The sequence below is a fragment of the Rhinoderma darwinii genome, chromosome 5 (genome assembly GCF_050947455.1).
Source record: "Rhinoderma darwinii isolate aRhiDar2 chromosome 5, aRhiDar2.hap1, whole genome shotgun sequence".
NCBI lineage: Eukaryota > Metazoa > Chordata > Amphibia > Anura > Rhinodermatidae > Rhinoderma > Rhinoderma darwinii.
The window spans coordinates 86,002,429-86,146,607 of record NC_134691.1 but is presented as its reverse complement, the minus strand read 5'-3'; the positions used below and the strand labels follow the sequence as shown (position 1 = coordinate 86,146,607).

Genomic DNA, 144,179 nt, shown 5'->3' with positions numbered 1-144,179 from the left:
CGTGTTGCATCCGTTTTTCACTGTCCGTTTTAAAAACTGACGAATTTCATATGTAGATAATGCCACAGTGCCCTCTGTAGATAATGCCACAGTGCCCTCTGTATATAGTGCCACATACTCCCAGTAGATAATGCGCAGTGTCCTCTATAGATAATGCCACAGTGCCCTCTGTAGATAATGCCACTGTGCCCTCAGTAAATAATGCCAGTGTGCCATCTGTAGATAGTGCCACACTGCTCTCTGTATATAGTGCCACACACCCCCTGTAGATAATGCCGCAGTGCCCTCTGTAGATAATGCCACACAGCCCCCTGTAGATAGCACCACCCACACCTCCTGTAGATAGCCCAACCCACCCCCTATATATAGCCACGCCCACTTCCCACTGTAGATAGGGCCACCCAACTCACCTCCTGGAGGAGCCGCTGATGTCAATTACCATATATGGACAGAGACATCAGGGGCTCTCTCTGGGAACGGAATCCCCGGCCAGAAAGTCGGCAACGCTCTGGCCGGAGATTCCCTTTGGGAGGAACCCCTAACGTCACAATCCATATATGGACAGGGGCGTCAGGGGCTCCCTCTAGTAGCAAAATCTCCGGCCAATGCTCCGGCCGGGAATTCCCTCTCGGGGGGAGCCCCTGATGTTCAAGTGATACCGCTCGAGGAGTAGACCCTGACTTTACTATCCATATATGGACAGTGACATCATTGGTTACCTCTAGGAGCGGAATCTCCAGCCAGAGCATTGCCGATGCTCTGGCAGGGTATTCCGCTCCAGGAGTAGCCCCTGACGACACTGTCCATATATGAACAGTGACGACAGGGACGACTCGTTGCGAAATCCCAAGCCACATCGTCGCAAACGTTCTGACCAGGTATTCCGCTACAGGGGGGCATTGGTGGCACTAAATTCCTTTCCTGCTCCCCGGCCAGAGCGTTGGCAATGCTCTGGCTGGGGATTCCCATGCCGGGGGCTGCCGAAAAGTGAATGCGGCATCCGACTACAGTGAATTAAGATAGGATACGGCGCCGGACCCAAAAATGCTGCAGGTAATGTTTGTGGATCCAGCTCTTGCACATCTCCAGTGCCGTACGGCACCACAGCTTATGTCCCATGTGCCAGAACAGATCCCATAGAAAGCTATGGGATCCGTTCTAGCATCAGTTACAATGCAGCTTTTCTGCAACACGCCTGAGGGAAACTGAAAGGGACAACGTATATATGTGAACGGCCCCTTATACAGTAACATTTTCTACAAATGTATTCCCACTAAGTCGGACCTTCTAATTCTTCTACACAAATTAAGATTAAAGCATAAAGATTTTTAGTAGCAATACCCTGGAAGTTTAGGGAAACCTTAATAAAGTGCCACTATAGGTTCTTCAAACTTCTGACATGTCATGGTGACGTCAGAAATTTTGATCGGCGGGGGTCCTGGTGCTGAGACCCTTATCGATTGCTGGAACAATGGGGCAGAAGCACTCAGCTGAGCGCTGTGCCTCTTCGGCTTTTTTCGACTGATCCTGTTAGAGGCGGGGTTAGCGATGTACAGGTAATAGAATTTCTGTCATGCGATTCACTGCTCTGCACCCGCACCCCCATAGATCAAAACTGACCTGTCACTATGACATGTCAGAAGTTTTGCTAAAGGACAGGTATCCTTTAATAAAATTTATAGGATAAAATGTGGATGTGTTACAACAAATACAAATTAAAAATAAAGCTGGCTACATGTTAAAGATTATAATCGGAACATTATATATAGGAAATTGTTATGCAATTTATCTTTACAATACCTCCACATGTTCCTTTAACAAGTAGATGGCTATCGCTTCAAATTTTGTGGATGTTTGCTTTATTACCCTAGTTAGGTTCACCCTTCCCCCTACTACTTCAGAAAACGTTAAAGGAACACTTCGGTAAATTATTTAATTGTGACCGCCATTTGGAAAGTATTCCTGTGGACCGGAAGTCACTTTCACTATGCACTCCTATTAGAGGCTCAAGGTGAGTCTTATAGGAATGCATAGTGAAAGTGACTTCCGGTCCACACAGCAGATGCTGTCGGAATCAGGCAGTCACATTGCAGTCACATGACATAACAGTGGCCAGGAACAGAGGAGATAGTTCGGATACAAAGCGCCCAGTAAGAGGATGAACTGTGTTACCTTTTACCAAGTGTACTTTCCAAATGGGGGCCACGATATAAGAATTCACAATAGTCTTCCTTTAAAAAGTAATAGAATCATAGAGTTAGTTATGGTTTCGTAGTATTGATCCATAGGCACACGATGTCCTGCCTTATGGTGGTTTTGTACGGCAGCATATTTTGGAGATATTCTCCCCTACAAGCAATGCTTCTAGGGAGAAATATCATCGTAATATGGCATTACAATGGAACATGGCTAGATTTTTTTTCTATTGGATTCTGTATGAATCCGACAGAGATCAATTCTGTATTACTTTACATGGAGGCATGTGGAGGTACAGTACAGGCCCATAGCTTTTTATAGGAGCCTTGTTACACCTCAGTACAACTCAAAACTTTTACAGAGAAGTAATAAAGCCATGTGTATTAGCTCTGAGAAAGCGACACATATATCATATCTAATACTCACCCAATCTTCATCTTGGTTAATAAAATAATGTAATAAAAAAAATATTCAATTCTAGAACATTAAAAAAAGTGGAATGTATTCTCTTGCTAGTGATTGAAGTTTGTATATATTGTTGTATGGTAAAATGATAATATCATATTTCTCAAGTAGATAAAAGTCAAATGTAACATTCACTTTGGAGTCGCGTGTCTTGTCTCAGGACGGTGCAGACTGTAAATGGCCATTGTGGTCTTTTAAGTTTACAAGAAAGGACGGCACAAGCATTGTTTCCAAGCAAGTGTAAATAAAACATATCTCTTTGATGGGAGATCAGAGGCTTCATTTATACATTGAGTCTTCTGTTTATCTCACTGGACTTTTCATTTTCACTTAATCATTACTGCGGAAGTTTGCCCCACACCTCTATGGACTGCATTTGCTTCATTTGAAAAAAAAAACAAAAACTTTCCCTTTCCTGGCATCTTCTAAAAAATTGTATTTCCTACAATAACAACCTGCAGCTACATATTTCTTGAGTCACCTACAAGTCCCATGTGGCAACGAATGATGGAACAGATTGCCTAGTTTCACGGCTGCAGTAGATGCTATACTTGATTTTAGTCCAACTTAACATGTGCAATTGTTGATCAAAAGCCTGTGGAAGATGGCAGGAAGTCTAACGTGTTTATAGAAATATTAAGGTATTGTAGTGGTGGGTCAAGGTATTTTGGCATCATAGACAAAGATTCCAACCTTCAAACTGCACACACAAAGAGAATTGCTTGGGCTTATGGCTTATGTGTTCTGTTGACCTTATGATGAATTGAATATGACATTGGGTAGAAATTTCTCCTGGTAGTAGGACACTAGAAAAAAATATTGGAGGAATTTATCAATCGTTCTATGTCAATTTTCTGCCGTAGAAAAGGAGCTAAATGCAAAATTTTTGCAGAAAATCAGACTTTTGTGATGCTCACAGCACTTCACCAAAAAAAGTAGATTGAGTTTAGAGAAAGAGGCAGGGGCTTCCACAGCCCGACAAATTTACTATAATTATGGCAGATATTGGTGTAAATTATAGCCTGGCTGAGATTTCACTTTCTGGCGTACAGACGGCCAGAGATGTGCCTAATTTATTCAGATATTCATCTATTATTAGATATATTAAATTTGTATCTTTGCTCAACTATCCTTTCCTTTGTTAATGAATGTCAACTTGAACCAAAAGTAATGATAGACCTTACAACACTCACGACCAATTCAAATCTATCCAGGGATGCCAACAGATGCTACATCTGATTGTCTTTCCGGGGGCCCTTAGTACCTAATAAATATTTATGATATCTTCTCTTTACAATGGGTGATGCCACAGCTGTCTCTTGGATTTGACTCTCAGTTGTAGGTACTAGAGGGGTTGACCCAAGTGGAAGACCCCACTGTATTATGTCCAAGTTGGGCATTTGGAAAGGGGTTGTTCAAAATTGCACAACCCCATTAAGTAATAGTATAATGAAACCACAAGATAGCACTGTAATGCCCACAGTCGCGGACCGCCGGCTTCTCTCACCTGCCATCAGCCGCGAATGCAGACCTCTGCTCTCCTGCTAGCGTGTCCTTCCCCGGAGACGCCAGCAAATGCGGCTGTCCTGCTCTGCAGGCTTTCCTAATGTGTACGCACTCGTCCCCAGCCTTAAAGGGCCAGCATGCGCAGCTGTAAAATGTTCCCTGACCAATCCCCAGATAACCCTGGACTATAAAAAGTGCTCTGCCCTTCCACTCCTTGCCTGAGCGTTGTTGTTGTCTCCCCATGTTTGTTAAAGCAAATGGTCCATTAGTTGTATCCTGTTCCCAGTGTTCCCATATCCTTCTTCCCATATCCTGCATCCAGTAACTGTGTTTTGTTCCTGAGCTGAAGTCTAGTGTTGGAGTCATCTGATGTCGTCTGCCACGTCTGGTATCATCTGCCTTGTCCTGTGTCATCTGCCACGTCCTGTATCATCTGCCACGTCTAGTATCATCTGCCACATCCTGTGTCATCTGCCACTCAAAGCATCTGCTACATCTTGTGTCTGTCTAGAATCTCATACAGGTACTCTTGTGCTTAGACTTTCAATTGACTGTTGTTTGGTCAGCTGCCACTCCGCTATGGCAGAGCGGTCTAGTGGGTCCACATAGCCCGGAACCGTGACAAGCACTTCTGAAAGTGATACTGCATAATTGAATTACTAATTGTGAAGTTGTAAATTGCTAAGCGGACGGTGATGTGATTAACTTCTGCATAGATTTCAAGAGCACATGAGGTCATTGCTAAATAAAATACCTACTAGTAACCAGATCACTTAATTGACGAAGTTATGTTACAAATGTTATTTTAATTGTACCAAAATAACAACCCATGAATTGCTGGCATCTTCATTTTAGCAAGTCGTGCCAAATGAAAGCTTTGTTATCCAGTGCCCACTCATTGTTCAGGCTAATCTGACTGGCAAACAGGTAGCCTGCTTAAAGACGTGAACACTAGTATTCATGTGGCATAGCAGCAGCTGAGACAGTAAACCACATGGGTAGATCAAGCCTTACATTACAGCTTATCCTTGCAGGGGGTATTTGGCTTGTCCAATTTAAGTTTATCAACTTGTGCTCTTATCAGGCAATTCATCTTAGTAGCATCAGGTGAGGAATGTCACTGCACCTCTCGACATTTTATTCTACACCTGCTACAATGGTTGGTATCGCAACCTACAGTGAAGGAAATAAGTATTTGATCCTGTAATGACCGGGGGGTAGGGAAACGGACAAGTGAGCCCTAATCTACCCGCCACTCTGTCCCTGCCTACTTGCAACGACCCACCCTAGGCGACGGGGTACAACTGGGCGGCGGTCCCTGCACTCAGTAAGTGCACGACAAACACGACAAACATACAAGGGAATACAAGCAAGGGAAAGGGGCAGTTGCCCACGGCGACACCGTGAGCAACCAGAGTGGTGAACGAGCCGAGTCAAGCCAGGAGTGTGCGAGGTATCAAACGAAGAGCAGAAGAGTAGTCAGTAAGCCAGGGTCTGTATGGAGCAGGAACAAAATAGAAGGAGCTGTAGCTGGGCCAGGAAACCACACGAAAAAGAATAACAAGCAAGGAGGAACAGGAAATGCAGGTATAAATAGACAGAGGGCGGGAGCTAGCTGAGTCTGGCCAGGCTGCAATAGGCTCTCCCACTCCTAAGCCTGCCAGCCTGAGTGGTGGAAGCTGGAGTCAGTCTCAGGGATGTGGATTCAGGTGCTGACTGATTAATTAAGGGAGTTAACCCCGAAGCTGTGCCTGGCAGATCCTTTACAGTACCCCCCCTTTTATGAGGGGCCACCGGACCCTTTCTAAGTGGACCTGGCTTACTGGGGAAACGCAGGTGGAACCTCCTGACCAATACCCCAGCGTGAACATCCCGGGCGGGTACCCAAGTCCTCTCCTCGGGCCCGTAACCTCTCCAATGGACCAGGTACTGGAGGGAGCCTTGGACCATCTTGCTGTCCACAATCCTGGCCACCTCTAATTCCACCCCCTCAGGGGTGAGGATGGGAACAGGAGGCCTCCTCGAGGGAGCCAAGGACGGGGAGCAGCGTTTAAGGAGGGAGGCATGAAACACGTCGTGTATACGAAAAGACGGGGGTAACTTCAGCCGGAAGGAGACAGGATTGAGGACCTCAATGACCTTATACGGCCCAATAAACCGGGGAGCAAATTTCTTGGACGGAACCTTGAGACGCAAGTTCCTAGACGACAACCACACCAGATCCCCGACCATAAACAGGGGGTTAGCAGAACGTTTTCTATCAGCCTGAGTTTTTTGTACGCTCTGGGACGCCTCTAGGTTCTTCTGAACCTGGGCCCAGACTGTGCACAGTTCCCGATGAACGACCTCTACCTCGGGATTGTTGGAACTACCAGGTGAAACGGAGGAGAACCGTGGATTAAACCCAAAATTACAGAAAAAGGGAGAGACCCCTGACGAGTTACTGACCCGGTTATTAAGGGAAAATTCGGCGAGGGGAATGAATGAGACCCAATCATATTGACAGTCAGAGACAAAACACCTTAAGTATTGTTCTAGAGATTGATTAGTCCTCTCCGTTTGACCATTGGTTTCAGGATGGAAGGCAGAGGAGAAGGACAGATCAATCCCCAACTTCATACAGAAGGCTCTCCAAAACAATGAAACAAATTGTACCCCTCTGTCCGAAACAATATTGACAGGGACCCCATGGAGACGCAGGATGTGTTTGACAAACAAGGTAGCCAACGTCTTGGCGTTGGGTAGTTTCTTGAGGGGCACAAAGTGGCACATCTTACTGAAGCGGTCTACCACCACCCACACCACTGACTTGCCTTGGGATGGAGGCAAATCGGTGATAAAATCCATGGAGATATGTGTCCAAGGTCTCTGGGGAATGGGCAACGAACGCAGTAAGCCCGCTGGTCGGGACCTGGGAGTCTTGGACCTAGCACAAACCTCACAAGCGGCGACGTAGGCCTTAACGTCTTTAGGCAACCCAGGCCACCAATAATTTCTGGTAATGAGGTGTTTGGTACCCAGGATGCCTGGATGACCAGATAGTGCGGAGTCATGATTTTCCCTAAGTACCCTTAGCCGGAATTGCAGGGGGACAAACAGCTTGTTCTCAGGAAGGTTCCCGGGAGCTGAACCTTGATCAGCAGCAATTTCAGAGACTAAATCAGAATCGATCGAGGAAATGATTATACCTGGAGGCAAAATACAAGCAGGATCTTCCTCCGAAGGAGGGCTGGCCATGAAGCTACGCGACAGTGCATCAGCCTTAATATTTTTAGACCCAGCCCTATAGGTAACCAAAAAATTGAATCTGGTAAAAAATAACGCCCATCGAGCTTGTCTCGGGTTTAGCCTCCGGGCAGATTCTAGGAAAACCAGATTCTTGTGGTCGGTAAGGACCGTTACCTGGTGTCTAGCCCCCTCCAGGAAGTGGCGCCACTCTTCAAATGCCCATTTAACGGCTAAGAGTTCGCGGTTGCCAATATCATAGTTACTCTCAGTTGGCGAAAACTTCCTGGAGAAGTAGGCACAGGGGCGGAGATGGGTGAGGGACCTGGTACCCTGGGACAAGACAGCCCCCACTCCCACCTCAGATGCGTCAACTTCCACGATAAATGGCTCCATTTGGTTGGGCTGAACCAGCACCGGGGCCGAGATAAAGCACTTCTTAAGGACCTCAAAAGCCTGGACAGCCTCAGGAGGCCAGTGGAGGAGATCAGCGCCTTTTGCGAGTGAGGTCCATAAGAGGCTTAGCGATGACCGAGAAGTTAGCAATAAATCTCCTGTAATAATTAGCGAACCCCAAAAAACACTGTAACGCCTTCAGGGAGGCAGGTTAGACCCATTCCGCCACAGCCTGAACATTGGCGGGGTCCATGCGGAATTCATGAGGAGTGAGGATTTGACCCAAAAATGGTATCTCCTGTACCCCAAACACACATTTTTCGGTTTTGGCAAACAGTTTGTTTTCCCGAAGGACCGGGAGCACCTTCCTGACATGCTCAATGTGGGAGGACCAGTCCTTGGAAAACACCAGTATGTCATCAAGGTACACTACAAGAAATATCCCCAGGTAATTTCTCAAAATCTCATTTATGAAATTCTGGAAGACCGCAGGGGCATTACACAACCCAAAGGGCATGACGAGGTATTCGAAATGGCCTTCGGGCGTGTTAAACGCAGTCTTCCACTCATCCCCCTCTTTGATGCGAATAAGGTTATACGCCCCCCGTAGATCCAATTTAGAGAACCATTGGGCCCCCTGAACCTGATTAAAGAGATCAGGAATCAAAGGAAGGGGATACTGGTTCCTTACCGTGACCTTATTCAGGCTACGGTAGTCAATGCATGGCCTAAGACCACCATCCTTCTTCCCCACGAAGAAGAAGCCAGCACCTACCGGAGAAGAAGAGGGACGAATGTAACCCTTGGCCAGGGTTTCCTGGATATACTCTCTCATGGCTTCACGTTCGGGACAAGAAAGATTAAATATCCTACCCTTAGGAAGCTTTGCTCCTGGTACCAATTCGATAGCGCAATCGTATTCTCTATGAGGAGGTAACACTTCGGAGGCCTCCCTAGAGAAAACATCAGCGAAGTCCTGAACAAACTCGGGTAGCGTATTCGCCTCCTCAGGGGGAGAAATAGAATTAACAGAAAAACATGACGTACAACATTCATTACCCCATTTGGTTAGCTCCCCAGTATTCCAGTCAAACGTGGGATTATGCAACTGCAACCAGGGAAGGCCTAGAACCAAATCGTACGATAATCCCTGCATCAACAGTACAGAGCATTGCTCCAAATGCATGGAGCCAACAAGGAGTTCAAAAACAGGGGTATGCTGTGTAAAATAACCATTAGCAAGAGGAGTGGAGTCGATACCCACTACCGGGACAAGTTTAGGCAAATCAATCAGAGGCATAGCAAGAGACATAGCAAATTCCACAGACATAATATTAGTAGAGGACCCTGAATCCACGAAGGCACTGCCGGTAGCAGACCTACCACCAAAAGAGACCTGAAAGGGAAGCAAGATCTTAGTACGTTTTCTATTTACTGGAAATACCTGTGCGCCCAAGTGACCTCCCCGATGATCACTTAGGCGCGGAAGTTCTCTGGCTGCATTCTTACGCTTAGGACAGTTGTTCACTTGATGCTTGTCATCCCCACAGTAGAAGCAGAGACCATTCTTCCTGCGGAATTCTCTACGTTGTTGGGGGGACACGGAGGCCCCGAGTTGCATAGGTATCTCTGAGTCTTTCCTGGAGGAACGAAGCAACGGAACTTCGGGAGGCATCATGGGGGAGTCGGAGGAGAAAACACATAAACGTTCATGTTGTCGTTCCCTGAGACGTCGGTCAAGTCGTACCGCTAAAGCCATAGCCTGGTCTAGGGAGTCAGAAGAGGGATAGCTAACTAGCAGGTCTTTCAGGGCATTCGACAGACCCAACCTAAACTGGCACCTTAAGGCAGGGTCATTCCACCGAGAAGCTACGCACCACTTCCTAAAGTCAGAGCAATACTCCTCAACAGGTCTCTTACCCTGACGTAAGGTCACCAGCTGACTCTCGGCAAAGGCAGTCCTGTCAGTCTCGTCATAAATAAGTCCGAGAGCAGAAAAGAAAAAATCAACGGAGGAAAGTTCAGGGGCGTCAGGAGCCAAGGAGAAGGCCCACTCTTGGGGCCCTTCCTGGAGCCGGGACATAATTATACCCACCCGCTGGCTCTCAGAACCTGAGGAATGAGGCTTTAAACGAAAGTAAAGCCTACAACTCTCCCGAAAGGAGAGAAAAGCCCTCCGGTCCCCTGAGAACCGGTCGGGCAACTTGAGGTGGGGTTCAAGAGGTGCGGTGAGGGGAACTACCAAGGTAGCATCAGGCTGGTTGACCCTCTGAGCCAGGGCCTGTAGGGAGAGACCCTGCATTTGCTGAGCCAGGGTCTCACGGGGGTCCATAGTGGTGTCAGGGACCAGGGTAGACTAGGTATGGGCTTGTTATTATGTAATGACCGGGGGGTAGGGAAACGGACAAGTGAGCCCTAATCTACCCGCCACTCTGTCCCTGCCTACTTGCAACGACCCGCCCTAGGCGACGGGGTACAACTGGGCGGCGGTCCCTGCACTCAGTAAGTGCACGACAAACACGACAAACATACAAGGGAATATAAGCAAGGGAAAGGGGCAGTTGCCCACGGCAACACCGTGAGCAACCAGAGTGGTGAACGAGCCGAGTCAAGCCAGGAGTGTGCGAGGTACCAAACGAAGAGCAGAAGAGTAGTCAGTAAGCCAGGGTCTGTATGGAGCAGGAACAAAATAGAAGGTGCTGTAGCTGGGCCAGGAAACCACACGAAAAAGAATAACAAGCAAGGAGGAACAGGAAATGCAGGTATAAATAGACAGAGGGCGGGAGCTAGCTGAGTCTGGCCAGGCTGTGATAGGCTCTCCCACTCCTAAGCCTGCCAGCCTGAGTGGTGGAAGCTGGAGTCAGTCTCAGGGATGTAGATTCAGGTGCTGACTGATTAATTAAGGGAGTTAACCCCGAAGCTGTGCCTGGCAGATCCTTTACAGATCCCTTGCTGATTTTGTAAGTTTGCCCACTGTCAAAGTCATGAACAGTCTAGAATTTTTAGGCTAGGTTAATTTTACCAGTGAGAGATAGATTATATAAAAAAACAAAACAGAAAATCACATAGTCAAAATTATACAGGGTGGGCCTTTTATATGGATACACCTAAATAAAATGGGAATGGTTGGTGATATTAACTTCCTGTTTGTGGCACATTAGTATATGGGGTGGGGGGACTTTTCAAGCTGGGTGTTGACCATGGCGGCCATTTTGAAGTTGGCCATTTTGTATCCAACTTTCGTTTTTTCAATGGGAAGAGGGTCATGTGAAACATCAAACTTATCGAGAATTTCACAAGAAAAACAATGGTGTGCTTGGTTTTAACGTTACTTTATTTTTTCATGAGTTATTTACAAGTTTCCGACCACTTATAAAATGTGTTCAAAGTGCTGCCCATTGTGTTGGATTGTCAATGCAACCATCTTCTCCCACTCTTCACACACTGATAGCAACACCGCAGAAGAAATGCTAGCACAGGCTTCCAGTATCCGTAGTTTCAGTTGCTGCACATCTCGTATCTTCACAGCATAGACAATTCCCTTCAGATGACCCCAAAGATAAAAGTCTAAGGGGGTCAGATCGGGAGACCTAGGGGGCCATTCAACTGGCCCACGACGACCAATCCACTTTCCAGGAAACTGTTCATCTAGGAATGCTCGGACCTGACACCCATAATGTGGTGGTGCACCATCTTGCTGGAAAAACTCAGGGAGCGTGCCAGCTTCAGTGCATAAAGAGGGAAACACATCATCATGTAACAATTTCAGATATCCCGTGGCCTTGAGGTTTCCATTGATGAAGAATGGCCCCACTATCTTTGTACCCCATATACCACACCATACCATCAATTTTTGTATTCCAACAGTCTTGGAGGGATCTATCCAATGTGGGTTAGTGTCAGACCAATAGCGGTAGTTTTGTTTGTTAACGTCACCATTCACATAAAAGTTTGCCTCATCACTGAACAAAATGTTCTGTGTAAACTGAGGGTCCTGTTCCAATTTTTGTTTTGCCCATTCTGCAAATTCAGTGCGCCGATCTGGGTCATCCTCGTTGAGATGCTGCAGCAGCTGGAGTTTGTAAGGGTGCCATTTGTGAGTAGCTAATATCTGCCGAAGGGATGTTCGACTGATGCTACTCTCCAGTGACATGCGGCGAGTGCTACGCTGTGGGCTCTTGCTGAATGAAGCTAGGACAGCCACTGATGTTTCTTCATTAGTGACAGTTTTCATGCGTCCACATTTGGGCAAATCCAACACTGAACCAGTTTCACGAAACTTGGCAAGCAGTTTGCAAACTGTAGCATGGGAGATGGGTGGTCTCGTAGGGTGTCTTGCATTGAAATCTGCTGCAATGACCCGGGTACTGCGTTCACCAGACATCAACACAATTTCTATCCGCGCCTCACGTGTTAACCTCTGCGACATGTCAATGGCTGTAAACAAAGAGAAGCTTGTAAATAACTCATGAAAGAATAAAGTAACGTTAAAACCAAGCACACCATTGTTTTTCTTGTGAAATTCTCGATAAGTTTGATGTGTCACATGACCCTCTTCCCATTGAAAAAACTAAAGTTGGATACAAAATGGTCGACTTCAAAATGGCCGCCATGGTCAACACCCAGCTTGAAAAGTTTCCCCCCTCCCATATACTAATGTGCCACAAACAGGAAGTTAATATCACCAACCATTCCCATTTTATTTAGGTGCATCCATATAAATGGCCCACCCTGTATATATTTATTTGCATTGTGCACAGAGAAATAAGTATTTGATCCCTTACCAACCATTAAGAGTTCAGCCTCCTCCAGACCAGTTACACGCTCCAAATCAACTTGGTGCCTGCATTAAAGACAGCTGTCTTAAATGGTCACCTGTATAAAAGACTCCTGTCCACAGACTCAATTAATCAGTCTGACTCTAACCTCTACAACATGGGCAAGACCAAAGAGCTTTCTAAGGATGTCAGTGACAAGATCATAGACCTGCACAAGGCTGGAATGGGCTACAAAACTATAAGTAAGATGCTGGGTGAGAAGGAGACAACTGTTGGTGCAATAGTAAGAAAATGGAAGACATACAAAATGTCTGTCAATCGACATCGATCTGGGGCTCCATGCAAAATCTCACCTCGTGGGGTATCCTTGATCCTGAGGAAGGTGAGAGCTCAGCCGAAAACTACACGGGGGGAACTTGTTAATGATCTCAAGGCAGCTGGGTCCACAGTCACAAAGAAAACCATTGGTAACACATTACGCCGTAATGGATTAAAATCCTGCAGTGCCCGCAAGGTCCCCCTGCTCAAGAAGGCACATGTACAGGCCCGTCTGAAGTTTGCAAATGAACATCTGGATGATTCTGAGAGTGATTGGGAGAAGGTGCTGTGGTCAGATGAGACTAAAATTGAGCTCTTTGGCATTAACTCAACTCGCCGTGTTTGGAGGAAGAGAAATGCTGCCTATGACCCAAAGAACACCGTCCCCACTGTCAAGCATGGAGGTGGAAACATTATGTTTTGGGGGTGTTTCTCTGCTAAGGGCACAGGACTACTTCACCGCATCAATGGTAGAATGGATGGAGCCATGTACCGTCAAATCCTGAGTGACAACCTCCTTCCCTCCACCAGGACATTAAAAATGGCTCGTGGCTGGGTCTTCCAGCACGACAATGACCCGAAACATACAGCCAAGGCAACAAAGGAGTGGCTCAAAAAGAAGCACATTAAGGTCATGGAGTGGCCTAGCCAGTCTCCAGACCTTAATCCCATCGAAAACTTATGGGGGGAGCTGAAGATCCGAGTTGCCAAGCGACAGCCTCGAAATCGTAATGATTTACAGATGATCTGCAAAGAGGAGTGGGCCCAAAATTCCATCTAACATGTGTGCAAACCTCATCATCAACTACAAAAAACGTCTGACTGCTGTGCTTGCCAACAAGGGTTTTGCCATCAACTATTAAGCCTTGTTGGCCAAAGGGATCAAATACTTATTTCTCTGTGCACAATGCAAATAAATATATATAATTTTGACTATGTGATTTTCTGTTTTTTTTTAAATATAATCTATCTCTCACTGGTAAAATTAACCTAGCCTAAAAATTCTAGACTGTTCATGTCTTTGACAGTGGACAAACTTACAAAATCAGCAAGGGATCAAATACTTATTTCCTTCACTGTATGTACTCCCAGGAAATGAGGGTGCTCAGTATTTATAATAAGGGACAGTAAGGAAAGCAATTTTCTTTAAAGAAATTTTTTATTTAATGATACATCAATAATCCTAATCTCCTAATCTTAGATTAGTTGTAGCTAGTTTCCAATTTTCTCTTTACGGGTTTAGTACATATTGCAGGTCGCCCTAAAACAAGGGATCACTTCATACCTTCAAGTCCCCTAGCGGGACAAAACAAAATTTAGAAGAAAGTTTTACGTTTAAAAAACAATAACTGCCTTTTTTCCCATAATAAGTGTTTTATTATAGGCAAAAACAGCAGTTTATTACCACATATGGGGTATTTCCGTAATCAGAAGAAATTGCTGTGCAAATGTTGGGGTGCTTTTTCTCCATTATTCCTTGTAAAAACTAGAACACTATGTTTTTTCAGATTTTTTTTTTTTTTTTTCATTTTTACAGACTAATTCAAATAGATTTAGCAAAAAAAAAACCCTGTAGGGTCAAAATACTAACTATACCCCTAGATACATTCGTTGAGGGGTATCCAAAATGGGGTCACTTTTGGGGTGTTTTGGCACCACAAGACCTCTTCAAACCAGACATGGTGCCTAAAGTATATTCTAAAAAAAAGGAGGCCCCAAAAACCACTAGGTGCTCCTTTGCTTCTGAGGCCTGGGCTTTAGTCCATTAGCAAACTAGGGCCACATGTGGGATATTTCTAAAAACGGCAGAATCTGGGCAATAAATATTGAGTTGCGTTTCTCTGGTAAAACTTTCTGTTACAGAAAAAAATTACAAATCAATTTCGGCAAAAAAATTGGTAAATTTCACCTCTACATTGCTTTAATTCCTGTGAAGCGCCTGAAGGGTTAAAACACTTTCTGAATGCTGTTTTAGATACTTTGAGGGGTGCAGTTTTTAAAATCAGGTGTTTTATAAGGGTTTCAAATATATGGGCCCCTCAAAGCCACTTCTAAACTGAACTGGTCCCTGAAAAAATAGCCTTTTGAAATTTTCTTGAAAATGTGAGAAATTGCTGCTAAAGTTCTAAGCCTTGTAACATCCTAGAATAATAAAAGGATGTTCGATGCAAGCATAAAGTAGAGGTATGGGAAATGTTAATTAGTAACTATTTTGTGTTACTAATCTGTTTTACAACTGTTTTGCATTACTATCTGTTTTACAAGTAGATACATTTACATTTTAGAAAAGTCACAATTTTTCAAATTTTCTTTACATTTTTGTGTTTTTCACAAATAAGCAATGAATTTATCGACCAAATTTTACCACTAACATGAAGTCCAATATGTCATGAGAAAACAGTCTCAGAATTTCTTGGATAGGTAAAAGCATTCCAAAGTTATTACCACATAAATTGACACGTTAGATTTGAAAAAAATGGGGCTGGTAGTGAAGGCCAAAATGAGCTTGGTACTGAAGGGGTTAAAGGCTATGTACACCTTTGAAAACTTGTTGTTTTTTTATAAAAATGTATCAGTGTGTTTGGTTCAACTTTCTAATTACTTTTTATTAAATATTTTTACTTTTTGAGGTACAGCTGCTTTGTATCCTGTATACAGAGCAGCTGTATCTAGCGCTGAAACCTGTATCCGTCAGGTCAGCGGGTCTTACGTGTCTCTGACACACAGGATCGGGCTGTTACCAATCACATCTAAGGTCATAACTTAGTTGTGATCGATAACAGGTGGATCCTGCGTGGACCCGCTGTCACTGAACCCGTCAGTCCCGCTGACCGTACAGATTCAGGTCTCAGCGCACGATATAGCCGATCTTATAAATTATTATTAGATTTTTTGGATTTAGTTAGAATTTAGTCCCAGAGTAAAAAGAACCATTTACAGACATCTATGTAGACATCGGCGTAGATGTAGGGAATGAAGAGGTAGCAGTCGCTCAGAGGCTCTGGTACCTGAGGGGGCCCAAAAGCCACCTCTGCCACATATGAAGACACTAGTATTAGCAAACAATGTGCTCTCTATGGCCATTTATATATGTTACCTCTTATATATTCAGACACTTTTCATGACAAGTTACAGTATCCATTTAAATATAAACTTGCTCTCCAAACTGATCAAGTTATTTTAAAACATACAATCAATTCAAACTATTTCACTTTATATTCAATAAACATATTAAATACAGGATTAGGAGAGCATGGTCACTTGCTATACTACAGAAGTACTTCAGGTACATATTGTTAGTGTACCAGCACATAATAATTTGTTTTCGTGTCGCCATATTCTAAGTTCCTTAACATTTTTATTTTTTGAACGACGACTTTTAGTTTGCATTGGTACTATTTTGGGTTACTTACAATTTTTTTTGTAGCTTTATATTACTTTTATTTTTTTAATTTCTATACATTTTATTGATCTTTTTTTACAATTACTTTTAGTCCCACTATAGGACTTCTGTATTGCAGTGCATTATGCCTCCAAGTGTAAAAGTAACAGACATTATTTTAGGCCCAGCCTCTAATAGGTACATACTGATGTCAGACCTTAGGTCCTTTGTTAGTCCCTTGGCTGCCATGGAAACCCTTTGGCACTCCGCAATCGTGTCAGGGGGGCGATGGAGTAACGCCGATCCAGATCACTAGGGCACCACCCTAGCTGTCTTTAGAAAGCTGGGCACCAGCTCAACCCAGCACAGGACACCCATGCCGTGCTTATACTATAGCGTTGTTAAAATGCGAAACTATGGAATAAGGCCCCTTGATGATCGTAAAAAGGTGAATTGGCAAAAATTAAGGGTTTAACATATTAGGATGTACAGACTATGCTTTGTTGTTTTAGTATGGTGAGTGGATTTCCACTTACAAAATTCACCTGCTTGGTGCACACAATCTTTGGGCCATTTGAGAAATGGCCACATGAATGTTCCCTTTTCTTTTTGCACACATCCTAATTCTTTAATTTCATTTAAAATGAATTCTTACAACACAAAATCTCATTATTAAAAGCATGTGCTTATTCCTGTGTCTTCACCTCACTTATCAAGGAATGCTACAGTTTACATAACAAGCATTTTGTACCAAAATTTTGGTACACAAAGACATAAGGGTTCATGTATTAAAAGGAAATGTGACACAAAAATAGACACGATAGGGGAGATTTATAAAAACTAGTGCAAAGGAAAAGTCAAGCAGTTACCCATAGCAACTAATCAGATTCCTGCTCTCAGTTTACAAAATTGCATAAAAGACGTCTGGAAGTAAGGCTACATTCACACGAGTGTGACAAATCTGTCCGTGTGCGTTGCGTTTTGTATCAGTGTGCTTTGCGAGTGGCATGTGTTTTTCACACACTTGCAATCACTTCTTTTTTTTTTTTTTCAGTGTAATTGATGCGTAAAACACGGACAGTACACGGATGTGCATCAGTGTGCTGTCTGCGGTTTTCACGCGACCATTGACTTCAATGGGCGGTTAGGTGCGTGAAAACACACCAATATACCAATATAGTACATGCAGTTTCATGCAACGGACTTGTGATTGCAGATTCTGAAGGTATGCTAAAAATTTGAATTTTAAGATCCACAAATAGTTGTGTGCAAATGCAATCCCTCAATGGTCTGGGATCTAACCACCCATCGAGACTATGGTACCCCGCCTATGTACCAGGTAACTATGATTACAATTTAATCACAATGTGAACACGTCATTCCATTTTTTTCAAAACCATTTAGCAAATAATTACGCTAGCGAGGTATTGCTGAATGGTAAGCATTACTCTTAATCACATACCAAATATTGTTAGCTGGTCATATAAAATAGCATAATGTAAAGTCAAGAGATAAGGATCATCAATTCTGAAATGGAGAATTACAAATGGTTCAATCATAGGTTTAAGATATTTGTATTTCATTTAGTCAAGCCTTACCTGTTGATCAGCAAAATAAGAAAGTGACTTTGTGACAATTTGTAAAGGAGCTTTTACACGGGCCAATGATCAGGTGAACGAGTGTTCATTTGAAACCTTGTTCCCAATCATTGTCTCAGCGCACGATATAGCCGATCTTATAAATTATTATTAGATTTTTTGGATTTAGTTAGAATTTAGTCCCAGAGTAAAAATAACCATTTACAGACATCTATGTAGACATCGGCGTAGATGTAGGGAATGAAGAGGTAGCAGTCGCTCAGAGGCTCTGGTACCTGAGGGGGCCCAAAAGCCACCTCTGCCACATATGAAGACACTAGTATTAGCAAACAATGTGCTCTCTATGGCCATTTATATATGTTACCTCTTATATATTCAGACACTTTTCATGACAAGTTACAGTATCCATTTAAATATAAACTTGCTCTCCAAACTGATCAAGTTATTTTAAAACATACAATCAATTCAAACTATTTCACTTTATATTCAATAAACATATTAAATACAGGATTAGGAGAGCATGGTCACTTGCTATACTACAGAAGTACTTCAGGTACATATTGTTAGTGTACCAGCACATAATAATTTGTTTTCGTGTCGCCATATTCTAAGTTCCTTAACATTTTTATTTTTTGAACGACGACTTTTAGTTTGCATTGGTACTATTTTGGGTTACTTACAATTTTTTTTGTAGCTTTATATTACTTTTATTTTTTTAATTTCTATACATTTTATTGATCTTTTTTTACAATTACTTTTAGTCCCACTATAGGACTTCTGTATTGCAGTGCATTATGCCTCCAAGTGTAAAAGTAACAGGCATTATTTTAGGCCCAGCCTCTAATAGGTACATACTGATGTCAGACCTTAGGTCCTTTGTTAGTCCCTTGGCTGCCATGGAAACCCTTTGGCACTCCGCAATCGTGTCAGGGGGGCGATGGAGTAACGCCGATCCAGATCACTAGGGCACCACCCTAGCTGTCTTTAGAAAGCTGGGCACCAGCTCAACCCAGCACAGGACACCCATGCCGTGCTTATACTATAGCGTTGTTAAAATGCGAAACTATGGAATAAGGCCCCTTGATGATCGTAAAAAGGTGAATTGGCAAAAATTAAGGGTTTAACATATTAGGATGTACAGACTATGCTTTGTTGTTTTAGTATGGTGAGTGGATTTCCACTTACAAAATTCACCTGCTTGGTGCACACAATCTTTGGGCCATTTGAGAAATGGCCACATGAATGTTCCCTTTTCTTTTTGCACACATCCTAATTCTTTAATTTCATTTAAAATGAATTCTTACAACACAAAATCTCATTATTAAAAGCATGTGCTTATTCCTGTGTCTTCACCTCACTTATCAAGGAATGCTACAGTTTACATAACAAGCATTTTGTACTAAAATTTTGGTACACAAAGACATAAGGGTTCATGTATTAAAAGGAAATGTGACACAAAAATAGACACGATAGGGGAGATTTATAAAAACTAGTGCAAAGGAAAAGTCAAGCAGTTACCCATAGCAACTAATCAGATTCCTGCTCTCAGTTTACAAAATTGCATAAAAGACGTCTGGAAGTAAGGCTACATTCACACGAGTGTGACAAATCTGTCCGTGTGCGTTGCGTTTTGTATCAGTGTGCTTTGCGAGTGGCATGTGTTTTTCACACACTTGCAATCACTTCTTTTTTTTTTTTTTCAGTGTAATTGATGCGTAAAACACGGACAGTACACGGATGTGCATCAGTGTGCTGTCTGCGGTTTTCACGCGACCATTGACTTCAATGGGCGGTTAGGTGCGTGAAAACACACCAATATACCAATATAGTACATGCAGTTTCATGCAACGGACTTGTGATTGCAGATTCTGAAGGTATGCTAAAAATTTGAATTTTAAGATCCACAAATAGTTGTGTGCAAATGCAATCCCTCAATGGTCTGGGATCTAACCACCCATCGAGACTATGGTACCCCGCCTATGTACCAGGTAACTATGATTACAATTTAATCACAATGTGAACACGTCATTCCATTTTTTTCAAAACCATTTAGCAAATAATTACGCTAGCGAGGTATTGCTGAATGGTAAGCATTACTCTTAATCACATACCAAATATTGTTAGCTGGTCATATAAAATAGCATAATGTAAAGTCAAGAGATAAGGATCATCAATTCTGAAATGGAGAATTACAAATGGTTCAATCATAGGTTTAAGATATTTGTATTTCATTTAGTCAAGCCTTACCTGTTGATCAGCAAAATAAGAAAGTGACTTTGTGACAATTTGTAAAGGAGCTTTTACACGGGCCAATTATCAGGTGAACGAGTGTTCATGCGAAACCTTGTTCCCAATCATTGTCCTCAACAGGGCAAAGATCAGGCAAGGAAAAAGTAAACACTCATTCATCGGCTGATCCCATCTTTTATGTAGTAACGATCGTTTGTCCCCATACTAAACAATAATTTCTCAGTTTGAAGCGAGAAACCGCGTACCGATCGACAAGCTGTATTGTCAACTGCCACTCGTTATATGTGGTGAACACGGGCGAATATCTGCTTGTGTAAAACCACCTTGACTTTTTTCAAGGGAGAGAACAAAATTGTAAATGGTGTTATAAGCTTAGAACTGGGCCCAATAACTCTAGCAAATATTTGCTGTATATGACATCATTGATCATGGATACCGTCCATCACTCTATTAAATAGTCTTCTGGACCGAGGTTTTCCAGTGTGTAGCTTTTTATCACCCATGTATTTTTCCATTGCTCAAAGGTATCTCCAGACATGTTAGGCGTCTGGAACAGTGACACTTCTTAGTAGTGTTTATGGTTCTACTCGTATGCGTTAAGCCTCACTTTTCTGCATAGTTACACAGCCTAGTTTCGGCAGTCCTCAGGTCTGCTCTATGTGATCCAGACGCTATTACATTATTAAGTTACAGGACTTCTGTAGCCACATCACCGGGGATTGTAGAACAGTATCACTTGTTTTTCATCCTGCGCATTATACAGTGCAAATAGGAAATAGAATATTATTATTGGCACTGAAGAACGTCAGGCCCTGTTTTCTGCATGTACACAAATTGTTTCCATGTTTAATTAGCCTTCGAGAGTATTCTGTTTCTTTCCTCTCCATAGGGACAATAGAATAACCTCAGTGTTGCACTTTGTAACCATAAATACACCAAGGTAATCCAATCTGTTCTCACTGGGATGCTGAGATGTTTTATGCTTTGTTATTTTTCATATTGTGAGAAAGATATAATATAATAGAGAGAAACAGTATTTGTCCTCTTCTAGATGTCCCGTCAGATGACAAATCCGACACTGCCGTTAATTTCGTTTTTCTGTTCCTATGACGAAACAGAAAAATGAAAATACAAACGCAGATGTGAACTCCTATGTCTACTTTTGAGGTGTTTGGCTTGATAGTTTTGGTAAAAAAACAGAGAACTGTCTTTGATGAAATGGGTGGCACAATCACCAGATCTCATTCTTATTAAGCTCTTGTGGGATGAGCGCCACGGTAGGTTCAGGCACAAATTCCCTACAAGCCAGTAACATCTAGAAGAAAATCTATAGAAGTTGGGTTAAAATTTCCCAGAATATCTTAAAAAAAAAAAAAATTGTATCTAGAATACCAGATATGTGCAAATCTGTCATTGTTGCAAATAAAGATCCTGTGATGAATATAAAGTTTGATGAATAGAACTCGTATATGAAATAAACATAATATTTCTATCAAGGGAAATATACAATGGAACGCATGGTGACCCGCATAACGCGAGGAATCGCGTAGCGTTGCACTGATAGTACACAGGAACGGAAAATCAACAGAGCTCAGCATATGAAATCCTGCAATATTTGTCACATTACTTCTGGTTTAACTATGTTTTGCATTAATTGTGTAAGAAGGAAACAACACACTTCTGCATTGTTCTAATGGATGCTAGAACATGGGCTTCTGCAGTAGGTTACAACCAGAACATTATGATATATGTAGCATAGATTGTGTTTATTTTATTTACTTATCTGTTTGTGGTCCAATGTCGTCACTACACTGCCTCTGCAGCCATGTATCGATTTACATATTTACTCTCTAGTAAGAGAGGCAGTAAATTAGATCCAGAATTATTTGGACAGTGACACAATCTTCATGATTTGGGCTCTGCTTGCCACCACAATTGATTTGAAATGAAACAACTGAGATGCAATTGAAGTGTAGACTTTCAGGTTTAATTCAAGTGGTTGAACAAAAATATCCTGTGAGACGTTTAGGAATTGCAACCATTTTTCTACACAACCTCCTCATTTCAGAGGCTCAAAAGTAATTGGACAAATTAACATTACCATAAATAAAATGATTTTTTTTTAATACTATGTAGAGAATCCTTTGCAGGCAATGACTGCCTGAAGTCTGGAACCCATGGACATCACCAAACGCTGGGTTTCCTCCTTTGTGATGCTTTGCCCGGCCTTTACTGCAGCTGTCTTCAGTTGTTGCTTGTCTGTGGGACTTTCTGCCTTAAAGAGGCTCTGTCCCCAGATTTTGCAACCCCTATCTGCTATTGCAGCAGATAGGCGCTGCAATGTAGATTACAGTAACGTTTTTATTTTTAAAAAACAAGCATTTTTGGCCAAGTTATGACCATTTTCGTATTTATGCAAATGAGGCTTGCAAAAGTACAACTGGGCGTGTTGAAAAGTAAAAGTCCAAGTGGGCGTGTATTATGTGCGTACATCTGGGCGTGTTTACTACTTTTACTAGCTGGGCTTTCTGATGAGAAGTATCATCCTCTTCTCTTCAGAACGCCCAGCTTCTGGCAGTGCAGATCTGTGACGTCACTCACAGGTCCTGCATCGTGTCGGCACCAGAGGCTACAGTTGATTCTGCAGCAGCATCAGCATTTGCAGGTAAGTAGCTACATCGACTTACCTGCAAACGCTGATGCTGCTGCAGAATCATCTGTAGCCTCTGGTGTCGATGTGTCCTCGCTCGTCTGACACGATGCAGGACCTGTGAGTGACGACACAGCGTGATCTCTGGAGAACACGGCTGTGTCTGCACTGCCAGAAGCTGGGCGTTGTGAAGAGAAGTGGATGATACTTCTATACACAACGCCCAGCTAGTAAAAGTAGTAAACACGCCCCGATGTACGCACATAATACACGCCCAGTTGTACTTTTACTTTTCAACACGCCCAGTTGTACTTTTGCAAGCCTCATTTGCATAAATACGAAAATGGTCATAACTTGGCCAAAAATGCTCGTTTTTTAAAAATAAAAACGTTACTGTAATCTACATTGCAGCGCCTATCTGCTGCAATAGCAGATAGGGGTTGCAAAATCTGGTGACAGAGCCTCTTTAAGTTTTGTGTTAAGCAAGTGAAATGCAGCTCGATCGGATTGAGATCTCGTGATTGACTTGGCCATTGCAGAATATTCCACTTCTTTGCCTTAAAAAAACTCCTGGGTTTCTTTCGCAGTATCTTTTTGGTCATTGTCCATCTGTACTGTGAAGCGACGTCCAATCAACCTTGCTGCATTTGGTTGAATCTGAGCAGAAAGTAAATCCCTGAACACTTCAGAATTCATCCGGCTGCTTCTGTCTTCAGTCACATCAATAAACACTAGTGACCCAGTGCCTTTGGCAGCCATGCATGCCCATGCCATCACACTGCCTCCACCATGTTTTACAGAGGATGTGGAGTGCTTTGGCTCATGAGCCGTTCCAAGCCTTCTCCATACTTTCTTCCTCCCATCATTCTGGTACAGGTTGATCTTAGTTTCATCTGTCCAAAGAATGCTGTTCCAGAACTGGGCTAGCTTCTTTAGATATTGTTTGGCAAAGTCTAATCTGGCCTTTCTATTTCTGAGGCTGATTAATGGTTTGCACCTTGTGTTGAGCCCTCTGTATTTGCTCTCATGAAGTCTTCTCTTTATGGTAGACTTAGATACTGATACACTTACTTCCAGGAGAGTGTTCTTCACTTGGGTAGTAGTTGTGGTTAAGGTTTTTTTTTTTCACCATTGAAAGGATTCTGCGATCATCCACCACTGTTGTCTTATGTGGACGTCCAGGCCTTTTGGAGTTTACGAGATCACCAGTGTGCTCTTTCCTTTCAAGATTGTACTAAACTGTTGATTTGGCGACACCTAACATTTGTGCTATCTCTCTGATGGATTTCTTCATTTATTTCAGCCTAACGATGGTCTGTTTTACTTGCATTGAGAGCTCCTTTGACCTCATGTTGTGGGTTCACAGCAACAGCATCCAAATGCAAATGCCACACCTGGAATCAACTCCAGACCTTTTACCTGATTAATTGATGATGGATTAATGAGGGAATAGCCCATGCAGCCCATTAAATAGCATTTGAGATTATCTATCTATCTATCTATCTATCTATCTATCTATCTATCTATCTATCTATCTATCTATCTATCTATCTATCTATCTATCTATCTATCTATCTATCTATCCTAAGAAAGGCTCTTTCCTTTAAAGAAGAACATGTTAGGGCTTTTAACTATTGACATTGTGACTTGTTTTTTTACAATCTATTGTTGGACCAGAGTGTAATGAATTCTGTATTATTAATTTGGAACTTGTAAACATAAAGATGATAGAATCACTGCAAATGTGTGACATTATTTGGGTAATGTAAATTACTGGAACATTTACAAAAGGTACATTATTAGACGAAATATGTAACAGCTGACATAAAGAGTTCTCCTGTTGAATACAAGCAGGTGTATGTGTAGATATCTTGCCTCCTATAGGCTTGAAATTTTAATGATTTTGCACCAAAGACGTAATATCTGTGTGTAATAAAGATTCGATGACTTGAGCCGTTGTGCCATATGACATGTGTAATCATTAATTCCTTCCCAGTCTTGTATTGATTGAGTTGTTCCAAGCTGTGACCAAGACTTTATCTTTGACATTACATGAATACAGACAGCTTTGGTTTTCTCTATCTGCTTGAATCAATATGTGGTGCACATAAACAAATGTCATGACAGTGAACCCCAATTATGAAGGAACATAGAAACATTACTCTAATGCTTGGCCATCCATAGCTTCTCAACCACAACTCTTCGGTTCTAAACACAATGTAGCTTCTTTTTGATTGTGTTTTATCAAACCTGTTATTATGGGTCTTACATGAGTTGGAATCGTTCTATACAAGGGTTTTCCAGCCGCAAATCCTTAATTATTTGATATGGCTAATCCATACTTACAGTATTTGATTATTTCAATGATAACATGATATGTTTTTGTAGTAAATATACAATTATTCCCATAATGAACGCTCACTTTTTGTCTTGACTGATTATAATCTATTCTCAGCATTTCATAAATGAGTAATGATGAACAGTACATATTGTATTCATAGAAATGTCTATAAAATTGTGACTTAGATGTAAGTAGACTGATTCTAGAAATAAAGAAATACCACTTTCCTTATAGGATCAAGCATGCAATGGTAATTGGCTGATCTGCTTAATCTACTATTATTTTGAAACATCCAAATTCCTAATGTTTTGCTTGGTAATTCTGTGCATGCTCATGTTAGCCAATCTGCAGCCAGTCCGATGCCACCAGTCATTTCAGGAATCTGTGCAGCCAATCTTTAAACTACATTTAATACATATAACCCAATTAGCCATATCATATCATTTTACTCTTGGGGGAAAGGACCGATTCCTTGCACAAAAGTAAAATTATATGTGCCCCATTGCGACGGTTCAGCAGGTGGTGGTCCCCTTATTTTCATACTTCTAACTCGTACATACAATCATTTTTAGTCCAGGTCCACACTGCTATATTCTACTTAAAGGGGTCATTATAACATTTTAATAGTATGTAAATTGCAAATTTATTGGCATATGATAGATGGTGATATGGACGTAATGTCATCACACAGCAACATCACATCTTACCATAGCCAAAGTTTGTGCCACATATGTCTACAACCAAAGATATGGACTGCGGCTGCAACTTAATGGAACACTGTAGTCCTGCGTCAATATTTCATAGTATCATAGGTGGGTCAACAAGAAGGAGGAAACAACAAGCAAGTTGGCAGGAGTGCTTGAACTAGTATGGCAGACATTACCATGTAGCGCTCGTGCTACTGGTTCTGTTATATCAAGCCACATTCTCTGCAGCTCTGTTCAATCCTGCCACAAGTCTCTCTATATTAGTCAGGTAGATTACGCCTGCTGCAAAGTTAGAGCAACTAAACTTTATTTGTCTTCACTTGAAGCTCCATCGTTTTGGCACTTGCCAGCTAGTGGAAAAGAAACAATGGACAACATGGCCACTTTTTCTCTGAGACAGTTTTCAAACGTGAAGCGCACAATTTGACATCCGTAATTAAGATGTGCACTGTTACTCACCTTACCCTGATCCAGAGCCGTTCCTTTACGCAAGTTTATTATCCTATGATTGTAGAGCATTGGAGGAAACCAAAGTTTTCAGAAGAAACCCGCACAAGCATAGGGAGAACATATAAATGCGACGCAGATGCTGAATTTAGGAATAACCATGTATTATTCTGTATGTCTAGATCAGAAACCGATAAGTTCCAAAGTCCACCATTTCAGCGTTTCAACCTTAAGATACAATGCATTGGCAGAAACTTGTCAATTGTCGAATGACCATTTCTCTAGCCACAGGCTGTACAGAATGACACTGTGGGCTTCATGTGGACCTCGTCCCACATATTGAATATGTCTAATTTAAACCAATAACTTCCAATGACTACGCAGCAAAGTTGTTTTTTTTTATACATTTTACAAATGGATGATTAAATGACTTTAATGTTAGTAAGAAAATGTACTTACTGTTGGAGACAAAGATATTGTGAACTTTGCAGCCATGACACATGGTCAGAAAGAACATTGTGTGCTTAGGTTTTAAAAGTGCACATATGATTTTGTTATCAGCAGCGCTAAATTAAGGACCAAACATATGTAACTTTTGTGTTTTCTTTGCGTATTGTTTTGTCTTGAGTCTTTTCACAGCAATATCGTAGCTGTAACATATTGTGGCTAACATTATGATGCTGACCTTTGAAATAAGTCTATGCCCAATCTGTCTTTAATCTCTCCTTTCACAGCTGTCTGGGGGGTTTTCTGCAATGCGAGGCAGGGAACCAGCGTTGTTCCAATATCAGTCCCGCACAAGTGTTGTTATTTTTCCTGTCATGTTTGTTGCGGCGCTGATCTAGTTTATTTTTCTTACAAAAAGGCAGGAAGGCAAATTTGGAAAAAAAATTCTGCTTGCATGTCATCAGCACTTACTTGGCCGTGGTGCCCAGTATTGGCTTGCTGACAGTTCATAGGTAGGGAGTGGGTGAGGCGTTGCTAAAGCCGTCAGCTAAAGAGCAGGGAAAATGGAAAAAAAAATATGGGAGATCTTAATCTATTACAGTCTTCAGCTCGCTTCCCACCTCCCCTTGTTCTCTTGTATTCCTCCCCAGGGAATAGTGGATAATGCTTGCACAATTAGTTGTATATCACCCTCTATTCTCTGAGTGCCATTCTATTCTATGGGCCCTGCTGCATTCTGTCCACCTTCTTCCTCCCACAGTGTATGTTGAGGAAACCACCCACCCTTAACAGCCTCAATCTCCCAGTTGAATACAATTCCCTTCCCGTCTTGTAGAATAGGTACAGCGTGCCCACACCATGTTCTGCACACGGCAAAGATTGTTTTGCAGATTATTGTACACATTTTGAAGTCTAATGGTGTTATTTATTAGCCCAGTACTTCTGATTTCTCTTAGCAACATTCCCATAAACATGTTACAATTGTAGGGTCATTAAGTTTCTTAGCCTTATTGAGTGTGGGTTCATTTGTACAAAAACAAATAAAAGCATACTACGTTGAATGAAAGTGGTTCAGCGGTCTGGCAGCGGTTCATTCTGGAGGAGCCGTGACCTATAGAACCGGAGCAACTATATCATGTACAGTTGCAGCAGAGCTGAGATTGTCATTTTGCACAACTCCTCCTGATGTCACAATGTGTTATGATTGGTTTTTGAGTGCAGAAAAGAAACGGTTCAATGACAAATTCCCATGATTTTCTTATAGAAAATGAAAAACCGTGAATGAACAAATGAGCAGAGAAGAGACCTGACCATTACATACAAAGATGTGGATAATGGCTTGATAGGCTTAAAATATATTGTTAAAAGCTTATTCCCATCTTATAAAGTGATAACATATTGCTAGGATATGCCATAACATTATGATCGTGGGGGTCTGACCTCTGGGGCCCCTACTGATTCTAAAAATGAAAGGGCCACATTGCTGATTTAGCACTGCTACCTGGCTATGCAGGGAAATGCAGCCGGTCCTATTTACTTGAAACAGTAAAGGTGACGGTGTGCTAAATTAGAGCTGTGGCCCCTTCATTCTGAGGATCGGTGGGGGTCCCTGAGATTGGACCGCCACTGATCATAAAGTGATGGCATAGTCTAGTGTTATACCATAACTTTATGATATGGGAATAACCCTTTAACAATCGATTATAAGCCTATAAAGACCTTATACACATCCTTCTATACATATAATGCTCAAGTCTCTTCTCTGCTCATTTTGGTTGTTCATTCTATATGGGAAAACCAAGCACAGGAGAGACTGACTCTTTTAAAAAAATGATGGCAGCTTTATCTTGTAAAAAGGTTCTAATATAACATACTTGCTGTTACACTCCGTGTCAAAATTGAGTCCATGCCCACTGACGTAGACATTGCGGCTAATGGGGTGGGGGATTGTTTGGTGTCAATAACCATTTACCATATGGATAAAATTATGTTACTAAACCTCAAAGACAAGAGGAGCTTTTCTTTTGCCATGCCAGGGTTCTACCATAAATATAATACATTTAATCTACCCTTCCGTATGATACAATGAGGAATGGAGTAAAATTAGATCTACAGCAACGAAGGACAAAGAAATAGCCATTTTGCATTACATAATTCCTAATACATTACACTAAATTGCTCTTTTAAGTGTGAGAAAAGGATCTGTGCGCTGTCCGGGCTTGGACATAGGATCGGTGAGCTGGGAGATTCCTCCCCCATTTACTAGTAATTTCACAGCTTGACTCCAACTCAAAACGGCACTTGACCAGGATAGCATGGCATAGCACAGGATACAGGTTACAGGAACGGGAAACACTGGGAACTGGAAGACACGTAGGAGAACATTTGCAGAGACAAACTAGGGTAACGACAACAACGCTCAGGCAATGCAGGAAGGGGCTGTGCCCTTCTTATAGTCCAGGGTGCTCATGGGCTAATTTGGCACTTTAACTCAGGTACGCACACTAGCCCTTTAAGAGCGGGCACTAGCGTGTGCACCCTACGGGACCCACCCGAGTGAAGCGGAAGTGAGCGCTGGCGTCTCCTAAGGAGGAGATGCGGGCCAGTGTTCACTGATCCATGGCTCCGGTCGTCAGAAGGTGAATAAACCTGACGGCCCACGGCCATGGGCATTACAGTGTATAGACATCTTTGATGTTTTACAAAGCCCTGATAATACAAGAAATGTATCGCCTACATGCTCATAAAGCCAATTCTCACTTTAGTTGGCCAGATTCGGCAATCAAGTGCCTATGTATTCAAATCACAATTCAAAGTACCCTGATCTTTCATATTCACAAAATTATTTTCCCCTTTTACTAAACGTGAGAAAGTAATTGGAGAACCTCTGCCTGCTGTTTACTTCTTGGATGGGAATAAAACAATACCTAAAATCTTGTATTCTATGAAAGACTGGCCCCCATAGCAAACTTTTGACTGCCCCCCCCAGGTGCCACACGCAGCCCCCTTATAGATAGTGCCCCCTGTAGATTGTGCCATACAGCCCCCCTGTAGACAGTGTCACACCCCACTTGTAGATAGTGCCCCTCACCTCCCCCTTGTAGATAGTCCCATACAGCCCCTGTACATATCACCATAAAGCCCCCCTGTAGATAGCACCATTCAGCGCCCCCTGTATATAGTGCCACAAAGCCCACCTCCCTTGTATATAGTGCCACACCGTCCATCATTAGTAGATAGTGCCACACAGCCCCCCTTAGTAGATAGTGCCACACACAGACCCATGTAGATTGCCACAGCCCCCCCTTGTAAATAGTGCCATACAGCGCCCCTAGTAGATAGTGCTACACAGCCACCCTTAGTAGTGCCACACAGTCCCTTGTATATAGTGCCACACAGCTCCCCCTTGTGTATAGTGGCGCACAATTATAAATATATCCTATATAATTACAGCATCAGAACCAAGCTCATACATATATACTGCACGAGAGCCAAGCTCAATACATATATACAGCACCGGAACAAACCTCAGTACATAAATACAGCACTAGAACCAAGCTCAGTACATATATATACAGTATCAAAACCAAGCTTACTACATATATACAATACCATAACCAGGCAACGTACATATATACAGCACCAGAACAAAGCTCAGTACATAAATATAACACCAGAACCAAGCTCAGTACATTTAATACAGAACCAGAACCAAGTTCAGTACATAAATACAGCACCAGACCCAAGCTCAGTATATAAATACAGCACCAGAACCAAGCTCAGTACATATATACAACACCAGAACAAAACTAAGTATATTAATACAGCACCAGAACCAAGCTCAGTACATATATAAATGACCAGAACCAAGATCAGTACATAAATAGAGCACCAGAACAAAGCTTAGTACAAAAATAGAGCACCAGAACAAAGCACAGTACATGTATACAGCCCTAGAACCAAGTTCATTACATATATTCTGCTCCAGAACCAAGCTCATACATATATACAGCACCAGAAAAAAAGCTCAATACATAAATAGAGCACCAGAACCAAGTTCAGTACATATATACAGCGCCAGAACAAAGAACAGTACATATATGCAACACCAGAACAAAGCTCAGTACGTATATACAGCTCCAGAACCAAGCTCAGTACATAAATAGAGCACCAGAACCGGCTCAGATTCTAGTTTTCTCTTTTCTTCTCCATCCGGTCCAGACCTCTATGATGATTTCTTCCGGCCGCAGCCCATTTCTGCAGTTTTCCGTTCAAATGTCTTCAGCTTCTCACTTTAGTTACAATGGCGCCATACACTGTGTCCCTGATTATAATAGTACCATACACTGTGTCCCACACACGCACACACGCACACACACACGCACACACACACACACCGTGCAGCCTGTAGATAGTGCCCCCATAGCCCCTGTGAAGATAGTGACCCCCATAGAGCCTCTGTAGATAGTGCCCTACACAGAAGCCCCTGTAGATAGTGCCCCACATACATCCCCCTGTAGATAGTGCCCACATATGGACTCCAGAGCTGCAAGGTAATAGTGCTAACCACTGAGCCACCATGCTGCCCTTCATATAGCCCCCCCTGTAGATAGTGCCCCACAGGTAACCCACCACTGTATATAGTGTACCACATATAGCCCATCCCTGTAGATAGTGCCCTACATATAGCTCCCTTTATATATATAGTGCTCCACATCTCCACATATAGACCCCCTGTAGATAGAGCCCCCCCCCCTGTAAATAATGGCACTCACAGTTTTATTAGAAAAAAAATAAAAATTTACATACTCATATGATCCCGTTCCCACACCGTCCGGTGGCAATGCAGATCTGCTTTTTTCAGAGCAGGTCTGCTGGGGCTGAACGATGCAAGCAACGCGATGATGTCATCGCACCACTAGCATCGGTGAAAGGCGCTGATTGGCGGGGCAAGTCATTTTGCCCTGCCAATCAGCATCATTGTAATGCCATTCAGTGCTAATGCATGTATTTGTACCTGCGTGCTACAGATGCAGGTACGATTAGTGCAAGAGGGGGTGGCGGTGGCTGGTTTCAGTGGCGCCGCCACCCCCTCAGAGAGGCAGCAGCAGCCTAAAATATTCATTTGTATCTTCGGCCAGAGGACGCAGATACAAGTGAATGTGGCTGTCGTTAGCACCGGGGCCCCCTTTGGTGCTAGCAACTCCACCGGGCATGAGGGGGCCCGTGCCGCCCGGCCCATAAATGTAAGAGGCTGGGTGGCGTGGGCCTCGTAGTCGCAGCGCTACCACTGTAGCAGCCATAACAGCTGCTATTGGCCCCACTGGGTATGCGGGACCCCGTGTCGGCAGGTGGTACGGACCCCCTCATGCTGCGGGCCCTGTAGCAGCCGCTCCAGCTGCTACAGCGGTAGTTACGCCACTGGATTGACCCACTGGTCCAAGACTCCAGTGTTTTTACGAAAGGCCAATATCTCACCAACTGATAAATGTTGGAGATGCCTTTCTGCACCAGACACAATGTCTCATATTTGGTTTCCCTGCTCCAAACTAGAGGGGTTATGTCGCCAGGTTAAGCAGAAAATTAAAGATATCTGCGGCATTGACATTAAGATAACCCATTTTAGAATTCGCTAAGCATGACTTGCCATCGTGGCTTTTGACAGCTGTTAAACTGTTAATACCCCGACACTGGTGTTCCACTGACCCTCCTCCTATTAGGTAGCGATTCGAGAAATTTGAGCTACTAAAACCTAAGTTCTCTTAAACTTAGAGCAATTGGACCAAATTGTGTCCTTATCATCTTAATCTGGGTGGACAGTTTTTCTGTTTGCTGTAGGCAATACAGTTGACAGAGGGTTCTTTAGGGGTGCCTTGAGAGCATTTATATTTTGGAATAGAAAGAAATGTTTCAAAATTTGCAAAATATGGCCTCCAATGGATTACACTTTGCTAAAAAAAAATACTTGAACATTAAAAACTGCTTGTGCCAGCAGTTATTGTTGCATTTATCACAAACCTATGATTTAGCATGTGCACAGGTTCAGGCACATGCTTGAAGATATAACTTCGCTTTTATAACCAGATCACAAGAACGCATTATGTTTCCTCATAATGGTCTTATACAAACCTAATATCATGAAAAAAATGGTCAACTAGGGAATGTAATGCTGGGGAATGGACTCTATCTGAATGGTCTTTAACAGCAGTCCGACAAAAAAGAAAACAAAGATAACTTCTGAAATGAATCAGCTCTGTGACAAGACTTCCAGAAAATGTGAAGCTGCTTTATCACACTTGGGCACGGTTAGAATAATATGCATATCCTGCATGATAATGAACATGTATTCCGTGTATTTACAAGTGTCCTAAAACAATCAGTTTTTAATGTGTTAAGTGATTATCTAGGCAAGTGAATGTCTATTCATCCTTATAAAATATTTGACAACTTGTGCTTCCTTCTATTTTTATTGCTCAGAAATTACTGACTGCACTTTATGAAATTAGGATCCAGATATTCACTTCAAGAGGAAATATAATAGAACAGAGATGTACTGGAAATATTTTCAAGATTTTGCAATTTATTTAGCTTTAAGAAATGTATCTTAATGAGGTGGGGGGTATAATCAGCTTATACAAATATATAAATGGTCCATTCAGAAAATACAGTAAAAGTTGTTCACTTTAAAATTAATGATCACCTTTTAAAATCCGGTTGTGATTAGGTTTCATTTTCTGTACTGATCAACGTCTTTATTTATAGTGGTTGGAGCTCAATTTTTACTGATACGAAGATACAAAATTAAATGATAAAATTAATTATGCCTGTAGCCACCACTAGGGGGAGCTTACTGCATACTGTTTTATTATTGATTTCAATCTATAAATGCAGGGGCGGACATACCATTGGTGCAACCTGTGCAGCTGCACAGGGACCTAGTAGTTAGGGGGGCCCACTGCAACCTTAAAAGCAGCTTTTTACTGTCTATTGGATTGCATGTGTGGACTGAGCTATAGACAATGGCTCAGAATTATTGATGAATTGTTAGAAAGTCATGACGGTGGGGTGTTCTTTGATGAGCTAATGGAGAGTAAGGGGCCACATACTGTTCTTGCACGGGGGCCTCTGCTATCTATGTCCGCCACTGTATAAATTATGTAATAAGCTCCTTTGAGAGGTGGCTGCAGGTGGACATCAATTTATCTTTTAACTCTGCAGGTGATTCGAAGCTCTGTATTAGGAAAAGGAGCTTTTCAGGAGAGGCGTCCAACATTGTACATCTGCCTCAGATACAGAATCCTCTGGTCTCCCTGCTGTTTTCCTGGCTGGAGATTGAAGGTTTGCTAAATGTAAAAATACTTAATTGAACACACATCCATTTTTATTGCCGCTTGGTGTTAAGAAGCAATTTTGACCCTTGAAAACAAAAATACAGAGTGATGTCGAGTGGACTGGTTATAAATATATATGTAGATATTTCTGGTCATCTTCCAGTCCTTGGACCCACTATGTGTGTACAGCAACCTTCACTTTATAATTCGGAAGGGGAAATATAGGTTTCTTTGGACTGATACTTTCTTAAATGTTGTTACGTTTCTATTTGCTAATGCCCTTCTGAAGATCAAACTGCTTCTTATGTCCTATCTTACCCAATCATTAAATTGGTATACCTAATTGGGCCACATATAACTAACCAAAGTGGCAGGGGCAAAAAAAGGGGCAGAGGCATCATGTCACTGAAGATACTCCAGGCCGGCAGGGCATTCATAAATCAGAATCACTCCATTTATCAGTGGCTGTGCTGTCTACTTATCAGCAGACTACTGTTGATTCTTATGACAGGTTGCAGTCTAAAGGTACTTTTACACGGCCCGACGTGGACCGTGTAAACGAGCGCTGATGAACGAGACAGCTCATAGATCGGTGCTCCTTTCACTAGCCGCTAGTGTGGGAACAAGCGCTCGTTACTCCGATCACTTGTCCCCATACATTTTTATCGTGTCGGGAGCACGTCTACCTGTTTACACAAAGAGATGTGTAGCCAACAACGACAATAGTTTTGACATTTAAAACAATGCAATCAGCCATTAAGCGAGCGTTTGCTCTTTTATCGGCTGAGTGTTGCCCTGTTTACACAGGGCAATTATTGGGAACGAGCGTTCTGTGAATGCTTGTTTGCCCGATAATTGGCCGGTGTCAAAGGGCCTTAAGTAGACTCTTTAGGATCAGTCTTATGGTGTATCGTTCGTACTATGAGAACGATCCGGTCATTCAGTCGGAATTGGCAGATCAGGGACATAGTTTGAATAAAAAATGTTGTAACAAAACAGAATGCACTTGCGCAAAGTGATGAATAATCGGCCCTAACTAGCTGATCATGCCAAAAACGCATAGTTTCTGGCGAATATTGCAAACATCGCATAAATTACTATTTCGGACGACTTTCATCTTATGAGTATGGTCAGCTTTAGAAAACAAGCCGTAAACTGCTATTGGTGACTTTCTATTAAGTTTGCAGTAATGTATCATTTGTATTGGTGCTAGGTGGAAGGGTTAGGGACCCCAATTCATGTATAAAAGAATCCACCGCACTCAAATAGAAATTTTTTTTATGCTTAAATGCGTATTGTTTTATTCTGACAAAATGATTATAGACGGATAATGTTACTTTCTTTCAACATTTCGATCCCAGTACGGATCTTTTTCAAAAGCATCTGTCAGGTAATGTCAGAGCAGAAATCCACGGCGTGTTGTATCACCGCTCTACGTTGCTACTTGGTCATCTGCTGTTAGTGAGACTTGCTATTGATACGATACCCTAATATTGCCATGTAGCCTTATCAAAGTTTTTTTTTAGATATTCTTTTTGGGGCTATGCATTGTGACATTTTGGGAGTTTTGCTAATGCTTCGTTCACATCTGCGCTAGGGCTCAGTTCCAACGTTCCATCTGAGATTTTCGTCGGGATGGAGCCCTGACAGACACGAACGTAAACCATAGGTTTCCGTCACCATTGATTTCAATGGTGACGGATCCGGTGACAATGGTTTCCGTTTTTTCTCCTTTGTGCAAAGGGTTCCGTCGTTTTGACAGAATCAATAGCGTAGTCGACTACGCTATTGATTCTGTCAAAACGATGGAACCCGTGCACAAACCTAGGGTTTCTGTTTGTGTCTGTCAGGGCTCCGTTCCGACGGAAAGCTCAGTCGGAACGGAGCCCTAGTGCAGATGTGAACGAAGCCTTAGATCAGAACAATTTTTAAATGGAAATTGTTTTACCTGCAGTAAATATCTACATATAATGTCCAATTCTTAGCTTTAGTCAGGTGTTTTGCATTTGCCCTCTTGGCTTTGTACTTTTCCACAGCAATTAAAAAGTAAAAATATACAAATGTTTATTCTACATAGAGAACTACGCAGGATGTTTCATTAAACTTTACCATCTATTGAATGCAAAATTTCCAAAGAGAATAACTGTGAATTAGCAAATTAGGAACTTGCAGTATTGTGTCATATCACAACCATAGCAGCAGGGTTGCACCAATGATTCTCAGCTCTTCCCAAACATACAATGAAACTTTGTTTGTATTGTGCTAAATTGTTGACAGAGCTGGTCTCTATACACCTCATAGGCTGGTTAAGATTGCAGCGTAATGAGAATGTCACCTAAGACAATACAAATCTGCATGATTTCCAATGGAGGGTCGTGCTGGGGACTTTCTACTAATCAAGGATAATACACAAGAATTGAACAGAGCTTATATTAAACGGCATCTCCTTTCATCTGCTCTAGATGTTTAATTAAAGGGAACTTAATGAGGAAATACAAGGAAATATAGAAGCATCAAAGATTTAATTGTCATTGTTGTTTCCCGGGAATGAAGTTTCACTCTTGTTTTCAGAGCAGCTTTTCATCTGACAAAACACTCTCATCGTAGGAAGACCATCATGAAGAGCCATGTTTCTGATATAAATTTCTATTGTAGTTGCTCTTATACAGGAAGAAATCTTTTTTCTGAATTCCCATCCTCTTAGGCTACATTCAGACGAGCCTAGCTAACCTCGGACATGAAAAACTGCTTTTCACGTCCAATGTTCACCCGTGCGGGACGCGTTGTCACGTATCCCCCATAGCGTAGAGTCTATTGAGGGATGCGTGACCTACCGGAAAATAGGACACGTCCTATTTTTGCACTGACCTTTCGCACGCTCCGGTGAAACAACAGTCGTGTGAACAACCCCATTGAAATACATGAGTCCGTTTGACGGCCGGTGTTTTAACGGCTGTCACACGGATGAGATACACGCTGGTCTGAATGAGCCATTAAGGTCTTTTAATACGGGCATATACGCATTTAAAACATGCCCATAAACTTCTATGGAACCGACTAATGTCAAAAGAGTCTTTCTGGCATATCTCTGGGTAGTAGGAGTCGCAATACCTTTTTTTAAACTATATTGAAAAGCATAGTCGACCAAGCTTTTTTTTAATACAAAAGCATCCCAAAATATGTACATTGCACAGTATGCATTTTTTTTTTACAATGGAAATCAATGGGTGACATATGCAACTTTATGACATAGTGTCTGTTTCTTACATCTGGGCATTATGTTTGTTGTAATGAATGCTGGGAAGACCCTAGTAGTTGGCAGGTATATGGTTAATACAGAACAAGACAAATGTGCCTGAGGCACACTGAAAACCCAATTTCCCAACTACTAACTAAATAATAATAAAATATAACTTTTATTGTTTTGCTATTAAGATGTCCATGGAGGGACACACGATGAACACAATGAGTTAACATTTATAGCCAATGACAGCTAGCACACTTCTCTATATTAACTCTGCCTACACTGAGGCAGGACAGAGTGTAAGGAGTAAGAAAGTATGTGTCACACAGGAATCACCTGTGTGGGGACCAATAGGATCCCCGTTTCCAGACAAGGATCCTATTGGTCCCCACACAGGTGATTCCTGTGTGACACATACCCGAGACTTTAAAGGAGGAGAAATTAGAACGCGCGCTCACTAGCCCCATTTTGATCCCCTGAGGACGCTGTGTTTACAGCGAAACATGTCCGGGGGGGGGGGCTAAGTTACTTTTAAACAGCCATGTCCCACTAGCATCCACAGCACGTATATCTGTTATAATTGCCATATCACGTAGGTTCAGCAGTCTGCAGCTGCTGTTCTAATACATTCATACTTTCTTACTCCTTACACTCTGTCCTGCCACAGTGTAGGAGATAGGGAAGTTATAAACTGGGGACAGAGCTTCTTTAAAATGGTACCTCTCTGAATGTTTACTGTGGAACAAGACACAATGGGGACAGTTCAATAAAATTCTAATGCCATAAGATATAAGATTGATCAGACTTGGACAATGTGGCGCTGTTCATTCCTCTGTTGGTGACCTAAAACATTTAGATTAATTGCAATGGCAACAATTATCATCAATTATGACTAAAAACGAATTAAGGCAACTCACCATGAGAGAATCACATTCTCTTTGCCATGAGTAAGAGCACAGCTCGTGCTTGAAACGCGTAGGCTAGGGCAAACCGCCTACTATCCGCACACGTCTTGGGACTGCGTCTCCCTTCAATTTTATTTCAATACCCCAATAAAGGTGGGAATACTGCTTCCTTTTTAAATCCAAAGTACGACTCAGCGCTGGATCATTTCTTCTTTTCTTCAGAATCACAAGCACTGAGGGGCCCAGTGCACTGGTCTGGTCTACGTACCCAAAAACTTCTCTGTAAATAAAAATCGTTGCATACCGGCTCTCAGACATCACAGTCGGTGGAATGAAATTACAACATATATTTAAATAGCATATATGCATTACAATATTTAATAAACACTAAAATCATACACCCTTAGATATGTCAAAAAGTGTTCCGTTTATGTGGCCCAATTAGATGTGCCAATCTAGTGATTGGGTAAGATGGGACATAAGAAGCACTTTTGACCTTCAGAAGGGTACTAGCAAATAGGGGGAGAACTATATTTTTTAGCATCTATATATGTGATTCAAATATATGTTATAATTATCATCAATTGAAAATAATCATTAAAGAAATGATCACTAGAGACAATTGCACACAAAATTGTATCTTGTAAACCCACCCTTATCACATATCTGTAAGTGACCATATTTTCCCCAAGTATTTCTAGGGGAGAATACCTACGTAATATGGCATCTGTTGGAGCATGGCACAATTTTTTTTCTCAGATTTTATACATATAAATTCAGAGGCATACAAAGGTACAGTTTGGCCCCTATAGCAGGTCATGGACTTCATATTACAGATATTATAGATTTTGTCCACCAAAAAAACAATCTTACTAATATCTGTACAATCCTTTTTCTATAAGAAAACATAAAGGTAGTTTATATCACAAGATTTCCCAACATACTGACAAGCTGACAATCTTTGCATGATGATATATATATATATATATATATATATATATATATATATATATATATATATATATATGATAGTATACTGATAGCACTGATTGTATCAACTCCACATGTGGTTTTTACATGGCACCATGTCTTCATTATAGTCAGTGGGGGAAAATGCCACAAACCACGACATCTAAAGAATGCTACAGCTTAAAAAATAAAAAATAAATAGAATGCTCTAAAAGAAGGCAACAACATGAACAGGAACTTTATAAATTTTTATTCCCTACTGATGTATATCTGGCTCCTACAGGTAAAGTGCACTGTAAATGCCCAGTGTGCACCCAGCTTTATGGGTAGAAATATCCAAAAATTCAACATGGCATAGCAAGACTTTACAGACCCTTGAAGCTCTGGATAGAAGATTGTTTTCTCAAAGGAAGTAGGAGCTCAGAAGTCATGGAGGTACACAAAGATTACTGCATCTTGTACTATAAGGGTATGTTCACACGGAGTAGCAAAATACGTCTGAAATTACGGCGCTGTTTTCGCCTGAAAACAGCTCCTGATTTTCAGACGTTTTTTAACAACTCGCGTTTTTCGCGCCGTATTGTACGGACGTTATTGGAGCTGTTTTTCAATGGAGTCAATGAAAAACGGCTCCAAAAACGTCCCAAGAAGTGACATGCACTTCTTTGACACGGGCGTCTTTTTACGCGCCATCTTTTGACAGCAACGCGTAAAATTACACCTCGTGGGAACAGAACATCGTAAAACCCATTGAAAGCAATGGTCAGATGTTTGTAGGCGTAATGGAGCCGTTTTTTCAGGCGTAATTCGAGGCGTAAAACGCCCGAATTATGTCTGAAAACAGTGCATGTGAACATACCCTAATGATAGATTCCCTTTAGGCCTCATGCAGAAAAAGTCTTAATGGCGCCATGCAGAGTACCTATTTATTACTGTAGATACTCTGCGCAGTATGGTGCTTCTGTATGGCACCTTAATCTTACCTATAAGCAATGTTTTTGGAGGAGAATATGTTAGCAATCAGTGCAACTGTTAGGGGAGGCAAACTGGCCAATTACCCAGGGCCCCTATCTCCAAACATCCCCCCAGCGATCCGGGGCACCGTTATTTTGGCCTAATGCTCCAGAGGGAGCGCCACTTTAAATTTTATCAGTATCAATGCCAGAGTGGGAAGCAATAGGCTCCCTGCCCAGCTATTCTCTAGGCCACGGGCTGCTTGAGGCTTACAAGACAGCAAGACGTTAGCCTCCCGAGACAGGCGGCGCGAAGACGTCACTGCATCAAATCACCAGTGCTGGGATGTTGACTTCATAGGCCAGAAGAGGCATCAGTTGCTCTGCTCGGCGTGGTAGTGGGGTTAGGTGAGTATAAGTCTTATTATAGTATTACCTGCCACTGTTAGCTACAAAGGGGGGGACTCTTAGCTACAAAGAGAACACTGCGCTACAAAGGGGCAATATTACCTACATTATAAGGGGGCATTATTAACTATTAGGGGGCACAAAGGTGGGCATCTTTATTGTGTGGGGACTCAAAGGGGTTTGTTATGACTGTTTTCAGGCAGAATGTGAGTATTATTAATATTAATTTCCACTTTCTTCCCCAAAACAGTAATAACAAACCCCTTTGTGCCCCCAAACAATAAAGATACCCACCTGTATTATTTTCTAGGGAGTGCAAAGGGGGTCATTATTACTGTGTTTGGGCACAATAGTGAGCAATATTAGTATGTGGGAGCACAACAAGGTTATTTATACTATGTAGGGGGCACAAAGGTAGGCATTATCACTGCATAGCTTGTTTTGTTCAATAAGAATATGAAGGTGACATTCATCTACTGTATGGCAGTAATATTTGTTACTCGTCTAGAGGTAACTTTTGATAACAAAATATGTAAATAAAGAAAAAAAAATGGTGTCAGGAGGAACAAATGCCTTGGGGCTTGTGCCCCTAAAGGGGGTTTTACACTGGGAGATTATCGGGTAGGCAAGAGTTCATAGAACGCTCGTTGCCGATAATTGCCATGTGTAAACAGGACAGCGATCAGCAGATGAACAAGCAAACGCTCGATCATCTGCTGGTCGTATCGTTTCAAAAAAGTAAAATACTATAGTTGTCGGCTGCACATCTCCCTGCGCTGCCGACATGATAATAATGTATGGGGGTGAGCGATCGGAGTACCAATCTCTCATCCCCATCCATAGCTCCGTGTGACAGGAGCAAACGAGCGCCGATCAACGATGTCTCATTGATCGGTGCTCACTGAAGCGGCCGATTATCGGCCGGTGTAAAAGGGCCTTAAGACCCTAGCAACACCCTAGAATGTCTTGACTGAATGTGACGGTGTTGTTGGTACAGCTATCTATATGGCAAGCATGGATTTATCATTGCATAACAAGGCAGTTTTTTCCAAGCTGCGAGAGCTGAGTGATAAAGCAGGTTGTCGTAATGATAGCCATAATGGTTGTCATATTAACTGAATATAATTTGTAACAACAGAAAAGAACAACTGAATGGATTATATTTACTGGTGAACCTTTTTTTAATTTTACAAAACATTTTTTTTTAATTTATTTAAAATTAGTCTTTATTACATTTTCCACATATTCTTCACAAACATTTAAAAACTTAATTTGCAACAATTTTTATGTTTTAAACCCAACCCACTGAACCCACCCGAACAGAGGAAAGAATAGTATTCAGCAGAAGAGAGAGGGCAGGAAAAAATACAATTTTGAATGATACTATTTATAAAACAATACATAAGTAAATCATAATTATATACTTGTACCTTTTTCAAGATGCATAACAATATACTGAAGATCCAGTTTGATAATTCAGGAGGACACCTAATAACACGTAGTTGTTTTTGTGTGTTCTACTTGGATGGGTTTGCGGGTTAACCTGGTTAATCTTCTTCTATGTGTTAAGCTACTCATGTAACAAAATCAGTTTTATTGTATTATTCCAGACCACATTTTTTTTATTACAAGGAAGAAACAGTATATTGTTTCAGCTCTCTCTCTTTAATGAGCTTAATAGCTACTTGTTCCTCACACACACACACAAATCCCCCATCAGACTTACACTTGGCAACTTGGCAAAGGCATTGATTTGCTTACTATATCAAATAACTGCAAAGATTCACTGTGTTTCCATTATTTCTTTGTTTCAGAGATGTAACCCATTAAATGCCCTGCAGGTATACAAATAAAATAGCTACTACACAGGTGAACTCTACTGTATAAGCCAATAAACTAGATATTCGTCTAGAGAAACCATATTTTTTATATTTAGCTTACAAAACAGGTATACATCAAGGGTAACACTGATCTTGTTGTGTGGCAGTTTTAAAGGGGTTGTCCAGGCTGGGCACTGTTTTTTATACTGATGACCCATGTACAGGATAGGTCATTAGTATATGATCGGTGGGGGTCCGATTCCCGGACCCCACACCTATCAGCTGTTCTGGCTGCCTCTGGGCGCCGGAAGCTCTGCAGGGTCGGTGTCAGAAGCTGATGGCTCCGGTCACAGTATAGCGGCCATGCTGCAGTAATGCAGCTCTGCTCCTATTCAAGTAAATAGGAGCAGAACTGCAGTAGCCCAGTAGGGCCGCTATACAGTGGTCGGTGCCTTCTGTTTCCAGGACCGACCCTGCAGAGCAGCTGCAACAGCTGATTGGTGTGGGGACGGGAGTCAGACCCCCACCGATCATATACTGATTACCTATCCTGTAGATAGGTAATCAGTATAAAAAACAGCCCGAATACTGGACAACCCCCCTGTTTCTTAAAGGAATACATGGTCCACACTTATCGGACAGTTTATTTTAAGCACTAGGACATTCTATATAAAGTGATTATCACGCCGATGTGGCTGACATCAGATCACTGGGAGGTATAAGAAGGTGACAATTATACAATTCATCGGTCTTGTCTTGAGTACAAGACATAATGAATAAACAACATGACCTCACAATAGTTAATATTTAAATACATGTTTCTGGAGATTCTCACAATTGGAGGTATTTGAGATAATGTAGTGATAAGGGTTCATTTTAATGACTTTCTTACATTCTCTGTTCAGTGTCCTAAAACTCATGTCACGTCCAGTAAGCATGGATATCTATGACTAAAATTAGAACACTTGATTTTATAGTAATTGGTTATAAAGGAGTTGTCAAAAACCCATCCTCTCCCAGTGCCAGGGAATGACTACGGTGCCACTCGCTCTCCGGAGGTGCTGGCTGCCACCCTACGCTCTAGCCACTAAAACAAAACAAGGATAAACACATTACCCTCTCTATTTTAGATTCTTCCCTGCAAAGTGGTTTCACTAGTTTTCCTCACGTAGCAAACATTAAAATGTCTTTGATCTCTTCCTGCCATGTACGTGGTCACAGTTATGGGCGCTACTTAATATCTTTTGTTCTCTTGTGCTATATATTTTCAGGGTAATAGATTATGTTTATAATCTACATAAATGTCTCTTTTGCTGCCAACAGTCAACTACTGCTTTTTCCTGTTAACATTCTCAGAGGGGAAAAAAATGCATCACATGACGTATTATAAGCAAAAAAGTCCTTAGTGGTGTTCTATGCCAATGTTACGTTGAATCTGCACTGATACATGGCATTGCTCAATGGCAATCATAAGCAGTTTTGCAACGCTTTGCAGTATCACTAGAGACCAGTTTACCAATATATTAATAACTAGCAAAAAAAAAACATTTAGATAAGTTAAATTGTGTGTACCCTAAAATAATTATGATCCTAAAAATTTATATTCAACTTTTTACAGTTATATCTCTGTATGAGAGATATGCGGGGCAATTGCTATGACCACCAGAACAGCTCCCAAAGGTCACCCCACTTTATGTTTAATTCATTTTTATTAAAGTTTTGTTTTATAAAAACAAGTCATATACATAAGGTTTTTCATGCAGGACCTAGTCAAGGGAACATAAATAAAACATACACAATACAATATATAAGTATATCAGCTTTTCCTCACAGGCAGCCCACAATAAATAAATAAAGAAATTATATATATATATATATATGTATATATATATATATATATATATATATATATATATATATATATATATGTATATATATATATATATATATATATATATATATGTATATATATATATATATATATATATATATATATATATATATATATATATATATACACATACACACTAGTCCTTCTCAATGAATTAGAATATCATCAAAAAGTTAATTTATTTCAGTAATTTATTTCAAAAAGTGAAACTCATATTATATAGACTCATTATACACAGAGTGATCTATTTCCTGCATTTTTTTCTTTTAATGTTGATTATGGCCAACAGTTAGTGAAAACCCAAAATTTAGTCTCTCAGAAAATTAAAATATTATATAAGCCCAATTTCAAAAATTATTTTTAATACCGAAATGTTGGCCTACTGAAAAGTATGCACAGTATATGCACTCAATACTTGGTCGGGGCTCCTTTTGCCTGAATTACTGTATCAATGCAGTGTGGCATGGAGGCGATCAGCCTGTGATACTGCTGAGGTGTTATGGAAGCCCAGGTTGCTTTGATATCAGCCTTCAGCTCGTCTGCATTCTTGGGTCTGGGGTCTCTCATCTTCCTCTTGACAATGCCCCATAGATTCTCTATGGGGTTTAGGTCAGGCGAGTTTTCTGGCCAATCAAGCACAGTGATACTGTGGTTATTAAACCAGGTATTGGTACTTTTGGCAGTGTGGGCAGTGCCAAGTCCTGCTGGAAAATGAAATCAGCATCTCCATGAAGCTTGAATAAAGCAGTAGTCTACTCTGCTCATGCCCTGTATCAGAAGGCTATATAGGAGAGATATCGCATGGGTGGGCGAGGAACTTGGTAGAAAGAGCTCTTCAAGGATTGTGGAAGTCGACTGGAAGGATTACTTCCCCCCACAAGAGTTGATAAAAGAGCGTAGTTGTGTATATTACAGCCATGACAACCAAGAGGAAGAATTACGGGTTCTTAATTCATCAAATATGGGAAAGGGGGATCCAGAAAGGATATGGTGGAAGCGGGTCCTATCTGTCACTTTCCAGAGAAGGAAGGTATTTCTTGGGAAACCTGTGGGAAAAGCAGGGTTAGAGAATAAGACCGGGAACGGGGCTATTAAGCCTAGACAGTATGTTCTTATGTACGAGTGAATCCCACACTTTAAGGGCAAATTTTTAACAGAGAGGCATGTGGTTCAATATGTGATCTATGTGTGGCTTGGAGCCAGGACAGGTAACCCACTTTATTTTTCTTTATAGTACATAATAACAACCTCTGTTGGTGTAGTGGTATCCATATTGGTTTTCAGCCAACTTTTACAAAAACTGTAACTATCTACACAGTTCATTCTTTTTCTTCCTCAAGATGCAAATTGTTAACTTTTTTAAGTCTAATAATTTAAAAACATTAGTAACATGACTGTCATTGTATAATACAATCAAATGGCTGTATGATAAAAAAAAAAAAGAAAAAGAAAGTATATAAAGCAGAGTTCCCCAGCATTTCTAGCTTGTGAGTGACTTTCAAATTTCACAGGTTGTCTTGAGCCATACTGGTTATTAAAATGGAAAATTATATTAAAGATTTGATCAAGCGATGTAAGTCTTACCCTAGTTTGAGTGATGTGGTTTTGACCCTAGTGCCAAGTTTCAGTAATATTATGAGAATTTAGAGCTTTCACCAGCTGGGGAGCTACATGCAGGGGATCCAAGACCCAGATATGGTTCCGGAGCTCGATGGGCGTTATTTTTTTACCAGATTCAATTTTTTGGTCACCTATAGGGCTGGGTCTAAAAATATTAAGGCTGACGCACTGTCACGTAGCTTCATGGCCAGCCCTCCTTCGGAGGAGGATCCTGCTTGTATTTTGCCTCCAGGTATAATCATTTCCTCTATTGATTCTGATTTAGTCTCCGAAATTGCGGCTGATCAAGGTTCAGCTCCCGGGAACCTTCCTGAGAACAAGCTGTTTGTTCCCCTGCAACTCCGGCCAAGGGTACCTAGGGAAAATCATGACTCTGCACTATCTGGCCATCCAGGCATCCTGGGTACCAAGCACCTCATTGCCAGAAACTACTGGTGGCCTGGGTTGCTTAAAGACGTTAAGGCCTACGTCGCCGCTTGTGAGGTTTGTGCTAGGTCCAAGACTCCCAGGTCCCGACCAGCGGGCTTACTATGTTCTTTGCCCATTCCCCAGAGACCTTGGACCCATATCTCCATGGATTTTATCACCGATTTGCCTCCATCTCAAGGCAAGTCGGTGGTGTGGGTTGTAGTAGACCGCTTCAGTAAGATGTGCCACTTTGTGCCCCTCAAGAAACTACCCAATGCTAAGACGTTAGCTACCTTGTTTGTCAAACACATCCTGCGTCTCCATGGGGTTCCTGTCAATATTGTTTCTGACAGAGGGGTACAATTTGTTTCATTGTTTTGGAGAGCCTTCTGTAAAAAGTTGGAGATTGATCTGTCCTTCTCCTCGGCTTTCCATCCTGAAACTAATGGCCAAACTGAGAGGACTAATCAGTCTCTAGAACAATATTTAAGGTGTTTTATCTCTGACTGTCAACATGATTGGGTCTCATTCATTCCCCTCGCCAAATTTTCCCTTAGTAACTCGTCAGGGGTCTCCCCCTTTTTCTGTAATTTTGGGTTTAATCCACGGTTCTCCTCCGTTTCACCTGGTAGTTCCAACAATCCCGAGGTAGATGTCGTTCATCAAGAACTGTGCACAGTCTGGGCCCAGGTTCAGAAGAACCTAGAGGCGTCCCAGAGCATACAAAAGACTCAGACAGATAGAAGACGTTCTGCTAACCCCTTGTTTGTGGTCGGGGATCTGGTGTGACTATCGTCTAAGAACTTGCGCCTTAAAGTCCCGTCCAAGAAGTTTGCTCCCCGGTTTAAAGGGCCGTACAAGGTCATTGAAGTCCTTAACCCTGTCTCCTTCCGACTGGAGTTGCCCCCGTCTTTTCGGGTGCACGACGTCTTTCATGCCTCCCTCCTTAAATGCTGCTCCCCTTCCTTGGCTCCCTCGAGGAAACCTCCGGTCCCTGTTCTCACCCCTGAGGGGGTAGAATTCGAGGTGGCCAAGATTGTGGACAGCAGGATGGTCCAAGGCTCCCTCCAATACCTGGTCCATTGGAGGGGATACGGGCCTGAAGAGAGGACTTGGGTACCCGCCCGGGATGTTCACGCTGGGGTATTGCTCAGGATGTTCCACCTTCGTTTCCCCAATAAACCAGGTCCACCTAGAAGGGGTCCGGTGGCCCCTCATAAAAGTTTTATGGCTTAAATAATTTAAATGCACCCATTTCATTTTAAACTTCAGTGATATTTAGAAGTGGAAAATGTTGAACCTCAATTATTTAGTCCTCATTTTTAAAGCACATATAATAAGTTTGTGGCTTTTAACTTTCAGTTATGGAATGTCTTTCCAGATTCATGCTTTTGGCCAATCAGCAGCGTCAACAAGGTAGGGTGGGTCTTAAAGAGGCTCTGTCACCAGATTATAAATGCCCTATATTCTACATAATCTCATTGGCGCTGTAATTTAGATAACAACAGTGGTTTTTATTTTGAAAAACGATCATTTTTGACTAAGTTATGAGCAATTTTAGATTTATGCTAATTAGTTTTATAATAGACAACTGGGCGTGTTTTGACTTTTTACCAACTGGGCATTGTGAAGAGAAGTGTATGACGCTGACCAATCAGTAACCAATCAGTGTCATACATCACGCTGGGCTGGAACAATTGAGAAGTGTATGACGCTGATTGGTCAGCGTCATACACTCCTCTGTACAATGCCCAGCTGGTAAAAAGTAAAAACACGCCCAATTGTCTATTAAGAAATGAATTAGCATAAATCTAAAATTGTTTATAACTTGGTCAAAAATGATCGTTTTTAAAAATAAAAACCACTGTTGTTATCTACATTACCGCGCCGATCAGATTATGTAGGAGATAGAGCGCTTATAATCTGGTGACAGAGCCTCTTGAACTATGGGCCCTTTTACAAGGGACAATTATCGGGCAAACGAGCGTTCACAAAATGCTTGTTCCTGATAATTAACCTGTGTAAACTCGTTGCTCGTTCGGCTGATTGTATTGTTTTAAATGCATAAACTTTTATTGTTGTAGGCAGCACATCTCTCTGTCTAAACAGGGAGATGTGCTGCCGACATGATAGAAATGTTTGGGGACGAGCGTTCAGAGTAATGAGCATTGATCCTCATACATAGATCTTTGTGAAAGGAGCAAATGAGCACCGATCAACGAGCTGTCTCGTTGATCAGCGCTTGTTTACACGGCCCACGTCGGAGCACCTGGAATATTGGTCCCAACCTATCCTAGCACATCCTGGACTTTATAAGGAAATCTGCGCACTTCCTCAGTGCCTGAGCAATGTTGTTGCTAACCTAGTGTTAGGGCTTATTTAAACGAACGTGTAATACGTCCGTGCAACACGCGTGATTTTCACGCGCCTCGCACGGACCTATGTTAGTCAATGGGGCCGTGCAGACTGTCCATGAGTTTCACGCAGCGTGTGTCTGCTGCGTAAAACTCACGACATGTCTGTTATGTGTGCGTTGTTCATACATCACGCACCCATTGAAGCCAATGGGTGCGTGAAAATCACGCGCAGCACACGGAAGCACTTCCGTGTGACGTGCGTGATTTGCGCAACAGCAGTAAAAAGTATGAATGAAAACAGAAAAGCACCACGGGCTTTTCTGTTTACAAACATACAAACAGAGTGTCATAGTGATGGCGACTGTGCGAAAATCATGCAGTCACTCATCATACGAGGGTGACACACAGAGCTGTTAAGTACTTTTTGCGTGCGCAAAACGCAGCGTTTTTTGCGCACGCAAAAGGCACACACTCGTGTAAATCCGGCCTTAGTCTGCAAAGGTTCCTTTGTTTGTTCCTGACTTCAGTATCCATGTCCGGTGTCAGTGTCGATTCTAATGTACGTGATGACTTCAGTATCCATGTCCGGTATCTGTGTCAAGTAGGCTGAGACCCTTTCACCACATCGTCCATACGACTGTCCGCTTGAGTTACTTCCTGGAACTTCACCTCCTCGTGGACGGGTAAAGCCTCTCTCTTCTTCAAAGAAACACTGCACCGGCACCTCTCCACTCCAGCAGTTTTCCACTCATAACACAGGATTAACTAGGTAAACCATGCAGCACCTTTTGGTGGTGCACGCCAATTAAATAAAGGTCCCACAATAATTGAATAGAAAGATGAATATAAGCGGCGCTCACCAATCCTTTCAAAACGGCTTTATTTAATTCATACCAGCGAATTGCACAGGAGGACAATGATTCCTTGGCCCTCTCCCTCTACCTGAAACCCAAGCCATGTCGACTTGTGTCAAGGAGAACCTCGAGAGGGGGTTTATTAGGAAGTCAACTTCTCGATCCGGTGCCGGATTTTTCTTTGTTGAGAAAAGATGGATCCCTCCGGCCTTGCATAGACTATCGTGGTTTGAATTAAATCACGGTTAGAAACAAGTACCCCTTACCGTTGATCTCTGAGCTCTTTGACTGGATTCGCGGAGCCAAGATTTTTGCTAAGCTGGATCTTTGTGGGGCTTATAACTTGATACGTATCAATAAAGGTGACGAGTGGAAGACTGCATTCAACACCAGAGACAGTCACTAGGAGTATCTTGTTATGCCCATCAGGTTATGTAATGCTACTGCTGTGTTCCAGGAATTCGTGAATTTCATATTCCGGGATCTGTTATATGTCTGCGTGGTCGTGGTGGTTTATCTGGGTGACATCTTGATTTATTCATCTTATCTGATGACACACCGAAAGCATGTCCGCCAAGTCCTGTCGCGGTTAAGATGGAACAGCTTTTTTGCCAAACTGAAAAAATGCACCTTTGAAAAGAAGTCCTTACTCTTCCTGGGTTATATCGTTTCGGATCATGGACTCCAGATGGATCCAGAAAAATGTAAATTCCGTTCTTGATCGGCCTCGTCCTCAATGGTCTCCGTGCTATATAAAGGTTTCTAGGCTTTGCAAATTTCTATCGTCAGTTCATCTCTAATCTTTCTTCGCTTACTGCTCCCATCTCTGCCCTTACCAAAAAGGGGGTGAATGCAAAGAATTAAACCCCGGAAGCATTCCCGAATCTGCATTCACACAGCTAAAAAAATACTTCACATCTGCCTCCATTCTACGTCATCCATATGTCTCCCAGCAGTTCTCGTTGGAGCACTTCTCTCCCAAAGAGAGTCTAAGGGAAAAGTTGTCCCCTGTGTTTTTTCTCCGAACTCTTCTCTGCTGCAGAGAGGAACTATTCCATTGGTGATCATGAGCTCCTAGCCATCAAGCTGGCTCTAGAAGAGTGGAGACACTTCAACAGAACCTCACCTACTTACAGTCGGCACCATGTCTGAATCCATGTCAAGCCAGGTGGTCTCTGTTCTTTTCCAGGTTAAATTTTCCACTCCATTTTCACCCAGCTCAAAAAAATGTCAAGGCAGACACTCTATCCCGTTTATTTGAATCAACTGACCATGAAGGAGAAGCATATTATTGACCCCCTCATGCTGAATAGCAGTCCTATACAGATCAGAGACTTTCCTCCAGGGAAAACTTATGTCCCACCTGTTGACAGGAAGAAGATACTCTTCTGGGGCTACAACTCCAAGTTGGCAGGTCATTCTGGCATTCGTAAGACTTGGGGCTTCATCTCTCACCGCTATTGGTGGCCCACACTATCCAAAAATATTCAAGACAATGTCTCTGCATGTACCAAGTGTGCCCAAAACAAAATTGCTCATTCCAAACCTATAAGCATACTCCAGCATCTGCCGGTCCCTGGCAGCATATCACTATGGATTTTATTACAGATCTTCCTTCCTCTGATGGCTGCACCACTGTCTGGGTAGTTGTTGATCGTTTCTCCAAAATGGAACGTTTCATTCCTCTGTCTAGCCTTCCCTCTGCTCCTCGCAGAAAAAGGTATCATTTATTACAAAAGTAAGAGGGGAGGAGGACCCTACAAAGGTTTTTGCAATAAGACGGGTGTTGAATGGTTTTTCAAGGTCACAGCCACGAGGAGACAAGAGGGAGCCCTTAGATTCAGGCAGAGTAAAGAGGCTGGTGTCAGCCTTGGGGGCCATATATAGGAACAGGCACGAAGTGCTGCTATTTAAGGCAGCATTTACATTGGCTTTGGCGGGTGCATTCAGTGTAGGGGAGTCGGTGTCCACTTCAAGGAGGGGCATAGATGGGATACAGCTCGAAGACGTAAAATGGGATGGCACAATTGTAAAGTGCCTTATCAGAAAGTCTAAGACGGATCAAAATGGGAAAGGGACATGGGTGACGATGCTAAAGAAAGGGAGGGCAATTTGTGCGGTAGGGGCAGTAAGGGATTATTTGGGTTTACGAGGATCAGAGTTAGGAGGTTTCTTTAAGCACAAGGATGGTAGTGCTCTGTCCAGGTTCCAGTTTTGTCAGATACTTAAGAGGGCTGCAGTGGAAGTGGGGCAAGAAAAAGACAAAATTGGCTCGCATTCTTTCAGAATTGGGGCGGCATCAGAAGCAGCAGCGGCAGGCTTAGATGAGGGGAGCATTAAGCGTTTGGGGAGATGTAAATCCAATGCCTTCCGCACTTATATTCGTCCATTACTACGTTAGGGATTGTGTGTTGTCTCACCCACAGAAGAAAAACGTGTATGGGTGATGGGACACTCCTTCGTGTACTGGGCCGCAGAGAGAGCAAAGAGGAGACCGTATAGATTACAACTGGGCCTGCCGGGCGATGGGGTCAAGGTGAAGTGATTTGGGAGACGTGGACTTTGATGGTTCCAGATAAGAAAGCTGGGGGAGGAAGCGGCGAAAGGGGGGCGCCCGCAGGTGATCGTGATGCATACCGGAGGGAACGACTTGACTAGTACTAAAGCTTGGGTACTGGTCAACAAGATGAAGGTGGATGTTGCCGTATGGAAAGAAAGGTGGCCGGGAGTAACGTTTTTGTGGGCAAAGTTGGATGGGGGCAACATCAACAGCGGCCATTGAAAAGGTGAGGAAGAAGGTCAACAAGGCCATGAAGGACTTTATGGTGGAGATGGAAGGAGTTTTTATTCAGCAGAAGGACATTGATTTTGGGTGCCAAGGAATGTACTAGAAGGATGGCGTACACTTATCAGATGTGGGACTGGACATATTTAACAACAGTCTGCAGGAAGGACTGGAGGACTGGTGGAAAGGAGCTTTTAGGGGTAAGATCGTCAGAGGAGCCTACCTTTTTTGGTGGCGGATTGTGGCACTGCTTATTAGTGACAAGGGATGACTAGGCCCGAGAAAGCATAAGGGGGGCCAGAGCGTCCCTGATAATGGTGGTTAGGTGAAGCAGGGGTTATAAAATGGTGCACCAGCATGTCTGGGGGATGAGGGTGAACTCTTTGTTCACTGGGAGATAAGTGGAAGAAAGGGGAGTGATAGTGGGAAGATCTAGGTGAGCGCATAAGTAATGAGCGATAGGGGAGGGGAAGCGGTGTAAGGGTTTATAAGGGCAGAAGTAGAGGGGGGTAAGGCATTACTTACCAGGAGAAGGAAAGACCCACCCAACCCTTCCTTGTTAGAAATAATGTAATGTTATGTTATGCTATGTTATGTGATGTAAAGCCGGATCGGATCATGTCACTGCACTCCGGTTTCAGTAGTGGACCACGGCAAGTTTACCACTAGCTATACAGCGGGGGGAACTCGCACGTGGTGGGACACTAGTTATACGGCAGGTCCCCAGGATGTTTTGGGCCTGGGCAGTCACAAAAGCCGGACGGGACAGCCGTGGCAGGGGGCACGGCTGTCCTGTTTTACATGATGCTAGCTGGGGGCAGGCGGGCCGCGATTGAGTGCCTTGTCGCAATTGAGGTAAGGCCCCTCCTGCGCTGTATTGCCTATGGTAAATATTTTTAATAAATCGTGGTGCATGCCACAATTTACTTGCCAATTTAAGACTGATGTGTTTTTAATGTTTAAAGTATGTTACTAAGGGTTTAGCACGTGCACACCTTATTGAAGTCAAGGAGCTTATGGAGTACAAGACGTTTGGAGGGAGGACTTTTAACCATGTGGATTGCAATGATTTTGGACCTGTTGAGAGATCTTGGGAACCCGAAGAGAACATCGATGCCCCGGTGCTCATCAAAAAATTTGTCTTACGCTCTGGACCTAAGAAGAGGGGGGCATACGGGGGGTACTGTAGTGCCGGCAGCCGCGGGTCTCACTTACCCCAGCGGCAGCCAGCCTCCCTGTCCTCTGCGCTGGCGTCTTTCCGCCCTTGGACAACGGTGCACTCTGCTCTCTCCACTGCTCTGTGCCTGAAGGGTGCACGCGCTCTTCCCCATTATTAAAGGGCCAGCGTGCACCAGGAATATTGCTCCCAACCTATCCCAGCCCATCCTGGACTTTATAAGGAACTCTGTCGATGTCCTCAGTGCCTGAGCAATGTTGTTGCTAACCTTCCTTCATCTGTTCTTGACCTCAGTCTACATGTCCATTGTCCGTGTCAAGTCCAGTGTTCGTGACTACTTCAGTATCCGTGTCCAGTGTCCGTGTCAAGTCCAGTATCTGTGCCCAGTGTACAAGACCAGTTCTGCTTCCATTAATTCAGCACAAACCAGTTTACGATAATCCAGCACAAACCAGCTACCGATAATCCAGCACAACCAATTTCCGATAATCTAGCAGAAGACAGCTACCAATAATCTAGCACAAACCATCTTCCGATAATCCAGCACAAGCCAGCTACTAATAATTCAGCACAAGCCAGCTTCCAATAACCTGGCACCAGCCTGCCACCCAGATACCACCGACCAGTGACTGTCCTATATTGTTTAAACAGCTGCTACTTCATTAGGGCGGAGTGGCCCAGTGGGTCCACAACCCCGGTGTACGTTAAACACACCTCCTGACTGGGTACGAGCTACTTGACAAAATAGATTGATGGAGTTCTCTGTCAGAGAACCTGGCCTCCACACTCTCCTAACCTAAACCCAATAGAGGTGGTTTGGGATGAGTTGGACAGGAGAGTCAAAGAAAAACATTCATGGGGACTCCCTCCTTCCTTGGTGGCTACCTCATGAAGTTGGTTGAGAGCAGGGCCGGCCTTAGGGACATGCGAGCTGTGCGCTGCACCCTCCCAGCATATATGGGGCGCCACTGGGCTCTGCCACTGCTCTGTCCTCTGCTCTTAGTTATACACAGAGTAAATAAGAGCCGAGGAGCAAGAGAAGAGGAGGAAGCTCCGCCCACAGCCCGCCCTGCACGAAGCCTGTGATCCTGTCAGTAAGGAGGGATGGTAAGTTTCAGTGTGTATATAAGTGTATGTGAGTGTGTGTGTGTGTGTGTGTGTGTGTGTGAGTGTGTGTGTGTGTGTGTGTGTGTGTGTGTGTGTGTGTGTGTGTGTTTGTATGTATTGATGTCTTTGTAAGTGTGTGTTCAATATTAAAGAACAGATAAAATGAAGATATCTGTGCTGCCCCCTATAAACTATTCTGCTCCCTATATACCCTGCTGCCCCTATATACTCTGCTGCCAAAATATACTATGCTACCCCCTATAAACTATGCTGCTCCCTATGTACTCTGCTGGCCCTTATATAGTCTGCTGCCCCTATATACTCTTCTGATCCTTATATACTATACTGCCCCCTATAAACTGCTGCTCTCTATATACTCTGGTGGCCCTTATATATTCTGCTGCCCCTATATACTCTGCTGCCCCTTATATACTCTACTGCCCCTATATACTATGTTGCCCCCTATATACTATGCTGCTCCCTATATACTCTGTTTTCTCTATATACTCAGTTTCCTCTATATACTCTGCTGCCCATATATACCCTGCTGCCCCTATATACTCTGCTGCCCCTACATACTCTGCCACCTTTTACATACTCTGCTGCCCCTTATATACTCTGCTGCCCCCAATATACCCTGCTGCCTCTTAAGGAAAAAAAACAAAACATTTTCATACATGGTAATCAATACAACTTTAACCATGGCAATTCATTCATGGAAATAATCTTTTTAAAAGTGTATCTCCAGTTTGGAGGTGCACTGCATAATATATATATATATATATATATATATATATATATATATAAAGTTTGGGATCACCCAGACAATTTTGTGTTTTCCATGAAAACTCACACTTATATTTATCAAATGAGTTGCAAAATGACTAGAAAATATAGTCACGACATTGACAAGGTTAGAAATAATGATTTTTATTTCAAATAATAATTTTCTCCTTCAAACTTTGCTTTCGTTAAAGAATGCTCCATTTGCAGCAATTACAGCATTGCAGACCTTTGGCATTCTAGCTGTTAATTTGCTGAGGTAATCGGGAGAAATTTCACTCCATGCTTCCAGAAGCCCGTCCCGCAAGTTGGATTGGCTTGAGTGGCAGTTGTCTACCGCCCCCCTGGCTCACCCCACCAATTCCTGGATCATTTTGCTGCCTGGCTTACACAATTTCTATCCTCTGAAACACCCACTCTCATCATGGGCAACTACCAACCAGTCTCTAATCTGCCCTTCATCTCCAAACTCCTGGAACGCTTGGTCTACTCTCGCCTTATCCGCTATATCTCTGCCAACTCCATTCTAGACCCCTTACAATCTGGTTTCCGCACTCAACACTCCACAGAAACTGCCCTTACTAAAGTCTCAAATTATCTCTTGGCAGATAAATCGGAGGGTAAATCCTCTCTCCTGATTCTTCTGGATCTCTCTGCAGCCTTTGACATTGTAGACCACAAACTCCTACTTAACATGCTCCACTCTATTGGCCTCAAAGACGCTGCTCTCTCTTGGTTTTCCTCCTATCTCTCTGACCGCACATTCAGTGTGTCATTTGCTGGTTCCACTTCTTCTCCTCTTCCCCTTGCTATTGGGGTTCTTCAGGTATCAGTCCTTGGTCAGCTCCTCTTTTCTCTCTACACAGCCCCTATTGGACAAACCATCAGCAGATTTGGCTTCCAGTACCATCTCTACGCTGATGACACCCAATTATATACCTCTTCCCGTGACATCACCCCTGCTCTAATACAGAACACCAGTAATTATCTGTCCGCTGTCTCTAACATCATGTCCTCTCTCTATCTGAAATTGAATCTGTAATGACGGGGGTAAGGAAACAGACAAGTGAGCCCTAATCTACCCGCCACTCAGTCCCTGCCTACTTGCAACGACCAGCCCTAGGCGACGGGGTACAACTGGGCGACGGTCCCTATGCTCAATAAGTGCATGACAGACAAACAGACAAGGGTACACAGAAGCAGGGAAAGGGGCAGTTGCCCACGGCAACACCGTGAGCAACAAGAGTGGTGAACGAGCCGAGTCAAACCAGGAGTGTACGAGGTACCAAATGCAGAGCAGGAGAGTAGTGAACAAGCCGAGTCAAACCAGTAGTGTACGAGGTACCAAACGCAGAGCAGGAGAGTAGTCAGTAAGCCAGGGTCAATATGAAGCAGGGTCAAATAGTTCAAGAAGCTGCAGCAGGGCCAGGAAACCAAACGAGAAGAATCACAAGCAAGGAGGAACAGGAAAGGCAGGTATAAATAGACAGAGGGCGGGAGCTAGCTCCGTCTGGCCAGGCTGTGATAGGCTCTCCCACTCCTAAGCCTGCCACCCTGAGTGGTGGAAGATGGAGTCAGTCTCACAGACATAGAAGCAGGTGCAGACTGATTACCTATGGGCGTAGATACAGAAGCTGTGCCTGGCAGATCCTTAACAGTACCCCCCTTTTATGAGGGGCCACCGGACCCTTTCTAGATGGACCTGATTTATTGGGGAACCGAAGGTGGAACCTCCTTACCAATACCCCAGCGTGAACATCCCGGGCAGGTACCCAAGTCCTCTCCTCAGGCCCGTAACCTCTCCAATGGACCAGGTACTGGAGGGAACCTTGGACCATCTTGCTGTCCACAATCTTGGCCACCTCGAATTCTACCCCCTCAGGGGTGAGAACGGGGACAGGAGGTTTCCTTGAGGGAGCCAAGGACGGGGAGCAGCGTTTAAGGAGGGAGGCATGAAACACGTCGTGTACTCGAAAAGATGGGGGCAACTCCAGTCGGAAAGAGACAGGATTGAGGACTTCAATGACCTTGTACGGCCCTATAAACCGGGGAGCAAACTTCTTGGACGGGACTTTAAGGCGCAAGTTCTTAGATGATAGCCACACCAGATCCCCGACCACAAACAAGGGGTTAGCACAACGTCTTCTATCTGCCTGAGTTTTTTGTATGCTCTGGGACGCCTCTAAGTTCTTCTGAACCTGGGCCCAGACTGTGCACAGTTCCCGATGAACAACCTCTACCTCGGGATTGTTGGAACTACCAGATGAAACGGAGGAGAACCGTGGATTAAACCCAAAATTACAGAAAAAGGGGGAGACCCCTGACGAGTTACTGACCCGGTTATTAAGGGAAAATTCAGCGAGGGAAATGAATGAGACCCAATCATATTGACAGTCAGAGATAAAACACCTTAAATATTGTTCTAGAGACTGATTAGTCCTCTCCGTTTGGCCATTAGTTTCAGGATGGAAGGCAGAGGAGAAGGACAGATCAATCTCCAACTTTTTACAGAAGGCTCTCCAAAACAAAGAAACAAATTGTACCCCTATGTCAGAAACAATATTGACAGGGACCCCATGGAGACGCAGGATGTGTTTGACAAACAAGGTAGCTAAAGTCTTAGCATTGGGTAGTTTTTTGAGGGGCACAAAGTGGCACATCTTACTGAAGCGGTCTACTACAACCCACACCACCGACTTGCCTTGAGATGGAGGCAAATCGGTGATAAAATCCATGGAGATATGGATCCAAGGTCTCTGGGGGAATGGGCAAAGAACGTAGTAAGCCCGCTGGTCGGGACCTGGGAGTCTTGGACCTAGCACAAACCTCGCAAGCGGCGACGTAGGCCTTAACGTCTTTAGGCAACCCAGGCCACCAATAGTTTCTGGTAATGAGGTGCTTGGTACCCAGGATGTCTGGATGACCAGATAGTGCGGAGTCATGATTTTCCCTAAGTACCCTTAGCCGGAGTTGCAGGGGAACAAACAGCTTGTTCTCAGGAAGGTTCCCGGGAGCTGTACCTTGATCAGCCGCAATTTCGGAGCCTAAATCAGAATCAATAGAGGAAATGATTATACCTGGAGGCCAAATACAAGCAGGATCTTCCTCCGAAGGAGGGCTGGCAATGAAGCTACGCGACAGTGCGTCAGCCTTAATATTTTTAGACCCAGCCCTATAGGTAACCAAAAAGTTGAATCTGGTAAAAAATAACGCCCATCGAGCTTGTCTCGGGTTTAGCCTCCGGGCAGATTCTAGGAAAACCAGATTCTTGTGGTCGGTAAGGACCGTTACCTGATGCCTAGCCCCCTCCAGGAAGTGGCGCCACTCTTCAAATGCCCATTTAATGGCTAAGAGTTCGCGGTTGCCAATATCATAGTTACTCTCAGTGGGCGAAAACTTCCTGGAGAAGTAGGCACAGGGACGGAGATGGGTGAGGGACCTGGTACCCTGGGACAAGACAGCCCCCACTCCCACCTCGGACGCGTCAACCTCCACGATAAATGGCTCCATTTGGTTGGGCTGAACCAACACATGGGGCCGAGATAAAGCACTTCTTAAGGTCCTTAAAAGCCTGGACAGCCTCAGGAGGCCAGCGGAGGAGATCAGCACCCTTGCGAGTGAGATCCGTAAGAGGCTTAGCGATGACCGAGAAGTTAGCAATAAATCTCCTGTAATAATTAGCGAACCCCAAGAAGCACTGTAACGCCTTCAGGGAGGCAGGTTGGACCCATTCCGCCACAGCCTGGACCTTGGCGGGGTCCATGCGGTATTCATGAGGAGTGAGGATTTGACCCAAAAATGGTATCTCCTGCACCCCAAACACACATTTTTCGGTCTTCGCAAACAATTTGTTTTCCTGAAGGACCTGCAGCACCTTCCTGACATGCTCCATGTGGGAGGACCAGTCCCTGGAAAACACAAGTATGTCATCAAGGTACACTACAAGAAATACCCTCAGGTAATCTGTTAAAATCTCATTTATAAAATTCTGGAAGACCGCGGGAGCATTACACAACCCAAAGGGCATGACGAGGTATTCAAAATGACCTTCGGGCGTGTTAAACGCAGTCTTCCACTCATCCCCCTCTTTGATGCGGATAAGGTTATACGACCCCCGTAGATCAAACTTAGAGAACCATTGGGCCCCCTGAACCTGATTAAAGAGATCCGGAATCAAAGGAAGGGGATACTGGTTCCTTACAGTGACCTTATTCAAGTTACGGTAGTCAATGCATGGCCTAAGACCACCATCCTTCTTCCCTACGAAGAAGAAGCCAGCACCTCCTGGAGAAGTAGAGGGGCGAATGTAACCCTTGCCCTTAGGGAGCTTAGCTCCTGGTACCAAATCGATAGCGCAATCGTATTCTCTATGAGGAGGTAACACTTCGGAGGCCTCTTTAGAGAAAACATCAGCGAAGTCCTGAACAAACTCAGGTAGCGTGTTCACCTCCTCAGGGGGAGAAATAGAATTAACAGAAAAACATGACGTCAAGCATTCATTACCCCATTTGGTAAGATCCCCAGAATTCCAGTCAAACGTGGGATTATGCAACTGCAACCAGGGAAGGCCTAAAACCAAATCGGACGATAATCCCTGCATCAACAGTACAGAGCACTGCTCCAAATGCATGGAGCCAACAAGTAGTTCAAAAACAGGGGTATGCTGTGTAAAGTAACCATTAGCAAGAGGAGTGGAGTCGATACCCACTACAGGGACAGGTTTAGGCAAATCAATCAAAGGCATAGCTAGAGACATAGCAAATTCCACAGACATGATATTAGCAGACGACCCTGAATCCACGAAGGCACTGCCGGTAGTAGACCTACCACCAAAAGAGACCTGAAAGGGAAGCAAGCTTTTATTACGTTTCATATTAACGGGAAATACCTGTGCGCCCAAGTGACCTCCCCGATGATCACTTAGGCGCGGAAGTTTTCTGGCTGCTTATTCTTACACCTAGGACAGGTGTTCACTTGATGCTTGTCATCCCCACAATAGAAGCAGAGACCATTCTTCCTGAGGAACTCTCTACGTTGTTGGGGGGACACGGAGGCCCCGAGTTGCATAGGTACCTCCAAGTCTTCCGTGGAAGAACGAAGCAACGGAACCTCGGGAGGCATCATGGGGGAGTCAGAGGAGAAAACACAAAAATTTTCTCGTTGTCATTCCCTGAGACGTCGGTCAAGTCGTACCGCTAAAGCCATAACCTGGTCTAGGGAGTCAGAAGAGGGATAGCTAACTAGCAGGTCTTTCAGGGCGTTCGACAGACCCAACCTAAACTGGCACCTTAAGGCAGGGTCATTCCACCGAGAAGCTACGCACCACTTCCTAAAGTCAGAGCAATACTCCTCAACAGGTCTCTTACCCTGACGTAAGGTCACCAGCTGACTCTCGGCAAAGGCAGTCCTGTCAGTCTCGTCATAAATGAGTCCGAGAGCAGAAAAGAAAAGATCAACGGAGGAAAGTTCAGGGGCATCAGGAGCCAAGGAGAAGGCCCATTCTTGGGGCCCTTCCTGGAGCCGGGACATAATTATACCCACCCGCTGGCTCTCAGAACCTGAGGAGTGGGGCTTTAAGCGAAAGTAGAGCCTACAACTCTCCCGAAAGGAGAGAAAAGTCTTCCGGTCCCCTGAGAACCGGTCAGGCAACTTGAGGTGGGGTTCAAGAGGTGAGGTGAGGGGCACTACCATGGTAGCATCAGGCTGGTTGACCCTCTGAGCCAGGGCCTGGACCTGTAGGGAGAGACCCTGCATTTGCTGAGCCAGGGTCTCAAGGGGGTCAATGGTAGTGTGAGGGACCAGGGTAGACTAGGTATATGGGCTTGTGATTATGTAATGACGGGGGTAAGGAAACAGACAAGTGAGCCCTAATCTACCCGCCACTCAGTCCCTGCCTACTTGCAACGACCCGCCCTAGGCGACGGGGTACAACTGGGCGACGGTCCCTACGCTCAATAAGTGCATGACAGACAAACAGACAAGGGTACACAGAAGCAGGGAAAGGGGCAGTTGCCCACGGCAACACCGTGAGCAACAAGAGTGGTGAACGAGCCGAGTCAAACCAGGAGTGTACGAGGTACCAAACGCAGAGCAGGAGAGTAGTGAACAAGCCGAGTCAAACCAGGAGTGTACGATGTACCAAACGCAGAGCAGGAGAGTAGTCCGTAACCAGGGTCAATATGAAGCAGGGTCAAATAGTTCAAGAAGCTGCAGCAGGGCCAGGAAACCAAACGAGAAGAATCACAAGCAAGGAGGAACAGGAAAGGCAGGTATACATAGACAGAGGGCGGGAGCTTGCTCCGTCTGGCCAGGCTGTGATAGGCTCTCCCACTCCTAAGCCTGCCACCCTGAGTGGTGGAAGATGGAGTCAGTCTCACAGACATAGAAGCAGGTGCAGACTGATTACCTATGGGCGTAGATACAGAAACTGTGCCTGGCAGATCCTTAACAGAATCTTTCTAAAACTGAGCTCCTTGTGTTCCCACCATCTACTAACCTCCGTAAACCTGATGTCTCCATCTCTGTGTGTGGCACTACCATAACTCCTAGGCAGCACGCCCGCTGTCTCGGGGTTATTTTTGACTCAGATCTTTCCTTTACTCCTCACATTCAATCGCTTTCACGCTCCTGTCATTTTCACCTCAAAAACATCTCCAGAATCTGCCCTTTTCTTACTGAGGAAACAGCCAAAACTCTCATTGTTGCTCTGATTCACTCTCGTCTTGACTACTGTAACTTATTACTAGTCGGTCTTCCCCTCACCAAACTCTCCCCTCTCCAATCTATCCTCAATGCAGCAGCCAGGCTCATATTAATGACCAACCGCTACACCAATGCCTCTAATCTGTGCCAGTCACTGCAGTGGTTGCCCATCCCCTTCAGAATAAAATTCAAACTTATTACTCTCACCCACAAAGCTCTCCACAGTGCTGCATCTCCTTACATCTCCTCCCTCATCTCTGTCTACCACCCTACTCGGGCTCTAGGTTCTGCTAACAACCTTAGGTTAAAATCCTCCATAATCCGAATCTCCCACTCCCGTCTCCAAGATTTTTCTCGTGCTGCACCCGTCCTCTGGAATGCGCTACCCCAGACAATCAGATTAATTCCCAATATCCACAGTTTTAAAAGTGCCCTGAAAACACATCTATTTAGACAGGCCTATAACATTCCCTAATCTGACTCCTTTCCATGGCCCTCCTTTTGGATTAGTCATCAGAATAAGATTCCCTCACACTCCTTCTCTTCATGTCCGTCATACACGGATACTGGCTAGTGACCGGCTCATGCAGCTTTATGTGCACCACCCCATGTGTATAAAAATGGCTGGACTATTGTACTGAACAAACCCTGTTACACTTTGTGTCTCCATTATTTCCTCATAGATTGTAAACTCTTGAGAGCAGGGTCCTCACTCCACAGGTTTGACTTGTAAATTAACTTTGTCACTATGTAATGTCTGATATTGTTTGTTTTCATGTTCCCTCTAAATTGTAAAGTGCTGCGTAATATGTTGGCGCTATATAAATAAAGATTATTTTATATATATATATATATATATATATACATACTGTGTGTGCATCTGTGTGTATATGTGCCTTTGGGTATAGCTATCAGAGTGTGTTATCTGTGGTGTAACATAGGACTGCAGGTTACCTCTACTACAGGGTGGGCCGTTTATATGGATACACCTAAATAAAATGGGAATGGTTGGTGATATTATCTTCCTGTTTGTGGTACATTAGTATATGGGAGGGGGGAAACTTTTGAAGCTGGGTGTTGACCATGGTGGCCATTTTGAAGTCGGCCATTTTGTATCCAACTTTCGTTTTTTCAATGGGAAGAGGGTCATGTGACACATCAAACTTATCGAGAATTTCACAAGAAAAACAATGGTGTGCTTGGTTTTAACGTTACTTTATTCTTTCATGAATATATAAATTTTATTAGAAATAGACACAAGGATTAAAAAGATGAGTCACACAATGAAAAAGAAGGCGTCAACCTATGCAAGACCAAAAAACATGTATAGCGAGCATGATCATACGTAAGTGTAAAATACAGGAGCATGTGTAAATTGGAGTCCAGAAGAGACAACCAAACTGCATAAGTTGTAAAGCAAAATGATTGATATCTGTAACGGTAACAGTCTAATATAAAGTGCTAAACAATGCAGGTAGCACGGCGTGTGGCCATAAACAAAATATAAATAAATACAAGCCTAGGGCCTATGCAGTCCATCAACTGAAGGGCCAAAGTAACAACAGACCTAAAGCATGTGACACAGACACCTGGTGGAAGTAGGAAGTAACATACATACCCAAAGTCATGGTCTCGCACAGGGAGGACGCCAACACGCGACGCGGGAGTTCGGCAAATGTCTTCATCTGGGGGTGGCGATTATCTGTACTGTATATATATATATATATATATATATATATATATATATATATATATATATATATATATATATATATATATTTGCCTCTGTGTGTATTTACATCCACTACATTATCTGTACTTAGAGAGTTATCACTGTGTTATCTGTGGTGTTATATAGGAATGCAGGTAAATTCTACTACATTATCTGTACTGTGTATACATGTGCCTGCTTGGGTATATATGGGTCTGTATGTGGACGTGTCTTTGTGCTTGTATATATGCGCCTTTTATGTATTTGTATATGTTCCTGTGTATGTATAATAGATATTTATGTGTATATATATATATATATATATATATATATATATATATATATATATATATCTGTATGTCTATATATTTACATGTATGTATGTATATATTCCAGAATGTGTGTATATACCGTGAAGGAAATAAGTATTTGATCCCTTGCTGATTTTGTAAGTTTGCCCACTGTCAAAGACATGAACAGTCTAGAATTTTTAGGCTAGGTTAATTTTACCAGTGAGAGATAGATTATATTTTAAAAAAAAACAGAAAATCACATAGTCAAAATTATATATATTTATTTGCATTGTGCACAGAGAAATAAGTATTTGATCCCTTTGGCAAACAAGACTTAATACTTGGTGGCAAAACCCTTGTTGGCAAGCACAGCAGTCAGACGTTTTTTTGTAGTTGATGATGAGGTTTGCACACGTTAGATGGAATTTTGGCCCACTCCTCTTTGCAGATCATCTGTAAATCATTAAGATTTCGAGGCTGTCGCTTGGCAACTCGGATCTTCAGCTCCCTCCATAAGTTTTCGATGGGATTAAGGTCTGGAGACTGGCTAGGCCACTCCATGACCTTAAAGGGGTTGTCCGAGATACCAAAATTTTTTCAAAAACTCTGTCATACATTACCCCTTATACAGACAACCTAAATAAAGCATTATTTTAAAAAAAAATTCTACTTAGCACATTTCTGCTTTGAGTTTAGCACAGCTTGTTTACATGCAGTTCAGCTCTGGTTTGTTGATCTTTCCTTGTTATGAAACTTTTTTCCCGTGCACGCTCATTGCAGGCTGCAATGAGCGTGCACGTACCTTCCAAGAGTTCACGTGAGCTGTCCTTGCTCCTCCCTTCTGACCTCCTTCACTGGACTTGTCTCCTTGCTGACATTCTTGAAGGATGGTGACCGTTCTCCCCCCATTATGTTTTTCACATTTATGTTTTCTTTCTCTTTTCAGGTCTATAAACCTCTTCGTGTCTACCCCAACCCTCGTCCACCCTCTTCTATCTCATGTCTCTCTCCACTAAGGCCATGTTCACACTGAGTTTTTTTGCCGGAGGAATATCTGCCTCAAAATTCCGTCTTGAAGTTTGCGGCAGATTTACCTCTCCCTGCACGTTGATTTTTGCGTCATTTTTCCCGGAGTTTTTTGTGCGCTGTTTGCGGTTTTGTTTGCCGCTTTGTTCGGGCCGTTTTTCGCTTCGTTTATCTTGCCGTTTTTTGCTTGTTTGTTTGCGTCTTTTTTTGCTGTGTTTTCCGTTGCGTTTATCATAGCCTTTTTCGCATCGTTTATCGTTTCTTTTTTTGCATCGTTGTTTGCGGCTATTTTTGCTGCGTTTTTCGTTGCGTCTTTCGTGGCGTTTTCCCAGTTGTTTTTCGCGGCGTTCTTTGCCTCTTTGTTTGCGGCTTTTTTCGCGTCTTTTTCCACGATGTTTTTCGCAACGTTTTCCGTGGCGTTTATCGTAGCCTTTTTTGCGTCGTTTTTTGCGTCTTTTTTTGCGTCATTGTTTGCGGTTTTTTTCTGCGTTTTTCGTTGCGTCTTTCGTGGCGTTTTTCCTGTCGTTTTTCGTGGCGTTCTTTGCCTCTTTTTTCGCGGCTTTATTTGCGATGTTTTTCGCGGCGTTTATCGTAGCCTATTTGGCGTTGTTTTTGCGGCTTTTTTTGCTGCGTTTTTCGCGTCGTTTTCCGTGGTGTTTTTCGCCCACGGCCATTGAGCGCCGCGGGCATAAAACAACGGAAATACGCTTTCTCTGCCTCCCATTGAAGTCAATGGGAGGTCAGAGGCGTAAACGCCCGAAGATGGAGCATGTCGCTTCTTTTTCCCACGAGGCAGTTTTACTGCTCGCGGGAAAAAGACGCCGACGCCTCCCATTGAAATCAATGGTACGCATTTTCGGGCCGTTTTTTACAAGTTTTGCTACGCTGTTTCCGCTTAAAAAAAAACAGGCGGAAACATCCCCGTAATTTCAGCCGTTATGGACGCCCTCGTGTGAACATACCCTAACAATGTAGGCTTAGATACAGGACCCCAGAAGATCTTATCCAGTTCAGGACCGGGCTATTTTGCGCCTTCAGGACCAGACACCGTTTAGCCATTTTTAGCACGTGTTCGTTAAATGGCTATAACTTTTTTATTTGTTGGGCTAACGACGTGATTTTTGCGACGTTTTTTCCGTAGACAATGCAGGTTTCATTTTTTATCGTTTTTATACACACCTTTTTTGCCATTTTAGAATTTTCTTTCATAAAGTTTGAAAATAATAGTAAAAAAAAAAGCTTTTTTACGTTTCAGCTATTTTTTTTGGGTAATAACATAGTTTTACCCTAAAATATACCTTTTAATTGTGATCGTCATTGTCTACCGTAAATTTTTATATATTACATGTCTATATTAGGGTACTAGGGTCAGCGCTAGCGTTACAACAATGATTGGCGGGGGGAACGGTATTTTTTTGAGGTGGGTATTTTATGTGTATTTATTATTAAATTTTTTTTTGCACTTTACTTTACTATTTTTTTTTTTACTATGGTCAGAAAAGACCTTTGGGGAACTTTATATATATTTTTTCTTTCTTTTACACCATGTTTTTCCACTGTAACTGGGGCTGCACAGTTACAGGGGAAATCAGCCCTCTCATAGTGACGATTGTCACTAATAGGGCTGTGCTGGGTCTAGTAAGACCCAGCAGCAGTCTGTCAGTAACGGCACCCGGCGATCATGTGACCAGTCACATGATCACCGGGAGGAATAGAGACAGCGGCGCGGAGCCGCTGTCTCTATTCCTATACACAGCGTTCATTGAGCGCTGTGTAAAAAGACATCGGAGAAGACAGAATCAGCTAAAGCTGCTTCTGTCTTCTCCTCAGGGTCCCCGGCAGTCACTGACAGCCGGAGACCCGACATTCAGCTGCCCGATCGCGCGGGTAGCAAGTTAAAACCCGAGCCGTAGAAAGTCTATGGCTCGGGTTTTAAGGACCCGTCCCTGACCGCTGGCCGTAAAAATACAGCCAGCGGTCGGGAACCAGTTGTTAAACAGTGTACGGTGTCCCGCGGGCCGCAGATAACAGCCTCAAGGGCTGCATGCGACCCGTGTGCTGCATCGTATTGTATAATTCCCTATCAAAGCCTACTATGTGTAGGCTTTGATAGGGGAAGAACTAAAAGTACAGAGGTCACTGTACCTTTCTAGTCCGCGGGTGCCGTCCCTCTTCACTTTTTTCACTGTGAACACGCATAGGCGCGCTCACAGTGAAAAGATGCATAGGCTGGGCGGGCGGGCACGCGCAGAAACGTCACGTCTCCAGTGACGTGTCGTGTCCCATCCGAGGTCTCGCTGGGGCGAGACCATGTTATCGGGATACGACACGACAGTGGAGGAGGAAGAAAACGTGACGTCAGAAGACATGTGATCGGCAGAAAAGAGCTGCCAGAACGGAGAACAGAAGCAAGATTGCACAGGTAAGTATATTATGGAATACTTAATGTGTGCATTGTGTGTTTAAATTTAAAATAAAAATATATCTCGGACAACCCCTTTAATGTGCTTCTTTTTGAGCCACTCCTTTGTTGCCTTGGCTGTATTGTTTCGGGTCATTGTCGTGCTGGAAGACCCAGCCACGAGCCATTTTTAATGTCCTGGTGGAGGGAAGGAGGTTGTCACTCAGGATTTGACGGTACATGGCTCCATCCATTCTCCCATTGATGCGGTGAAGTAGTCCTTTGCCCTTAGCAGAGAAACACTCCCAAAACATAATGTTTCCACCTCCATGCTTGACAGTGGGGACGGTGTTCTTTGGGTCATAGGCAGCATTTCTCTTCCTCCAAACACGGCGAGTTGAGTTAATGCCAAAGAGCTCAATGTTAGTCTCATCTGACCACAGCACCTTCTCCCAATCACTCTTAGAATCATCCAGATGTTCATTTGCAAACTTAAGACGGGCCTGTACATGTGCCTTATTGAGCAGGGGGACCTTGCAGGCACTGCAGGATTTAAATCCATTACGGCGTAATGTGTTACCAATGGTTTTCTTGGTGACTGTGGTCCCAGCTGCCTTAAGATCATTAACAAGTTCCCCCCGTGTAGTTTTCGGCTGAGCTCTCACCTTCCTCAGGATCAAGGATACCCCACGAGGTGAGATTTTGCATTGAGCCCCAGATCGATGTCGATTGACAGTCATTTTGTATGTCTTCCATTTTCTTACTATTGCACCAACAGTTGTCTCCTTCTCACCCAGCATCTTACTTATAGTTTTGTAGCCCATTCCAGCCTTGTGCAGGTCTATGATCTTGTCACTGACATCCTTAGAAAGCTCTTTGGTCTTGCCCATGTTGTAGAGGTTAGAGTCAGACTGATTAATTGAGTCTGTGGACAGGAGTCTTTTATACAGGTGACCATTTAAGACAGCTGTCTTTAACCCCTTCCCGCTCCTGGACGTACTATTAGGTCATGGCAGCTGTATCGTTCGCGCTCCATGACCTAATAGTACGTCTCGGGAGTAACGGCCGTTTCGGCAATCCTCCCGACACATACAGGAGCTGTGACAGCTGCTGTCTTGTTCAGCAGCTGTCACAGCTCCTACAGCGGGGACCGATCGCTGTGTCCCCGCTGATTAACCCCTTAAAAGCCGCGTTCTATAGAGATCGCGGCTTTTTAGGGGTTAAGCTGCCATCGCCGGCCTGCTACGCGATAGCGGCCGGCGATGGTGACTATGGCAACCGGACACCAAACAATGGCGTCCGGCTATGCCATAGACGGAAGCCTAGTGGGTCAGCGTTTGCAGGTAAGTAGCTACATCGACTTACCTGCAAACGCCGATGCTGCTGCAGAATCATCTGTAGCCTCTTGTGCCGATGTGTCCTCGCTCGTCTGACACGATGCAGGACCTGGGGAAGTGACGTCACAGCGTGATCTGCCAGAAGCTGGGCGTTCTGAAGAGAAGTGGATGATACTTCTCGTCAGAACGCCCAGCTAGTAAAAGAAGTAAAAACGCCCCGATGTACGCACATAATACACGCCCAGTTGTACTTTTACTTTTCAACACGCCCAGTTGTACTTTTGCAAGCCTCATTTGCATAAATACAAAAATGGTCATATTTTGGCCAAAAATGCTCGTTTTTTAAAAATAAAAACGTTACTGTAATCTACATTGCAGCGCCTATCTGATGCAATAGCAGATAGGGGTTGCAAAATCTGGTGACAGAGCCTCTTTAAGGCCAAAACTAGGCTGCGTCCTTAAGGGGTTAATGCAGGCACCAAGTTGATTTGGAGCGTGTAACTGGTCTGGAGGAGGCTGAACTCTTAATGGTTGGTAGGGGATCAAATACTTATTTCTCTGTGCACAATGCAAACAAATGTATATAATTTTGACTATGTGATTTTCTGTTTTTTTTTTTTTTTATATAATCTATCTCTCACTGGTAAAATTAACCTAGCCTAAAAATTCTAGACTGTTCATGTCTTTGACAGTAGGCAAACTTACAAAATCAGCAAGGGATCAAATTACTTATTTCCTTCACTGTATATACACACATTCTGGAATATATACATACATACATGTAAATATATAGACATACAGATATATATATATATATATATATATATATATATATATATATATATATATATATACATAAATATCTATTATACATACACAGGAACATATACAAATACATAAAAGGCGCATATATACAAGCACAAAGACACGTCCACATACAGACCCATATATACCCAAGAATTCAAATATATACACAGTACAGATAATGTAGTATAATTTACCTGCATTCCTATATAACACCACAGATAACACTGTGATAACTCTCTGAGTACAGATAATGTAGTGGATGTAAATACACACAGAGGCAAATATATATATATATATATATATATATATATATATATATATATATATATATACACAGTACAGATAATCGCCACCCCCAGATGAAGACATTTGCCAAACCTCCGCGTCGCGTGTTGGCGTCCTCCCTGTGCGAGACCATGACTTTGGGTATGTATGTTACTTCCTACTGCCACCAGGTGTCTGTGTCACATGCTTTAGGTCTGTTGTTACTTTGGCCCTTCAGTTGATGGACTGCATAGGCCCTAGGCTTGTATTTATTTATATTTTGTTTATGGCCACACGCCGTGCTACCTGCATTGTTTAGCACTTTATATTAGACTGTTACCGTTACAGATATCAATCATTTTGCTTTACAACTTATGCAGTTTGGTTGTCTCTTCTGGACTCCAATTTACACATGCTCCTGTATTTTACACTTACGTATGATCATGCTCGCTATACATGTTTTTTGGTCTTGCATAGGTTGACGCCTTCTTTTTTATTGTGTGACTCATCTTTTTAATCCTTGTGTCTATTTCTAATAAAATTTATATATTTTTATATTCATTACCTTTGTGCCAGAGTTGTTCATTTTTCTGTCTGTAGGTTTCTCCAGTTGCTCTTGATCAATGCACCAAGTCATGCTTGGTTATTTATTGTGGTTTTCTCATAGTGGTATAGATGATTGTTGAATTTGTACAATTGTGGAGGGCAGCAATAGAGAATCCCGCACAGGGCACCATCCAACCTAAGGCCGGCCCTGGTTGAGAGAATGCCAAAAGTAAACTTTAATGAATCCAAAATATAAGATAGCTTTAATTTGAATTACCTTTTTTTATGACTGTATAATTAAATTTATATCACATTGAAACTATAATGTTACTATTATTCTAAAATGTTTAAAAAAGGAAAAATAAAGAAAAACATTTCAATGAGTAGGTGTGCACTAAATTTTGACCCATATTCATATATATATATATATATATATATATATATATATATATATATATATATATATATATATATATATATATATAAATATACACACACACAAACATATATATAGATATATACTGTGTGTGTATATATATATATATATATATATATATATATATATATATATATATATATATATATACACATATAAAATCCCCAAAAAATGAAGAGGCAAAACTCCAAGGAAGTTGGTGAAAAAAAGTGGTGTGTTTATTCACCCCAGGCAGGCAACGTTTCGATCCGTCTGTATGGGATATTTGTCAGGGCTTGACAAAGATCCCATAGAGACGGATCGAAACGTTGCCTGCCTGGGGTGAATAAACACACCACTTTTTTTCACCAATTTCCTTGGAGTGCTGCCTCTTCATTTTTGGGGGATTACATTAACAAGGGTTCCTAGTCTCAACCTAGGAGGCCGTCACCCACTGCTGTCGCTGTGCTGCTTTATTCTTTTTCTCATTTTACACTACCGTTCAAAAGTTAGGGTCACTTAGAAATTTCCTTATTTTTGCAAGAAAAGCACAGTTTTTTTTCAATGAAGATAACATTAAATTAATTAGAAATACACTGTTAATGTGCTAAATGACTATTCTAGCTGCAAACGTCTGGTTTTAAATGCAATATCTACATAGGTGTATAGAGGCCCATTTCCAGCATCCAACACTCCAGTGTTCTAATGGTACATTGTGTTTGCTAACTGTGTTAGAAGGCTAATGGATGATTAGAAAACACTTGAATACCCTTGTGCAATTATGTTAGCACCGCTGTAAACAGTTTTGCTGTTTAGAGGAGCTATAAAAATGACCTTCCTTGGAGCTAGTTGAGAATCTGGCGCATTACATTTGTGGGTTCGATTAAACTCTCAAAATGGCTAGAAAAAGAGAGCTTTAATGTGAAACTCGACAATCTATTCTTGTTCTTAGAAATGAAGGCTATTCCATGCGAGAAATTGCCAAGAAACTGAAGATTTCCTACAACGGTGTGTACTACTCCCTTCAGAGGACAGCACAAACAGGCTCTAACCAGAGTAGAAAGAGAAGTGGGAGGCCCCGCTGCACAACTGAACAACAAGACAAGTACATTAGAGTCTCTAGTTTGAGAAATAGACGCCTCACAGGTCCCCAACTGGCAGCTTCATTAAATAGTACCCGCAAAACGCCAGTGTCAACGTCTACAGCAGGTGTAATGACAGGGTAGGGAGACAGACAGGTGGGCCCTAATCTACCCGCCACTCAGTCCCTGCCTACTTGCAACGACCCATCCTAAGCGACGGGGTACAACTGGGCGACGGTCCCTACGCTCAGTAAGTGCAAGACAGACAAACAGACAAGGGTACACATAAGCTAGGGAAACGGGGCAGCTGCCCACGGGGACACCGTGAGCAACAAGAGTAGTGAACGAGCCGAGTCAAACCAGGAGAGAACGAGCGGGAGAGTGGTCAGAAAGCCAAGGTCAATAACAAGCAGAGGATGAGTAGTACAAGCAGCAGCAGCAAGCCAGGAAACAAGCATAGAAGAATCACAGGCAAAGGAGGAACGGGAAAGGCAGGTATAAATAGACAGTGGGCGGGAGCTAGCTCCGTCTGGCCAGGCTGTGATAGGCTCTCCCACTCCTAAGCCTGCCATCCTGAGTGGTGGAAGATGGAGTCAGTCTCACAGACATAGGAACAGGTGCAGACTGATTGCCCACGGGCATCGACACAGAAACTGTGTCTGGCAAATCCTTTACAGCAGGGGTCTCAAACTCTGCAGGGTTAGTGGGCCGCATATAAAAAAAATGGGAAGTTGACGGGCCGCATTACTTTCAAATTTGATACAACACAAAATTATTGTTAATAAATTACTTATTTGAACTACTATAACACTATATTTCTATAATAATAATAATACTAAATTACTATAAAATGAATACTACATTACTATAATAATACCGCTAGGTTTAAAATTTTAGATATTTCTCCACGTGCATATTTCAACAATCCAGTTTTCCAGTTTAAGTGTCGCTAAATGCAGTCCGGCGGCTCAGTTGGCAGCGTTTGGCAGACACACATGTCAAGATTCGGCAACCCCTTTTTAGATAGTGCCACAGTGCCCTCTGTGGATGCTGCCGCAGTGCCCTCTGTGGATGCTGCCGCTGTGCCCTTTGTGGATGCTGCCGCTGTGCCCTCTGTGGATGCTGCCGCAGTGCCCTCTGTGGATGCTGCCGCAGTGCCCTCTGTGGATGCTGCCGCAGTGCCCTCTGTAGATGCTGCCGCAGAGACTTCTGTAGATGCTGCCGCAGAGTCTTCTGTAGATGCTGCCGCAGAGTCCTCTGTAGATGCTGCCGCAGTGCCCTCTGTAGATGCTGCCGCAGTGCCCTCTGTAGATGCTGCTGCAGTGCCCTCTGTAGATACTGCTGCAGTGCCCTCTGTAGATGCTGCCGCAGTGCCCTCTGTAGATGCTGCCACAGTGCCCTCCGTAGATGCTGCCACAGTGCCCTCCGTAGATGCTGCCACTGTGCCCTCCGTAGATGCTGCCACAGTGCCCTCCGTAGATGCTGCCACAGTGCCCTCCATAGATGCTGCCACAGTGCCCTCCGCAGATGCTGCCACAGTGCCCTCTGCAGATGCTGCCACAGTGCCCTCCGCAGATGCTGCCACATTGATGTCAGGGGCTTGCCCAGAGCTGGAGTCCCGGAGCAGAGCCGCTTCTAGTACTCTGCCTGGGATTCCAGCTCTGCTCCTGACATCCCTGTCCATATATGGACAGAGATGTCAGAGGCAACCCCAGAGCTGGAGTCCCGGGCAGAGCGCTAGTAGGCTCTTCCTGGGACTCCAGCTGTGGTCCTGACATCACTGGGACTCCGGCTCTAGGGAATTCCACAGTGTCCCGGAGCAGAGCCTGTACTAGCGCTCTGCTCGGGACTCCTCTCTGGGGAAGACCCTGACACACTGTCCATATATGGACAGCGATGTCAGGGATTTCCACAGAGTCCCGGAGCAGAGCCTCTACTAGCTCTCTGCCCGGGACTTCGCTCTGGGGAAGACCTTGACACACTGTCCATATATGGACAGCGATGTCAGGGAATTCCACAGAGTTCCGGAGCAGAGCCTGTACTAGCACTCTGCTCGGGACTCCACTCTGAGGAAAACCCTGAAACACTGTCCATATATGGACAGCGATGTCAGGGAATTCCACAGAGTCCCGGAGCAGAGCCGATACTAGCGCTCTGCACGGGACTCCGGCTCTGGGGAAGCCCCAGACATCGCTGTTCATATGTGGACAGCGATGTCAGGGAATTCCAGAGTCTAGCGGCTCTGTGTCCCGCGGGCCGCAGATGACAGCCCCAGGGGCCGCATGCGGCCCGCGGGCCGCGTGCTTGAGACCCCTGGTCTACAGTGAAGAGGCGACTCCGGGATGCTGGCCTTCAGGGCAGAGTGGCAAAGCCATATCTGAGACTAGCTAATAAAAGGAAAAGATTAATATGGGCAAAAGCACACAGACATTGGACAGAGGAAGATTGGAAAAAAGTGTTATGGACAGACGAATCGAAGTTTGAGGTGTTTGGATCACACAGAAGAACATTTGTGAGACGCAGAACAACTGAAAAGATGCTGGAAGAGTGCCTGACGTCATCTGTCAAGCATGGTGGTGGTAATGTGATGGTCTGGGGTTGCTTTGGTGCTGGTAAAGTGGGAGATTTGTACAAGGTAAAAGGGATTTTGAATAAGGAAGGCTATCACTCCATTTTGCAACGCCATGCCATAACCTGTGGACAGCGCTTGATTGGAGCCAATTTCATCCTACAACAGGACAATGACCCAAAGCACACCTCCAAATTATGCAAGATCTATTTAGGGAAGAAGCAGGCAGCTGGTATTCTATCTGTAATGGAGTGGCCAGCGCAGTCACCAGATCTCAACCCCATAGAGCAACTCATTTGATAAATATAAGTGTGAGTTTTCATGGAAAACACATAATTGTCTCGGTGGCCCCAAACTTTTGAACGGTAGTGTATATATATATATATATATATATATATATATATATATATATATATATATATATATATATATATATACATATATATATATATATATATCTATATATATACATGTATATATATATATATATATATAAGCTAGTAAAGTAAAAGCAGCACCGTTCTTCCAGTGTGGGGTGCAAGTCCCTGTTCAGACACACGACCAGTGTCACAAATCCACAGACAAAACCAATACACAGGTCAGCACTCCAAGGTAAAGTGTAAAATAAGGATCCTTTATTCACCACAAGCGCAACGTTTCAGCCCTGCTCAATGGGGCCTTTCTTGAGAAAGGCCCCATTGAGCAGGGCTGAAACGTTGCGCTTGTGGTGAATAAAGGATCCTTATTTTACACTTTACCTTGGAGTGCTGACCTGTGTATTGGTTTTGTCTATATATATATATATATATATATATATACATATATATATATGTATATATATATATATACACAGTGAAGGAAATAAGTATTTGATCCCTTGCTGATTTTGTAAGTTTGCCCACTGTCAAAGACATGAACAGTCTAGAATTTTTAGGCTAGGTTAATTTCACCAGTGAGAGATAGATTATATAAAAAAAAAAAAGAAAATCACATAGTCAAAATTATATATATATTTTTGCATTGTGCACAGAGAAATAAGTATTTGATCCCTTTGGCAAACAAGACTTAATACTTGGTGGCAAAACCCTTGTTGGCAAGCACAGCAGTCACACATTTTTTGTAGTTGATGATGAGGTTTGCACACATGTTAGATGGAATTTTGGCCCACTCCTCTTTGCAGATCATCTGTAAATCATTACGATTTCGAGGCTGTCGCTTGGCAACTCGGATCTTCAGCTCCCTCCATAAGTTTTCGATGGGATTAAGGTCTGGAGACTGGATAGGCCACTCCATGACCTTAATGTGCTTCTTTTTGAGCCACTCCTTTGTTGCCTTGGCTGTATGTTTCGGGTCATTGTCGTGCTGGAAGACCCAGCCACGAGCCATTTTTAATGTCTTGGTGGAGGGAAGGAGGTTGTCACTCAGGATTTGACGGTACATGGCTCCATCCATTCTCCCATTGATGCAGTGAAGTAGTCCTGTGCCCTTAGCAGAGCAACACCCCCAAAACAAAATGTTTCCACTTCCATGCTTGACAGTGGGGGCGGTGTTCTTTGGGTCATAGGCAGCATTTCTTTTCCTCCAAACACGGCGAGTTGAGTTAATGCCAAAGAGCTCAATTTTAGTCTCATCTGACCACAGCACCATCTCCCAATCACTCTCAGAATCATCCAGATGTTCATTTGCAAACTTTAGACGGGCCTGTACATGTGCCTTCTTGAGCAGGGGGACCTTGCGGACACTGCAGGATTTTAATCCATTACGGCGTAATGTGTTACCAATGGTTTTCTTGGTGACTGTGGTCCCAGCTGCCTTGACATCATTAACAAGTTCCCCCCGTGTAGTTTTCGGCTGAGCTCTCACCTTCCTCAGGATCAAGGAAACCCCACGAGGTGAGATTTTGCATGGAGCCCCAGATCGATGTCGATTGACAGTCATTTTGTATGTCTTCCATTTTCTTACTATTGCACCAACAGTTGTCTCCTTCTCACCCAGCGTCTTACTTATGGTTTTGTAGCCCAATCCAGCCTTGTGCAGGTCTATGATCTTGTCCCTGACATCCTTAGAAAGCTCTTTGGTCTTGCCCATGTTGTAGAGGTTAGAGTCAGACTGATTAATTGAGTCTGTGGACAGGAGTCTTTTATACAGGTGACCATTTAAGACAGCTGTCTTTAATGCAGGCACCAAGTTGATTTGGAGCGTGTAACTGGTCTGGAGGAGGCTGAACTCTTAATGGTTGGTAGGGGATCAAATACTTATTTCTCTGTGCACAATGCAAATAAATATATATAATTTTGACTATGTGATTTTCTTTTTTTTTTTTTATATATAATCTATCTCTCACTGGTAAAATTAACCTAGCCTAAAAATTCTAGACTGTTCATGTCTTTGAAAGTGGGCAAACTTACAAAATCAGCAAGGGATCAATACTTATTTCCTTCACTGTATATATATATATATATATATATATATATATATATATATATATATATATATATATATATATATATATATATATATATATATATATATATATATATATATGTATATATACACACAGTTAGGCCCAGAATTATTTGGACAGTGACACAATCTTCATGATTTAGGCTCTGCTTGCCACCACATTGGATTTGAAATTAAACAACTGAGATGCAATTGAAGTGTAGACTTTCAGGTTTAATTCAACGGGTTGAACAAAAATATCCTATGAAACATTTAGGGATTGCAACCATTTTTCTACACAACCTCCTCATTTCAGGGGCTCAAAAGTAATTGTACAAATTAACATTACCATAAATAAAATGTTTTTTTTAAATAGTTTGTAGAGAATCCTTTGCAAGGCAATGACTGCCTGAAGTCTGAAACCCATGGACATCACCAAACGCCGGCTTTACTTCTTTGTGATGCTTTGCCAGGCCTTTATTGCAGCTGTCTTCAGTTGTTGCTTGTTTGTGGCTCTTTCTGCCTTAAGTTTTGTCTTATGTAGATCAAATCTGTGGCACTCTGCAGGTTGTCTGGGTGCTGTAGGTAGGGTTCCCACCCCGTAGATACTTGCAATGAAAAACTCAAGCACTCCTTCGGTACAAATATGCAAAATAGGTTTATTTTAAAAAAGGCAATATAAGAGAAAAGGTGTATCGTTTCGGCCACAAATCGCCCTTTATCAAACTCTATTGCCACTGGTCAATAGAAAAAAACTTATAGGAAATGACGCTGTGAAGATGGGTAGCTTTTACCATGGGTAAGCTTTAAGTATTGTCTTAAGCAACTGAAATGCATGCTCGATCGGATTGAGATCTCGTGATTGACTTGGCCATTGCAGAATATTCCACTTCTTTGTCTTAAAAACCTCATGGGTTGCTTTCGCAGTGTGTTTTGGGTCATTGACCATCTGTACTGTGAAGCGACGTCCAATCAACCTTGCTGCATTTGGTTGAATCTGAGCAGAAAGTAAATCCCTGAACACTTCAGAATTCATCCGGCTGCTTCTGTCTTCAGTCACATCATCAATAAACACTAGTGACCCAGTGCCTTGGACAGCCATGCATGTCCATGCCATCACACTGCCTCCATCATGTTTTACAGAGGATGTGGTGTGCTTTGGATCATGAGCCGCCTTTTCCATACTTTCTTCCTCCCATCATTCTGGTACAGGTTGATCTTAGATTACTCTGTCCAAAGAATGCTGTTCCAGAATTGGGCTGGCTTCTTTAGATGTTGTTTGGCAACGTCTAATCTGGCCTTTCTATATTTAGGGCTGATTAATGGTTTGTACCCTGTGGTGAACCCTCTGTATTTGCTCTCATGAAGTCTTCTTATTATGGTAGACGTAGATACTGTTACATCTACTTCCAGGAGAATGTTCTTCACTTGGGTAGATGATGTGAAGGGGTTTTTCTTTACCATGGAAAGGATTCTGCTCTCATCCACCACTGTTGTCTTTCGTGGATGTCCAGGCCTTTTGGAGTTCACGAGATCACCAATGCGCTTTTTTTTTTCAAGAATGTACCAAACTGTTGATTTGGCACTCCTAACATTGGTGCTATCTCTCTGATGAATTTTTTTCATTTTTGCAGCCCATTAAAGATAATTGTGCAATTACTTTCGGTCCCTTTAAAAAAGAGGCAGCTACATATTAAAGAGCTAATTCCTAAACCCTTCCTCCCATATTGATTATATAACTGGATATTCAATATGTTTTGGTAAACAGCTAAAATGTCAAAACTTGTGTCACTGTCCAAATAATTCCGGTCCTTGCTGTATTATATATATATATATATATATATATATATATATATATATATATATATATATATATATATATATATATATATATGTATGAAATTCACTCCAGTCGCATCCTTGCAGATCTGTCCACTTGGTGCCCAACTGTCTAGCTATAATGAGCACATTCAAAATCATTGCAGTGCTAAGAACTGAATGTGCAAAGCTGTAATTGCAATAAAAAGTTGGGTCAAGCATGTGATAAAGGTAAAAATACAAACTACAATGGACAGTTCCGTCCCAAGATCTGTGACTTCAGATCTGAAGAAGCAGATTAATGATGAACCCGTCCTTTGGTATATCACAGAAGCGGCAGACAACATTGCCAACATAAAAGACATTTTCACAGAGAATAAAGAAGAGCGTGATGACTTTCAGATTAACATCTATTGATCAGAAGCCAAATGCATTCCAAACACATTCATCGTTTACGCCATCTCTAATGTAAACAACATCTAACACACTCGAGCTGCTCTTGTGTATAGGAGAATGTAGTCCATGTTAGGAGATCAATGGGAAAGGAAGAAGAGGGTCACGTCTCCTGCTACTGTGCTACAGGAATTTCAAGGAATGTTTTTGAGTGAAATTTTCACCGCTTCCATCATGGTGCCATTTTTAGCTACTTGGTATTAGATGGATAATTCTTTCTTTTTATCAGCGTCACTCTAGCACGTGTTTGACTGTGTAACCAGAACCTGAAGCTTCCACCCTCACATACCCCAATCTGGGCAAGACTTTGCCTCCTGGCATTGAAATCAGTTTCCCTCAAGCTCTGATTTCAGAATATCGAATTAGTTCTTGGTGAGGAGTGATTTTTTGACAAGTGCCTTGTTCACCTCCCATCCCCATAACAGTAACATGGTTTGCAACCACGGCAAGTAATCTACTGAGTCCAGAATTGTATTATAATTTTTTTTGACTACTGTTCTGTTCAAAGAGGCTCTGTCACCAGTTTATAAGTGCCCTATCTCCTACCTAATCCTATAGGCGTTGTAATGTAGATAACCACAGTGGTTTTTATTTTGAAAAATGATCATTTTTTTAGCAAGTTATGAACAAATGAAGATTTATGCTAATTAGTTTTTAATGAACAACTGGGCCTATTTTTTTAAAACTTTTTACCAAGTGGGCATTGTAAAGAGAAGTGTATGACGCGGACCAATCAGCGTCATACACTTCTCTTCCTTCCAGCCCAGCTTGTTTCACTGCACAGCGTGATCTCGCGAGATCATGCTGTGACGGGACTTCTTCTCACAAGTCCTTCACCGGAGCGATGGAAGAGTCAACAGACCGCCTCCAGCCGTGCCAGGACGTTTATCCGAATCTGCAGAGGCCGGAGGCGATGTCTTTTAAGTCTTCCATGCCTCCGATGAAGAACCTGTGGGAGGAAGTCCCGTCACAGCCTGATCTCGCGAGATCACTCTGTGCAGTAAAACAATTGGGCATGAATGAAGAGAAGTGTATGATGCTGATTGGTCAGCGTCATACACTTCTTTTTACAATGCTCACTTGGTAAAAAATTTAAAAAAGCCCAGTTGGGAATTAAGAAACAAATTAGCATAAATCTAAAATTGTTCATAACTTGCTAAAAAAATTATCATTTTCAAAATAAAAACCACTGCTGTTATCTACATTACAGCGCCAATCAGATTAAGTAGGAGATAGGGCACTTATAAATTGGTAACAGAGACTCTTTCAAGGCACATAAGAAGAAGAATGCATTTAGCTAGACCTACTCTCTTAGTCTTAACCTTTACTCAAAATGGAGATATGGTTTAAAACACTACCTATAGTGATAATGAAATGACAGATTTTGTTCCCCAAATATAGTGGTTGTCAGTATGAGGCTAACTTTGTATTACAATGATTGATGTGAATATAATGCTTGAATTGTAACTTGATCTTTTAACAATCTTACAAAGAGTGTTTATATGTAGAAATTTGCTGAACATCTAAAATTGCTCTACGCACAGGCAATGACAGGGTCTGTCTAACAACAACATAATGTATAAATAGATTATACAGATTCATTTAAATTATGATTACAACAATTGTTTCCAGTTGAAGCAATGACTACAGGTCATTTAATTGTTGAGATTATTGGTAGAAGTGATCAAAATCAGAGGTGAAAAAGTCAGATTAGCCAAAAGATCGTTGTGTATTAAAGGGAATGTGTCGCTAGAAAAATATTTTTTATTTTTTTTAGTTAAACTGTTAGTATATAAATGATTACACATCATTCCTGGCTAGTGCCAGGAGAAAGGAGGGGGTTGAATGTTCAAACCTCCTACACTTATACAGTGGTAATCACACAGTATAACACGAACATACACACACACAAACATAACTTACCTGCTCCTGCCACCTCTGCTCCCTCCGCTCCTAGTCCTTGCATCTGAAAATATGGACGGAAGCCGCGACCGGAAGTAGTCATCTTACTGTCCGGCCGCGGCTTCCAGTCCACATGAAAATGGCGCCAGATGTCGCTCGGCCGGAGACCTTCCTTTTGGACTGTGTGGGAGCGGCGCATGCGCCGTTCCCATACAGACGGCGTATGCTATAGTGAATGGAACGGCTCCCGTTTGCATTCACTATGGGGATGTATGTGCCGTATTCCATCTCTGTATGTGTCGTTAATCGACACATACAGAGATGAAAAAAAAAATGGCAGCCCCCATAGAGAAGTAAAAGAAAGAAAAAAGAAAAAAGTAAAACACAAAAACACAAATAAATAAAATGTATTTTAATAACATACTAAAAGCAAAAACATATCAAAAATTTTTTTCCCGTGACACCTTCCCTTTAAACTCAACATATATTTTTCCATCAAAGCCCCAAAGTATAAAATCCTCCCATCCAGTTTGTATAAAAACGAACTTAAATAACAATATTTAAATGACTATAGATTTTAGATATATATGCTTTTAAACAGCATATTTGTGGAAAGGTCTTTCAAAACAAAGATATCTTAGATGTTGAATTATGCCCAAAGTGGCAAATATTTCTCTGTAATAATGCTGAATATTGAATTCCCCATTGCAATACTTGTTACATAGTAATGGCTAGTTCATTGGCTTCATGAAGTGTATATGGTTAAATACAGTCTGAAGAATATATTATAGGTTTTGTCAAGAACCATATATGTTTACCTTCTGCCAACACAATAGCTGGCTATATACATCAGATAGTGGACGACAGGTGGTTGAGCATTCATGCATGGCATTGTTCATACAAATCATCTCCCTTAAAACACAACACTTGCTGTTATAGTCCCACACACCATATTTCAGATTTGTCAGACAGCCACATGCATGCATCAGCAAACAACCAATGTTGTCCAATGTGACTAACTGACTTTCATCTTTTGGGAGTTGCAACTTTGTTTGGGCAATATTTCCACCGAACCATTGGCTGAACCAGTTGAAATTGGCCATTTCCACCGAACCATTGGCTGAACCAGTTAAAATTGGCCATTTCCACCGAACCATTGGCTGAAACAGTTGAAATTTGCCATTTCCACCGAACCATTGGCTGAACCAGTTAAAATTGGCCATTTCGTTTTATTTCACTCTAGGTATGACCAACTTAAAAGGCCCACTTTATAAACAGAACATTGTGGAAGAAGTCGCACCACACTTATGAAAATGGTGCTTCTGGCATAATAAATTTGACGTAACTCACACATATCTCTTTTTTTACGTGAACTCATGGAGGCTGTATATGTATTTTACACCAAAAACTGGTGCACATTTTTAGTAAATTTAACACCTCTTAAACACACCCATTTTTCTAGACGTTTTCAAAACTTTTTGAGGTAGGTTTGCGAAATGTATAAAATTCCTAATAAATTTTGCACACACTATTTTTTTTAGCCCGATTTGTGACGGAATTTTTGTCCATTTTTGCTTATCAAACCTTCCCCATTAAGAAGTCTACTTTAAAATGGCACATGGGACTTTAGATTTTAAATAGTGTAAACTCTACTTGTAAATGGCCCCCTTCTTATTTTCTAGGTCCTGTAGAAGTTTGCTTCTTTTGTTTTTTTACATTATATCTGATATGTTGCAGGTTAAACTATACTATAAAAAAATTAAAAAAATAAGAATTTCAGTCTTTCTTGATAAATATTGCCATCTAGATCTTTTTTACTATTTCGGAAACAGGTGACATCTGGAGATGGGCCATTATTAGCTAAGTCAAATCCATGTCAGATGTAACATAATGGATCACATTCAGTATTTAGAGCTATTTCCTCTGAACTGTGCCGGGTCAATTTGAATTGCCACATACAATCTAATTTTTATTGTGAGTGCCTACTATCTGAGACACGCTGTAAAAGAATACGGAAATTGCACAAATCAACTCTTATTTTGATAAAGTCAGAAGTGAGCATTGAGTTTGAAGCGCAAATGTTGAAGTTTGTTTGGTTTTAAAACTGTAGGAGCTTTTTTTTTTGTTTTGTTTTTTTGGATGGAGATTGAGCACACGGGACCTGACCGCTGTTACGACTCTGCCCCCATAGTACTTCCTTCCTGACCTCTTGCAGCTTCCTGCTCATAGTCTTATCACTACAGAAAATGTGACACTGTACTGGCTGAAAAATGCCAAATACATTAAATTCCCTTACATGGAAATTACCTTTCTTACTGGCGGATAATCCGGGACTCCCTAACAAGTCTTCATTCTGAAATACAAATAATACACAGGAAAGTGATCAAATATACGATAAATATAATGTGCAGCTTGCACACTTTGAAGCAATTAGACTATTTTATGTTAAATATGTCAAGAACTTTGTGGTTTATATTAAAAACAGGAAAAAACAAATCTTAGAGGTTGTCTGGCTTTGACTCTATTTCAGATTGCAGTTATTTTTATATTACCGATATACTTATTTTCTTAGTACTTGCTGGATCAGCCCCATCAGCTTTCTGTAGTTTTGTTGCGTTTATTTGGAGGCCAAGTGGCTGCCATCCCCATTAGTTCAACACACTCTAAAAGGGCAGTTGTCATAATGGAGAACTATATTAAGCAGTACCAGATTTACATCTCTTAAGCATGTAGGCATGCAACACAGTTGCAACTTTCATGCAAATTGATCAATTTAAATAGGTTAACAAAAAAAATATAATTAATTTTTTATGGATTAGTGAAAATTTGAGTCAATAAACAAGCCCATGTCGCATTCAGGAGTCTGCATTATATCTCTGAGGTCATGCTGCAGCTGGATATTGCTATTGCTAACCCATGTTGCTACACTATTCTATAATCATAATAAGAACACAGCTGTAACTATCATCATACGTGATAAAAAAAATTGGGGGTAATTGATTAAATATTTAACAGTAATTTTAAAATCAGAATTTGCAGATTTGTTAAGTTTTTTTCCATGCAGATTTTCAGAAAAATCCACTAGGTTTTAATGTATCCTAAGGTCACGTTCAAATGTTGCATCCACGCAGTTTAAAGTGCAAAAAAAGATGAAATAAGACATGCTGCAGTTTTTCAAATCCGCACCACGTTTAATCTGTTGCAGAAATGTTGCGGATTTGACCCTTTGCATTGCATTTGGTAAAATCCCCAGGAAATCCACGGCAAAATCCACACTTACACATGCAGATTTTGCTACGGATTTGCCTTGGATCTCCGCAATGTCAGGATATACCCTAAGGCTGGATTTACACGAGCATGTGCGTTTTGTGCTCGCAAAAAAACGCTGCGTTTTGAGCGCGCAAAAGGTACTTAACAGCTCCATGTGTCATTCCCGTATGATGCGTGGCTGCGTGACTTTTGCGCAGCCGCCATCATTATGACACTTTGTATGTTTGTAAACTGAAAAGCACGTGGTGCTTTTCTGTTTTCAATCATAGTTTTGACTGCAGTTGCGCGAATCACGCGCGTCACACGGAAGTGCTTACGTGTGCTGCACGTGATTTTCATGCACCCATTGACTTCAATGGGTGCGTGATGCGCGAACAACACACATATATAGGACATGTCGTGCGTTTCACGCAGCGGACATACGCTGCGTGAAAATCACGGACTATCTGAACGGCTTCATAGACTAACATAGGCCCGTGCGAGGCGCGTGAAAATCACGCGCGTTGCACGGACGTATTACACGTTCTTGTAAATAAGCCTTAAGTGTTGCAAAAAAAATTAGGCAAGCCATAAGCAATATTTGGATGTCTTTATAGCAATATTCTATGTTCAATACCTCAATGAATAATATAGTATTTACTCCAAATTTAAGGACTTCCTTGCCCCACTTACTATACGTCATATACAATTTGCACCATTTTCACAGAAGGACAACAATTTTGATACCTTTGCCATTATTCTACATTGTAAAATGTGAACTGTAATTTACAGAGTACCTCAAAGCTGGTGAATTGATTCTACCATCTCCAGTTTCTACATACACTTTATATTGATTGCTACATTTGCATGAATGGATCTCACTATGTTGATATACTGCAGAAATTACCTGGATTGTTGGCTAAAGTGGTTTGGATCTGGCATCTTTAGCATATGACTAAGGGCCCTTTTACAACAGTCAATTATCGGGCAAACGAGTGTTCACAAGGCAACGACCAGCTCGTTCATTGCCTGATTGTATTGCTTACGCAGCCTAAAATATTATCGTTGTCGGCAGCGCGTCTTCCTCCGTAAACAGGGAGATGCGCTGCTGACATGATAGAAATGTATGGGGACGGGCAGTCGGAGTAACGAGCGCTCATCCCCATACATTACTGATAATAGCTCCTCGTGAAAGGAGCAAACGAGCGGCGATCAACGAGCTGTCTCATTGATCGTTGCTCGTTTACATGGCTCTAATCGGGCCGTGTAATAAGACCTTAAATGTGTAAAGTGTATGTACAAAATCATTGGTGCATGGTTTTCTGTAGACAGAAGTCTTACGTAGTTCATATAAAAAACAAAGGAATAACAGCACATGTTTTTGTTCCCGGAATCTATATGATCTCAACTATGCAGAGTCAAAGGACAACTGAAGTGCGGCACCAGCACAAGAATGTTAAAACTATAAATAAGGAAAGAACAATCCAAACACTATGACAGCTTGATAGGACATGGAGACAACTAATAAATAGCTCAATTGCTGCAGAAATACATACTGTACCTGTGAGTAGAGGATCCAATAAAGATCTACATCATGTAGGACTCTATGTTTTTTTTGGACTTTATTTTGGTCAAACTGAAACTTAGAGAATTAGTGTAGGAAGCAGGGAAAGGAAAATGAATAAAAATCGATTTATAAAGGAAAATGTAAAAGTCACCTATATAAGCCAATCTGTTCTCAGATTTTATTTTTTAATCATCTTTAGAAAACACGGCAGCTGTAATCTTATCGATCCATATGATCAACCTCACCGACTCCCACATTGGGAGAGGGAAAAAGAGCAAATGTCTGAATACTGAGAAGAATACTTCAGATTTTTTGCTGTATGTAACTGCTCCACTTTATCCGTGTATTGGTTTTGACAAATCTCTCCCACTATGAATGGAGCAGAAGGCAGATTGGTTGTATAATTTAGGCTAAAAAAAACATGTCACTTAGGTCCAATTAAGGTAATATAAAATGTAGGAATATTGAATAACACAACTTTTTATTTATATACATCATTTATTCATAAAGCCTGTCTCAGTAGACAACATATCAAGAATATGTCTATAAAAGCCTGAGGCAAACCCTTCTGTTACTTCATGAAAAGGAATCACTGGAATGTTGAGGAACCGGTAACGGATTGTTCAGAACCAGGATCAAGGATGGTAGAAGCTCCAGGGCAAAAAAGTTGATGGTTCTGCTTCCAAGTAACATTGTCATATAATATGTATTAAATTTATGCTTAACATTAGATAATTACCAGGGCTCGCTGAAGTCAACAGTCTGATTGACGATGTACAGTTTAGAAGTAGAGACCCACTGTCAGTGGTGTTGCTAATACCTGGAACCAGTGGTGTTGCTGTTAAGTCTTTAACCCGGTGTTGGTGTCTCTTGGTGCCAGTGATCATCTCATTCCAATGTATCTGTGCACTCCATCTCTACCAGTGCCCCAAGGTGCCCTAGTTATCTTCAGAGTCTACCAACTCCTCTGTGCAGTACTCAATTTTGTTGGATTATACATGCTTGATCTTTTGTTAAGTCAGGAGATAAGCGCTACCAGAGATATCTGGCCACACATTGCCTAAAACCGGCCCTGGGCAAAATTACAAGAGGGGCCCCAAATTTTAAAATAATGTACCAACAACACAGTTACATCCGTCAATTGGTAAATATAAATTTGGTATCGCTGTAGCCATATTGATCCACAGAATAAAGATAACGTCATTTTTACCGCACGTGCACGCCGTAAAAACAAATCCCCCCAAAAATGGAGGAATCACTGGGTTTTTTTCACATTCCACCCCACAAAGAAATTGTTTCCTGTTTCCCAGTAAATTCTATGGTACAATAAATGGTGCCATGAAAATCTACAACTCGTTCCGCAAAAAAAGCGCCCTCATACGGCTACATCGATGGAAAAATAAAAAAATATATAGCTTTTGGAAGGTGGAGAGGAAAAACAAAAGTGAAAACCAAAAAATGGCTGCGGGATTAATCAGGTCCCCTATTCACACTCACTGGCAATGTTCCCTCTAAGTCTTGGCAGCTCCTGAGCGGAGCAGTTAGAGAGCACAGGAAGTCTCCATCAATGGTGGGCGATCTGATGACCAAAAGTAATGCCCACAGTAAACGCTAATGTAGCGACTAAATAAGGGAATAAGAAAACATATTTGAAATTAGTTTTAATTACTTTTTTAAATGCTATATTAAAAGTACACCAGTAAAATAGACAGTTCTAAATACAAATTATAGGCATCAATGAAAGAATCCCTCATTACACCACTGTCCGTGTAGATAGCACCAAATATACCCTCTGTATATAGCGCCACACACCCCCTGTAGATAGCGTCACACATATCCACTGTAGATAGTGCCACACAGACCCACTGTAGATAGCGCCACACACATCCCCCTGTAGATAGTGTCACACACATCCCCCTGTAGATAGCGCAACGAAGACTCCCTGTAGATAGCGCCACAAAGACCCCCTTTAGATAGCATCACACACATCCCCATGTAGATAGAGCCACACACAGCCCCCTGTAAATAGCGTCACACACAGACCCCTGTAGATAGCTCCACACACCCCCCTGTAGATAGCGCCACACAGCCCCCTGTAGACAGCATCACACACATCCCCCTGTACATAGTGCCACACAGACCCCTGTATATAGCATCACACACATCCTTATGTAGATAGCCCCACACACACGCCCTGTAGATAGCGCCACACAGCCCCCTGTAGACAGCATCACACACATCCCCCTATACATAGTGCCACACAGCCCCCTGTAGATAGCATCACACACATCCCTATGTAGATAGCTCCACACACACCCCATGTAGATAGCACCACAAAGCCCCCAGTAGACAGCATCCCACACATCCTCCTGTACATAGCGCCACACAGCCCCCTGTAGATAGTGTCACACACTGCCCCCTGTAGACAGCATTACACACATCCCCATGTAGATATCGCCACACAGCCCCCTGTAGATAGCATCACATCCCCCTGTAGATAGCATCACACACCACCCTATGTAGATAGCGCCACACAGCCCCCTTGTATATACTGCCACACAGCCCCCTTGTATATACTGCCACACAGTCCCCCCTTGTATATACTGCCACAGAGTCCCCCCCTTGTATATACCGCCACACAACCCTCCTTGTATATACTGCCACACAGCCCCCCTCGTATATACTGCCACACAGCCCCCCTTGTATATACTACACCACAGCCCCCCCTTGTATATACTGCCCCACAGCCCCTTGTATATAGTGGCACACAGGCTCCCCGTGTATATATTGCCACACCGTCCTGAGGACACAGATACAAGTGAATGTGGCTGTCACTAGCACCAGGGCCCCCTCTGTTGCTAGCGATGCCACTGCATCTTCCCCCCCGCCCGTGACAGTGCGCAGGCTTTAAAAATTAATGAGCGGGGGGACGGTGGAAGGAGCGCGGCCATGCAGCTGCGCACCTTATAGGGAACACTGCTCACTGGTCTACAGAGCACAACCTCTTCTCTTCTATTACTTTACTCTGGCTGCATAGTATTATTGAAGCAATATATATTCAGACCACAGATAATATATTTCACAATAACAGTGTAATGATGGGGGTAAGGAAACAGACAAATGAGCCCTAATCTACCCGCCACTCAGTCCCTGCCTACTTGCAACGACCCGCCCTAGGCGACGGGGTACAACTGGGCGACGGTCCCTACGCTCAATAAGTGCACGACAGACAAACAGACAAGGGTACACAAGCAAGGGAAAAGGGACAGTTGCCCACGGCAACACCGTGAGCAACAAGAGTGGTGAACGAGCCGAGTCAAACCAGGAGTGTACGAGGTACCAAACGCAGAGCAGGAGAGTAGTGAACAAGCCGAGTCAAACCAGGAGTGTACGAGGTACCAAACGCAGAGCAGGAGAGTAGTCAGTAAGCCAGGGTCAATATGAAGCAGGTACAAGAAGCTGCAGCAGGGCCAGGAAACAAAAAGAGAAGAATCACAAGCAAGGAGGAACAGGAAAGGCAGGTATAAATAAACAGAGGGCGGGAGCTAGCTCCGTCTGGCCAGGCTGTGATAGGCTCTCCCACTCCTAAGCCTGCCATCTTGAGTGGTGTAAGATGGAGTCAGTCTCACAGACATAGAAGCAGGTGCAGACTGATTACCTATGGGCGTGGATACAGAAGCTGTGCCTGGCAGATCCTTAACAGTACCCCCCCTTTTATGAATGGCCACCTCACCCTTTCTAGATGGACCTGGTTTATTGGGGAAACGAAGGTGGAACCTCCTGACCAATACCCCAGCGAGAACATCCCGGGCGGGTACCCAAGTCGTCTCTTCAGGCCCGTATCCTCTCCAATGGACCAGGTACTGGAGGGAGCCTTGGACCATCTTGCTGTCCACAATCTTGGCCACCTCGAATTCTACCCCCTCAGGGGTGAGAACGGGGACAGGAGGTTTCCTCGAGGGAGCCAAGGACGGGGAGCAGCGTTTAAGGAGGGAGGCATGAAACACGTAGTGTACTCGAAAAGATGGGGGCAACTCCAGTCGGAAGGAGACAGGATTGAGTACTTCAATTACCTTGTACGGCCCTATAAACCGCAAGTTCTTAGACTATAGCCACACCAGATCCCCGACCATAAACAAGGGGTTAGCAGAACGTCTTCTATCTGCCTGAGTTTTTTGTATGCTCTGGGACACCTCTAGGTTCTTCTGAACCTGGGCCCAGACTGTGCACAGTTCCCGATGAACGACCTATACCTCGGGATTGTTGTAACTGGTGAACAGGTGAAACGGAGGAGAACCGTGGATTAAACCCAAAATTACAGAAAAAGGGGGAGACCCCTGACGAGTTACTGACCCGGTTATTAAGGGAAAATTCGGCGAGGGGAATGAATGAGACCCAATCATATTGATAGTCAGAGATAAAACACCTTAAATATTGTTCTAGAGACTGATTAGTCCTCTCGGTTTGGTCATTAGTTTCAGGATGGAAGGCAGAGGAGAAGGACAGATCAATCTCCAACTTTTTACAGAAGGCTCTCCAAAACAAAGAAACAAATTGTACCCCTCTGTCAGAAACAATATTGACAGGGAGTTTTTTGAGGGGCACAAAGTGGCACATCTTACTGAAGCGGTCTACTACAACCCACACCACCGACTTGCCTTGAGTTGGAGGCAAATCGGTGATAAAATCCATGGAGATATGGGTCCAAGGTCTCTGGGGAATGGGCAAAGAACGTAGTAAGCCCGCTGGTCGGGACCTGGGAGTCTTGGACCTAGCACAAACCTCACAAGCGGCGATGTAGGCCTTAACATCTTTAGGCAACCCAGGCCACCAATAGTTTCTGGCAATGAGGTGCTTGGTACCCAAGATGCCTGGATGACCAGATAGTGCGGAGTCATGATTTTCCCTAAGTACCCTTAGCCGGAATTGCAGGGGAACAAACAGCTTGTTCTCAGGAAGGTTCCCAGGAGCTGAACCTTGATCAGCAGCAATTTCAGAGACTAAATCAGAGTCAATAGAGGAAATGATTATACATGGAGGCAAAATACAAGCAGGATCTTCCTCCGAAGGAGGGCTGGCCATGAAGCTACCCGATCAGCCTTAATATTTTTAGACCCAGCCCTATAGGTAACCAAAAAATTGAATCTGGTAAAAAATAACGCCCATCGAGCTTGTCTCGGGTTAAGCCTCCGTGCAGATTCTAGGAAAACCAGATTCTTGTGGTCGGTAAGGACCGTTACCTGGTGCCTAGCCCCCTCCAGGAAGTGGCGCCACTCTCAAATGCCCATTTAATGGCTAAGAGTTCGTGGTTGCCAATATCATAGTTGCCAATATCATAGTTACTCTCAGTGGGCGAAAACTTCCTGGAGAAGTAGGCACAGGGACGGAGATGGGTGAGGGACCTGGTACCCTGGGACAAGACAGCACCCACTCCCACCTCGGACGCGTCAACCTCCACGATAAATGGCTCCATTTGGTTGGGCTGAACCAACACCGGGGCCGAGATAAAGCACTTCTTAAGGACCTCAAAAGCCTGGACAGCCTTTGGAGGCCAGCGGAGGAGATCAGCACCCTTGCGAGTGAGGTCCGTAAGAGGCTTAGCGATGACCGAGAAGTTAGCAATAAATCTCCTGTAATAATTAGCGAACCCCAGAAGCACTGTAACGCCTTCAGGGAGGCAGGTTGGACCCATTCCGCCACAGCCTGGACCTTGGCGGGGTCCATGCGGAAATCATGAGGAGTGAGGATTTGACCCAAATATGGTATCTCCTGCACCCCAAACACACATTCTTCAGTCTTCGCAAACAGTTTGTTTTCCCGAAGGACCTGGAGTACCTTCCTGACATTCTCAATGTGGGAGGACAAGTCCTTGGAAAACACAAGTATGTCATCAAGGTACACTACAAGAAATACCCCCAGGTAATATCTTAAAATCTCATTTATGAAATTCTGGAAGACCGCGGGAGCATTACATAACCCAAAGGGCATGACGAGGTATTCGAAATGACCTTCGGGCGTGTTAAACACAGTCTTCCACTCATCCCCCTCTTTGATGCGGATAAGGTTATACGCCCCCCGTAGATGAAACTTAGAGAACCATTGGGCCCCCTGAACCTGATTGAAGAGATCAGGAATCAAAGGAAGGGGATACTGGTTCCTTACAGTGACCTTATTCAAGTTACGGTAGTCAATGCATGGCCTAAGACCACCATCCTTCTTCCCTACGAAGAAGAAGCCAGCACCTACCGGAGTAGTAGAGGGGCGAATGTAACCCTTGGCCAGGCATTCCTGGATATACTCTCTCATGGCTTCACGTTCGGGACAAGAGAGATTAAATATCCTACCTTAGGGAGCTTAGCTCCTGGTACCAAATCGATAGCGCAATCATATTCTCTATGAGGAGGTAACACTTTGGAGGCCTCCTTAGAGAAAACATCAGCGAAGTCCTGAACAAACTGAGGTAGCGTGTTCACCTCCTCAGGGGGAGAAATAGAATTAACAGAAATACATGACGTCAAGCATTCATTACCCCATTTGGTAAGATCCCCAGTATTCCAGTCAAACGTGGGATTATGCAACTGCAACCAGGGAAGGCCTAAAACCAAATCGGACGATAGTCCCTGCATCAACAGTACAGAGCACTGCTCCAAATGCATGGAGCCAACAAGGAGTTCAAAAACAGGGGTATGCTGTGTAAAATAACCATTAGCAAGAGGAGTGGAGTCGATACCCACTACCGGGACAGGTTTAGGCAAATCAATCAAAGGCATAGCTAGAGACATAGCAAATTCCACAGACATGATATTAGCAGACGACCCTGAATCCATGAAGGCACTGCCGGTGGCAGACCTACCACCAAAAGAGACCTGAAAGGGAAGCAAAATTTTATTACGTTTCATATTTACGGGAAATACCTGTGCGCCCAAGTGACCTCCCCGATGATCACTTAGGCGCGGAAGTTTTCCAGCTGCTTATTCTTACGCCTAGGACAGGTGTTCACTTGATGCTTGTCATCCCCACAATAGAAGCAGAGACCATTCTTCCTGCGGAACTCTCTATGTTGTTGGGGGGACACGGAGGCCCCGAGTTGCATAGGTACCTCCGAGTCTTCCGTGGAAGAACGAAGCAACGGAACCTCGGGAGGCATCATGGGGGAGTCAGAGGAGAAAACACAAAAACATTCACGTTGTCGTTCCCTGAGACGTCGGTCAAGTCGTACCGCTAAAGCCATAACCTGGTCTAGGGAGTCAGAAGAGGGATAGCTAACTAGCAGGTCTTTCAGGGCGTTCGACAGACCCAACCTAAACTGGCACCTTAAGGCAGGGTCATTCCACTGAGAAGCTACGCACCACTTCCTAAAGTCAGAGCAATACTCCTCAACAGGTCTCTTACCCTGACGTAAGGTCACCAGCTGACTCTCGGCAAAGGCAGTCCTGTCAGTCTCGTCATAAATGAGTCCGAGAGAAGAAAAGAAAAGATCAACGGAGGAAAGTTCAGGGGCGTCAGGAGCCAAGGAGAAGGTCCATTCTTGGGGACCTTCCTGGAGCCGGGACATAATTATACCCACCCGCTGGCTCTCAGAACCTGAGGAGTGGGGCTTTAAACGAAAATAGAGCCTACAAGTCTCCCGAAAGGAGAGAAAAGTCTTCCGGTCCCCTGAGAACCGGTCAGGCAACTTGAGGTGGGGTTCAAGAGGTGAGGTGAGGGGCACTACCATGGTAGCATCAGGCTGGTTGACCCTCTGAGCCAGGGCCTGGACCTGTAGGGAGAGACCCTGCATTTGCTGAACCAGGGTCTCAAGGGGGTCCATAGTAATGTGAGGGACCAGGGTAGAGTAGGTATATGGGCTTGTGATTATGTAATGATGGGGGTAAGGAAACAGACAAGTGAGCCTTAATCTACCCGCCACTCAGTCCCTGCCTACATGCAACGACCCGCCCTAGGCGACGGGGTACAACTGGGCGACGGTCCCTACGCTCAATAAGTGCATGACAGACAAACAGACAAGGGTACACAAGCAAGGGAAAAGGGGCAGTTGCCCACGGCAACACCGTGAGCAACAAGAGTGGTGAACGAGCCGAGTCAAACCAGGAGTGTACGAGGTACCAAACACAGAGTAGGAGAGTAGTCAGTAAGCCAGGGTCAATATGAGGCAGGGTCAAATGGTACAAGAAGCTGCAGCAGGGCCAGGAAACAAAACGAGAATAATCACAAGCAAGGAGGAACAGGAAAGGCAGGTATAAATAGACAGAGGGCGGGAGCTAGCTCCGTCTGGCCAGGCTGTGATAGGCTCTCCCACTCCTAAGCCTGCCATCCTGAGTGGTGGAAGATGGAGTCAGTCTCACAGACATAGAAGCAGGTGCAGACTGATTACCTATGGGCGTGGATACAGAAGCTCTGCCTGGCAGATCCTTAACAAACAGAGAATGTTTTTTTTTTAAAAATTCAGAGCAGCCCAGACCAGAAAACTGCTGCAACCAGGCCATATAGAACTTAAAGGGGTTGTTCTGGCACGAGCAACTGATGACCTATCCACAGGGAAAAACTAAAACTTTACGGGACAGAAACAAACGGAAACCAACTGCAACAAAAGCATTACCATTGAAATCAATGGTAATGCAAATGGAAGCTTTGGTTACCGTTTGGCTTTCTGTTCATGGGTTCCTCTGACGGAAAGGTCTAACGGAACCCATGAACCGAAGTCTGACGCAGATGTGAATGAGACCTAAGAGTATCTATGCAGCTCTCATATACAGTCTTTGGCCTGGCTTCATAGTATTATTGCAAAAACATGTATTCAGACAGTGCAGATGGTACATATAATGTGTGTGTATGATATGTGTATGATACACACATATTATATTTACCTCCTCCTTGCTCAGAATTCTACTCCATATTTAAGTCACTTCGACCACAAAATAAAATAAATAAATCAGACCTTGGAGATAATATTCTATGGCTGTGTGCTGCCTATGTATAAATGTGCCTCCTCCGCTCCTGCCTGCTATACTCTTGGCGGCAGTTTACTGTATCCTGACACTGCTCAGCGTAAACGACGTCATGGCGCTGACAGCGTCAGGAAGACACAGTACGTGTGCCAGGACTCAGAGGAGACAGTCCTACCATAGAATCAGCACAGAGGAGCGCCGTGCCGCCGGATCAGTGATAATATCAGCAATCCGGCGGCACTCCTTCATGCTGATTCTTTAGTAGATTCTCTACCTGACTTTTACTGCTTTTCAGCTACCCACCCGCTTGCTCTCACGGACGGGCAGCTGAACATGCTAAAGGAGGAGGCCCCTTTAGGAATGGGGGGCTTTGGGCAATTGCCCAGATTGTCCCCCCTAATGCCGGCCCTGGCAGTACCTTATCCCACTCTCCCTATGGCAATACACCGTGTTCCAAATTATTATGCACATTGGATTTAAGTGTCATAAACATTTAATTATTAGTTTTTCAATTAAACTCATGGATGGTAGGGCTCTTTGGATCATTGTAATCAATCTCAGACACCTGTGATAATTAGTTTGCCAGGTGTGCCCAATCAAAGGAAAACTACTTAAGAAGGACGTTCCACATTATTAAGCAGGCCACAGGTTTCAAGCAATATGGGAAAGAAAAAGGATCTCTCTGCTGCCGAAAAGCGTGAAATAGTGCAATACCTTGGACAAGGTATGAAAACATTGGATATTTCAAGAAAACTTAAGCGTGATCATCGTACTGTGAAAAGATTTGTGGCTGATTCAGAGCACAGACGGGTTCGTTCAGATAAAGGCATTATGAGGAAGGTTTCTGCCAGATAAAATTAATAGGATTAGGAGAGCAGCTGCTAAAATGCCATTGCAAAGCAGCAAACAGGTATTTGAAGCCGCTGGTGCCTCTGGAGTCCCGCGAACCTCAAGGTGTAGGATCCTCCAGAGGTTTGCAAGTGTGCATAAAGCTATTATTCGGCCACCCCTAAACAATGGTCACAAGCAGAAGCGGTTGCAGTGGGCTCAGAAATACATGAAGACTAATTTTCAAACCGTGTTGTTTACTGATGAGTGCCGTGCAACCCTGGATGGTCCAGATGGATGGAGTAGTGGATGGTTGGTGAATGGCCACCTTGTCCCAACAAGGCTGCGACGTCAGCAAGGAGGTGGCGGAGTCATGTTTTGGGCTGAAATCATGGGGAGAGATCTGGTAGGCCCCTTTAGGGTCCCTGACGGTGTGAAAATGACCTCAGCAAAGTATGTAGAGTTTATGACTGACCACTTTCTTCCGTGGTACAAAAAGAAGAACCGTGCCTTCCGTAGCAAAATTATCTTCATGCATGACAATGCACCATCTCATGCTGCAAAGAATACCTATGTGTCATTGGTTGCTATGGGCATAAAAGGAGAGAAACTCATGGTGTGGCCCCCATGTTCCCCTGACCTCAACCCTATTGAGAACCATTGGAGCATCCTCAAGCAAAATATCTATGAGGGTGGGAGGCAGTTCACATCAAAACAGAAGCTCTGGGAGGCTATTCTAACATCCTGCAAAGATATTCAAGCAGAAACTGTCCAAATACTCACAAATTCAATGGATGCAAGAATTGTGAAGGTGATATCCAGGGGCGTAGCTAAAGGCTCATGGGCCCGGGTGCAAGAATTCAGCTTGGGCCCCCCTACCACTCCCCAACACCACCATCATCATTATCATCAGACCCCTGTGCGTGCCTATGCCCAGACGCTTTGCCCAACAGCCCCCATAGTATAATGCCCCCACAGAGTATAATGCTCCCATAGCTGCCCCCACACAGTATAATGCCCCCCCATAACAGCCCCATACGGTATAATGCTCCCCATATCAGCCCCCATACAGTATAATTCCCCCATATCAGCCCCCATTCAGTATAATTCCCCCATATCAGCCCCCATTCAGTATAATGCCCCCATCTTATCAGCCCCCATGCCATATCTGCCCCCATGCAGTATAATGCCCCCCACACAATATCAGCACCCCCCCCCCATACAGTATAATGCCCCCATATGTGCATAATAAAAGAAATAGCATAATTACTTACCTATGCCCGTTCCCACGCCGGGTGCAGGATCCTTCGCCTCCTCCGGTCTGTGCTATGAGTGACTCGGAGCAGACAGGCGCGAAGATGTCGCTACATCCCGCCTGCCTGCGTCGAGCTGCTCAGGGCACAGTGAATGCTGGATCAAGGAGATGTCAGCTCCTTGCTCCAGGATTGAATGGAATCGGGACCTCGGTGAGTGACTCGCGACCCCCCGGAGGTCTTCACACGAATCCCCAGGGGGACGCGACCCACAGTGTAGGGATGTCACGATACCAAAATTTGGACTTTGATACCGATACTTCGTTTACAGTAATAAAAAAAAAAAGTTCTTTCGTTTTCTAATGTGAGGCACGAGGTGTGATGCTGAATTTTGAATGTGCCTCACGTTAATAGTAATTAATCCCGTCATGTTTCTCAGTCATAATGGGTTAATGTGTGAGGTACATGATGGGGTTAATTACTATTAATGTGAGGCACATGGAGGTTAAATTCTTCACACATTGTGCCTCACAATAAGTGATAGAAAGCAGTTTATTTTATTTTTTTACAGCGCACACATCACAAATAATGCAAAAAAAAATCGTTGTGCAGGTTATTACGGCCGCGCCAATACCCAATATGTGTATATTTTATGTATTGAGAACTATTTTAATGTTTATAGTAAAAAAGGTGAATGTGTGTTTTTTTTATTTAACATTACTTTGTTTTTACTTTATTTTTAAACTTCAATGTATTGGCATATATCAGATATATGTCAGTACATTAACCTGTGGACAGATAGCACACAGGCAGTTGTTAGGACATACCTCAGTATGCCCTAACAGGAAATATGGTAAGACAGCCCTGGGGTCCTTCAATAGACCCCAGGGCTGTCTGCCCATATATGGTATGGCCCTCGATCGCGTCACAGGAATTCCCTGTGACACGATCCAGGGGCATCCCCCCTTCTCACTTTCCCCTGAATGCTGCAGTCGGCTTTGATCGCAGCATTCAGGAGAATAGCGGCGGAGATGAGAGGTTTCTCTGATCTCCGCCGTTATAGAGCGGGGCTGCGACTGTGTAATACAGTCATTGCCCCGCTCCTGACAACAAGTGCACGCGCGGTCAGCCTGAGGTGATGCGGCCGGCGCTGCACTAATGAGCGGCGGTTCAGGCATTGAGGACAGAACATGGGGGTGTTTTGCAGTGCACCCGCCATGTTCTGTCTTCAGTGCCGCAGATCATTAGTGCAGCGCTGGCCGCATCACATCATGCTGACGGCGCGCACATGTCAGGACTCAGGAGCGGGGCAATGGCTGTATTACACAGCCGCAGCCCCGCTCTCATAGTCATGTGTACTATACTGTATTGTGTTGTATTGTGAAGTTTGCGGTGGAGAGAGGAGGGGGGGCTGTGATTTAACGGCCCCCCTCCTCTCCACCGCAAACAGCACAATACATTACAAGGCATCACAACACATTACATCACAATACATTACAACACAACACAGACTGCAGCTCACCTGGAGTCCTCGGCACCGACTCTTCCACTCCACTGTCCGGAAGACGTGTCACGTGACAACACGGTCACATGGTACACTAAGTGTACCATGTGACCGTAACCAGGAAGTGCCGGCTTTACGGCACAGAAGATTTTTTTTGGAAGCATACAGTATGGCAACGGGGGCCCGTGGGCCCCCCCAGGCTTAGGGGCCCGGTCGCAAGTGCGACCGCTGCGACCCCTATAGCTACGCCACTGGTGATATCAAAGAAGGGGTCCTATGTTAACATGTAACTTGACCTGTTAAGTTTTTTTTATATTAAAATAGCTTTTGATTTCTGTAAATATGACCTCCTGTTGCTGAAAATTCAACAAATTACCATTTTAGTTCTCTTTACAACCTTTAAAATGTTTTGATCTCTGTTGTGCATAATAATTTGAAACAGTGCATTTTGAGTTTTTTTACTTCTAAAAAAAAATCTGTTATCATTAGGAGATTTGTTCAATAAAATTTGCATTATACTCCAACGGTTGATGGCTTGAAGATTATACTGACTGTCATTTGCATTGACTATTTAGGAAAATCAGCGAAAAATAACATTTGCATAATAATAATTTGGAATGCGGTGTATATATGTATGCTTGACCATAATGCCCTAATTACATGGCAGGGATAGTCGACTGTGTGACGGCCGTTCATTCCACGGCCGTCACACGGCCGTAGTAAAAACAATAGACCCCAAATGTGGCACTATCTACAGGGGGCTGTGTGGCACTATCTTTACAGAGGGCAGTGTGTGGCATTATCTACAGAAGGCAGTGTGTGGCATTATCTACAGAGGGAAGTGTGTGGCATTATCTACAGAGGGCAGTGTGTGGCATTAAATTCATCCGTTTTTAAAACGGACAGGGAAAAAACGGATGCAAAACAGGTCAAAATCAGCCGTTAAAAACGGAAACACGGCCCGGAACGGATGCAAAAGTAAGGACCCTTTTTTCTTAACCCCTTAAAGACCAATTTGAGTTTTTTCATTTTCGTTTTTTTCTTCTCCGCCCTCCAAAAGCCATAACTGTTTTATTTCATCGTTCACATAGCCATATGAGGGCTTGTGTTTTGCAGCACAGTTGTCGTTTTTTATAGCACCATTTATTGTATCGCATAATGTACTGGGAAGCTGAAAATAAATTATTTGTGGGGTGAAATGGGCAAAAAACAGCGATTATGGCTTTTTTGGGGGGATTGGTTTTTACAGCATTCATCAGGTGGTAAAACTACTACATTTTCAATATTCACCTTATTCTACAGGTTGATACGATTAGTGTGATACCACATTTATATGTTTTGTTTAAGGTTTTACTACTTTTAAAAAAATAAAATTAATATGTTTTGTGTCTCCATATTCTGAGAGCCATAACTTTTATATTTTTCCATCAATTTAGCAGTATGAGGGCTTACATTTTGCGGGCTGAGCTGTAGTTTTCACCAATACCATTTTGGGGTACATGCAAATTTTTGATCACTTTTTATTCTATTTTTTTGGGGAGCTAAGGTGACCAAAAAAACAACAATTTGCATGTTTTATATATATGTTTATTTTACGGCGTTCATCGAGCTGGTTAAACAACGTTATATTATCATAGCTTAAACTTTTACAGACGCGGTGATACCAGTTATGTTAACTTTTTTTTTTTTAACATAGCTTTAGGGAAAAAATTTGAAAAGATTTTTTTTTTTAACTTTTAATATTTTATTTCACTGATGACGCGCCGTTCGGATGAACAATCCGGAAGAAGACTTCGTCCTGAAGTTCAAAAGAGCGGAAAACGAACGGAAGGTCATTGGAAGTCCTGAATTCCGATGGGGCAGCATCACGTGACCGAAGTTGCGATAAGAAGAAACCAAGATCTTTCAAAAAGTAAGTCTATTACTAAGTTTGATTTATAGACATTTATTATGTGTTAGTAAATAGTTTTTTTTAAAAGTGGAAAACCCCTTTAATATTAGTATAATCTGCATAATCATATCTTCTGTTACGAATTAAATCTTTTATATTGTTGAAGGTAAATCTTTTAAAGCTTACAGTTCTTGCAGCTAGAAGTGTCTGGGATGGTTTGGAGGGAGCTCATTGGTGGAGGCCCCTAGGCAATTGCACCTTCTGTCTTCGATCCTGCCCTGTACAGAACTCTTTCTGTTCCAAATATCTATGATAAATCTACAAGTAATTATTATTATTATTTTTTTTAATGAAACTGTTACTATGAATTATGTAATATATGAAATGGCTAATAATAACAATGACTTACTCAAGCACAGTGGACGTTGACTGTCGTGTGATGCTTAGGAATTGGTAGACCTCGGTAATCGGTAAACTTCTGAAAGGGAAGACAAGATATGTTAGGAGAAAGGCATTTTCTGCATATCCTGAAACTTTGTCCCCTCTAGACAAGACATAAATAAGTCTAAGAGGCAGTCTACAGTCCCCCAATGAAGTGTAGTACATTGTAACAAAGCAGGGAAATAGAGAACTACTTTATTTACAGTGACTACGTGACAGCCCTGACAGAGATAAAACATTATGGCTTCTTTGTGTTGAGAACTGTGAACATCACTTTTGGCTTTGGGAGAATGGAATTCACTGGCTTGCAGATCATATTTCAGGAACTTAATAAATAAAAAAAACCTCCATATTAAAGTAAAATAAGAATTTTTTTGACTAAAATATCAAATTAGTAATTGACGCAGCAAATGTTGTTGACCTGACCTGAACCAAATTAATGTTATTAACCTGTTCGGTCTGTGTCAGGCTATTTTAACTTCATTGACTGCACCTCAAGACCGTTATGCGAATGTTTTGAATAGATGTTTGAGTTACGCTATAGCAAACAAAAGTTTATTCATCAGTATACCATGTATTACGCCAAAATGAAAGCTAAACTTCATCAACATCTAATATGATAAGATCTAGAAAGGTGAATCATTTAGTCAGATGTTGATGATGTAACAGTGATGATGTATTCATTATCTGTTAGGATTTAATGTACATTTAAGGCTTCGTTCACATCTGAAGCGGGACTCAGTTCATGGGTTCCGTCTGAGCTTTCCCTCAGGGAAACCCATGAAAGGAACGCAAAATGAAACAAAACAGAATTCAAACTGAAACAAATGGAAACCATAGGTTTCCTTTTGCATCACCATTGATTTCAATGGTGACGGATCCGGTGCAAATAGTTTCCGTTTGTCAGCATTGTTTAAGGGTTCTGTCACTTTTACGGAATGAATAGCTCACTCGACTACGGTATTGATTCTGTCAAAACGACGGAACCCTTAAACAACGGTGACAAACGGAAACCATTTGCACCGGATCCGTCACTATTTAAATCAATGGTGTTGCCAATGAAAACCTATGGTTACATTTGTTTCAGTTTGGATTCCGTTCATGGGTTCCCCTGATGGAAAACTCAGATGGAACCCATGAACGGAGTCGCAACGCAGATGTGAACGAAGCCTTAATAACATAAGTCTGCCCTGTGCCATGTTTGTGGTATACTTCTGGAACATGCTCCAAAAGTATATACTGAATGTATCCATAGATGTCTATTGACCCCACATATGCCAGTGTACTTTTCGAATACCTTTGGGTGATATGCGTCAACGTAACTCTTTTCACTGTATTGAAAAGCAGGGGATCCCGCAAAAATCATATACCACATATTATATAATTTTTGTGCGACGTCAGTGCCATACGTTCAGCTTATGTTGCACAACAATAAATTTTCTTCTAACAGAATACAACCTATGCCAGTAGATACTGGTAGATCTCACAAGAGAAAGGACTCAGATGTCTAGGTCTGCCGAACTTGGTATGTCAATGTATTGCTTGATTGTCCATTGACAGTAATGGGTATATCAGATCCAGCGTGTTCTTCCCATATAGGCAAAAAACAACTATAACTGACGATTAATTATTTTTAATAGTAGTAGTGTTTTCTTTATGTTTGTAATAGGCACATAGCTAGGGTAGAAGAATTTTATATACTTAGGCTGCCATAGACGTAATGATTATCATTTTGTTTAAGAGGTTCTCCCATCACAGAAAGTGATGCTGCGGCCCCTTCATTCTCAGACTGCATACAGATGTGTTTGGCATTTAAATTAATATATAGCCCATTATGACTGTAGCCTGTGTTAAAAAGTTATAGCAACCAAAATTTATGTGGCAGACCCCCTAAAGTCACCCACCCCTTTAGAAGGGACTAAAGACATATACAACTGTTGTGGAATGCTGTTGGGGTCGGCCACAGTATTTATAAGAAATAATTATTAGAGATTACAAAAGTTGTTATTTATTAAAATTAATATTACCGACATGCTAGGTCACCCTACAAAGGTGAGCATGTGGTTACATCTTCCCGCAAGGAATACCCCCATCTACTGGGACAAATACAAAACATTGAGATAAAATTCCATAAAAAAACTTCAACCATAATTGCAAATTGCAAGGGAAAAACTTTCGTCATGAAGAGGCTACACTTTTCATTGCTGCCCTCCTCCCCAAAAGCCAGGAAAATCACATGCCAGCCCTATTAAAGGACTCACTTCACAAATTACCTCTAATGGCCCTAGGCATTTACTTTATAATTTCACATTGCCAACTGCAGTTTGTGGCCCTTCTGATTGGCGTAATCAGGCCCGCAAGGATTGGTAAGCAGTCGGACCCCCACCGATCAGAAAGTGATAGGAAACGATCTATTCCAAACCATGGAAAACTGCCCTATTGGTCAGAACCCTTATCATTTAAGGGCTCATTTAGACGAGCGCAATCCTCATCCGTGTTCAGTCCGTTGAAATAACTGACAGCACACGGATCCATTCATTTCAATAGTTCTATTCAGATATGCATGTGTTTTCACGCAGCGAGTGTCCGTTGCGTGAAACTCATTGTATGTCGTATATAGGTGCATTTTTGTGCACCATGTCGCCCATTGAAATCTATGGGTGCATGAAAAACACGGACAGCACACGGACGACATCCGTGTGCTGTATGTGTTTCACGCATCAGTTCCAAAGAAAAGCAGAGAAATAAAATTTAAAAAAGAATTTAAAAAATTGCTTGCACGGATGTGAAAAACGCATTTCACACGCAAAGCACACTGATGCCATACGCAACGCACACAGGCACATGGACATGAACTGCTGGATATGCGCTGTGTTTTTTATGCATGCAAATCGGACACGCTCGTATGAATGTAGCCTAAGCTCCACAGTTTTACGCTCGTTAGTGATTACTGCTAATTGTAGGCCAGAGTTTATTATTGGACAAGAAAAATAAAAGTTAGACAAGTTCTAATAATATCAATGATTTTCCATGGGAAATATCTTTTCGCGTTTGCCCTCTCCATATTGTGACCAAAAGCTTTTTGTTTATTGCTATCTATAATCTCAAAACCCAATTTTTTTCAATAAAAATATTAGAGGAATGAGCATTAGGTATCAGCATGTAAGTATGCTTGGGCACATTTGCTAGTTTAGGGTGTAATTATATGAAGCTCCCACGGTAGCGCCAACATTAAATTCAGCCCTGACCCTGCTATTTTGTTGAAATGTTCTAGCACATGTGATTGCTTGCAATGTTTCGTTATGTGAGAAGGAGACAGACTCAAAGTGGTGGAGTATATAATGTATTCTAGCACAAATGTTTTGTTCGATTCTTTGGCTTAAATGAACACACCAGAAATATCTTCCATCTCCAACTATAAACAACACAGAACCCAACCCTTAACTGTCCATGCAAATTGTGCATGTGATGAATGAAGGTCTTGATGACCTGGCAAAGTAACGGGTATGTAGCTTGGTGATTGATTCTTCCTTTGTTGAAAAGCCTGTAATTCAATTAATTTCACTGACGGTAATTACAGCGAGGAATATTTATGAAGGCCACAAAGTGAATTCAGCCAACCGTATGTGAATGTCAGCATGCCCACCATGGAATAAACTGTCCTAGGCTTTTTATACTTACCTTCTTTGGCATCTCTTCTATAAAATAGGCCTTGTCATTCCAAAACAGAACACGTTAAAATATGCAACTGCAAATTATAGAAGGGGATGCAGGTGCCATCTGCATCATATCAGGTTTTAGTAATACAATTTTAGGAATGACCGAGATCTAACTGTTGAATTGAAATAGCCAAGTTATCTATATACGATGACTATTTTCTTAAAGCTTGTGCACAAAAATGTTGATTTTGCACATAGCCACCAATTTCTGTGATATACACTTTACATATTTCCTGTAATATACGAATGTCAGCTGGAACCTGATTGGTTACTATGAAAACCAGATTTACTATGTTTGCATAATTGTCACGGCGCGGGGTGTGGACCCACTGGGCGGTACGCGTAGCGGGGTAGCAGCTGGCCAACAAGGTACCAATCAATGTCTATAGTTCAGAACGGGTACCTGAGGCAATGTAGACAGTAGCAGAAGCACGACTTGACTTTTACAGCAGGTGGCACCGTGGGTGCAGTGGAAGACACGGCTTGACTTTCTCAGCAGGTGTCACACCGTGGATGCAGCGGAAGAAACGACTTGACTTTCTCAGTAGATACGATAGCACGGGACACAGGGTACAGGCAGCAGGAACGGGTAACACTGGGAACTGGAAAACACTGGGGGACCATTTGCAAGACAAACTTAGGTATACAACAATGCTCAGGCGAGGAACAAGTGGGCAGAGCCCCTTTTTATAGTCCAGCAGCCATTTGGGCTAATTATTGGTTGGTGACAGCGGGAAACAGTCTGAGGACCCGGAAGTGAGTGCCGGTGTCTCCCTGGAGGGAGCTGACGCCACGAAGACAGATGTCCATGGCCGTGGCCGTCAGAGGGTAAGTCTGAACGACGGCCCCAGCTATAGACGTTACAGTATACCCCCTCTTACGCCCCCTCCTCTTGGGACCAGAGCGGGAGAGAAATTTCTTCACGAGGACAGGAGCATCGATGTTCACCTCTTGCTCCCAAGACCTCTCCTCTGGACCAAATCCCCACCAATCCACCAAATAAAACGTCCTTCCTCCCACTTTCTTGGTGGCCAGAATCTCCCTCACTTTGAAAGCTCCAGATGAACCGCCAGGAGCCACTGCAGAAATAGGAGTCCTGGAGTAGCGGTTCAGAAAGGAGACATGGAAGGAGTTAGGGATCTTGAGGGTATTAGGCAGTCGAAGCTGGTACGACACTGGATTGATCAGTAGCAGAATCTCGAAGGGTCCAAGGAACCTGGGAGCAAACTTGCAAGATGGCACCCTCAGTCGGATATTCCTGGGGAGGTTCTCGTCTTCTAGTGTCTGCCTTTCTCTTCATGCGGTCCACCGCCAGCAGAATAGAAGATCGTGTTTGCTGCCATATCTGCAGAAAGTCCCTGAAGGTAGAATTGGCTGCAGGCACCTGGAACATAGTAGAGCCAGGCAGGGGTATTCGAGGATGTTGGCCGTAGGCTATGAAGAACAGACTGGAGGTGGTGGACTCACTGGTATGATTATTATAGGAGAACTCCGCCCACAGGAGCTGCTGCACCTAGTCATCATGTCATCTGGAGACAAAGTGCTGCAGATAGTTCTCCATAATTTGGTTAACCCTTTCGACTTGTCCATTGGACTGAGGATGGTAAGCTGAGGAGAAGTCCAGAGTGCTCTCCAGAAATTTGAGGTGAACTTAACCCCTCGATCTGAGACAATATGCAAGGGCAAGCCGTGCAGACAGAAGATGCATGAAGAGGTCAGCCAGTCGAGCAGCAGAAGGCAGGCCAGTCAGGGGAACAAAATGAGCCATTTTAGAAAAACGATCCACCACCACCCAGATCACACTGCCCGCAGAGAGAGGCAGATCTGTGACAAAGTCCATAGCAATATGCCGCCTGGGGGAATCGGGCACAGGCAGTGGTTGGAGCCGACCGGCTGGTCTGGAGTGGGCAACTTTGTTTGCTGCACACACCGTACCGGAGGAGACAAAGTCCATGACGTCTTTGGGCAGCGTTGGCCACCAGAACAGACGGGCAAATAGGTCTCGGGCACCCGCGTGACCTGCCAGCTTGAAACTGTGACCCCAGCAAAGGATTCTTCCTCGGTCAGCCAGATGTACAAAAGTTCTTCCCGGAGGAATGTCTCTAACCTGCAGAGGGTTAACAGAGTAGATGCAGGAAGGGTCGATAATATTCTGTGGGGACTCCACAGTATCCTCTGTCTCAAATGACCTAGACAAGGCATCGGCCCCCACATTCTTGTCGGCAGGTCGGTAGTGGAGTTCGAACCGGAACCATTCAAAAAACAATGACCACCTGGCTTGATGAGGATTCAGCCGTTGAGCCGTCTGTAGGTAGGTCAGGTTCTTGTGGTCTGTGAAGACCAGGATAGGATGAGCAGCGCCTTCCAGTAGGTGTCTCCATTCCTGCAGGGCCAGCTTGATGGCCAGTAACTCCCGATCCCCAATCGAGTTGCGCTCCGCGGGAGAATACAGCTTGGAGTAGTAACCACATAACCACGGTCTTGCCTTTCGAACCTCTCTGAAACAAAAGTGCACCAGCACCAACAGAGGAGGCGTGCACCTCTAACGAAAACTGTAGGGATACATCAGGATGATGAAGAATAGAGGCTGACGTGAAGGCCTTTTTTAAGGTTTTAAATGCGATTTCCGCCTCTGGAGTCCATACCTTGGCATTCATACCCTTTTTAGTGAGGGTAGAGATGGGGGCTGTCAAAGAAGAGAAGTTGGGAATGAACAATCTGTAGAAGTTGGCGAATCCCAGGAAGCGTTGTATGCCCCTTAAGCCTTGGGGACATGGCCACTCCAGGACAGCCTTGACCTTCTCAGGGTCCATTTTGAGACACTGATCAGAGATGATATAGACTTGACTTTCTCAGTAGATACGACAGCATGGGATACAGGGTACAGGCAGCAGGAACGGGTAACACTGGGAACTGAAAAAAACTAGGAGACCATGTGCAAGACAAACTTAGGTATACAACAACGCTCAGGTGAAGAACAAGTGGGCAGAGCCCCTTTTTTTAGTCCAGCAGCCATTTGGGCTAATTATTGGTTGGTGACTGCTGGACGGGAAACAGTCCGAGGACCGGAAAGTGAGTGCCGGCGTCTCCCTGGAGGGAAGACAGATGTCCATGGCCGGGGCCGTCAGAGGGTAAGTCTGAACAACGGCCCCCGGCCATAGACGTTACAATAATTAAGACCCAATGGGCCTCATGTAAAAAAAAACACTGCAGACAAAAACTTCAGCAGTTACCCATAGCAAATAATCAGATCTAACCAGCACTTGATAATGAAGACTGGAAAGAGATTGGTTACTATAGACAACTTATATTGAATCCATAGACAGAAGTCCAGTAGGGGCCCATATGGGTGCCGTGTTATGTCTCTGTACAACTCGGAGGTTTTATGGAGCCGCAATATACTTGTGTGCATAAGAACTAAAGCAGAGGATCCCATCCATTTTAAGTTTGTGAGGCACATTCACACATAACAATTGATTTGAACCCCATTTTCTTTAAAATGAAATGCCATGTTTACTACAGTCTTATACAGATCGTAAGAAAAAAAGACTCCCTCAAAAGAGAGATCAAAATATCCGTATTTTTATATTTCTATTTGCAACCCACCCAAACCCTACCTCAGCATTCCTCTCACCTCCCCAAGGGGCGGAGCAGAAAGAAAAAAGGGGCAAAAACATTAGAAATCGGACAAAAATATGGTTAAACATTTCACTGAATCAAGTTCATAAGCCTACTAAAGAGGAGACATCAATTCGACAAATAGAGTAGCACTGCCAGATGCCCCTTGAGGAAGCCAATACGGCGAAACCGAGGGTCGGGCTGACTTGGCTTGCCATTTTTTTAATTAAATGGTGTTTTTAAAACTTTGTTTGTGAGTAAAAATAAATACCTTATGCTTTTTCACAAGTTACTGGTAGTGCTGCTCTATTTGTCGTCTCCTCTATAGTAGGCTTATTGGAAAACATTGAAAGAAGCCAGGGACGGCTGTGGAACTACAAAGCCCGGCCATCATTGATAATTGCTGCACCAGTACCTTTGTGTTGTTACCTTTTCTCAAGGTGGATTATAGAAAAAAGTATATTACTATTGGACTCAGTTTTATGGATTCATTGGGTTGTCAGAGCTGCTATGTATATATTTATCTGTATATATTTTGCAGAGTTCTTTGGGACTACTCTTAAACTTAGCCAGCTCCGACCCCTCTGTTGAAAAAGTGTGGGTGACACAATCACACGTATATATCTGTATTTATACATTTATATCTGTATATTGAGATTGTATAAAGCTGCCAAGCATTAAGCACTGAGGAAAAAATTGTAGATAAGCATCGGCTATAGATAAGTACTGACTTACCTATAATCTTTAGGCTCATGTTGGACAGTTGCTTGACATTAATTTTACTGGGGACTAGCCTAACATGTGAAGACATATTGGCAGGTATCCTGCAAAGGTTAAAATGAGAAATGTCAAAAATCATAATTTTAAATTTGCAATAAAATAATGTCCTGGCTATAAAAAATAAATAAATAAATATGTATTTGGAATGTAGACATTATAGGCATGAAAGTATGTTAGAAACAGTCTGCATACATACTGTATGTATGGATATACTGTAAGTGCAACATCTTTAAGTGAAGAAATTACAAGTTTAAGTTTAATGTTTTTGCAAAATGGAGCTTTTCTTTCCTTCTGGTTGTGTACAGCTAAACTTACCGTTGATCAGAACTTTTGATGATGTCAAGACTTTACCAGATGATCGGAAAGGTCACAGATGAAAGGATCAAGAAAATGATCATTCGTAATCTAACTTGCATGGTGCATCAGGCTTATGTTTGCACTCGTCCTTGAAGTACGAAACAAAAGAAGTCTTTCATTGACGTCTACCCCTTCTTTTAAGTCAGTGAGGGTGGTTTACCCTTTTTCACCTCTGTAGATATTTACATATTAATCAATATTCATTTTCCAATGTAGAATTACCTGGAAAAATGTTCTACTTCTAAATCATGTCTGCAAATTTGTGCAGTAAATTATATTGAGAGTAATATAAATAAAATACCATAAAAATACAAGTATTATATTACTCTTTTAAAACGTCCAATGCTAAAAAAAAATTGCTATTGTATACACAGGTAGACTAAAAATTGCAATGGTCTATATATTCCATTCAAGGGTTGCTTTTAGTCAAAGTTCGGCCATAGCTGCCAGAACAGCAATCACCTGAGCTGGTCTACTGACGTCATCTATCATTTGATTTCTTTTTCTTGGAGTCCTTCTGCGGTCTACAGCCTTTTCTTTAGCTCTGAAGAGGAAAGAACCAGTGAAAAAACATGGAATAAGTAGTGGATGCAGTCAGTACTAAATACCATCAAGGCCATGTACAAACATTGGTTTATTGGCTGAGCAGTACGCCAGTCTAGGAATTGGTGTAATGTGCCCTGTATTTCCTAACACAACCAAACCCATTGAACAATGCCATGTCTCATTTAGTGTGGTTTATTGACACTTTTGAAAAAAGGAAAGTAGAAGCGATGGTCTCGTAAATATTTGATTGAATATGAATATAATATGAATAAATAGGGATATATTAGAACATTCCTGTTAGGGTATATGGATGTTATAGAATTAATAGTGAGAAGATTCCCTCTACGAGCCAAAGAGGAGAGTCACTAGATTAGAGCAGTTTTCAATCTGGGACAACCGCCCAGTCCTAATATTACAGGGTCAACCATTTATTTGACGCATGTAACACTACACCGCACCTGCTGTCGGGGAAATGTATGGCCGAATGAATCTTCTCAAAAGTATATAATACTTCACCGCTCCACGCTGCTTAGGAAGAGTATTGCCAATCCTGCTTCCCTGTGTAAACAGCCTTGAACTTCTCTCCACACGCAACTAGCGATAGCAAAGGTGTTATTCTGGGATCTATAGATCATATAAGCACTGGGCCCCTTGCATGTTATTCCTCCAGCAGACTAAATACTCCAGTTTAATTTGTTTGGATGTCCCCAATGCACAGATTGTGAGCGGATAGATGAATCCACGTTGTGTAATGCTGCCAAGCTTCGAACAAAAATGACCAAAGTGGTTTATTATACTCATAAAGGCATAAAACATCAAGAGTTTATAGATTAAAAGGGGCACGCAAATTAATCGATAGAACCTTGGTTTCGCGAACCGAGATCTGGATTTTTGTATTCATCGTTCATTCTGCCTTATATGTTCTATGCATCTATGGATATTGTTATATTTTGTACTGCTAATATTGGAATGCAGTAATGAAAAATTTAGCAAAAGTCCTTAAACCTGGTATCAGTGGGGTGTTAGATTGTCCGATTTTCTGGATAATCGGACACTAAGGCTGGGTTCACACTACCTATTTTCAGGCGTAAACGAGGCGTATTATGCCTCGATTTACGTCTGAAAATAGGGCTACAATACATCGGCAAACATCTGCCCATTCATTTGAATGGGTTTGCCGACGTACTGTGCAGACGACCAGTAATTTACGCATCGTCGTTTGACAGCTGTCAAACGACGACGCATAAAAATACAGCCTCGTCAAAGAAGTGCAGGACACTTCCTTGCAACGTAATTTGAGCCGTTCTTCATTGAAGTCAATGAAGAGCAGCTCAAGATTACAGGCGTCAAAGACGCCTCGCATAATACGAGGAGCAGCATTTACGTCTGAAACGACGCAGCTGTTTTCTCCTGAAAACAGTCTGTCTTTTCAGACATAAAAGCCTCTCATCGTGTGCACATACCCTAATAGAAAAGTATATAAAAATTACTAGTAAGAATACCCTGTAATTAGTGGAAATTTCAAATTGGGTAATTCTGATCTCATGTCTGCTGCTCGTTCTGATGCCTGCTTCTCGTCTTGGGAAATTCTTCGATATATTGCAATTCTGTGCTGGAAACAAGTACCAAGTTATCAGATTTTCTGGATTTTCACATGCCGGATTAAAGGAATTTTATTGTACACCATTGTTACAAGACAAAGCATGATTGGGTGACAGTGTTATTGATTATATCAATAAGGCCATGTTCAGATGTGGCAGAATTTTTCCGCTGCAATTATTGGTGCAGATTCAGGATAATTACGCAACGAATCTGCACCAACATTTTCATATTTGACAGGTAATTCAGACGTTGCAGATATCACAGCGGACTTGCCAAAGATTTCAGTGTTTGCATTGCAAAGGCTGAAATCCGCAGTGAAATTCCGCTTCTTCTCCGCAACATAATGAGCATGCTGTGGAGGGAAAATTCTGCACCGCAGCCTAAATTCCTCACAGTTATTTTCTGCAACGTCTGATCTAAGTTTCCTAAAAATGTATAGAAACAAATGTAAAAAATGGCTGCTGCAGAATTCCACTGCGGACTGTCCACAGCGGAATTCAACAGCAATTCCACCACGTGTGAATGTACCCTAAGTATGCCTTGCTCTTTTATTGTAAATTAGTAACTGACGATTTTATTTATTTTTTAAATTACGTTATTGAGGTTGGACAAAGTAAAAAAATAAAACTGTGGTATGTTCATCGAGAAGAAGGAAAATCAAAATCAAAGGTGATATTTCCAATTCCACACCTCACAGTCAGATCTGTTATATATATCGGCCTCTCCATTATCATTGTTTATTTATGGTTGTTGATTCTATTCCTCAGGGGCGTAGCTATAGGGGTGTAGCTCTGCGGTCTCTCTGCCACATAAGAAGACACCACTATTATAAATGGTACATGGTAGGTGGGGGCCCTGATACAGATTTTGCATTAAGTCCCAGGAGCTTCAATTCACGCCTCTGCTATTCCTGTTAAAGAATGCATCCAATTGGTTCCAATTAACTCACCCTACTATCTCAATTATCTGAAGAAGAGGTGTCAAACCTCGAAATGTATTATATTGAAGACTAAATGAAAAACATTATTATGCAAATTCCACGGACTCCAGCTTTGGTTTCCTGTGAGTATTGCATCTGTGTTTTGAGCTACTCGTCTTCTCCCATTACGACATACGTCAGCAGAGAATTCAGTAAAATTCCTTTAATCCTGCATTATAAAGTCCTGAAAGGTGCTGGGTTTTAAAAATATTCTGGATTATTGGACGGTCATAGAAAGTTTTATAAAAACCTGGAAGTTTGAAAAGCCACAGAAGCCCATAATACAAAGAATAATATAAAACTGTACCATCTCCTTTTCATCTCAATATTGTCAAATCATTTCCCCCTGGTTTTGTGGTAGATTATGTCACATTTCTTTGCTGGAAATAAATCTAGTGCCGGATTGCAGGAACTGACTCTTTTAGTAACATGGCATATTATTGGTATAGTAGTTTTTTAGGCATACATTACCTTTATGTAGTTTTCTGATATTTCACACATTAATACATTACATTTTACTAACCAACAGTTCTAAAATCTTTCCTTATCATGAAAATCTTCTAACCCATTATCCTAATAACTTTCTACTTGTAATTATTTTTGTACATTTTATATATAAACATGGGATTCTGTGTGGGTCTGGGCCGTTGGATAAACCTGGGGTCCGAGTCCCGGAACAGCACATCTGCAGTCTAGAAGGTGACCATAGTACTCTTCACAAGAGCGTTAAGATCCAGTGTGGTCACTTATTGCACTGCTTAGTCAGCTCGGTGTTGCACAAAAAAAAAATAATTAGTCAATGCAAAGGATTCCTATCAATAACTACAATGTCAGACTCCTTATTCGCTAAAAATCTGTAAATTTGTAGTACCTAGCAAGTGCAATTTATAATACTGGTGTGTTCGAATGTAGCACCAGAGCCCGGGTGCAACTGCTGCCCCTGTCTGTACCAAGGAATTTAATGTTCTTTTCTAAATACATTTCCTATATTTTCTCTCCTTTCTGAGTGTATGTCTCCTTTAAGACACATACAAAGATTTGTATGATGTGCATGCTGATTCAGCAGATAAAGTTGCTGCCAGAGTAGGGAGCAATTCTCGGATGTCCTAAGGGCTGAGACCGGGTTAAATGCCCACTGCGTGAGTCCTGATGAGTTCATAGCTCAATGTCATTGTTTGAAAGTGAATGGGGCTCCAGTTAACAGCAAAGGGCAGTGTATCAGGATCATTCTTAGTGTTTCTCCCATCACTTATTATATGTCATTTCTAAATAGGTCCCAGTGAGACCTGTGAGAATGTCATCAGATGAAAGTGGGGGGAAAATAAACTGGACTTGTAAAGAAGAAGTCATAAAGTCTGGAGCCTAAGCCAGATTTCCTCTGCAAGGTGAGGTGTGGCTGTGATGTGTGTGGAACTGCTTAGGAGGGGACGCACGCCCTCCCCCCGGACTGGAGAACCTAAGACTGGCAATGTTCCAAGAAGCCAGACGCCAGGCTCTGGGCTCTCAGCACTGGGAGAGGCTGCTCAGCCTGGTTATACAATGGTATTATCTCAGGCCAACCACTGCTGCAGAAACTCTCAGTGCTTCCTGTCCTCATGGTAGCTGTACAAACTGTCCGGTTTGCAGTCAGCATCTGAGACACTTACCAGCACTTGGTCGCCAGACTCCCTGTATAAATGTCCTAAACTCCCCTCTTGGGAGCCAGAGACATCATGTGCAACAGGCCATTGTGCTTCATCCCCAAGGTCACAAATGTTAAAAAAGTCTCTGGAGGAGGAAAGAAAATCAACCTCCTTTTTCTTTTTTTGTAAAGCAAGTACTTTTTCCTGCTCCTTATTCGAGGGAGCAAGGTGCAGAGAAAAATAGCAGTATACAAGTTATAGCATTACATCATTACACGTCTCATGTAGTAACATTCTGGGAAGAGGCATTGTTCTGCAAACTAGAACCAAAAACTTACAAAGACGTAAAATAAACAGATTTGAAACGACAAGCGAAGGAGTACCAGCATGTAAGGTGGGCTGAATACAGTAGTACATTACAGTAGATTTTTTATATTTCCGAATTCTTGAAGCTACAGTTTGGTGGTAAGGAATTTTCTCCCTTTCTTGGGTCTCCTGTTATCGAAGAATTCTCTTACTGAATAAAGAATGATCAATTGATTGCCATGGCTCTGGATTCTCTGACCTAAGCGGCGGACACCCACTCAATTTACCTGCAGCAGCCGCACTATCGGTTGTTATGAGGATACCAAATATGTATAGATTATTTGCTGTCATGTGTCATATGTCTAAACTTGGCTTTAACACTTTGATAATGCATATGATTTGACTTTCAATCGTCTCAACCTGTGAATACTCGTAATCAACCACCTTCAATAGTTGAAACCACGATCATACATCTTAAGCTTTGTTCTTACATCTTAGTCGACTACGCTATTAATTCCGTCAAGACGACGGAACCCTTGGACAATGGAGACAAACGGAAACCACTGGCACCGGATCTGTCACCACTAAAATCAATGGTGATGCAAACGTAAATCATTGGCACCGGATCCGTCACCATTAAAATCAATGGTGATGCAAACGGAAACCTATGGTTTCTGTTTGTGTCTGTCAGGGCTCCGTTCCAACGGAAAGCTCCGATGGAACGTCGGAACAGAGCCCTAGCGCAGATGTTAACGAACTTTAGATATGCTAAAAATGTATAATTGTAAGATTTGCATATCGCTGTGTGTAAATGTAATTGTGTTATGTTCCAGCAAATAATTGCCCATCTGGACTTTGGTGCCCCGCCTCTGTAAGATGTCATTATGAATACAATTTCTTCACAATATGAAGGAATCGGCAAATGTAAACACACAATTTTCAATAATTTTTACATCAGTAGCGAATACTGGAGCGAGCAAAATATTGCCAAAATAAAATTTCATCACAATACCAAGGAATCGGCAAAATGTAAACACACAATTTTAGATATTTTTAAGACCAGTAGCAAATAGTGTCGTGAGAGAGACAACGCCTAATTGTACACAATATCAAATCATGTAAAGGAACCCTAAATGCTAGCATATTAGTCTGTGTATCGTTAAAAACACTAGCAGTTTTTAGGAAATTCAAGTATTTCTTAAAATGGTCAGTCAGTCCTGGGGACCTTTCAAATTACATGGGCTGCCTGCCCATTTAGAAATGCCTGTGGATCTCGGCACTGGACATTCCTGTATTCAGGGTCAAACTGGCCCACCAGAGAACCAGAGGATCCTCCAATGGGCCCGGGTTCTAAAACAATAATGGGCCTTAAAGGTACAGCAGAAGACAACCCTATCTGGAGCAATTTGGAACCAATCCTTTGCCACTAGGGTCTATTTCTTATGGGAAATGGGGTCACCCAGGGCTGAGTGCATTCGTATATCCACTGGTTTTTATGAGTCTCTGTAAATGTTCAGAAGCCAACTTAGTCACACAAAAAATCCACCTAATGTAAAACAGTAAATAGAAAACAGGAAGGAAGGGGGAGGAGGGGGTGCAGCTACAGTTTCTCAGCATGGGGACAGAGGATTGACAGCAGCTAGAGGGAGATATCTGATTGGCTCAGAGCACACAGCGCAGCTTTTTAAATCACACCAAGAAGAGCCTGCCCACTCATTGAGGGAGGAGATTCAGTCCAACAATTAACTTAAATATTTCTGAAATTTACATTTCTGAGCTCTGAGCACAGCAGCCACATTTATCTCACCGCATTCCCTATCAGAAAGTTCTTTTTTTTTATTGCTTAGTGCAGAAGTGCTGTATCTGCCAAAATAATAGGCCTTATGCTGAGACCTAAGTGTAGAGATGGTTGTCACCTTGCTTCACACGAGTTATTGCCATGCAACAGTCTCCAGTTACTGCAAGTGTGTATCTTTATAAGAAAAATATCATTTCAAGAGACAACACTATTCAAGTAAATTGGGAAGGAGTGGAGTAGGCTATAGAGAAAAAAAACGAACATTTTCTTTGAATATTTCATAATTTTTTTTGTAATTTGTACAGAATTATTAACATGTAAGACATTTGCACAGTTCATAATGGCCAAAAATAAACATTCATCTTAGTTTTCATAGTAGCATCTTTTGCAAGGAACATACTTTTTGCAGGAGGAAAATCTGCCTCAAAATTCCGTTTGGAATCTTGAAGCAGATTTTCCTCTGCCTGCATGCCGATTTTTGCTGCGTTTTTCGCCAGCGGCCATTGAGCGCTGCGGGCATAAAACGCCGCAAAATATGCTTTTTTTGCCTCCCATTGATGTCAATCGGAGGTCAGAGGCATAAATGCCCGAAGATAGTGCATGTCCCTTCTTTTTCCCGCGAGCCGGTTTTTCCGCTCGCGGGAAAAAACGCCCCGGCCTCCCATTGAAAGCAATGGGAGGCATTTTCGGCGCGATTTCCCCGTCAAAATACTTGCCAAAAGACTCTGTGTGAACTCACCCTTACTATGCTCAAAGACAAAACAAAGTCCTTTAGCAGTAAGTGAAGCCAAAGAATCCAAACCTTAAGGCTTATACCAGGGGCGTAGCTAGGGGGGGGCAGGCGGGGCATGTGCCCCGGGCGCAGTTCAGAGGGGGGCGACAGCGCCACCTCCTCTTGCACTATAATTGTACGTGTGTCGCAAGGACACAGGTACAATTAGAAGCAATGAATGACCGGGCACGTTCCGTGCCCGGCTATTCAGCGCCTTTCCACGAATGAAGCGACTGGTACCTTTTGTACCAGTGAAGCTTCCGTCGATGAAAGGCGCTGACTGACTGACAGGGAAAGTCATCCTGCCCAGCCAATCAGTGCCTTTCATAGACGCTGTGTTCAACCCCCAGGAGACCTGCGCAGAAGAGAGCAGGTCTCCATGGCTGCTGGACGGCGTGGGAGCGGGAATAAGGTGAGTTTGAAATTTATTATTTTTTTTTTTTAAATTGTTATAGAAGTGTGTGGCTGTATCTGCGGGGGGGGTCTTTGTCTACACGGGGGGGACTTTGTCTACACGGGGGACTTTATATACGGGGGGCTTTATCTACGGGGGGTGTCTATCTACAGGGGGACTATATCTACAGGGCTGGGCTATATACAGGGGGACTATATCTACAGGGGGGCTATATACTGGAGTGGGCTGTCTATAGAGCACCATATACAGGGGTGGGCTATTTAGTATATAGCCCCCTGTAGATATAGCCCACCCCTGTATATGGTGCTCCATAGATAGCCCACCCCAGTATATAGCCCCCCCTGTAGATATAGTCGCCCTGTATATAGCCCAGCCCTGTAGATATAGCCCACCCCTGTAGATATAGCCCCCCTGTAGATATAGCCCCCCTGTAGATATAGCCCCCCTGTAGATATATTCCCCCTGTATATAGCCCACCCCTGTATATAGCCCCCCTCTGTAGATATAGCCCCCCTGTGTATAGCTCACCCCTGTAGATATAGCCCCCCTGTATATATACCAGCCCTGTGTATAGCCAAGCCCTGTAGATATGAGCCCCCTGTAGATATGGTCCCCCTGTAGATATTGTCCACCCTGTTGATATGGTCCCCCCGTAGATAGCCCACCCCTGTATATAGTCCCCCTGTAGATATGGTCCCCCTGTAGATATAGTCCCCCTGTAGATATAGTCCCCCTGTAGATATAACCCACCCCTGTATATAGTCCCCCTGTAGATATAGCCCCCCCTGTAGATATAGCCCCCCTGTAGATATAGTCCCCCTGTAGATATAGTCCCCCTGTAGATATAGCCCACCCCTGTATATAGTCCCCCTGTAGATATAGCCCACCCCTGTATATAGTATACCACAAATAGCTCCCCCTATAGTGCTCCACAGAAAGCCCACCCCTGTATATAGCCCCCTTGTACATATAGTCCACCCCTGTATATAGTGCTCCACAGATAGCCCACCCTTGTATATAGTATATACAGGGGTGGGCTATCTGTGGAGCACTATATACAGGGGTGGACTATCTAGTGGTAGACTATATGTACAAGGGGGGGCTATATACAGGGGTGGGCTATCTGTGAAACACTATATACAGGGGTGGACTATATGTGGAGCACTATATACAGGGGTGGGCTATATCTACAGGGGGGCTACATACATGGTTGGGCTATCTGTAGAGCTCTATTTACAGGGGTGGGCTATATCTACAGGGGGCTATATACAGGGGTGGGCTATCTGTAGAGCACTATAGGGGGGAGTTATTTGTGGGACACTATATAAAGGGGTGGTCTATATGGGGGCACTATCTACAGGGGCTCTATGGCAGGCACTATCTACAGGGGGCTCTATGGCAGGCACAATCTACAGGGGGCTCTATGGCAGACACTATCTACAGGGGGCACAGTGTGTGTGTGGGACACGATGTATGGTGCTATTATAATTAGAGGTGCAGTGTATGGCGCTATTATATTTAGGGGCATAGTGTGTGGTATAATGATAACTTTATATTTATTTATAGGTGCAGAAATGTTGTAAAAGTGAGAAGCTGAAGACAAGTGAGCGGCAAACTGCAGAAATGGGCTGTGACCGGGAGAAGACGTCATAGAGGCCTGGACCGGATGGAGAGAAAGAACTAGAATCTGAGACGTCAACGGTGAGTCACTTAATGTAAATGTTCACTCTGCCTCTAATCAGTAATATAGTCACTGTGTGATCTGCAGCGAGATGATGGGTGGTGTGATTATGATAGGATTTATTTTTTGTGAAACGGCATCTCCCAGCATATCCTTATCATTGTTCGGGCCATGCTGGGAGCTGTAGTTTTAAGCCGTACAAACCTATATGGCAGGGGTTGCACTAAATTGAGCTGTATTTGTGCTGGTGCTGTATATATGTATTGTTCAAAAAGAGCTGCCTGCCGGCAGAAATGAGCCCTGTTTTCCAACTATTATTTAAAGAGTAAAAATAAAAAAGTCTTTATTCGATTTGCAACAAGGACAGACTACATGAAATTTAAAAGTTAATGTCCATTTCTGACAGCAATTGGCACAGTGCCAGACGTAGGAGCTCTGTCTAGAAAGGCTTAAGTACCACAGCTACAGAGCGCTACATACAGTTGGTTATTAGTTAGATTCAAACGTGTCAATAGGACAATTATTAAAATAAAGGTAGAAGCCCCCCCGACATGTTTCGCTACGATGTAGCGTCTTCAGGGGTATCGGGGCCAAGTCACCGGTGAGTCACTTAATGTAAATGTTCACTCTGCCTCTAATCAGTAATGTAGTCACTGTATGATCTGCAGCGAGATGATGGGTGGTGTGATTATGATAGGATTTATTTTTTGTGAAACGGCATCTCCCAGCATATCCTTATCATTGTTCGGGCCATGCTGGGAGCTGTTGTTTTACGCCGTACAAACCTATACGGCAGGGGTTGCACTAAATTGAGCTGTATTTGTGCTGGTGCTGTATATATGTATTGAGCTTGGTTCTGGAGCTGTATTTATGTACTGAGCTTGGTTCTGGTGTTGTGTATAGAACTATATTGCTTGTGAAATGTACAAATAATTTTATGCTCGCGTTACATAAAAAGAAATGACACGTCGATTGGTAGAGAAAATAAACAAGGCGAGGGGGAAGGAGATGTCGGGAAAGAGGTTGGGGGGGGGGGCAAACTGAATCTTTGCCCTGGGTGCTGGAGAACCTAGCTACGCCTCTGCTTATGCAGTGTGTAATGGTACTTTACTAAGTCTGAATTGTATGGAGCCATAATACACGTACACAAGAGGCCATTTTGTACCTACGTATTCCTCCGATTTCTGTCGGATTCCATATAAATGTCACTTGCCAGTTACTGTCAGGGAACAACTCTTTTCTGTAGATTACAGCCTCTAGCACATCTGTATTTTTTTAGGCAAAATGCCCATTCCTGTTATCTATCGTGTTAAAAATACTGTACAGACATGCAAAAGCAGTTGTGTGATGTCATAATACTTCACGCTTATTGAAAATTCAGCATTTTTATTTTTAAAAATTATTATAAATGACGTTATTGAATCAATGTGACAAAGTCAGCATTTGCTTGGGTCATGTGAAAGGTCACCCTGGGTTATATTCTGTGATTGAAATATTTCTGTCTGAAAAAAGCGGAAGGGCAGATCTAGTCTAACATAGACTTGTCTAGTATTCAAAAATTGACAGAAAAAAAATCTAACTTTACATGACCTCTTTCCATGACAATTACTATCTACATTTCTCGAAAATGTTAGTCATCTGCATCAAAAATTTATTTTCTCAGACAATTGTTGTAGAGTATGGCTGACAACAGTTGGGAAATACAGGAAGAGGAAACAGATAAACCACTGTATCAGTTGCTGGATAGCAATAGAAGTAAATGTGCATTGATTTGCCAATTAACAAGATAAGTGGACTAAATTCATCAGTCTAAAGCCCTATATTGGACACATCCAAGACCAACCTTACGTGTTTTATCTAACTTTTTCATTTTTTTTATGCACATTTATTGCATGGACTCCAAATACCCATTTCAAAGTGTTACCTATGTATTATATTTAGTATAAGTTACGTCAAGTGCACACCACCAAAATGAATCAATAATGGCAGTAGGGACATATAAGACAGGAATTTTGCTCTCTGACTACTCACCTAAAAGCAGAGGCACATTGTAGGAGGGTTTATTCCTCAGGGCCCCCTTACACGGGCAGATTTCCTCCCCGGTAACAAGCGCTGATCAACGATAACGACATGCCAATAGGCGCTCGTTTGCTCCATTTACATGTAAGAATGATCAAGAGTATGGGTACGAACAATTTTTGATACGATCGTTCATTCCCAAAAATTGTTTTACAGACCCTGTTTAAATAGGCAGATGTGCAACCGACATATAATTGTTTTTTTGGCCGCATAAATGATGCGGTCAGTCGACGAGCAAGTGTTTGCTCGTTTGTTGGCTGATGGCTACCATGTTTATACAGAGCAGTGATCAAGGTCATTTTCTCATGTAAAAAGGTCTTCATTCTAATATTGCTATGCTTGGTTTGATATTTACACCAAATTGGGTGATTTTCAGAGAATCAATGGAGAACATTCGCTCAACTGTGGGTTTCACAAATGAGACATTTTGTGGACTCTACATGCCTTTGCTTGCTTGCTCTGAGTACCGGTATGCCTTATACATTGTTGCCTTCATTGGGAAATAATTAATTGGTGTTGTGTGGAAGACATAAGGAAGTAGTATTGTGGAGAAAGAATAATTAATCAAATAAAGCATTTCATTCTTAATGTAGTCATGGTAGCTTTGATGGATCCGTTTAAAACAGATTCATCGGATGGAATCAGATGTCATCAGATAGAATCAGATTCCATCCGATGAATTTGGATGGAATCAGATGGAACCCATTAACATATATGGTCCAGGTCTACCATCAGTTTTATGGCAAGAAGTCTTTGGTATAACCTTGGACAAACCATGGGACACCACATAAACCAACTATGGGAGTAAAAGTAACGGCAGAACTTTTTTCAGTTGTTTCTTCTAGATCACAATAAATATCTCTCAGATCAAGAAAAACAGGAACATATTTACATAGAATTTTTAGTTTGGAGTATAACACGCCTTATGTTTAAATTAATGGAAAAGAAAATGTAATATTCTACCAGTAGAAAATGATGGAAGATGAGTTGTTATTAGCAAACTTCCACTATTTATTATAATCTAGCCACATTTTAGAATTTTAATGTGTCCACTCAGAGTGTACCCCAATGTAAAAATCCAATAGCATTCACAAAGCAGAAAATAGAAAGGAATTTGCTGTTCTCCAAATGAATAGTATTCTTATATCTAGCTCTTCACTCTTTTCTATTAACCACATGTACTTGAACAGAATTCAAATGATGATATGAAAGTTTTCTAATTCGTATTGTTGTCTGTAGAAACTTTAAGATAGTTACCAATCAGTCCTCAAAACAAAGAAAACAACTTTATACTTATATATATAGTCCCCTTAGGTCCTCCTTATCTTAGTAGGGATTTTCTCATAATTGGTACTTTCCTATTAACTGACTTATTGTTTTCATTTGGCGACAGTACAGTTGCATGACTAAAGTTGTAAAGTAATTTTACAGCATGTGACTCATCTAGAGTAACAAGAACAACACCCATTTCAACGTTTATTTAATAGGAATATTACAGCCTTAGGCTTTATTCAGACTAATGTAAATTACGTCCGTGTGCTGTCCATTGAAATAACTGACAACACATGGACCCTTGCAAATCAATGGGGCTATTCACACATGCATGATTTTTTCATGCAGCGTGTGTCCGTTGCGTGAAACTCACTGCATGTCAAATTCTGGACCGTTTTTGCGGACCACGTCGCCCATTAAAGTCAATGGGTGCGTGAAAAACACGGAGAGCACACGGATGACATCTGTCAGGGTTTTTCACGCACCAGTTGCTAAAGAAATTAGGAGAAAAAAACAAAACAGGAACGCTGATGGCACACGGTTAGCACACTGATACCACACGGAACTGAAATGCATGAAATATGGTCCGATTTTTGCGGACAAATAACAGACAAGTTTTTCTGAATCATGCCTTACACCCATGAATAATTCTGAGATTTAATTAAAAGAAAAAATATATATAAAGGGTCGTTGAAATTTACTTGCCTATAGGAAGAATCAAACTCTGCTATAAGATTATAATCTTTCGAGGAATGGTAATGGAATTTAAAGCAAACATTGCGAACTAATATTCAACCCAAGGGTTTTTACTTTCATAGAAAGAGGTCCCGTGCTCAGGATTCCCCTCTGTTAGTCAGAGGGAAGGCTGTTATCATTAGATCAGTGATCTGTATATGGGGACAGCAGGGAACACAGAAATCACGTATTCCCTGCCCATCTGAGCCGCAAAGTGAAAAAATAAAATGTATTAATTAATCAATATAGTAAAAATACCACAAATATTATACATCCTTCATGACACAAGAGCATTTTGGGTGTCATGTGCTCAGACATTACTACGTTCCTGTCACACATAATGTACGTTACCCCAAACATACAATAATTCCCCCCACACTATATGCTTTTTTTAGAGTCACTATTTAGTTTATGTACTTGAATGATTATCATCCATGCACAGTGTGCGTCTAAAGATAAGGGAGATACATTTAAAACTAAAGTAGGGCTTTTGTTCTTGCCGCTATAGTGACGTCGTACGTTAAACAATGTACCTATATTTAGCATTACTATGTACAGCAGAATTAGAGGATTAATTGCAGGGTAAAAATTATTCATTGATTAAACGATCTTAAAATAAAAAATTGTAAAGAAAATCTTTGAATTAAAGAAAATTGAGCAAGAATTTGTGAAACAAACTGGTAAACCAACAAGTTGTGATTCTCCTGTGATATCCACTTACAGATCCACACACCATCTATTTATGTCCTCTGACTTTTTATGTTACCAAGTTTTGAACAAGGTTATAGGGGTTTCCAGGATTAGAAAAGCATTGCTCACTTCTTTTTTCCCAAAAACAGTGCCACACCTATCCACAGGCTGAGTGTGGTGTTACAGTTCAGCCTCAATCACTTTAAAGAGGCTCTGTCACCACATTATAAGTGCCCTATCCCCTACATAATCTAATCGGTGCTGTAATGTAGATTACAGCAGTGGTTTTTATGTCGAAAAACGATCAATTTTGACGGAGTTATGACCTAATTTAGATTTATGCTAATGACTTTCTTAATAGAGAACTGGGCGTGTTTTTACTTTTTTACCAAGTGGGCTTTGTAAAGAGAAGTGTATGACGCTGACCAATCAGTGACCAATCAGCGTCATACACTTCTCTCCATTCATGTACTCAGACTCCGTGACACATTAACTTTACTGAAGTGTCTTGAGAGTGAATAGACATCGCTTCCAGCCAGGACGCGATGTCTATTCACAATCCCGACACTTCGGTAACGTTTGTGTGGGACTTAATGACAGCACAGCGTGATCTCGATGTGCTGTGCTGTAAGTCCCACACAAACGTTACCGAAGTCTCGGGATTGTGAATAGACATCCCGTCCTGGCTGGTAGCAATGTCTATTCACTCTCAAGACACTTCAGTATTGATTGGTCAGCGTCATACACTTCTATTTACAACGCCCACTTGGTCAAAAAGTAAAAACACACCCAGTTGTCTATTAAGAAAGTCATTAGCATAAATCTAAAATAGGTCATAACCGTCAAAATTGATAGTTTTTCGAAAAAAACAAAACACTGCTGTGATCTACATTACAGCGCCGATTACATTATGTAAGAGATAGGGCACTTATAATGTGGTGACAGAGCCTCTTTAATGTAGCCTAGCTGCAATATCAGACACGGACATGTGTAGTGCTGTTTCTGCAAGAAGTCAACCATATTTTAAGAATTCTGGAGAACCCCTTTAAAATGTAATGATGTGTGGATCTGTAAGTGGATATCACAGGTGAATCACAACCTGTTGACTTGCCAATTTGTTTTGCTGATTAATGCTCAATTCTCTTTATTCCAAAGAGCATACTTCCAACTTTCAATTATTGTAAAGTGGGACAACTCATGCGACCCAATCCTCGCCCAATCCCTGTACATACACACCCAGTTCCCTTTGTTCCCCTACACAGTATCATGCTCCCAGAGGGCCCCCATACAGTATCATGCCCCATTGTTCCCCATACAGTATCCTACCTTCATAGTGCCCCCCACACAATATCATGCCCCCACCCTGCCACCACACACATTATCATGCCCCATAGTACCCCCCACACTACAATGCCCCCATAGTTACTCCCCACACAGTATATTGCCCCCATAGTGCCCCAATCACACTCTATAGTGCCCCCATATTGTCCCACACACAGTATAATGCGTCTATAGTGCCTCTCACACACAGTATAATGCCCCCATAGTGCCTGCCCTGTACACAGTATAATGACCCCATAGTGTGTCTCCCGTTTAGTATAATGCCCCTATACTGCCCTCATTCACAGTATAATTCCCCCATAGTGCCTCCCCACAGTATAATGCTACCATAGTGACTGCTTTCACAGTATAGTTCCCCAAAGTGCCCCAAACACACAATATAATGCCCCCACAGTGACCCACACACAGTATAATGCCCCGATTATGTCCAACACACAGTAGTATGCCTCCATAGTGCCCTTCACCACAGTATAATGCCCCCTTTGTGCCTGCCCCAGACGGTACATGTCCCCCTAATGCATCCCACACAGTATAATTCCCCCATAGTGCCCCAAACACACGGTATAATTCCCCCCATAGTGCCACACCAAAGTATAATGCCCGATAGTGCACCCCACATAGGATAGTGCCCCGCACACAGTATAATTCCTTAATAGTGCCTCCCCACCATAAAATTACCCCATAGTTGCTCCCCACAAAGTATAATGCCTCTACAGTGCTTCCCACACACTGTATAATGCACCCCATACTGCCTCCATAATAAGGCCCCCCACACAGTATAATGCCCCCAAAGTGCCCCCTCACAGTATAATAACCACATAGTATCTCCCCACATTTTAATGCCCCCATTGTGCCCCCACACACAGTTTAATGTCCCATGATGCCCTCTAACACATAGTATAATGCCCCAATAGTGCCCCTACACACAGTATAATGTCCATTAGTGTCTCCCCACAGTACAAAAAAATGAATCGTGCCTCAACACTCAGTTTAATGCCCCCATAGTGCCTCCCCATAGTATAATGCCCGATAGCGCACCCCACACAGTATAATGCCCACTAGCACACAGTGTAATGCGCCAATAGTGCCCCCACACACAGTATAATTCCTTAATAGCGCCCCCACCATAAAATTACCCAATAGTTGCTCCCCACACAGAATAATGCCTCTACAGTGCTTCCCACACACAGTATAATGCCCCATTAGTGCCTCCCCACAGTAAAAAAAAAATCTTAATAGTGCCCCCACACACAGTATAATGCCCCCATGGTGCCCCCACACACATTGTAATGCCTCCATAGTGCCCCTCACACAGTATAATGCCCCCATAGTGCCTCAACACACAGTTTAATGCCCCAATTGTGCCTCCTAAAAATAATAAAATAAATACCCAGCCCCGTTCCCATGACGAATTAAGGCCATCCATCTGCAGGTCTCCTCCAGTTTGTTTTGTGTGTGACTCGGTGCAGACAGGCGTGATGACGTCACTGCATTGCGCATGTCTGCACTACGCCACTTATAGCAGGCGCCACAGGGTAAATGGTTGAGCAGGGAGCTGATGGCTCTCTTCTCCACTATTGTGTTCAACTGCATCTGCATCCCAAGGACACAGATACAGTTGATACCGGGACATGCCACCGGCCGCCTGAGACAGCAGGACATTACTGCAATCTGGGACTGTCCTTCTGGATTCGGGGCAGTTTGTTTTGGCGGCATAATAAAGAGTATGGCAGTTTGGAGTAGCAGGATTCTGTATAATATAGTAATCATAAGCTTTGTTTATATTTCTGCTTACAAATAGGAAAATGTAGTACATGAGATTTCCTTGAGTTATCCATGTAGGCATGTCAAAACGGTTAATTTAGTTAGGGTCTAGCAACATGTTCCTCAACTGGTTTTCAGAGGGATAATGTACTGGTTTTTAGAGAAGTGGCCATTCATGCATTTAAAATCAATAGGAGTGCTTTCACTCAGAGCTCTCCATAACTCCCATTGATTTTAGTGGGAGACATTTCACATGTGTGGCCAACATTCCAGTGAAAGCAGGAACTGGGATCCCATTGTACTTGTGATAGCTACTGAGTCATAGCTACCTGACCCCCACCATATGAAGACAAATCAAGACAACACCCTGTCTGTATGCCCTATAAGGGTATATGGACATCATAGAGGTGGATCCCCTGCCTGGGACTCCCTCGCTAAACCAGATTGATGATATCAGGGCCTCACACTCTTCTTGACATGGCCTGTCCATGCATTTCATATTTGCCCATTCAGGTAACTATAGGGGGTGCAGAAGATGCAGTGCAACCGGGCCCTGGAGCCTGAGGGGGCCCCAAATGGACCCTTTGCCACCTATGAGTCACATTTTTTTATAAGCATGTGTGATAGTAGGGTTCCCTTTACACATGTTCCATTGGGTGCCAAGAACTTCAAATTGTGCCCCATTTATTTTAATGGTTTTCATTAAATACTACATTTCCCTGCGAAATGTATGACCGAACAAAACTTCAGGGTCACTATCCAGGCTTAGTTGGATGAGCCAATCCTTTTAACACTTTTTGCATGTATGATATGACAATTTTTACAAGGGGGGTAATAATGCAGATCTGTATGAGACAGATATCAGGGAGCAGTTTTGCAACTGGAAATGATATGCACATGAAAATGATAACACTTAAAAAAAATCTTTTTTTATTATGCATTATAAAGAAATTAGATTGTTCTGTTTGGTGCTAGAAACTAAGCTTTACCTATTTATGTTCAGCAAAAAAATACTTTTTAAAATAATACATTGGAAATTGAAATTATCACTTTCACTGCTAATAGCAATAAAAGTGTTAACAATTGCACATCAATTCAAGAGACTTTAGTATACATGCAGTTTCCTTTCCCGGACTAGCACTGTAAGGGCCTACAAGACCATGGGGAAAAGTTGATAGGAACTCTACTCTGTGTGTGACTTAGACTTCAGGAACATGGACTGTAGGAAACACATTTTTATTGGCCCTTTGTGCTGCATTGGGTCTCAGAAGTGATGCTGGGAAAGTAGAACTTTGTTCATGCACAGCCATAGAGAGATCAATGAGCTGTTACGCACACTTTATCTCTCAGTGATCTGGTCTAGGTCCGTTTTCCTGTTTTGTTTTTTTTACACAGCTCAATTTTGTAATTGTTTAGAGTCTAACCTCATGTGATGAGAGTTAAGGCCCTTTTACACCGGTCAATTATCGGGCAAATGAGCGTTCATAGAATGCTCATTCCTGATAATTGCCCTGTGTAAAAAGGGCAACAATCTGCCGATGAACGAGCAAACGCTTTTTCACCAGCTGATTGCATCGTTTTAAATGCCTAAACTATTATCGTTGTCGGCACCACATCTTGGTGTGTAAACAGGGAGACGCGCTGCCAACATGATAGAAATGTATGGGGACGAGTGATTGGAATAACGACCGTTCGTTCCCATCCATAGCTTCTTGTGAAAGGAGCAAATGAGCGCCGATCAACGAGCTGTCTCATTGATCGGCACTCGTTTACACGCTCCTCGTCGGGCTGTGTAATACTACCTTTAGAAAATTACTGATACTCTGGATTCCAAGAGCCTATTTAAACAGATATTTGTAATGTTCCCCTACAAACAGATGCTATATTACTTTCCATTCTTCAAAAGTGTGCGTGTGCTATATGCTATCTTTTTCTTCTTTATTTCTTTCATTCGCGTACCTCACAACTTTTTTGATGGTGAAAGAGGGACACATGGTACATTGCATAAACGATACATTTTTTCAATCATGTCTATACGTGTCAATAGTTTTTTTATATTACACATTAGGACCAAAATAATCTGAATATAGACATTTTTATGCTCCAAATTGTATCAAATCATGAAAAAATATACAAATTGGGGTCTCATATGCTGTAAGGAATGAGACAGATTTTTTCAGGAGAAATACAGTAAATATCTTAATGGAAATGCTTTTAGCGGTTCAAAAAGGGATATTTAAAGGGAATGTCTAGTTTCGTAAACCAATTTCTATATACTCTATTAGGGAATTCTGAGTTAATAGAGTGGGGTGTCCTTTTCAGGATCCTCATATTTTGCCCATAGTGGAGATTGGCTACAAAGAGCGCCCCTCACTCTGGAGGTCCGGTCCAGTTTTGCATCACACAGAAAAGTCATTGATTTGAATGGACACTGTGCAATACTTAATTTACCCTGTGGTGGCGCTGCAAGGAAATTTAACGAAATCAGCCTGGTTTCCCCGCAGATTACAGCTGATGGCTAGGGGTCCCAGCACGGGGACACTTTGTGATCGGATTATAGTCAAGGGACCCTTCCAACAAGTAGGAATTGTCCAAAGCTGACAGGAGCTTTAAGAGCAAAGAAGGACAAAGGGATCTGGATCAAAAGTAGGGACTGTCCCTCCAAAAGAGGGACACTTGGGAGGTATGCATTGGCCTAACATATCCAAGCAATGTAGGGGGAAGAATGATGTATAAATTAATATATGTGTTTGAAATGCCTCTTATTTCATATAGTTTGTATTTATTCAAATAAATGTTTTATTTTAATTTTATTTTCACCAATTATCTCAACACTTGTGTATGCTAACATACATAGAAGTTGCCATGTTGCTCTCTTCCAGATGTCCTCTAGATTTGTCACACTGAAGGGTTTCTGATTTTTAACCACTTGACGACCAGGCTTAGTTTGTCCTTGAAGGGGTTTTCCCATGAGGGACATTTATGACATGTCCACAGGACATGTCCGATAGATGCGAGTAGGTCCTACCTCTGGGACCCGCACCTATCTCTAGAACGTGGTCCCCTTAACCCCGTTCTAGCTTTTGTGCTCATGCTGACTACTGGCCACTTCCTGATTACATGATTTTGTTTTTTCACTGTCACATTTCAAAAATCATAACTATTTTCCCATTGACATAGCTGTATCCGGGTTTTGTTTTTTTTTCAGAATAAGTTGAATTTTTCAAAGGCACAATTTTTGGGTACATGTAACATATCAGCTCTTCCAACATTGTTTTTAGCATTTTAAATCTACGTTATTCATTATGTAGTGTAAATAACATGTTAACTTTATTCTATGGGTCATTACGATTACAGCAATATTAAATATGTATAGTTTTTTTTGTTTTACTACTTTTGCACAATAAAAAATGTTTAATCAAAAATAATTTGTTTTTTCATTGTAGTATTCAAGGATCTAGAACTTTTGTATTTTTATATAGATGTAGCCATAAGTAGCCTTATTTTTTGTGGGACAAGATGTCTTTCATCGGCACCATTTTGGGGTACATCGGTCTTATTGATTTATAATATTTTGTTAAGTGGGGAATACAAAAAAAAGTTTTTTTTGAATTTTTTTTGTACGCCGTACACAATGCGTCTTAAATAATGTGTTAACTTTATTGTTCAGATATTTACGATTTTGGCGATACCATATATGTGTATTTTATTTTATATTTTACATTGTTACAAAATTAAACCACTTTTTATGGCATCTGGCACTGCCTAATAGACATACAGTCATGGCAGGCCTGGGGTACTTTGTTAGGCGCATGACTGACAAGCCAACCGATCGGCAGCCGCGATCACATTCGAGGACCTCCGATGGGTTACAAAGGGAGCCCCCTCCTTCTGTCAAACCAATTAAATGCAGCTTTACTGCATTTAATGAAAGCGGTCACCATTGATCACAATTCTATGGCATGTTTGATTGACAAAAAAATTGCCAAAATAAAAGTGTATTAGCAAAAAGCTAATAAAAGATACAGAGATAACTAAGAGCCATATGGCCAATGTGAAAAAGTAACGACTTTTTCAGGCCTCATGCACCTTACCAAATTTAAGTACTATGTCACAAGAATCGCAAATATGGCTGATAGCCAGTGTCATGATAACAGGGTATGTGGACCCACTAGGCCGCTCCGCCCTAGCGGAGAGGCAGCTGGCCTAGTCACGGTCTATGCAAGAGTGTATAGCAGATCGTAACACAAGGGTACCTGAAATAGTCCAGACAGTGGCCGAGGCTTCAGCACGGATGGAGGTGGGTGTTGCAGGTTGCGCCAGACGTGGCAGATAACGCTGGAAGTGGTAGATGACACTGGACGTGGCAGACGACACTGGACGTGGCAAACGACAGCAGGTGCAGTAGGACACGACTCCAACACTAATAAGCTCAGGTACAAGAATACAGCATGGGATACAGGATACAGGTAGCAGGGCACGGGTAACAACAGGAACAGGATAACACTAAGGGACCATTTGTAAGACTGACATGGGAAACACTAACAATGCTCAGGCAAGGAGTAAAGGGGCAGGGCCCTTCTTATAGTCCAGAAAATCATGGGCAGTTGATGATGATGATGATTTCCTCCTGTGCACGGGCATGAGCCTGCGCGCTCAACCTACTTGACACAGCGGACCGGAGCGGAAATGAGCGCTGGCGTCTCCTGGGAAGGAGATGCAAGTCAACGCTCACAGATCCATGGCTGCGGCCGCCGGGGGGTGAGTAAACACGACGGTCCGCGGCCATGGACGCTACAACCAGGTATTAGCCTTCAGTATATACCTCCGTGTTCCTTCAATGGTACATAGGGGTACATGGTGCTTTTTTCTTATGAATTCCCATGGAAAATATAATTGCATGACATGCTGCATTCCCACTGCTTCTACAGGAGAAGAAGGTGCCCCAGGGAGGCACTACGCAGAGACACAGCGAATGCCTATGGATCGATATTTATGATTAATAACATTTAGATTTTTCTTTCATTTAATGCGGTCTCAGGACAAAATTATAAATGTGATGGGGTATATGGAGTAATGTTACCTGGTGTCCTCCAGTTGCCCCCCACTGCCGTGGATCAGCCATTTAGGGTCTTCTCTGATTGGACGGATTTGCTCACATGACTAGCTCTGGCCAATACGAGAACAGTGGGAGTGTCTCAGACTAATAGTCTAAGAAGTGCTGCGACCATTTTGGGACAGCACAGAAGGGATCCTAAAATGAATCCACGGCAGAGGGGCACAGCTTGGCAGAATCAGATATTATTACTCCATATACACAATCATATTTAAAATGTTGACCCGGGTCTGGAGGGTCGCTTTAAGATCCACTACTGACTTTGGCAAAAAACTGCATTCAACTGCTTCATCTGAACTGGACTGCACTAAAGGGGTTGTACTTTTGGGAAACCCCTCTCCTTTATCTAAAAACCCTGCAGTGTTGAGAGCAATTTTATATTCCCCACTATTGCCCTGCAGGGCCATTAACCTATTACTGAATTGCTCCTTCTCATAGAGGTAGTGATTCTGATAATATAGTGTCTCCTAATTGATACTGATAGTAAAGTGTCTCCTAAAAATTTGCCTCCAAATGCAGATCTTAATTTTTCATCTTTCTTGAATACACTTTCCTTAATGCCTGGGAAAAACAGTGACCTTCCTATCTGTCTGATCAAACAAAAGGAAAGAGAATCAGGCTAACCTATATCTAAACACACATCCCATTACCGTATTTTTCCCCAAGAAAATATTTAAGATTTATTAGACAGTTTGTCTGCTAAATCTAGGGTGTGTTCTAAGTGGGGGCCCAGCTAAATCAACAAAGCTATAGATAGCACAACATGATTTACTTAGCAGCTGATACTAATGCGCCCATAGCTGTTCCACAGCTGAGAAGCAAAGGAAGCGTTTTGCTTCCTTATTCAACCGTCGTGCATCTTTGGATAAGCCGTAATGATCTATCATGGAATGGAGAACTATTAATAAACTCTACAAGGAACTTTTACTCTCTCCTGTGATAAGAGATTATTTCACATTGTGATTATTAATGTCATGTTTTATCAGTGGCCGCATAATCATATACACCAGCAAGATTAAGAAAAAATGCCTCTGCATATCCTGGGAACACCCTCCTTGGTGTTTTAGGTTAAACCCCTGTGATTGAGAGAGTTAAACTGACAGAAATATAGATAAAGCAGCTGCTATATGTGACTGACCTAGCAGTGAAATATGACTATTGGAAAAGATATTGCGGAGATAAATGAGTAAGGGTTGTATTTGGGTTGTGATTGTGAAAAAACAAAAAAAGATACACTAGATGATGAAATGGTTTTCATTCAACAGAGAATTAAAAAAATAAAATAAAATATATTTTGGGGGTATCACATACAGATATACATTACTACATTGTTCTGATTCTCCGCTCTTTCCGTAATAGTATTTATCAGCTATTGAGGAAGGAGTTGTGAATGCTCCCAAATGCATCTAGTTTTTTATTCATGTGAAAACTGCACAGTATCACAAGTAACACAGACCAACTATGATCCCGCAACGATATTACCCATTTGGGGGTAGTGCCACCTGGGTGTGCAAAATCAAAGTCTGTCTTCTATGCTTGATTCACTCCAGCAGTTTTTGAAGAACCAGGCAAAGGAGCAGTTGAAGTAAAGGTCCGAGAAATGCACAGATATTTTTTGCAGCATATCCCCTGAACTGTGCCTTCTTAATATAGTGCTACAGCAATCTGCCCCTAACTAAAATAGTGCTACACACTGTACTCCCTAAATATAATATAAATATTCCCCCTTAATAAAAAAAAGACCATTTTCTGTGGCCCTGAGTAAAGAAATGCCCCACACTGTGCCCCTTGAATAATAATAATAATAATAATAATAATAATGCACATTGTGTGGCCCTTGAATAATAAAAATACTTACACATGGTCACCTGAATAATAAAAATTACAACACTGTACCCCTAAATAAAAAATGTCCCACACTGTGCCTTCCCCCGAATAAAGAAAAGGGCCTCACTATGGCCATAAAAAAAATGCCCACACTGTGCCACTTGAATAATAAAAATGCCCCCACTGTAATACTTACTAAAAATTTAACCACACTATACCTGCCCCATAATAAAAAAAAATAGCCCACACTATGCCTGCCCCCTGAATAAAAAAAAATAACCATGCTGTGCTCCTTGAAAAATAAAAATTCCTACACCGTGACCTTGATTAATAAAAGTTCTCAGACTACACACACGAATAATAAAAATGGCCACACTGTTCCCCCTGAATAAAAAAGTGTCTCGCACCATGCCTTCCCCTGAATAAAAAAATGTCCTCACTGTGGCCCTGAATAAAAAAAAAATGCCCTAACTGTGCCTCTGAATAAAAAAATTCCCACTCTGTGCCTGCCCCAGAATAAAAAAAAAATGTCCATGCTGTACCCCAGAATAATAAAAATGGCCACGCTGTGCCCCTGAATAAAAAAAATCCACACTGTGCCTGCCCCCTGAAGAAAAAATGCACACACTGTACCGCTGAGAAACAAAAATACCTACACTGTGTTCCCATAATAAAAATGGCCACACTGTGCTCCTGATAATAAAAATTCCCACATTGTGCCCCTGAATGATAAACATACCCACACTGAGCATGCCTTCTGAATAAAACTGCCCATGATGTGCCCCTGAATAATAAAAATTCTTACACTGTGCCCCCTAATAAAAAATGGCAACACGGTGCCCCTAATAATAAAGAATACCACACACTGTGCGCTTTGAATGATAAAAATGCCCACACCTTGCCCTCTTAACAAAAATTGCACACACTGTACCCCCTTAAAAAAATGGCCATTAAAGAGGTTTTCCCACGAGGGACGTTTATGACATATCCACAGGATATCCTCAGAAAAAGCATGGTTGAACAGCAGCACATGTCTCCCAAGTTTCAATCAATATGTTCTTTTATTGGTCAAACATCCAGTAAAAAATGGCAATGTTTCAACCCGTGACAAGTGGAGGGTCTTTCTCAAGCCTTGAGGCTTTCTCAGGCTTGAGAAAGACCCTCCACTTGTCACGGTTGATTTTATAGCGTGACACCGCTCCTGATATCGGGATTTGTGCTGCTTCAAATATTTTACTTTTTGGATATCCACAGGATATGTCATAAATGTCACATAGATGTGGGTCCCACATCTGGGACCTGCACCTATTGCTAGAACGGGGCCCCTAAACCCCGTTCTACTGCTTTGTGTTACGGCTGATTTCCGAGCATGAAGGAGAAAACAGCGTCAGAAGAAGCGCGATCTCCAGCGCGAAACAGGCTGTAACCTGCAACTAGCTGTCCTCCCTGTAATGCTTTTACCCTCGCCAAGGTGACACAATAAAGTTAAGAAGATTTGCAAACGGGTGAGTGCCGCATTTTCATTTCTTTCATCTATATTCTACTACAAGACTGTCTGTTTTTATGCTGAGCACCGCCCGAATTTTGCTTAAATGAGAAAAACTCTGATTCCACTTGCATCTATCTGCCTGTTCCATGCTGTGAGGATTGAGAGTGGTGCCGACTTCCTTCTACTGTGCTTCAAGTGCTAGGCTTGTTTAGAGAAATTCCCATGTAACTGGTGCTTTTAAGGGCTTTTATTTCACGCTCCACTAATTGTTGCAGTGGCCCTACATCTCAAGTACATCCACATAGAACTACAATTCCCTACACACCTTGGTGTGTGGATGTGACCATTCCTACACAGTGTTGGCTGCTTCTCTTTGTATATGAACAAGGGTACCTGTTTCACTTGTTATGGAAAGTTAAGCAATTCCCCAAAGGCTACTGGAGACTTCTGGGAGAGAGTGTGCAAATAAAACCGCAACCTCAAATCCATCACAACTCTGATCAACAGAGTCTAAGGCTACTCTAAGGTTTTTGCCAGAGCTGACCGCAAGGTGGGATGGTCTTTGCAGCATAGAACCCAGGTTGTCTTAGCAGAGTTCAGTGTTGGATAAGAGGTGCAATGCAGGCAAACCTGAACAGAATAACTAGACAGCCAGAGGGTAAACAGAACGTCCAAAACAGTAAGCAAGTGGATATCAGGTAAAGCAGAGGTCAGAACCAGCCGGGAGCAGATAATCAAAATCGGTAAACAAAGGGTTATCCAAATACATGCCGAGGTCAATTTCCAAGAAGTCCAGAAGCCAGAGGTAAAGGGTGTAGGTAAGTAGCTTGATCAAAACACATTCAGACAGGAAAATCACAAGCAAAGAACAGATGGAGGAAGCCAGGTATAAATACTAACCCTACACCTGATAGGCAGAAGGACAGAGAAAAGAGATAGTCAAAGTAAAACCAGAACCACCCAGAAGCTAGAACAGTAGTCATGGTGATCTTAAGGGAACAGGCATTTTCCTAACACTACGATCCAGTACCCGACCATCTGTACTAATGGTCAGATACTGGGGTGGCTGCGTTTTATTGAGAATATAATAGCCGCCGTCATCAAAGTAGTCCTGGAATCCGAAGTAGTCCAACAACCGAACATGTAAAAATACACAAACAAACACCCAAAAAAATCTTTAGTAACACATAAAAAAGCAAAACAATTATTATACTTACCTTTCCTGGGTCCAACACTAAAGCCGCAATGACCTCCGTGATGGTGAACTAAGCAGTGACAGCGCTAAGCTGTCATTGGTTGTTTTACCTCAGTTCATTGGCCTACTTTTAAAAGTAGGACAATGAACTGAGGTATATAGAGAGTGATTTCAGAGGCTTCGCTACTGAACGTCCTAGGCACTGCACCCACAGTGCCTAGTGACAAATACGGTCCTGATGGTATGTAGCTTTCAAAGTAAAAATCAGAGGAAACCTTAAAATGGCCAAAAAAAGTGAGATAACTCACTGACATTATACTTCTTTTGCATGAACATTTTTAACATCCAATAAAATTGCAGGTTTATATGACAGATAGGTTGTGGGAATGTACCAATGGTCATCTCCAGCCCCATTTAAAGCATACCTAACCGTGTGTGCTTGTGCGTGTGTGTGTGTGCGTGTGCGTGTGCATGTGCGTGTGCGTGTGTGTGTGTGTGTGGGTGTGTGTGTGTGTGTGTGTGTGCGATAGTTACTGTGCGGGGATGAACTATACGTGGGGGCCCACTATGAGGGCACTATACTGTGTGGAGGCACTGGAGGCAAGACACTGTGTGGGGAGAAACTATGGGGCGTGATACTGTGGGGGGGCACTACACGGGCATGATATTGTGTGGGGGGGCACTAGGAAGGCAGGATATTGTATGAGGGCAATATGGGGAATGATATTGTGTGGTGGCACTACTGGCGCATGATAAGGTGTGGGGTGTATTACTGTGTGTGTTTCGCATGCCGCATAAGTTATCCCTCTTTCATATCCCTAAACAATCATAAGTGCTTCTAATTATCATCAGCATCCCTACATGACAGAATATTTACCTAATTTCTTCTTCTGCCAGAAAAATCAAGTTATGGCTTCAGCTATGTACACCTTTAATATATATATTTATTTTAAATAAACCACTGCAACTGTGTTCGGTGCAACTTTGTAATTACTTTTTTATTACAAGTAATTTTTACTTTTACTTTTACAGATACAGCTGTTGTGTATCCTGGATACACAGCAGCTGTATCTTGCGCTGAGACCTGAATTCCTCAGGTCAGAGGGACTGATGGGTTCAGTGACAGCGGGTCTTGTGTGTCTCTGACACGCAGGATCGATCTGTTATCATTCACATCTAAGTTTATAACTGAGGTGTGATGGATAACTGGTGGATCCGCTGGCACTGAACCCGTCAGTCCTGCTGACTTGACAGATTTAGGTCTCAGCGCAAGATACAGGATACAAAGCAGCTGTATCTGAAAAAGTAAAAATCATTTTTAATAAAAAGTAATTACAAAGTTGCACCAATTACACTGATACACTGTTATATTAGAAAGAAAAAAAATCTTCAAAGGTGTACATAGCCTTTAAGATATGGAGAAAAATAGTATTTATCATCTTGACAATAGAAGACTATGTATATAATAATATGCATACATTATTACTTCATGGCTATTTGTATATTATAGTGTGTGCCTGAGATCAGTCTAATAACTCTTAGGGCTTGTCCACACGCAACGGAATTGCTGCAGAAAATGTATGCAGCATTTCCGTTAAAACCAGCAAACATTCCGCTGCGGTAAAACCGCACCATTTCCTGTGTTTTTTACTGCAGAAAATGGTGCAGATTTTGCGGCGTTTTTCTCAATGTAGGGAGATGGGGACATCTCCTCTGAAAAACGCAGCAATTCTGTCCACTTTCCACAGCAGGAATTCACATGCTGCGGTAGAAAAAATAACACCGCAGGTCAATTTCTGGTCGCAAATTTTACGCAGCATGTGGATGAGATTTGTTAAATCTCACCCACTATGCTGCTACTGTATTCTGCTGCGCATTTTGGAAAATACGCAGAAATTTTGTTTTGTGTGGACCAGCCCTTACTGTGACAGATAAGTATACTAAATATCTCAAAATGCATGTTATACTAATAAATTGTAAATTATATTTTTATGTCCTTTTATTTTTCCTTTGTGTTTGTTTTCCACCATTACATTGAATTCTGAAGCCCTGAAGGGAAGTTTCATACAAAAACAAAACTTCCCTTCATTGTGTCAATCCGAGTGTATAGAGATGCGATGGGCACAGGAGTTTTACAATATACTCTTTTATATACTTGTTTACCCTTTTTATTACTCTTAGCGACGTGGCCTCCGAGAACCTTCATGTATATGTGTATCAGTAAAATTGCTGCAAACATTCAGCACAAAGACTGAGTTGTTTTTTCCCCTGTAGTTTCATGACTTTGCACTAATATATATCTTAATATATTAATGGCCTAGTAGTTTTTATTTGCATACAATTTGGATCATTTGTGTCCATATGTTTACTACTTCTAATTACTACATGCAACATTTTTTATAGATTGGACCAAATACACCTCTTTATATCCTCAAAGGCTAAGTACACCTTTGAAAGATATATATATATATATATATATATATATATATATATATATATATATATATATATATATATATTTATATATATATATATATGTATATATATATATGTATATATGTATATATATATATATATATATATATATATATATATATATGTATATATATATATATATAGATATATTTACTGTGTGTATATATAATGGTCAATTAGTGTGTTTTGTGCAACTTTATAATTAGTTGTTATTAAAAATTATTCTTACTTTTTGAGAAAAAGCAGCACTGTATCCTGTTTAGAGTGGGACTGATGGGTTCATTCATTGTCAGCGGGTCCTGCATGTCTCTGACGGATTCTGGTCTTAGCGCACAATACAGCTACTGTGTATACAGAATACACAGAAGCTGTATCTCAAAAAGTAAAAATTATTTTTTATAAAAATGAATTATAAAGTTGCACAAAACACACTGATTGACCTTTTTAGTAAAAAATAAATAAAAAAATCACTTTCGAAGGTGTGCATAGTCTTGAAGGACCAGGCCTATTTTGTCCTTAATGACCAAGCATTTTTTTTCGTATTTTCTTCACCGCCTTCCAAGAGTAATAACTTTTTTATTTTTATGTCGACCAAGCCATATGAAGGCCTGTTTTTTTGCAAGACGAGTTGTATTTTTCAATTGCACTTTGGGTGCATATATTATATTTTTTTGGGGAGGGAAAGAAAAGAAAACAGCTATTCCCGCATTTTTTTTCACGTTTAAAATGTATGCCGTTTGCTATGTGGTGTAAATAACATGGTAACTTTATATTATGGGCCAATACAATTACGGCAATACCAAATATGTATAGGTTTTTTATGTTATACTACTTTTGCACTATTAAAACACTTTTGAACAAAAATAACTAGTTTTTGCATCGCCGCATTCCAAGAGCCGTAACTTTTTTATTTTTCTGTTGCTGTAGCAAAATGTGGGCTTGTTTTATGCAGGACGAGATGTAGTTTTTATTGGTAATATTTTGGAATTCACGGGACTTATTGGTTACATTTTTTTTCTTTTTTTTGAGGAGTGAAATGGAAAAAAAAAGTTATTTTGCGGTTGTTTTTGTGGTTTTTTTTACGGTGGTCACCTGCCTTTTTTTTAATGTGTTAACTTTATTGTTCAGGTTGTTATGATTGCGACGTTATTGTTTTGTTTTTGTTTTTACAGTTCTAGTAAAACTGACAGGCAATCTATCAGGCCATGCGTCTGACACGGCCTGATAGGCATATTGTAATGGCAGGAGGGAGGTGAAGGGAAAGTGAGCCCTAATCTACCCACCGCCCTGTCCCTGCCTACTTGCAACGACCCGCCCTAGGCGACGAGGTACAACTGGGCGGCGGTCCCTACGCTGGCTAAGTGCACTGGAAGACAAACGGGGAACACGCAAGGGAAGGGGCAGTAGCCACGGAACGCCACGAGGAAACGGGGCGGCGAACGAACAGTCAGGACCAGGACGAAGTGAGTACACCCGAGCGGGCACGGAGACAGAAGCAAGCCAGGGCAAGCAAAGCAGGTCAAGCAGAACTGCAGCAAGGCAGAAGCACGGCAGAAGCAGGCTGGAGCAAGCAGCAGTGGGGCCAGGAATCCAAAAGAATTACAAGCACTGAGGGAGAGCACAGGGCAGGTAATAAAGGGCAGGGGGCGGAGCTAACTCCGAGAGACCAGGCCGCGATAGGCTCTCCCACTCCTGAGCCTGCCACCCTGGTTGGTGGGAGATGGTGTCAGTCGAACAGGTCTGGCCTCAGGTGTGGATTGATTAATCCCAGGAGTATAGCTAGATGAAGTACCTGGCAGATCCCTAACAGTACTCCCCCTTTTATGAGGGGCCACCGGACCCTTACTAAGGGGACCCGGTTTAGTGGGGAAGAGGAGGTGGAACCTCCTGATCAATACCCCAGCGTGAACATCACGGGCAGTTACCCAAGTCCTCTCCTCCGGCCCGTATCCTTTCCAATGGACCAGGTACTGGAGGGAGCCCTGGACCATCCTACTGTCCATAATCTTGGCCACCTCGAATTCCACCCCCTCAGGGGTGAGAACGGGAACAGGAGGTATCCTCGAGGGGGACCAGGACGGGGAGCAGCATTTAAGGAGGGAGGCATGGAAGACGTCATGTATGCGAAAGGATGGGGGGAGCTCCAGACGGAAGGATACAGGGTTGAGGACTTCAATGATCTTATAAGGTCCAATGAATCGGGGAGCAAACTTCCTGGACGGGACCTTAAGGCGCAAGTTCCTGGACGACAACCAGACCAAATCCCCGACGACAAACCGGGGGTTAGCAGAACGTCTACTATCCGCCTGAATCTTTTGTGCGCTCTGGGACGCCTCTAGGTTCTTCTGAACCTGGGCCCAGACAGTGCACAGTTCCCGATGAACCTCCTCTACCTCAGGATTATTGGAACAACCAGGGGAGACGGAGGAGAACCTTGGGTTAAACCCGAAATTACAGAAAAACGGGGAGACCCCTGACGAGTTACTGACCCGGTTATTCAGGGACAATTCAGCAAGGGGAAGGAATGAGACCCAATCGAATTGACAGTCCGAGATGAAACACCTTAAATATTGTTCCAGGGATTGGTTGGTCCTTTCCGTTTGGCCATTAGTTTCGGGATGGAAGGCGGAGGAGAAGGACAGATCAATCTCCAACTTTTTACAAAAAGCTCTCCAAAATAAGGAAACAAATTGTACCCCTCTGTCAGAAACGATATTGACTGGGGCCCCATGGAGACGCAGGATGTGTTTCACGAACAAAGAAGCTAACGTCTTGGCGTTAGGTAGCTTCTTAAGGGGCACAAAGTGGCACATCTTGCTGAAGCGGTCGACTACCACCCACACCACCGACTTGCCCTGAGATGGAGGCAAATCGGTGATAAAATCCATGGAGATATGGGTCCAAGGTCTCTGGGGAATGGGCAAGGAACGTAGTAGGCCCGCAGGTCGGGACCTAGGGGTTTTGGACCTAGCGCAAACCTCACAAGCGGCGACGTAAGCCCTAACATCTTTAGGCAACCCAGGCCACCAATAGTTTCTGGTAATGAGGTGTTTGGTGCCCAAGATGCCAGGATGACCAGATAGAGCGGAGTCATGGTTTTCCCTGAGTACCCTCAGCCGGTATTGCAGGGGAACAAACAGTTTGTCCCCAGGGACGTTCCCGGGAGCTGCACCCTGATCAGCCGCGATATCAGAAGCTAAATCAGAATCCGTGGCAGAGACGATTATACCAGGGGGTAAAATACAAGCGGGATCCTTCTCGGAAGGAGGATTGGCCATGAAACTACGTGACAGAGCGTCAGCCTTAATATTCTTGGACCCAGCCCTATAGGTAACCAAGAAATTAAATCTGGTAAAGAATAGTGCCCACCGAGCTTGTCTAGGATTAAGCCTCCGGGCCGATTCTAGGAAAACCAGATTCTTGTGATCCGTAAGGACCGTTACCTGGTGTCTGGCCCCCTCCAGGAAGTGCCGCCACTCCTCAAACGCCCATTTAATGGCTAGAAGTTCGCGGTTGCCAATATCATAGTTACTCTCCGTGGGCGAAAACTTCCTAGAGAAGTAAGCACAGGGGCGGAGATGGGTGAGGGAGCTGGTACCCTGGGACAAGACGGCCCCCACTCCCACCTCGGAAGCGTCAACCTCCACAATAAATGGCTCCTCTTGGTTGGGCTGAATCAGCACGGGGGCCGAGATAAAGCACTTCTTGAGAGTCTCAAAGGCCTGGACGGCCTCAGGGGGCCAATGGAGGACATCGGCACCCTTGCGGGTGAGGTCCGTAAGAGGCTTAGCGACGACCGAGAAGTTGGCAATAAATCTCCTGTAATAGTTGGCGAACCCTAAAAAACACTGTAACGCCTTAAGGGAGGCAGGTTGGAACCATTCCGCCACAGCTTGAACCTTGGCAGGGTCCATGCGGAATTCATGAGGAGTGAGGATTTGCCCTAAAAATGGTATCTCCTGTACCCCAAAGACACATTTTTCAGTCTTAGCAAACAGATTATTCTCCCGAAGGACCTGGAGCACCTTCCTGACATGCTCCACGTGGGACGACCAGTCCTTGGAAAACACCAGTATGTCATCAAGGTACACAACAAGAAATATCCCCAGGTAATCTCTCAGGATTTCATTAATAAAATTCTGGAAGACAGCAGGGGCATTACACAACCCAAAGGGCATGACCAGGTATTCGAAATGACCCTCGGGTGTGTTGAACGCAGTTTTCCACTCATCCCCCTCTTTGATGCGGATAAGGTTATATGCCCCCCGTAGATCGAACTTAGAAAACCACTGGGCTCCCTGAACCTGATTAAAAAGATCCGGAATCAAAGGAAGTGGGTACTGGTTCCTTACGGTGACCTTATTCAGGTTACGATAATCAATGCACGGCCTAAGACCACCATCCTTCTTCCCCACGAAGAAGAAGCCAGCACCTACAGGAGAAGTCGAGGGGCGAATGAAACCCTTGGCCAGGCATTCTTGGATATATACCCTCATCGCTTCACGTTCAGGACATGAAAGATTAAATATCCTACCCTTAGGAAGCTTGGCACCAGGCACCAAATCGATGGCGCAATCGTAATCTCTATGGGGGGGCAACACCTCAGAGGCCTCCTTGGAAAACACATCGGCGAAGTCCTGAACAAACTCAGGAAGCGTGTTTACCTCCTCCCGGGGAGAAATAGAGTTAACAGAAAGACATGACATCAGACATTCATTACCCCATTTGGTGAGATCCCCAGTATTCCAATCAAACGTGGGATTATGCAACTGCAACCAGGGAAGACCTAATACCAGATCAGACGATAATCCCTGCATCACCAGTACAGAGCACTGCTCCAAATGCATGGAGCCAACCAGGAGTTCAAAAACAGGGGTATGCTGAGTAAAATAACCATTAGCAAGGGGGGTTGAGTCGATTCCTACTACAGGGATAGGATAAGGTAAATCAATACAAGGCATCTTTAGAGACATAGCAAATTCCACAGACATGATATTAGCAGATGAGCCAGAATCCACGAAAGCACTGCCCGTGGCAGACCGGCCAGCAAACGAGACCTGAAAGGGAAGCAAAATTTTATTGCGTTTCACATTAACGGGAAATACCTGTGCGCCCAAGTGACCTCCCCGATGATCACTTAGGCGCGGAAGTTTTCCGGCTTCTTATTCTTGCGCCTGGGACAGGTGTTCAGTAGATGCTTGTCGTCCCCACAGTAGAAGCAGAGACCATTCATT

General features: G+C 42.8%; 1 long non-coding RNA gene across 1 annotated transcript; it reads right to left on the bottom strand.

Moving 5' to 3' along the window:
* Positions 1-44,550: 44,550 nt before the first annotated feature.
* Positions 44,551-83,442, bottom strand: LOC142652661 (uncharacterized). Its single transcript, XR_012847875.1, has 3 exons — positions 83,394-83,442; positions 70,425-70,613; positions 44,551-45,273 (listed from the first exon to the last, which is right to left on the bottom strand). It is a non-coding gene; the product is annotated as an uncharacterized LOC142652661 (long non-coding RNA).
* Positions 83,443-144,179: the final 60,737 nt, after the last annotated feature.